Source organism: Magnolia sinica, chromosome 8, assembly GCF_029962835.1.
Source record: "Magnolia sinica isolate HGM2019 chromosome 8, MsV1, whole genome shotgun sequence".
Taxonomy (NCBI): Eukaryota; Viridiplantae; Streptophyta; class Magnoliopsida; order Magnoliales; family Magnoliaceae; genus Magnolia; species Magnolia sinica.
The window spans coordinates 52,148,138-52,292,316 of record NC_080580.1 but is presented as its reverse complement, the minus strand read 5'-3'; the positions used below and the strand labels follow the sequence as shown (position 1 = coordinate 52,292,316).

At 41.1% G+C, this 144,179-nt stretch overlaps 2 protein-coding genes across 3 annotated transcripts; one reads left to right on the top strand and one right to left on the bottom strand.

The window, feature by feature from the left end:
• The first annotated feature begins 22,511 nt into the window (after window positions 1–22,511).
• Window positions 22,512–25,504, top strand: LOC131253312 (zinc finger CCCH domain-containing protein 66-like). The gene is made up of 2 exons (XM_058254271.1): window positions 22,512–22,670; window positions 23,111–25,504. The coding sequence occupies exon 2, from the start codon at window positions 23,121–23,123 to the stop codon at window positions 25,167–25,169; it is 2,049 nt and encodes a 682-aa protein (XP_058110254.1). The 5' UTR covers window positions 22,512–22,670; window positions 23,111–23,120; the 3' UTR covers window positions 25,170–25,504.
• A 7,221-nt stretch (window positions 25,505–32,725) lies between these two features.
• Window positions 32,726–100,697, bottom strand: LOC131253311 (rab escort protein 1). Of its 2 annotated transcripts, XM_058254270.1 has the most exons (9): window positions 99,821–100,696; window positions 86,761–86,883; window positions 68,452–68,551; window positions 65,621–65,659; window positions 34,640–34,892; window positions 34,416–34,491; window positions 33,926–34,121; window positions 33,672–33,752; window positions 32,726–33,309 (listed from the first exon to the last, which is right to left on the bottom strand). In XM_058254270.1, exons 1-9 carry the CDS (start codon window positions 100,486–100,488, stop codon window positions 33,220–33,222), a joined length of 1,626 nt encoding a protein of 541 aa, XP_058110253.1. In that variant the 5' UTR covers window positions 100,489–100,696; the 3' UTR covers window positions 32,726–33,219. The 2 variants fall into 2 exon arrangements, 1 of the variants encoding a protein (XP_058110253.1); XR_009175081.1 differs by lacking the exon at window positions 32,726–33,309 and having other exon boundaries at window positions 34,420–34,491; window positions 99,821–100,697.
• Window positions 100,698–144,179: the final 43,482 nt, after the last annotated feature.

Sequence of the window (144,179 nt, the reverse complement as noted above, 5' to 3'; positions counted from 1 at the left end):
AAACTTGGCCCAAGTGAACTATTCCACTACGGAAAAGGAACTCCTAGTCATTGTGTTCACTTTGGACATGTTTAGGTTCTACTTGATAAGATATAAGATTATCATTTTCACTAACCATGTGCCGCTGAAGTACCTTCCTTCTAAGAAGGATGCTAAGCCCCATTTGTTAAGATGGATCCTTCTACTCCAAGAGTTCAACCTAGAAACACTAGACAAGAAAGGAGAAGATAATGTAGTGGCTAACCATCTTTCTTTGCTTGTTTTATCTGAATCCATGAAGATGACATCTATCAATGACATGTTCTCTAATGAACAACTCTTTAAAGTCTCCCAATTACCTTGGTATGCTAATATTGCTAATTATCTTGTTACAATTATAATTCCTACTTACTGGACTGCGTAAGATAAGAAGAAATTTTTCACTGAGGTAAGTAAGTTTTTTTGGGATGATCCACATTTATTTAAATATTGCCATGTCTGATAATGAATATCAAAGTGTCATCTCCTTTTTTTCATTCTCATGCATGTGGTGGCCACTTCTCGGTTAAGAAGACCACAATAAAAATTTTGCAATGTGGTTTTTACTGGCCCACTATGTTCAAGGATACACATGAATTTTGTAGAGCGTGTGAGTGTTATTAGAAATTAGGAGGATTGGCGCAAAGAAATATGATGCCTCTGAACCCTATTCGTATCATTGAAGCATTTGATTGATGCGACATTGATTTCATGGGACCATTTGTAACACCCCACACCTCTGGTACACAGGTGTTACTATTAAAACCTTTGCTAGTATAATTGTGAACCCAATTAATAAATGGTTCTAACTTAAACCAAGATACTGAGAGTAACCTTCAACCGTTCATCGAAACTGTCCATCAACACCTGGACAAGTCACCGAAATCTCCTAGAAACTAAACGAGACCATCCACTAGTCCCAGGGATAAACCTACTACCCAAGAGTAGACCCTGTGGACAAATGGATGGATGGATGGTTGTTTAGGTGTATACATGTAGTGGCAGCGTGTGAAAGACACGATGTACAAATGATGTTATTAGGAGTACTCCACAGATAAAGTAATTAGGCTTGGACACACCAGTGACTCTAGGATTCCTTCTAGACTGTTGATATATGAACCCAGAAAGATCTGACCCTCAGATTGGTAGGGATTCATAAGTGAACGCCCCAATCGCGACATATGGGCCACCCGGACGTTGGATAGGTTTGATCACTAGCCTTATGTCTCTAGTAAGGCCCCCAAGGAGAATGGATGGCATGGATTTCATGATTTTATCGTGATGGGGCCCACACTAGAGTGCACGTGCACCGCGGATGGCATACATGCAGTGCACTGGCCGTCAAGACGGTCAAACAGGCGCTGACCCAACAATTTTTTAAAAAAAAATAGGGAATTTCTCCCGTTTTCCCACCCGCAACGATTTTTAACGGATGATGTCCGTTTTGGACAAGTGATGGCCTACCTCCAACCACCATCTATGCGATCTAAATGGTCCATCGAGTAAGAAGACCCCAGACAACTAGACCCACATTGATTGTGCGGGCCCATGCAAGAGTGCATGCGCATGAGCTAGGGCCCCACAGGAAGCGTGTGGTGGCTTCTTTCCAAAAGAAGAAAGCGTGTGGTTGCCAGCCTGGCGATCCACGTGGGGCTATAGCTTGTAATCCTAGACGTCCTTCCCAACGCCAATCCCAGCCTTTTGTCCAACACCAAAAAAGGCCGGGCAACCTCCCATCGAAAAGAAAGGTTGCCAAAAGGTTTCTTAAAAAAGGAAGGCTTGCTAGTGCGATCTAGGCCTCTCGCCAAGCCACGTGGAGAGATCTCTATCGTTCCCTCTAAGGCAGTAACGACTATATTGAAGAGAGCTTCCCGCCTCACGAGAAAATGATAAGAGGTGGAAAATCTCGTGAGAAATAGAGAAACGGCGATGGTTGGTGGGAAAAGTGGGCCCCACAATGATTAATGGCCCCATCAGACCCATTTAAATGGACCAGATCACTGTGTCAAGCCCAAGACAAAACAATGTCATGGGAGTCATCATCTTCTCCGTCCAACCCAAAGACCCACCATCATGGCATGGGCCCCATTTTCAGATCAGAGGTACTTTTTCGGTAGGCCATGATGATGGGAATTCATCCCTCATGGTAGATTGGACCCATGCACGCAAGAATCAGAGGAGAGGGCGTGTGTAGGGCCGCGCCAATCTCGACCGTTCATTGTAACGACTAGGGCAACCCTCCGCCTATAAAGCGAGCCCTATTCCCTCGGGATTCTCACCACCATTTCAGGAAAGAAAGGATGGAGGGAGGAAAGAGAAAGAGTGAGGGTGAGCAAGACTCACTGCCATTGCTTAGGCTGCCGAGTCTGTCCAACCAACTCAAGAAGAGTTGCGTCGGGCGGGCCAAAGGCTCCATGGCAGAGAAAAGGAAATGGAGAGGAAGGGTAAGAGAGTGAGAGAGAAAGAGAGAGAGGAGGGCTGTGAACGCTGCCCTGCTACACCAACTCGACACGGCCAACCTCGGGCTGACTTAGTGCAAGTAAGGGCTACTGAACCGTCATTGGCCTTTACCGAGTCTTGACGACCACTCAGACTCGAGGCTGAGTCTCTCTGAGTCACCGGGAAGGGGCTTGACTCGGTTTTCCTCGAGTCTAACCACCTACAAATGCCCCACCTTGGGCAAAGGAGGAAAGATCAGTGGCTGGATTCCAACCCATTCATGTGCTCAACTCACCAGACCGAGTCGACTCGAGTTCAGGCTTGCCGAGTCCCTAGCGTAGGCCATGGGCCTTCTTGCAGTCGCTCTCTCTCCAGATTTCTGATGATAAACCAGGATTTGAACGTGTTACCACCAGGTAACAACTCAAGCACGTCAAGTTAACTAGATTTCTAGGATAACTCACGAGGTGTTGTGCAACTCTAACTATTAGAAACACATGCAGGTTGACGCTAAGCAGGGCTGTTGAATGCACACAACCATTGCCAACCTCCTACACGGTCGTAACTAGCTAGTTAAAGCCCATAACTGAGCTTAAATTAGTCTTATCAGCCCAACCTTAATAATGTGTAGTTGCCATTTCAACTCAGTCTTAGGATCAACTAGGCACACCCATATGGGCCGGGGTATCTAGCTAGTTTAGCCAGTGCACATTCCTAACTCAAGATAAGGTTATTAGAATTCCCTTATAAATTGGAATACAACTTAAATATGTGATCATTGGTCTTGACTTACTCTAAGCTCACATTCTACTAGGGTGAGAACAGGCCTATATTTAAATTAGAAGGCAAGGATTGGGCATCTAGAGGTTGGGTTTCCTCTACCACTACTCTGCTTACTTCTATAACCCGAAAACTCCACTAACAAGGTGATGAATTTTCCCCTTAAGCTTTCCATCTCCAAGTTAGTCCAAGGATAGTTTCCATTTAAATCATGATTACTAACTTAGAACTTTGATCACTTATACTAGATATTGAATCATATTAGATGGCTTACATTGATCCATGATCGATAATCTGCAAACCATGTTCATATGAAATAGACACTAGACTCTACATGCTAAGTCCCCATTTTTAATTGATGGCTCATAAATCATGTTTACATGCGATAATCTTTAAAACCTACATTCTGAGTTTTCATTTCAATTGATAACTTATGCTTTGATTTCATAATATCTAGTGATAGTTCAAATTTCTATTATCAACACATAATTTGCATGTTGTATCCACACACCTCCACATATCAATGATTTGTTTGCAAGTCACTATAGAATCCAAATCACTACATTAAATAGTGGAAAATCCACTTATGTATGTGAGTCCACACTTAGGGTGTAACGAGACAGATTGTGTTAGAAATAGACCCTTGACTTGGAGGTTATTTTGGTGGTGATTTATTAATGTGGATTTATCATTCATGGGATGTTTCCACCTACATGGCCTTAGGATGAATTCTTTACTGCCCTGATTTAACGTTGCCCCACCATCTCGATTTAATATTTATATCATACACCCTTTTACCGCACTGACTTATTTTATCCCAAGATTTGGTATTTACCCTTGCGGCTTCGTTGATTCATTCCCATACAACCATGTGATGGTAATCTCCTCTGTATTGAATTTGATTGACCACTAGTCGATGGTTTCTATTAAACATCATAAGGTGAAAGTCCTCATGAGCCGAGTATGGTGGGAATGGGACAATATACCCGAGCTATCGACCTACGCTGAGTGACGAGCCCCCCGTAGTGACCCTTGAGTTTACTTAAATTGGCCAGTTGTAATTGGAATAATAAAGGTTTGGTTAACCATGCATTCATAGCATATGGCGATGATGGGTAGCTAATTCTGGATGTTGTAGCACTGGCCCTTAGGTTTAGTGGGGTATCGTTTCGCTAGATCCTAGACCATCGACTATTGACCCACGCACGTGATGTATGCACGTGATGTGCTACGCTGATGACTGACCTTATGCATGGGTGATGAGCCTAAGTCCGACTGTATGAGCATCCCCAGGTTGATGTGCATTCACGCATCCATGTGTTTAAATAAGACCACATCATGTATTGTTTTGAATGCCTTGTTGTTTTTAACTATGCTTAGCTAAGGAGGCGGTGTCTAATCTTGAGGGGAATTCACACTGAGTTGGCCACTCATTCATCGAATGTTCAACTGTATAGAGGATGCAAGTTTAGGAGAGGATGACTACGGCTTAGGTCCCGATGTCATGGCAACAGAGGAGGGATACTATGAGGGAGAGCCGCGTCAGGAGGCGGCAGAATACTATGGGCTTAATCAGTAGTTGCAGTATTTCTTTCCTAGTCTGACTTAATACATTTGAAACTTTGAGTTTTGTACCTAAGGTCCCCATCTGAGTGAACCAAGATCTTAATATTTGATTATGTGATATTATTTACGCTTGTTTATGCCATCGCACTCTGATTTTGATATACTTCCAATTACCTGATTAATTAACACTCGAGTTTTTAGGAAACGAGTTCTATACGTAGGTTCTGGAAATTAGGGCGTTACACCATTTCCCCAATATTTTGGAAATATCTACATATTACTCATTGTAGATTATATCTCCAAATGGGTTGAGGCAATTCCGTACCGGAATAATGACCATTGCATGGTCATTAAGTTCTTAAAGGAAAATATTTTATCTCGATTCGAAACTCTTCGAGTCATTATAAGTGATGGGGGATCTCACTTTTGTAATCGACCATTTGAAGCATTAATGAAGAAATACCGAATTTCACACAAAGTGATCACTCTCTATCATCCTAAGACAAGTGTCAAAGTTGAAATATCAAATAGGAAAATAAAACAAATTCTTGAGAAAATGGTTAACCCGAATCGTAAGGATTGGTCACTTCAATTGACTGATGCGTTATGGGCTTACTGTATGACATAAAAAATCCTATCGTGATATTTCCATTTAGACTTGTATATGTAAAGGCTTGCTACTTGCTGATTGAGTTAAAACATAGAGCATATTGGGCGATAAAGAATTTCAACTTCAATCTTGATAATGCTAGCTCGCTACGCAAATTACAATTAAATAAACTTGAAAAAATCTAGAACGATGCATATGAGAATTCTAAGATATATATAAGGACAGAATGAAAGTGTTCCATGATAAGAACATTTTTTAGAAATCTTTTGCGCCAAACCAAAAAAGTACTTTTGTATAACTGTAGACTTTATCTTTTTCCTGAAAAAATGAGAAATCATTGGACCGGCCCCTTCAAAGTCAAACCAGTCTATCCTCATGGGGCTGTCGAGATAAAATAAAAAATTTAAAAAAAAAAAAAAAAAAAAAAAACTCGATGAATGGTAACATTTTCAAAGTTAACAGTCATCATCTCCAAACCATTCACTGAAAATTTTAATTCAGAGGATATGTTTATCCTTTTATTGACCTTCTAGTCTGATGGAGGTCCACTCATCCACATTTACTGTTTTCTTAGGATTATGATAGTTTGTTCTAGTTTTTCTTTTTCATCCCTTTAGATAATGAAGACTTCATATCATTTCAATGATCTTCCTCAGGTATTATCTTTCTTACTCACTTCTATTTTATTTTCATCGTCTCATATTGATTTTATTGCATATTTCTGACATTGAGGACAATGCAGATTTTAGGTTGGGGGTGAGATTATATATATCTAATCAGTATTTTCTTAGTTGTTGAGAAAAAATTCCTTGAAAATTTGTAACACCCTGAAATTCGGGGGTCGAGCATAACTCAGCTCCCGAGTTCCAAAACATCACTTATGCAACATATATAATGATGGATGTATGTTGTCTGTATGAGTGCATAAAACATGGAATAGATTAAGCCACACTACAAACATAATCCAAGGATAAGTGAAAAACGCAAGTGGAAGACTTAAAGAAATAGATGTGTACATGTGAAAGTCTCTGTGATATGTATGCTCTGTCAGGTCATAATTACAAGTGTTTATCTTCAAAATACAAGTATCAAAATGAAATTCATCTATTCCAAAGAAAACCCAGAATCCCCATCGATCAGGACACGACTCACATGAACTCGCCTGAGAATTGCATAATGGAAAACGCGGCCTCATCATCCTCGAGCTCCTGCTCTGCCTCAGGGGTCGCGTCATCATCTGCATCTAAGACAGAATCTGGATGGTGTTGAAACACCATCCCAGAATGTGGGAGTGAGTGATCAACTCAGTGGAACTATACAGTAAAAGTTAACATGATATCAAATCAACCAAGCAGTAATGATAAGGCAATACAATCAAATACGTCTAAAGTACTTTTATTAATGCAATGATGTATGTAGAAATGATGCATGCCCTCGCCTGCACTCCCTCAGCGTCTTCATCTTACGTTACGCATGACAACCTCCCGCAGTGCCAACAACTCCTACGCACATGCAATGCGGTGCATAAACATGATTTCCAAGTTGTTATTAGTCCTTTTCATACAGTAGGATTGGGAAGCTAAAGTACCTTCCTCATATCAATTCTCAAACAGTGATCCATTCTAGGGTCGTCAGTCCTAGGCAATCTCATACGATCATATGGTTCTAGGTCGCTGCAAAGGGCTCGTCACCAATTAATGCACGCCTATCATACCTTAGTTACTACTCTAAGGCTCGTCGCCTTAATGCAGTCTCGAGGTATGCTCGAGGTCACTACAAAGGGCTCATCACCAATCCATTATAACAGATATTCATATCAACAATTTAGAACAGTAATGGAACAACAATTCAAATCATACGGTATGTGAGCATTTGAAGAATATTAACTTAACGTGGATTTACACATAAGTAGTACTTGAAGTTAAATAACAAAGAATGTAAATTGCATGTAGGAAATCATACACACCGATAGGAGAGTTGAGAATCTCTTCTCAACGCCCGAATATAGGATAATATATTACACATTAGATCATTCAGACATTGCCACAAACACTTAGACTACATATTCCAACATACACGACGTATGTTGATGATACACATATTTGGACAATTCCTTTTGCCAAGGAGTTGACACACATACAACTAGCACAAATACACGACAGTTAATCATGGTAAGCAAAAGTTCGTATTTTATATGTATACGATACTTTCTACATACACAAGGAATACACAAATCTCAACATAATGCATATATATCAGGAATGCAATATAAACATAGCATTTGGCATGTGAAATTACACCCACAACAATAATAAACCATTATCTGACATTGAAAGCCTTGAAGACCATAACCTATACGAATATAGTCCGCACCTTAAACCAGAAAGAACGCACCAAACTGATTCAGACGATATGTCTTCGTCAACGGCGACTTGATAACCTAAGGCATGAATAGAAAAGAGCTACATCAACATATAGACTATTCTAAGCTCTAAAACAAACTAGGGTTTGATTAACTTACCCAAGAATGAACTTAGAATCACCGGAATAACGATTCAGAAGTGACGGTTTAGGGATGCAGGGAAACAAGAAAGAATCTCAAGATGATTCACCAACTTCTCTCTCACTTTATCTCTCTTTTCCTCTCTCTCTCTCTTAGCTAGGGTTTAGGAAATTCGTATGGCATAGAGAGTGAGAGTTTTAAGGTCTTTATATAGGCCTAACATTGATGAAAATAGCCCCAGGGCCAAGGTATACTTAGGTTATAACCAAATCAAGCCTCTCTCGATCCAACGGAGCGCTTCCGATGGTCCTCTTTCCACGCGCGGTCGGACTTAAGCTCACTGGCCATGGATCTAGGTCAGACTGAGTTTTCGTACCGATCGGATTTGTAAATCAGCCGTGGCGGACCAATCTCAATTCAACGGTCACCGAAACTCGATCGGGTCTACAAGCATATGACATGCCCGGGCCATCTTCCCTGATCCGAGGGTGAAATTGGGTCAGAATCCAACGGTCAGATTGCTTAAAATCGTCGTGCAAGCGACACGACTCAGATTTCATAAAATCATATTTAATTTCTCACCATTCTCACACTCTTTACTCCGGACTCAAATAAATCGACCCAGGACATCGCTTGGACTTGATTTCTGAGCTGATGGTCAAGCCCAACAAGCTGACCATAATTGCCTAAATCATCGCTATCGGACTTTCGACGTGTGGTCCAGGTCCAATCCAAAGATTCCAAATATTCCCGAGAGCAACTGGATTTAGCGTTGAATCCCAGATTTCAAGGTAACATAACGCTAATGATTCTACAGGTTTTGAGTCCTGCAGATCAAATTTAAAGTGTTGATGCTGATTTCACAAGCAATCGAGTTTAGCGCTAATTAACCCACAATAAAACTTCTAAGAATTTGAGGTAGTACTCAGGTCTTAGCACGAAATTTTTCGGGTCATTACAATAAGTAAGTCATAAAACAGTATCAAGGGCCACTAAACATATAAAATATTCAAAATATGAGGGTAGCTCTTTCTAACCTCTGCTTCAGTCTCCCAAGTAGCCTCTTCTTCACTATGATGCGTCCATAGTACTTTCGCAAGAGGGATGACCTTGCTACGCAATACCTGATCCTTCCTGTCTAGGATACGCGTCGGTCGCAGTACATATGTGGCATCCTCACTCAACTGCACCTGCTCCCAACTGATAATATGCAAAGGATCAGGAACGTACTTCTTCAGCATAGAAACATGAAATACGTTATGCACGCCCGCAAGTGGTGTGGGCAGAGCAAGGCGGTACGCTACCGCTTCCACTCAATCCAGTATTTGAAATGGACCAATGAATCTCGGCGTGAGCTTTCCCTTCTTACCAAACCGCAGAACTCCCTTCATAAGGAAAACCCTAAGAAATACATGGTCTCCAACCTCAAACTCAAGCTGTCATCGCCTCGTATCAGCGTAACTCTTCTGCCTACTCTGGGCTGTCAGAAGTCGACGTCGAATAATGTCAACTTTCTCTGAAGTCGCCTGCACCAACTCTGGGTCAATCAAGCTACGCTCACCAACTTCTGCCCAGCAACGCGGTGCTCTGCACGGGCGACCATACAATGCCTCTTAGGGAGCCATGCCGATACTCGTCTGGAAACTGTTGTTATATGCGAACTCTGCATAAGGGAGATAATCATCCCAACTGTCCTTGAAATTCAAAACACAAGCTCGCAACATGTCTTCCAGAACCTGATTCACACGTTCCGTTTGCCCATCTGTCTGCGGATGAAACGCAGTGCTGAACTTCAATTTCACACCCATCGCTTCTTGGATACGAGTCCAGAAGATACATGTAAATCGTGTGTCTCTGTCAGACACAATCTTCAAGGGAACTCCGTGCAGACGTACAATCTCCTTGATGTACAACCTAGCCAACTCGTCTGCAGAGTTTGTGACTCTGATCGGTAAGAAATGAGCCGACTTCGTCAATCTGTCGACGATCACCCAAATAGAGCATGTCCCTTCTTTGTTCTCGGCAGCCCTGAAATAAAATCCATAGAGATGAAGTCCCACTTCCATTCTGCTATGGGCATGGGCTGAAGCAGTCTAGGAGGTCGGCGATGCTCTGCTTTGACCTGCTGGCACGTGAGACAACGAGATGCAAACTCAGCAATGTGAACCTTCATGATGTCCCACCAATAGGATCTTCTCATATCTTGATACATCTTCGTGCTACCTGGATGCATCGCAAGCTTAGAATTATGGGCTGACTCGAGAACCTCCCGTCTCAAGTCAGGAACGTCTGGGACACATAACCGGCCACGATACCGTAGGCCCCCATCTGAACCAACACTCCACCTGGAGCCCTCATCTGTACCAACCCGCTCTCTCATCTTTGCCAATAGTTCATCATCTGGCTGAGCTGCAACGATCCTCTCATCAATGAGGGGTTGTACACGAATGTGTGCAATAACCTCATACGGCTCTTCCACCGTAAGTTTCTGCTCAAAGTCTTGCACAAACTCCATCATGTCCCACTCTGCTATCATTAGTGGAGCCGCAAACTCTATAGCTTTCTTGCGACTCAACGCGTATGCCACAAGGTTCACCTTGCCGGAATGGTAAGAGACATCGAACTTAAAGTCTTTCAATGTTTCCATCCATCGACGTTGCCTCATATTCAAGTCACACTATGTGAAAATATAGTTAAGGCTCTTGTGGTCGCAAAAGAGCTCAAATTCCTCTCCATAGAGGTAATGTCTCCAGAGCTTTAATGCAAAAATGACAGCTGTCAATTTCAGGTCGTGTGTAGGGCAACTCTCTTCATGTTTTCTTAACTGTCTCGAGACATATGCAATCACCCTGTCCTTCTGCATAAGGACACAACCCAGACCAACGCGAGAGGCGTCAGTATATATTGTATACTTAACCCCTTGCTCTGGTAATACTAGCACTGGGGCAGACGTCAACTTGTCCTTCCGCTCCTGAAAAGCTATTTCCGGCTTCTCATTCCAAGAAAACTTCAAGTCTTTCCATGTCAACTGAGACAACGGTTTGGCTATCTTCAAGAAGTTACTTATGAAACGTCAATAATAGCCTGCTAGACCCAAAAAGCTTCTCACCTCAGTAACCGAACCAGGCTGCTTCTAGTCCTAAACTACAGCTACCTTAGCGAGATCGACAGTTATCCCTTCTTTGGACACCACATGTCTTAGGAACTTGACTTCCTCTTTTCAGAAATCACACTTCTTGAATTGCGCAAAAAGTTGATTCTTCCTGAGAGTATCCAAAACCGCTCTTAAGTACTCCTCGTGCTCTTCCCGACTCGCAGAGTATATCAAAATGTCATAGATAAAGACAATGACGAATCGGAACAAGAATGACCAAAACACCCTATTCATCAGATCCATGAACATGGCCTGTGCGTTCGTAAGACCGAACGACATCACAAGAAACTCATAAAGGCCGAAACTAGTCTTGAAAGCGGTCTTCTGCACGTCCTCATTCTTGACGCGCAACTAATGATACCTTGACTGCAGATCAACCTTCAAAAAGTACCATGCCTCCTTCAACTGATCAAATAGATCATCGATCCTGGGCAAAGGATACTTATTCTTCACAATCACCTGATTTAACCTGCGATAATCTATACATAATCGCAAGGAACCATCCTTCTTCTTCACAAACAAAACAGGTGCTCCCCAAGGAGACACACTAAGTCGAATAAAACCCAAATTTAACAAGCCATCTATCTGCTTCCTCAATTCCTCCATTTCACTCAGAGGCATACAATAGGTGGGCAAAGAAATGGGTGCCGCAACAGGCATGAGATCGATAGTAAAATCAATCTCGCGCTGAGAGGGTAATCCAGGAATCGACTCGAACACATCTTCAAAATCCCGAACTACAGGCGTGCTTTCAAACGCCGAACCAGCAATACTCTCCAACAGAGAAGTATAACAACCAAGACGAAAAGGGTAACTGACCTGAACTGGGAAAGTAACTATCTCGCCCTCAGGTCCATGGACTGTCACCAACCTAGCCTCACAATCAATCTCTGCTCGCATCTTCGTGAGCCAATCCATACCCAAAATAACATCATAATGGTATAGAGGTGCGACAAAAAGGTCAATCAGAATCGATCTACTCCCAAGATCAATCAAACAACCCATACAACGCTTGGTCATATCAGAGGAGATCCCTGTAGCGGTAGTGAGCGTCACTCCCTTCATATAAACAATGCCCAAACTCAGGCGTTTAACTGCCACATACGATATAAGAGAGTTAGTGGACCCTTTATCCACCAACAAAGAAACAAGAATACCTTGGATGTGAGCTGTAACCTCAAAGGATCTCGGTTCCAAGTCAGCCACAGGCGCTTCAGCTGAAAGTGCGTAAACTTGAGCCTGCTGCTGGCGATTCGACGGAGGAACCATGGGCCGCTGAGGTGGCCTGAAGCGAGGCACAGAAGGTCTGAAGGATGGGTGAGCTAGCGCTGAACGAAGGGGTGGGGGTGATATAACCTGAGGCATCGGACGGCTGATCCTCTGCGGTGGAGTAAATCCACTATCCCGCATTTGCGAAAAGTAATTGCGATCCGAATGCCCCATCTTCCCACAGTACGAACAGCGAAAGTCAGATCGCACCTGCTAAGCGGGCGGCGCTGGATGCCTCGGAGGAGAATCTGCCCGTGGCCTCTTGCCGAGAAATGGTACACTCGAAAAGTCAGATCGCGGTCTGGGAACCATAGGTGCTCGTATACGGGACGACCTGTCCCCGTCCTGCTCAGCTCGCAAGGACATCCTCACTAACTCCACATAAGAAGATATGCTAGCACAGCACATCTTCGATCGGAGCTTAGGCCTCAACCCCTCAGAAAAATGCCGCATCCACATCGATTGATCACCCAGAAGCAAAGGAGCATACCGACTCAGCTCAGTAAACCGGTTCTCATACTCAGTCACCGACATCTCTCCCTAACGGAGGCGAAGGAACTCACTCTCCTTCTCATGTAGGTAATTGACCGAAAAATACTTCTCGTGAAAGCGTGCCTCAAACGCCTGCCACGTCCATTCAAACCCTCCGCGACAGTGCAGAGAACACTGTCCCACCATAAACTGGCCTCCTTCTCAAACATGAAGGGGGCAAGCTCTACCTGCTCACCCTCAGAACAGTGAAGCGGTCTCAGCATCTTAGAGATGCGGTCAATCCAGTACTCGACCTCCTCGGGTCAATGAGAACTCGCAAATGTGGGAGGTCGTAAGCGCTGGAATCGCTCAAATGTGCCGCTAGCACTAACGGTCCCAGATGGGTGCATAGGTGAAGCAGGTGGAGTCGCCCCCATCGACTGAGCAAAGATGCCAGCCATGGAAGATAGAAACTGCTGTTACTGCTGCTGGTACTGCTGCTGCTGCTGTTGCTGCTGAATCTGCTACTGCTACATCAACAGCATCATCTGTTCAAACCTATCAGGAGGCGGAGCAGACGAAGATGCACGGTTCGGCTCAGGAACCGAAGGTGTGACTGGAGGAGCCATAGGTGGAATCACAGGAGTCGGCCCAGCAGCGGGGCCAGTAGCTGGCTGAGAGTCTGGCCCAGCACCAAACTGAGATGGGCCCGACTGTGGATCCGTCTGGCTATCGCCTAGGGGCGAAACCCTGGCAAGCGACTCGCCCAAAGAGAGACGGGCCGAAGTCTTCGAACCCTTAGGAGGCATACCCTACATTCAATAGAGGATGCAACCTGTAAGATTCAACATCCACATAATCCACCCACACAACATTTACATCACAACTTTAAAGATAAACAACATGCATTTCATTTAACAAAATTGTCGCAATACAAGAAGTGCAGCATTACATGAATCGCGACAGAGAAAGCATGTGAGCTAAAACATCTAAAACTTCAAATAACAAATAACTTCCAACTACTATGCCAACAACTGCTACACACAAAAATAAACAACAAATAGAGCAAAGGACGACTACAACTGCAACTACTCGTCAGAATCAGGAGATGGAGGCGGGGCACCCTTATCCTACAGACAACACAGGATAGACTTCAGAGTTTGAGACATCTTCTTGAACTTATGCTTCACGAGGTCTCGAAGATCCATGATATCCTGGTGTAAGACAGCCTGACCCTCCTCAAACCGAGCTATACGAGCATCTCTGGCAGCCTGATCTGCGCCCTGCTCTGGTGCCACAGGAGGAGAACTCTCACTCGTGTCTTGGGCCTCCTCTTCTTCCTCGTCCTGCTCTGCTTCTTCTTCTATCTCTGCTCCACCCTCGCCATAACTCTCTTCCTCATCGCTCTCAGTCTCATCCTCACTTTCTTCAAGTGAGGTTTGTCGTCGACGAGGCCCAATGTCCATCTGATTAAGGGTCCTCTCATTAATGTAGCGAACAGGTACCGGCTTTTTCGCCCCAAGCCTGAAGCCAAACTCATACGCAAGCTTACAAATGAGTCGGCCAAATGGGAGCGATTCGGTTCTCCTATTCAAACGAGCGATAAGAACAATCTGACGCAAGATGTACGTTGGCACACAAAGCTTCTCTCCTTGCCCCACCTGATATAGGAAATCTACCATCAGGCTGTACACTTGCTACGGTTGCTCCACCTTGGATAAACATTGAATGTGCACATGTGGTGAAGCAAGCGGAAGTCGTCCGTCATGTTGGTAGCTAAAAGGCTTCTGTTAGGCTGTCATTCGACCAGACGATCGCACAGGAACCGCATGTGGCGATCCCTCTCGCGTGCACTACTTAAATTTTCCTCACTAGCATGCACCTCGTCAAGCGGCACGTTCAGAAGTCGGGATATCAAAGCGACGTTGATCGTGGCCTCCCGATCTCTTCCACAAGGGATCTTGAACTGCAAAGGCTCTAGCGAGGGATCTCGAATGAGGGCATAAAAAGCTCAAACAGTACTCACATTGGCGCGGTATTCGCCCTCGAACAGGGGACACCAACTGGCCCCTTCAGGCGCTCCAACAAGAGAAATTCGCCAAATAGCCGCCGATCTACATGAGCTTCAAAAAGGACCCTACGGCCTTCATAAACTCCATGAGATAGCTCCGCCAACAAGGTTCTTCCAACGGGAGCTTGGGGATCGAGGTCCCGCTTTGTCTGAAACTCTCGCGTGGCGGCCGTGCTCACGGCAGTAGCTCTCGGCTTCCATGCACGGGTTGGACGGCTAGGCCCGGCTTCATCAACGGGCGCTCTCTTCTTCCCCATCAAAGAGAGAATGGAGGAGATGGAAAATATGGCCGTAACAAACTCAAATAGGGCCATGAAAAATGAGAGAAAAGAGAGAAATGGGAAGAATGGTGAGGCTTCCACACACTTGAGACTCAAAGGAAGGATTTAAGTGCTCAAATGAAAAGAAAAAGGAGTGAAAATAGCAATGAAGATGGGGTTTTGAGATGGTAGGATGGGGGATGCACGAAAATGGAAGAGGAAAAGGTTTGGGAAGAGGTTTTTGTGAAGTTTTGAGAGAGATTTCAAGAAAAGGAAAGCTTAGAGGGTGAGTTTGTGAAGGAATGAAGGTTTAGGAAGGGTTAAAAATGAGCAACCCTACATAAGTGGGCCACACAAGACCCCATGAGCGTCGGCCCGAGCAGGCCTGGCCCGCTGGGCGGCGAGGTCATCGCCGATCTCTGGACAGTCCGGTGATGACTCACCATTTGGGCGAGGTCTTCCTGGCCCCTAAGGTCCAAAATGATGTGGGTCCCCCTGAAATTGCCCCGATTGGGCCCTTAGTCTGGTTCGAAGCTTATCGGGTCACTGGGAGAAGAAACTGATACAGATTTAGGTTTACAAATATTTTAAAGGTTGGGATGGGATGATACACCATCTAAACGCGTCAATGGACGGTTTAGAAGAGATTTAGGGTCGCTGTGTGTGATCAGAGTGTGCACAGACTCGATCTCGGCAATCGTTTTCAGTAAACTTTCGCCAATAGAAGCAACGGGAAAAACTACACAGATTCTAGATTAATCTCGCACCCTCCTACACTAAGGTGGTTACAGCGTGTGGTGTGTGACCATAACCCAGGTCCAGTTTAATCCAAATCATGCTTTGATACCAACTTGTAATACCCTGAAATTCGGGGGTCGAGCATAACTCAGCTCCCGAGTTCCAAAACATCACTTATGCAACATATGTAATGATGGATGTATGTTGCCTATATGAGTGTATAAAACATGGAATAGATTAAGCCAAACTGCAAACATAATCCAGGGATAAGTGAAAAATGCAAGCGGAAGACTTAAAGAAATAGATGTGTACATGTGCAAGTCCCTGTGATATGTATGCTCTGTCAGGTCATAATTATAAGTGTTTATCTTCAAAATACAAGTATTAAAATGAAATTAATCTATTCCAAAGAAAACCCAGAATCCCCGTCGATCAGGACACGGCTCAAATGAACCCGCCTGAGAACTGCATAATGGAAAACGCGGCCTCATCATCCTCGAGCTCCTGCTCTGCCTCAGGGGTCGCGTCATCATCTGCATCTAAGACAAATTCTGGTTAGTGTTGAAACACCATCCCAGAATGTGGGAGTGAGTGATCAACTTAGTGGAACTATACAGTAAAAGTTAACATGATATCAAATCAACCAAGCAGTAATATAAGGCAATACAATCAAATACGTCTAAAATACTCTTATTAATGCAAGGATGTATGTAGAAATGATGCATGCCCTCGCCTGCACTCCCTCAGCGTCTTCATCTTACGTTACGCATGACAACCTCCCACAGTGCCAACAACTCCTACGCACATGCAATGCGGTGCATGAACATGATTTCCAAGTTGTTATTAGTCATTTTCATACAGCAGGATTGGGAAGCTAAAGTACCTTCCTCATATCAATTCCCAAACAGTGATCCATTCTAGGGTCGTCAGTCCTAGGCAATCTCATACGATCATATGGTTCTAGGTCGCTGCAAAGGGCTCGTCACCAATTAATGCACGCCTATCATACCTTAGTTACCACTCTAAGGCTCATCGCCTTAATGCAGTCTCGAGATATGCTCAAGGTCACTACAAAGGGCTCATCACAAATCAATGTAGGCCGACAGCACGAATATAGTGTCCCATACCACCATAATCGGCTCACGAGTCTGGTGTGCTCACTGGTCACTATAGGGAGGCTCGTCACCCCAGCGTAAGCCGACAGCTCGACCACGGTGTCCCATACCACCATGTCCGGCTCATGAGTCTTAGTGGATCAAGGTATAACGGTTAACGGGATTTCATCGGTAAGTTTGGTACCCTAGATTCAAACAATAGCGTCCATACATGGTGAACATACATCGGGACAATCGGGTTACTTGACGAACTCGACTAGCACGAGCGCACGTTGAGTTGAACGACATAGAGTGCGCAAACACTCCGTGTGGCCAAACCACTGCCGACAACCCTAATACGACTCGGGTTCGTCAAACACGTCCCACGTGGCGAAAATAACTTCGGCCATGAACTCAAGGTCTGTTACCGATTTCCTGGACTATTTAATAGTCCCAAACACATTCCATTATAACCGATATTCATATCAATAATTTAGAACAGTAATGGAATAACAATTCAAATCATACGGTATGTGAGCATTTGAAGAATATCAACTTAACATGGATTTACACATAAGTAGCACTTGAAGTTAAACAACAAATAATGTAAATTGCATATAGGAAATCATACACACCGATAGGAGAGTTGAGAATCTCTTCTCAACGCCCGAATATAGGATAATATATTACACATTAGATTATTCAGACATTGCCACAAACACTTAGACTACATATTCCAACATACACGACGTATGTTGATGATACACACATTTGGACAATTCCTTTTGCCAAGGAGTTGACACACATACAACTAGCATAAATACATGACAGTTAATCATGGCAAGCACAAGTTCGTATTTTATACGTATACGATACTTTCTACATATACAAGGAATACACAAATCTCAACATAATGCATATATATCAGGAACGCAATATAAACATAGCATTTGGCATGTGAAATTACACCCACAATAATAATAAACCATTATCTGACATTGAAAGCCTTGAAAACCATAACCTATACGAATATAGTCCTCACCTTAAACCAGAAAGAACGCACCGAACTGATTCAGACGATATGTCTTCGTCAACGGCGACTAGATAACCTAAGGCATGAATAGAAAAGAGCTACATCAACATATAGACTATTCTAAGCTCTAAAACAGACTAGGGTTTGATTAACTTACCCAAGAATGAACTTAGAATCGCCGGAATAACGATTCAGAAGTGACAGTTTAGGGATGCAAGGAAACAAGAAAGAATCTCAAGATGATTCACCAACTTCTCTCTCACTTTGTCTCTCTTTTCCTCTCTCTCTCTTAGCTAGGGTTTAGGAAATTCGCATGACATAGAGAGTGAGGGTTTTAAGGTCTTTATATAGGCCTAACATTGATGAAAATAGCCCCCAGGGCCAAGGTATACTTAGGTTATAACCAAATCAAGCCTCTCTTGATCCAACGGAGCGCTTCCGGTGGTCCTCTTTCCACGCGCGGTCGGACTTAAGCTCACTGACCATAGATCTAGGTCAGACTGAGTTTTCGTACCGATCGGATTTATAGATCAGTCGTGGCAGACCAATCTCAATTCAACGGCCACCGAAACTCGATCGGATCCACAAGCACTATGACATGCCTGGGCCATCTTCCCTGATCCGAGGGTGAAATTGGGTCAAAATCCAACGATCAGATTGCTTAAAATCGCCGTGCAAGCGACATGACTCAGATTTCATAAAATCATATTTAATTTCTCACCGTTCTCACACTCTTTACTCCAGACTCAAATAAATCGACCCAGGACATCACCTGGACTTGATTTCTAAGGTGATGGTCAAGCCCAACAAGGTGACCATAACTGCCTAAGATCATCGCTATCGGACTTTCGATGCGCGGTCCAGGTCCGATCCAAAGATTCTAAATATTCCCGAGAGCAACTGGATTTAGCGTTGAATCCCAGATTTCAGGGTAACATAGCGCTAATGATTCTACAGGTTTTGAGTCCTGCAAATCAAATTTAAAGTGATTGATGCTGATTTCACAAGGAATCGAGTTTAGCGCTAATTAACCCATAATAAAACTTCTAAGAATTTGAGGTAGTACTCAGGTCTTAGCACGAAATTTTTCGGGTCATTACAAAATTTTTAAAAATTTCAGTTCAAAACTCTTTTTAAAGATTGAAATTCTGTGTAATTGAATACATTTGAGTATTATGATAAGATATAGAATAACTTACGAAAGTCTAGAGTCTAATTAATATTAGTAGATTTTTGAATAAATTCTTCGAATGAATTCATTCATAGAAAGTTTAAACATCAATTGAGTCTAGTTTACAATTCAATGGAAAAAGAAGGAAAAGAAGAATAGATCATATAAAAAGCCGTTAATAAAGTAAAATTGAAAAGCTAGAAAAATAAGTGAAAATGAGATAAGTTCGGAATTAGTTACTTGTGTTGATCTATCCACTTTGAGGTAATGATTATGGTTAACATTATGGAAAGAATGTTAATTCTAGAAACTTGATGTTTGGATACATTATAGAAATTAGATTTTTCTTCAAATCTGGAACATAACTCATATCGGTTAGTGTACGCTCCACCTCATTAAACATTTTGATGCAAATGGATCCAATTCCAATCATCTTATAGGAATGATTATTGTTTATAAGAACCAGGTTACCATTACAATCGTTGTACGTGGTGAACCAACTCCGGTGAAGGGTCATGTAGTATGAAGCCCTCGTATCTAAAATTCATTCCTAATAGAAGTGACTAGTTTTAGACACCAATAATACATCACAGCCATTCGAACCTTTGCGGGATTCTGCTGAATTGGCCTCCCTTTTAGAATTATTTGAATTCTCATCTTTTTAGGCTTTAGGGTTCTGACAATCCTTTTTCATATGTCCTTATTTACCACAATTCTATCACTTCAACTTTCATTTATCCTTCGACTTGGACCTCGATCATAATTTTTTTTCTTACTTAGAAGTTCTTCCCCTAGCAATTAGTACTCTCATAGATGTACATTCCCCACCGTTCTTCATCTTCAATTACTTCGATTGAAGCGATGAGATAGTGTTGTCAAGGTCCAATGTATCTCTACCATGATACAAAGTATCCATCAGATTCTCATAGGAATCCGGAAAGGACATCAACAAGATAAGGGCTTTATCCTCTTCATCGATTTTCACCTCCACACTTGTCAGTTTGCAAATTAATTTGTTAAAGGCGTTGATGTGCTCATCGAGATCTGACCCCTCTGCCATCTTCAGATTATAGAGTCGACTTTTCAAATATAGACGGTTTGAGAAAGATTTTATCTTGTACAAACTCTCCAACTTCATCCATTGCCCTACGGTGGTCGTCTGATCAAGGACATCATCTACCAAATACAATTGGATCGAGGTAATCGTCATTTGATCAAGTCTTTTTATTCCTCTTCATTCATAGATTCTGGACACTTCGTTTTTCCAAAGAGTATGTGATGCAGTCCTTGTTGAATTAGAAGGCCTCTCATTTTCACCTCTCATAGTTCAAAGTTATTTTCTAATGAACTTCTCTGTCTTATAGTTCACGTTCAATCCCTTCATTGTCATGTTTCAGATTCTAACCGAATTTCCAATGTACGCTCTGATATGACAACAATCGATAAACGAAAACAAAGCAACAGCAAAGAACATATGAATTTATATGGAAAATACCTTACAGGAAAAAACCACGGCATAAAGTGACAAGCAATTTACTGTAAAAAATGAATTACAAAAGAGGAGATTAACTTACAGGTACGAAAATCCAATTAAAAAACTTTTCAAACCCTATCCCTCCTTTAGAACAAGTTCTCAATACCCTAATTCTATGTTACACTCATTTATATAACTCCGGATCCAAAATTAAAAACAAAATCGTATACTTATGTAGAAACTATGCATACTATTGATCTAACCATTGATCGATCGACATCAATCAAGCATCTTTCAATCGATTGATGACATAATATTCAATCAATCGAACATGCTCAAAAGTCTCTAGAGAATTAACATGATATTTCAGATTTATCCAGCTTCAACGTTCAATCAATGAAATATGTCCAAAACTATCTTGAGAGTTAATTAGGAAATTTAGAATTTGCTTAATTGGCAGAGGTTAGAGCCAATCCATCAGACTCTTCTATTTTTTCGCAAGATTGAAGGCACCCATTTCAACTGTACTAACATTGATGTCTAGGATATTGGAAATCTGGATATTATCTGTAAATAATCCATCCATGGCGAGATGGAACATATCAACAGTCTCGATTACTCGACGGTGGCATAGCTTGACAAACCTAGAAAGACTGCTTATCTTATCTGACCAGGCTGGTCACGTACTATGTAATACCTCGTGAGAAAATATCATAAAGATTTTGCTTTTTGCGAACAAGATTTACTAAGCCCACACGCGTGTACAAGCCATCTAATGCACACTTCCACACATGCCAACATAGCAGATAGGTGAACCATCCAAGCCATCCATCATGTAAAATCCACATTGCAGATACTGTCTCCGAAACATAAAACAGACCTACTCGGTAGATCTTCCGTGACAATAGAAATAAGGAGACTCGTTGGAAAACTTCATCGTTTATTCAACAATAGGAGAATTTTTTAGTTAGTTGTGACAAATTTATTATTATATCCAAACTGTTTCTTGATATATAAAATCTAAATAGTTGAAACCTACTTATGGATGGATCAGATGTTACTTCTATCTATTAAGATAGCCTATTAGGTGGCTCGTACATTAACTAAACTGTACACGCGTGAGCTTTGCAAAACTCTTGTGGAGTTACCGTGACAATAAATATATTTAGCCCAATACAGAAAAGATAGTTTAGAACCATTTAGAAAAGATAGGTAACTCTTCATCATAACACATACAATAACATTACGGAAATCCACACCGTCAAAATAGTTAAAAAAGCTTTTTTAATAGCATGAGGTGAAAACTTTTCATGATAATTTAATATTTAACCATTTCAGTTTCCCTTAAAAATCATTATACGTAAAACTTAATTTTAACCATTCATTCGGTAGAAAAAAGCTAGATGGTTAGGATTTATTTACCAGTATGACTTTGGATATATGATCTATGCAGATATGGAAGGTCTGGATAGTTTTAGATCAGCGTCACGAGTGAGAAAGGATGAGCCACCACCATTTCGAAATCAGCTGCCAACTAACAACGGAGTGTGGCGCTGTTATCCCACGCGAAACCAGTAAGTGGATTGCTGACGGTGAGCGGGCGGCCACGTCAGCAAGAGAAAACGCGGAAAGCATGACCGACTAGAATCTCGTCCGAGTCAAGGCGTGTCAATTCCTTACTGACAGGTGTCCACTTTCCATTTGGATATTATTATGGGGTAAGTGGGGGGAAGCCGGAATCTAACAAAATCGGTCGGATTTTCGGAATTGAATTTGAATTTCATTACAATTGAATTTGAGTTGCATTTAGTGAAGGGAGGCAACTTCGTCGTGGCCCTCGCCTTTTTGACCAGAGAGAAAGTAGAGACTTTCCTCGCATCTTCCCTCTCCTCTATCTCCTCGCGTTTTCTTCCACCATCCTCCACCACTAGAAAAAGAGGAGAAACAAAGCAGAGGGCAGCACCTGCACGAGCAGACATCTCTTCCACAACTCCCCTGCGAAATTAAAACTTGCAAGAGGTATTGGATCTAATTCCATCTATTTCTATTATATAGATAAATAGTGATTTGAGATTGATATGATAACAATCTAAATCGTTTGCATCTTATATGATTATCTTAATCGTTCTTAGTTTGGATTTATTGAACAAATGATTATGTGTTGAGGTGAATTTAAAATGTTAAAAATGTTAATTTTGATGTTTGGTATTTCAATCCAAGAGTCACATATCATGATCACAAGATTATAGCTTCTATAAGGCGGTGATGAGAACATGAACGGTTCAGATCATTATGTGAGATGCAATTATGGGTGAAAACTGGTATTTTTGTGGGGATTAAAGATCAAAATGCTTCTTTCTTTTTCTTTTTTTTTTTCTGAAAAACCATTTTTTTAAAAAATAATAATAAAATAAAAAATAGTATTGGTATTTATCTTTGTATTTGATGGATGATTGCAGAAAGAGAGAGATGTGCAGTGTCACAGATAACAATTTCAAGATCAAACAAACACCTCTCGTTTTTGCAATGGATGGTGGTAATGAATCCTGCCATCAGAAAGAGGCTTCTTCCAATTGCTCCATCTTGCTTGAATTCTCTGCATCTGATGATCTGATCTCCTTCAAGCGTGCCGTTGAAGAAGATGGTGCTGCCATCAACGAGGCAAACTTTTGGTACGGACGTAGGATCGGATCCAGGAAGATGGGGCTTGAGCAGCGTACCCCACTGATGATTGCTGCCATGTTCGGAAGCGTTGATGTCTTGAAGTATATTCTCACCAGAGGTGGGGTTGATGTGAACCAGGCTTGCGGATCGGATCGTGCAACTGCCCTTCACTGTGCGGCCGCTGGTGGGTCAGCGTCTGGGTCTGAGATTGTGAAGCTGTTGCTTGATGCTTCTGCAGATGTGGAAGCCATTGATGTGAATGGGAATCGGCCTGGGGATGTGATTGCGCCAGCCTCTCCCGTGATCAAGCCAAGGATGCTTGAGATGCTTCTGAAAGGTGGAGAAGAAGGATGTGTCTCTTCGAGTCCAACCGCCAGCATGAATTCAGAAGATCTGCAGCAGATGGAGCGGCTTTCAGAGAAGAAGGAGTACCCAATTGATCTCTCAATGCCAGACATCAAGAACGGGATCTATGGCACAGATGAATTTAGGATGTATACCTTCAAGGTGAAGCCTTGCTCGAGGGCATACTCACATGATTGGACGGAATGCCCGTTCGTCCACCCGGGTGAGAATGCGAGGAGGCGTGACCCACGCAAGTATCACTACAGCTGTGTGCCATGTCCGGAGTTCCGGAAAGGAACATGCCGTCAAGGGGATGCGTGTGAATATGCACATGGAGTGTTTGAGTGTTGGCTACACCCAGCACAGTACCGGACTCGGCTCTGCAAAGATGAAACAGGTTGCACTCGTAGGGTCTGCTTCTTCGCTCACAAGAAAGAAGAGCTCCGCCCACTGTATCCTTCCACGGGATCGGCGGTGCCATCACCCCGATCTACCAGCGCTGGCCTTTCCTCCTTAGACATGGCCTCAATGAGCCCACTGTCTCTTGGTGGGTCGCCGACCGTTCTGATGATCCCGACTTCAACACCCCCCATGTCTCCATCTTCATCGCCATCAACCATCGGAGGGGCTTCATGGCAGAGCCAGTTACCACCAGCGTTGCAGCTGCCTGGTAGCCGTCTGAAGACTGCCCTGAGTGCTAGAGACATGGATTTGGACATGGATTTGGTCGGGGTAGATGGTCATCAACAGCAGCAATTGATGGATGAGATGTCGAATCTTTCGGGCAGGCCAAATGCTTTCTCTACTGCAGCTGCACTTGCTGCCATTTCAGGCAGTCGAAGTGGGAAATTCAACCACATCAACACTGTGACACCCTCTAACCTTGATGACGTTTTTGGATCCGTCGACCCATCATCCTTGTCGCAATTAAAGGCAGCAGCTGCCGCCTCAGCAGCTCAGTACCAATCTGCAGTGGCATCGCTGTACCAATCTCGACAGAACCTGAACCAGCAGCTGCACTCCAGCTATGGTAGCAGCATGTCTTCTTCTCCAGGGAGGACTTCCTCATCCTTTGGACTCGACCCTTCATCGGCAGTGGCAGCAGCTGTCATGAACTCAAGGGCAGCTGCCTTTGCAAAGCGGAGCCAGAGCTTCTCGGAGCGGGCCGTGATGAATCGTCATCCTGGTCTCACTGCCATGGCAACGACATCAATGGCAACACCATCAATGCTGTCGGATTGGGGCTCTCCCAATGGGAAATTAGACTGGGGGATTCAAGGAGAAGAGCTGAACAAGTTGAGGAAGTCTGCATCTTTCGGAATCCGCACCAGCAGCACCGCAGTTGGGGCTGCAACCACCTTCGATGAGCCTGACATTTCGTGGGTGCAGTCTCTTGTGAAGGATGGCCCGTCAGGAGGTTGGATGAGTGAGGAGATGCAGGGCCCAATGGAGATGCTTTCTCCATGGGCAGAGCAGATGTATATGGAGCAGGAGCAGATGGTTGCTTAAAAGGCTATTCTCACTAGCATAATCACCACTAATATGTTTCATTGCCATTGTTTCAATTTTTAGTTCATATTTTTAATGTTTGGAGTATTATGGAGAAAATGTAAATGTGGAAGAAGGAGAATTTGAGAAACACACCCGCAAGGGAGAAGAAGAAGAAGATTAGTATAGATATTTCCTTTGAAAAGAAGAAGAATCATATATATGTTAGCTTTTTTAGTATTTTATTATTATTATTTTTTTCTGATGACGATGATTTGGGTCTTTTGCTGATGGACCATTTCATATGGTGTAAGGGGACTCAAGGGTCGTTGATCATATTTACTTATTTTGCTTAACATGTTTATTTTTGAATTGTTCTTCTTGTAACCGTGGTAGTGTGGGTATTTGGCATTTGAGAATTTGACGATTTCTTATTCTTCAGAATATTATAGACTAAGTCCAACAAAAGGTCTGATACAATATTTGGACCTGCGATGGGGCCTGCCTAAAACTTTGTAAATATGCAGGTTGGAAAGCAACTGTTGTTGGTGGATATAGCTGAGGGAAGTTGGTAGCAGATATGGTTGCTGCTGCTCTTTCCAAGCTCTTGAAGCTAATGGTTTTGCTTGGCTGTTACCTATGGGCATCCAATTATTTCTTTTGGTTTTATAATTTAAAAAAAAAAAAAAAAAAAAAAAAAAAAAACCCTTAAGGAACCTTACATCGAGTGCCAACTATGTTTTCCACCTTTGTTTGTGGACAACATGCTCTTTATTGGAAATGATGTCAGAAATTTAAGGAATCGATATTGGAAATGATGTCGGATTCATGTCAGAAATTTAAGGAATTGCTGGCATCTTCATTTTATAGGGAAGATTTGGTTGATGCCTCGTTTTTTTTTTTTTTTTTTTTGGTATTAAACTCCACACAGGAAGATTTGGTTGATGTCTCATGTATTCTTGATATTAAACTCTTATCATAATATATAATAACTAGAATACCTGACCTTTTTAGGCCTTACGAGAACGTCCTTGAAAGGTTTTCCATGCTGCGCTCTCAGAAAGGAGAAGTGCCTTTTATGCACTGTATCTGGCTTTACAAACATAGTTGTCCTGAGAATCTTAGGGGAAAAGGAGGTGGTGAAAAAGATTCCTTCACCATGGGGGAAAGCTCTTAATGTATTATGTAGGAATAGTGAGCCGATTCCAAAGCAATTGTGGCATGAGCTATTGGACTGTAATAAAACATTTCATGTTATATCTAAAGAGGATAACGCATTATGTTGTAGTCTATGGGCAGTCAGATTTGGACTAAGCTGATATAGATGCCAGAAAATCACAAGTAGCAGCATGAAGCAAAAATATATTGCAGATTCCAATTTGAAGTCAGTATGTACCTATTAATGAGGATTTAAAGGAGGCAGTTTGGATAATGAGTTCACTATTGAACTTAGGTTATACCAGCAGTTAATAAGCCACTTCCATTAAATTGTTCTAATAGTGGAATTATTGCAAACGTGAAAAGAGGCAATTGCATCATAAAAGGATAGGAAAGTATCATCAGAGGTAGACTTGCTGAAGATCACTTCGACTAAGAATTTGGTATAGCTGTATTTGAATGATTAACTAATCCATTTTATTTTAAAAAAAATGGACCAACCCTCTTTGTAATCAAACAAAAGATTATTTGAAAATTTGTCTCTTCTTCTTTTCCTCAATAGTTGAAACATATATAAATAATTGTGGCATTCCACAATAATCATAACAAATCACTTCAAATTCAATTCTAGGGCCAACTTAGTTACTGAAATCGAGGCCAACTACTCTATTGATTGTTGAACTATTATTTAAAATTTAAAATTTAAAATTTAAGATAACAAATTATTGTAAATTTTAAGTTGAGCTGCTAGGCCCATTTTATTGACGTGAATAGTTTGGCCCACCAATTGACCTATAGATTAGGTCCGTTCTACTGACCTTAATAGTTTGGCTCGCTAGTTGACCCATAAATTTTAAGTTTTTCTATCCCTTCAATGACAACCATATCCTCATTGTTAGCATTGAAAAATTACTATAAAAGACGATCTTAGTCAATCCATGAATCATTTACGTTTTGCTCTTTGAAAATTGCTTTGGTCTCTCCACCCACCTCCATAAAAAATAATTATTGTGTTTTACATTAGTATCCTGGTGCAACTTTTTCATCACAATTATAACACAAGCCTTTTTCACGCCTAGCTTGCATTTCGGGCCAATTGATGTGCCTTATAGGAGGCCTACCCCTGAATTGATGGTTTCAAATGGTAGTGGAGTGGTTGCACATGGCTCAAAGAGTTTGGAATTGTGGTGCAACTTTTGCAATCGATGTTCCCATGTGTGAGCTAAAACCACCATGGCTAGCATTATGGTTGGATGAAAAAGCTTAACATGCACATGAATCCCCTCTTTTAAGCCTGCAATATAACACCCAATCAATGCTTTCTCAGGCCATCCTTCCATGTGATTTGTCAACTTCATAAACTACATTTAATACTTGCAAATAGTCCCCTTTTAGCATAGCTTTGACAAAGCCTCATTAAAGTCTTCGTAATTTGATGGTCTGAATCGCACATACAAGGCCTCATTGAATAGATCATATTCTCGGGGGAATAAGATGCCTTGGCAAGAGAAGAAGAGCTTCAATGTCTAACCCCTCTTCCCCTTCATCAAAATTTTAAGGTATATATAAGTATACAGGGAGTGGTGGACTACCATATCTATGGAATAGCAAAACTTGACCTCCTCTGCGAATAGATCATATTATGAGGGAATAAGAGGCCTTGGCAAGAGAAGTAGAGCTTGGATGTCTAACCCCTCTTCCCCTTCATCAAATTTTTAAGGGGAAATATATATATATTAAAAAAGTGAGAAAAAAGGAATGCTTCTCCTATCATCACTTTTGAGGTGCATCTTGTGGGTTGATCCCAACCCTTGAACCTTTGACTTGGTCATCTATTCTTGATTGAAGATAGATTGTAGCGATACTTTTTTCATTAGAAGAATGGCATTAGGCATCTCATCCTTAGTAGCATCAATTTGAGGTATTATATTTAATCCATCGATCTTTTGAATTTATTCTACAAATCGAAAAACAATATAGTAGTAGGTTGATCTTAATTCAAAGGATGGATTTTTAAAAATTATACTTCTATTTATGTCTTTCCAAAACCTTATAATACTACAATTTATTGCACTGTAAAACTTCTAATCATCGATATCAACCATATTAAAGTGTCAACTACCAAATCCAGAGGGCCCACTTCTAATTTTCCATGTGATTGATGGCCATGAAAATAGATTAACCATATCAATAATACCCAAAATGTCAAATCCCAAATCTAGAGGGCCCATCACGTGTAACCCATCTTTCAATTGCTCGTGATTCTCAAGAGAAATTGATAAAGATAATTCTAACCATCTGATCAATTGGAAAGAAAACAAATGGTCCATATCAATTATATTATGCGTCTGATCATTGAGATGGAGCACACATTGTGTCCAACCTTTAGTTGTACATTATTCTTAAGCCATATGAACAATTTCAAGGAAACAAATGGTCTAGATTGATCAAATCTAGACACTATGTGAGTCCACCATTGATTGCCCATGCCTTTCAAAGTCACTTTGATTAGTTGACCCAAGCCATCCGGTTACATGCCAAAAAAATGGACAGTATGTTAGTGCACCTTGTTTGTCAATCACATGCAACAGTGTGTTAGGGAGTCGATTAAGTGCTTAGAAATTGAATGTTGAAGACATATGAAGATTGGAGCATTAAGAAAGTGAATAACAAGTAAATGAGATGCCTTAGTGACCGAACCTTAACCTAAAACGACCCTTAGCCTCTAAATAATCATGGCTTAATAGGTAAACCTTATTTAATCATCCCTTAGCCTTAGGAGCCTCTTTGGAACATGATAAGTAAGACTAGAAGATGTGCTTAAAAGAGGTGTAGAGTTGTGAAATTATCTACCCAAAATAGTAGCTTTCATGTGATTCTTGATCCCATATAGCAGTCCTCTCATGGTATCGAGTAGTCATCTTAGATCTGTCCAACAAGTTGTGATCATTTTATCTGAGTTTCTCGATGGTATCGAGGTCCCATTTGATGGTATTGAAGACTACTCGATTGTATCGAGTAGAAGAGTGCAAATTGTCCAGCGACATTTCAACTGGAAATTTGAATTTCTCAATGCCATTGAGGACCAGCTCGATGCCATCGACAGGGCCATTTTTTTACCGTTGGAACTCACTTCCTTTATATAGGGCATGCAACATTTAGGCATTAAGAATGATTTTTTATGTAATAGAAAGTTAGGTGATTTCACATTAATATCACACATCCTAAACCTCTAATCCCATAAATTTTAAGTCATCTTCATGAGCTTTAATACTCTTTTGAGGATTCCAACCTCTAATGAGAAGATAAATTTAAACTTTACCATTTTCTAGAGATTAGACCCAATCTTATTATATATCCTTTGTTTAAATCTTCTAGAAGACACTTTTGGGAAAATCCTCTATGATTTCAATTATTCCATTAGAATTCTACCACCCTCCCATCACACTGGTCACCTCAAATGGAGTATCGCATGTAAGGTGTTTATTCGTGAAGCTAAACTATCGGCATCAATGAACATGAGAGCAATTAAGGAGCGGATTCAAGCATGTGAGAGCTTTGAAAAAGCGTCTCAAGCAGGATGTATTAAAGGGGCTCAATTCGACAAGTGTCATGTATGAGTCCATACTCTCTTTCCTTGTGTAAGATTGATGGTAAAAGTTTGTGACCCAAACTTGATTAGGTTCTTGTGTAGGACCTAGGCTCTTATATAGGGCCAAATTCACTAAACACGGGTGCATACATATTAGTCTTAGTGAGAGCCTCTAGCAGGAGTAAATGTATGTCATTGACTAAGTCGATATTATTGGTTAGTCGATAGAAAACCAACTAAGTTTCCGAGGGAGCCTCTTATAGAAGTGTGCGTTAGGTTCTTATGTAGAACATAGGTCCTTGTGTAGAATTGTAAAGGTTAGAGATGAACATGTTGAAAACTTCTGATAATGAATATTGGTACAATCAAGAAGAGTGCGTTCGTCGGGCATGGAGTGAGAAACCGAACTACTATAAATACTTATGCTTGCGATTGTGAATTGCGTACATTTTCATTCATACTTATGTGATTGATTTGTTGAATCATATGAATATTTAGAATTGAATTATATACTAGGTGCTTAACTTGTAATACACATGCAATCTCTCTATCAATTATAGACTAGTTCCATAATTGACATATCTTTTGTAGTATATATGATTGAACCCACTTTGTATTGGAAGCCTTAGTGTTAAATTGTCTTAGTTTAATTTAGTATATTAGTTTAAACAAGCAATTGTGTTTGGAATTGGCATAACTTTTGTATTCTATATGATTGGACCCACTTTAGCTTAAAAGTGTTAGTGTTAAATTATTTTACTTAATTTAATTTGATATATTAGCTTAAACAAGCAATTAACGATTTTGGTTTGAGTTTGGTCAAAGTTGGCCCAAGCCTACTAAATAGGACTACAACTCTGGTGGAAACCTGACCAGCATTTCATAATCCTCTGATCCAACATGACCCACTTAAAAAGTTCATCATGCCCAAGCCTGACCTGACCCGACCCATGTAATTGTAATCAGGTCGGGTTCATCCAATCAGACCCGACCAAACTCGGGTGGAAGAACGGAATATGGGACTCAAGATCTGCCCAATCCAACCCAATTAACAAATACATACGTGCCTACATGATCACATGCATAAACATTTTATCTTTTATTATTTTGTTTTAGGTCATGGGCTGGGTAGGTTTGGGTCATCTGGCTCAGCCCATTGATAATCTATATGGGCTGGTTTGGTTGGGTATGATCCAACCCAAGCCTGACCCATTCACTTAACTGGCCACATTTATTGCCCAAGCTCAACCTGCTATCCATTTAGCTTGGGCAAACCTGCCAAAGAAATGAGTCGGTCCAGTCAACTGACACACCCAACCGACCCATTTCAAACCGTAAGTAGCCTTTTTTTAAGACCGCACAACGTGTGACCACAGGCGGAACTAACCCCAATTGCCACACCTATACTTGCAAGCTGACCTTGTTTCTAGCCTTTTTAAGATGACACACCAAGTTACTGACTTCAACCAAACTAGAATCCCTGTCACTAACACATGTATGCTTCTTTCAGGTACACCTTAATAGTTATTGAAACAAACCAAGTGTCGACTCAAAAAGAATAACCCGTGCTTCAAGAACAGCAACAGACAGGAAGCATCTAGCAAATGTTACTACGAAAATATGGTTTGAGGAAAGCATTTCAAACCATCAATAAATCCTAAGGAGAGCACAAATCTGTTAAATCATAAAGAAACTGATTTTCCAATCCCACAACATTACAAAAGAAGTGTTTACCATCCAAACAAATCCTTGATATAGATAAATGTGACTGCATTAAGCAGCAGATGGGGTTCCTGTTTTGCAGCACTGCAAAAAGTATTTTAAGCAGCAGATTGTGTTTATGTTTGGCAGCCCTGCAAAAAGTATTTTCTTGTGAAATTGTAAAATAGCTGTTTTCACTTGTAGCATAGTTTATTTTGAAGTATCATAATGTTTTTTTATTTTTTTTGTTCTGTAATAAATCACAATTTTCTTTTATTTTAACGTGTACAAGCTTATTTAGTTGGATAGCCAGGAAATAAAGAACCGACTGTTCTCCCAAATGCCCAATTTGGCAAGAAGTTGCTCAGGTATGCAGTGGCATACCAAACAAACAGGCAGAAAACATTTTAGCTATCCATATTTTTTGTAATTCTGATTCATGGGCCAGGAGGGCATATACTCTGTGGGCCATCACTTGATTGAACGATCAATATTCCACACGGCATCTGACAGAAAGCAGGGTAAATACGCATGCAGAAACTTCAAACATCGAGATTGGAAATCGGTTGAACACTGATAATTTGTTGCTGATACAAGGTAAGAATGATTGGGTAAAACAGTGTCAAGAAGAAGCTTCAGGGAAATGCAGGTTTGATGATTGACAGATTGCTGTTTTCGTAATTGGGTATATCAAGAATTCTATGGAGCCCAGTATCAGGCTGTTGATAGAAGTGATGGGATGTAGGCACATGATATCCAGAGTTCCTTGGGCAGTCTTAAGAAAGGATTGTTGTCGAGATAGAAGATGCTGAAAATGAAGAACATACTATATATTATCTCTACCTGATTTTTGTTGTGATCGTATCCTTTTCTGCTGAAAATAAAAAAAAATTTCCCATTTAGAGTTTGGCATTTCTTTTCCTGAGTTCCAATGAGAGATCCAATTTTTATATTTCCAAGAATCAGTTTTTGTTGTCTTTCACTATCCTTAAATGTCATGGTTGTTATTTACGTTGCTAGTAAATATGTGCTTTTCTACAAAAATTTTCTGGAATGCAAACATGATGCTTTGAGATTCTCTTCATCCAAATAATGCTAGAACATCCTCATGAAGCAGTTGTCAGCATCCAAAAAGAAAATATAGATTTAATTCAAATGTAGAAGAGATGCAAATAAGTCAATAAACTGGGTGTGTTTTCCCTTGCCAAAGAGAACAACTGTATATTTCCCACGGTGCACAGGTGAAACAGCAGTACATCCATTGCCTTTTGTAATAAAAGAACACTGATAAATAATATCCCCACCTCTGCAGGCCAGCTATCATCTCTCTTCTCTATATTGGCAAAATATGTGCACCTTTCATCTAATGAGCTTCGTTAAAGCAGAATAAAATCTGACGAAACTGGGTCCCAGCAGCAGATCTGTTAATGGGACCAATTGCATCTTAAACAACACTTGACATCTATGCAAAGCTAGAACCATGAACACATATATCTACTGAAATTTTTAACTTTTTGGGCCGGCTTTACTGACTCTACTCTTATAAAAACTGTAATTTTTAATCACCCGATCACTCATCAGCAAATCAAGTACAACATTTTCATCCCTGAGGGTTGAGAATCAGACAAGCGAACCATCATCATCCTCTGGATTTCTGGGCATTGTATTCTCAGGGAAAAAATCTTCCTGAGGATACATTTTGTGAAACAACTGCAATTTACAGTGCAAGCACCAAAGTCTAGTCAGCGCAAAAAACATACATCAAAAGAATAGTTACAAAAGGCAATAAGATTTACAAAGGATGATATTGTTGTTAATTCCAATAAACTATGAGAAGGTAATCAGTTTCTAAAATAACAGTGAATGGCCGCCTGATCTGAAAGATGATCATCATCTCAGATCCACTTTAGCGATATCTGTATTCTTTTTCTTTTCTTTCTTTTTTTTTTCTTTTTTTCTTTTTTCAGATTTACAGGGGCCCAAGATCAACTGTTACTTAGAAGGTCATCATTCACTTCAGGGCAAATGGTGAGGTGGTGGTTGTAATCACATTGACTGTAAAAAGAAACTACCTTCGTTGTTAATTCCAAAAGATCCCTGTAGTCAATATTCCCATCTGGCATGGGGCATGAGCTGACAATGCCAAACGAACCCTGCAGTTACCCAATACTTCCATAAAATATTTTCCAATGAGCAAGTCAATTGAATATATCTACTGCAATTCATAATTTATCTTGGTAGGAATGATATGCAGGCTCCTCGAGCTATGCTCTGGCCTGTGGAAAGTTCAGATGTTGAAAGAAAAATGCAAGGACAAGAAACAGACCTTCGTGAGCTCCTGAACATACATAGAACTCCACAATAAAATGGGTTTTGGTTCTACTTCTACACCTTCATGCACTACTGAAATGTCTTCAGAGTTCTCAGAAACTGGAATTGTGCAAAGAGCATTCACCGCTGCATGTATAGATTTTTTCCCTTGAACTGCATCGTCACAAAGAGTTGATAGGTACAGAACAAACCTGAAAAGGAGGAAAAGCAAAATACAAGATGCTTGAATCTTCGAAGATCTAAAAGATTCAAAGTGGCTTTAAATAAACTATCAAGTCCAAATTCCTATACACCTACACATGATGAATTCTCCCACTCAAAGTTTAAAAGAAAGGAAGAAACTTGGAAAAATAATTTCTAAATCTATAATGCTTCTGAAATGAAATTCTTCTCTCAATAGTATCTCACCAAAGTTCTAGCAAATGAATGATAACAAGAAACAGTTTGTATAATTGAGATTCACTTAAAGATGGGTAAGATATTACAAGCCTGAAGGACAAACTGCTACATTGCTTCCTAACTGAAGAGCTCGGACAGATGTTGCCTGCTCATCGTACAACGCTGCAGGGAGAGACATTTCCAATCAAAATATACACTTGTGCATTAAGTATTACACTGCCCGTGGTTTGGCAGAAGAAGTGGCAACAGAAAAGAGGTCATATGTTTTGGACAAAATTGAGAAATATGGTTGGGTGGGTGCAACTCTTACATCTAGGAGGAAAAACTACCAGCAAGTTTGGTAACTCTGGCTGTATGGAACCCCTGATTATGCATACTCCCCTAGAGACTTGTTTCACTGGGCTTGAAGCATTTGTAACATCTCCTGGATTTAAACCTTCATGCTGCAACTCTGAGGAAGAAAAAGAGAGTAGTGGGCCTACAAAAGATGGATCCACAACTAGTTGATGGCTGAATAGCTCCTGACCAGACGCCAATCTAACACCTTTATAGTGCCCATGCTCCTGCATTTTGTCATGAATTAACAGAACAAAGAGTTGGACTATCAAGCATTGAAGGAAAAAGAAATGGAAACTACTACAGCTGCAGAGAGGCTCAAACATTTCCATTTTTGAAACAGAGGCACTTGAAATGGTTGAAGAAAAAGAAAGGTTTTCCTGACAAGGCATCATCCATTTCAACTTCAAAACAAAGGCTCTTCAGAAAGGGTTGAGTTAAAACCAGTGTTTTAAATAGCGGTAACATGTTGCAAAGTGTTCAACGCCCTGTAATGTGTAGTGTGAGTAGCATAACGTGTAGCGTAAGGTACACAACACTTCTATTTGTTAATTTAAAAATAGGAAAAATATGATAAAAAGTAAGAAAAAAGAACAAAAAAAAATATATATAAATGCCTAAAAAATTATTCATTTTTTCAAGTATAAGCATGTTCAAACAAGTTATTAATTATCATTTATCCCAGCCAATTCACATATATAAACCAAATCAAATCATTATCACTTCAACAACTTTCTAAGAAAACTACTTTAATTAGTAATGTCTAATTGAAAACACAAGTCACAAGTATGAAAAGAAACTTAAATCCCATAGGTTGAGAGTATTAAGCACACAATACAAAATACGATTATCATATATAAATAAAAAGAATGTAGTGTACACTACAAATGCTATGTACGCTACGACCCCTGTAGTGTACACTACAGGGGATTTACACTATTTGCTAATGCTACGTAGCGTCGTAGCTATGCTACGAATGCTATTCAAAACACTGGTTAAAACTAATGAACAAAACATGAAATTAGTATAGCATTAATTAAGGCATTGAAAGAAGGGCAAGGAAATTCGATGCATGTCCAAAGTTGAAGGTTATGATCGATCGTGTTGGACGTCATGTGTCCAAAAATCTGAGTCAAAAGAGTCAAGATTGGGTCTCAAGTCAGTTTTAGGCCTTAACAGTTATACTAACTTGCTTTAAGGACTGATTTTAAGTAGTTTGGCATTCAGATGGGACCCCCGGGTATCAGAGTTGAAAAAAGCATGCATTGTACCTCTTTATACAATGATCCAAAATTTGTATAAAACAGGCATGACGGATGATAATTTGCATGATATTTTGACTTTCCCAATTGGCATTCCACTTTAAATAGCCATTAAAAAAAAAAAATTTCATTAGGAGATCTCGTGGTAAATAGGATTTGACTAATGGGTTTTGTGCTTAATGCATGGAACAATATTCCCTCTAAGCTTTTCCAATTGTTAGGTAGCACTATTCATGTTATAGGTGTCATATTCTAGGGAGAGTCCAGATTTACTAGGACTTTTGGTGGAGTTGGATGGAAGGATTCCCATGAGTCTTTAATAAAAGTATCTAGGATTGTCATGTCTTGTTGTCATCTACAATTTTTAGTTATCTAATTTAGGAAAGTCAAGCCTTAATAATTTAAATTGGAAAGCTAGAAAATAGGAAATGGAAGTTTCACGCATGTGACATTTTGGGGATTTCAGTGCTTAAGGTACAAATAGGAAAAAGGTCTGTATAAAAAAACAAGGTAGTGTGATGAGGACATCATGTCACATACGCCCTTACGTACATATCAGAGGAGGCGGGTGCTGCCAATTTCTCTGTGGCAAGGTGAGTACCTGTGATTGTGTTGAAGACCCCGCGTGCATGTTCGAGCATTTGAAAGACCTCACATTGGGAAAATGCACATGGGTTGCTTTATGGAGTGATTCAGACCATTGGATCGGAGGGACGCGACGATCGGGCCATTGGATCGCATGGATCACATGATCGAGCCATTAATCGTCCACATCAATTTTAGACTCTATCATATTTTAGGATTTAGTTTTTAATTATTTTATATTTGGACACATTATGAGTGTTTTAGTTGATTTTATTTAGACTAGGGCTATTCTTGTTAAAATTCACAAGAAGGGGGGTTTTTGTAATTTTTGAAACTTCTGATCTATAAAAAGAGGGGGGGCATGTGACCTCTCTCCCATTGGATTTTTTGAAAAAAAAAAAAAAAACAGAGAGAAAACCTCTTGCTTTCTTCTCCTATCTTCATGTGATTTGAAGATATTATTTTCATGCGATTTGGAAGGAAGATTGGTGTAAGGCTAATCTTCATCAACGAAGGTGCGAGGTCTCCATCTATCCCCACACCATCTTCTCTTCTCCCTCATTCAGGTATTTTCTTCAGGTTCTTCATTCTCTCCATCCTAGATATTCGTCTTCTCCCAAACCCTACTTTCCCATACCCATCTACAATCCAAACCCTAACCGACCTAAACCCATCATCCCACGCCACATGTGTAACCGCACAACCACACGTGTGAATCTCACCCGCCTATTTCAGTTTCCCACTGTCGCGCCCCAAACCCGGAGATCGGGCTCGCAGGATTCCCGATTGCCGAATCCGGCAGCGACAGCCTCCATAGTACCCCATTCTTAGCCCCTGACACCCTTTCACCAGGTTCCGATCATGGGATTTCTATAACATAAGTCTGATTCATAATGAGCATACTCAAGATCATAACATCGTAACCACAGATGATAACCACAGGAACACCATTACAAAATCCACTAAGAATTTAAACTTTTACAAGATACAAGGCTCAAATGGGAAATACAAGAACGATATAAGAACAATCTCCAAAAGGTCCATGGCACGCTCCACGCTCCTGCCCTGCTACTACTGCTGCCTACAATCAACTGCACGCATCAATCATGCATAAGCTTATAGAAAGCTTAGAGGGCGATGTAAGTGTGTGTAATACCAGTGTCGGGAATGCAATATCAAAGTATGCGAAAATGCGGCAAGAACCACGAATACCATTATTGCTTTCAGCCATACCAAGGCTATGCTATACCAAGCAGGAATGCTACAAGCCATCACAAGGCTATACAATGCGACATACAAGTATTGGGCGTCATACCAAGGCGATGCGACAAGAGGCCTACATAGCCAATTCTATATGCAAGGTGCAATGCAATCATGCCAGTCCTCATCGCAAGTACACATATCAATATAGTTCCACTCTAGGGAATCCACCGAGGTCAAATACACTACCTGCCGACTGCCACTCTCCTAGCCGCACAGCCTAGCGAGCGTAAGAGACCTCACTACCTGCCTGTAGATAGCCAATCACCAACAAGGCTCGACGATAGCGGACCCATTCACGAGGTGATCAAACTCAACCTAGCTATTGCCCCCTCACTCAGGCGGGTAAGGCCACACCCCATCCCAACCAACCATGCTACAGTGAGACGCGGCCTAAATGTAAAGGCACTTGGGCACTCGTGTTTTCCACTCGGTCTCGGCGTTGGGGCGTCTCCTGCTACCATGAAGGTTTAGGGGTTTTCACCTAAGGACATCCTAACCCTAAATGCTCAAATAACATTTTCGGTGTCCAATTCTAGCCATCCACGATACACCTGTAGAGGCTACGACCCTCATGAAGCCAGGGCGATTATCAACCGTACTATGCAATGCTAGATGTATGAATCACACAAATCAATCATGCATCAGTCCTGCGCATACAACGCGCTCAAGAGGGGCAACCCCATCACTCAGGGAGTCCCATAACAGCCTGCCCAATGGCATAAACCATGATCATTCACATCTCAACCAAGCACACATATGATGCACATGGGAATGGGTCATGAAGATAACCAAGTATGACATGCGATGTGTTGTACTCTCCTCATAACAAGGCAGGGTCTAGGTACTTAAACAATTTTTCCATGGAGAAGAAGAAACACAACCACTAGTGGGGGCCCAATAGTTTGGGGTAGCCCACGAGACTAGGTAGACAATGTCATGGGCCCAGCAAGGGTCTATGGTGGACATTTAACCACCCATAGAAGAAAATGGGCCTAACAAATGGGCCTATAGGGGCCCTCAATGGGGACATCCCCCCTAGTAAGGCGGCCCAACAATAAACTACCTAGAAGCAAGGCCCAAGGCCCAAATACCACTATAAGAATAAAATGGGCAGCCACATACATGTCTAAATTCCACATACTGGGCCTTATGAAAGTGGCCCAAAACTACATACAACAATATGGGCCTATAGGGAAGACTATGGCCCAAGAACAATGCCACCAAACCCATGCATGATGTTGGACTTAGTGGGCAGCCCATAAGCCCAAGTAAATAGGCAAAAATCATATCAAAGTTGGGGCAATCGGGCTTTGCAACATCAGCCCAAAAACTAGTTAATTAGATGGGAAATCAAGGGCCCAACCACATCTATATTTCAGCCCAACTAGCCCAGCATAATGGTGGAAACAGCCCATACATGTAACTGGGCCGAGCTTGGACGTCCCAGCCCATCTGGGCCTGCTGGATGTCCTAAAAATCTGGTCTACAATGGGTCCTTATAATCCAACTAAAGTGGGCCTCTAAGAGCACTAATTAAGCCCAAAAATTTAAGAATAAAAGCATGAAACATACACACAAGTCTCTCAATATGGTGGGCCCCACACCCTTTAAAATTTCAGGCATATACAATGTACTTTTAAGGCCCCATGCTAGACTTTCAGCCCACCTAACTTCCTGAGGCCTGCTGAAGTCCAGAAATTGGTAAAATTAAGTGAATATTTATTTCATGGTGGCTAGTCATATACACAGGGGGCCCCACCAGATGGAGAGTGGATATACATCACATAAATCCAGTGGGCCTGCTGCTGGACAGCAAGTCCAGCAGCAGCCCAAAGCCATGGGTGTCCCACATGGGGTGGACGGTTTGAGGCTTGGACCGTCCGGGCCAATACAAAGCTCAAGGTGGGCCCCACCATGGACGTCCCACCAGGGGTGGGCCACACAAAATGGATGAATGGAAGGATGAAACACTACATCATAGTGGGCTCAGGGGGGGGGCAGCCCATGCTGGATGTCAACCCCACTTGGGACGTCCAGCATGGCTGCTGTCCAGCCATAATCCCAAGGAAAAGTGGTGGCCCCGGATGCCCTAGATCACCTAGAAGGGGTCCCAGCAAAGTAGGTCATAATAGGGATGAATTTGGGAGTCATACACATGCCCAAATAATTTATACAAAAATAGACAGCAAGGTATATCAAAAAAAAATCTGCAGCTGTAAAAATGCTGCTGTCCCCAACTTTGGCACCTAATGAGGTGGGTCCAGGCCTGCCAAAACAAAGGGAAAATGGGTGGATTTCATGCACCCATATGTGGACAGCAAGTGGGGTCTACTAGGGTGGCCCACCCAAAAACTTGGCCAATACAAGCCCATTTCTAACATGCAGGAGTGCTGGACAGTCCGGAACATTGTGGACTGTCCAGCCCTCTTGGGCCCACTCCATAGGTCGCAATACCGGGTAGAGGGTATGGGCTCCATCCTACATCAAGGTGGGGTCCACACCTCAAAGAATCCCAAAAGAAATCAGGGAGAAAAGCCTTGCAAACGGGCCTAAAATAATACCCAAAACCATGCATCAAATGGGCCTGAAATTTGGATAGCAACATATGCTGTCCATTTCCAGCCCATAGAAAAATATTTAAAGGGATTAAAGTTATGATAATAAAAGTGGGGTCCACCTAGATGGACCATAAAAATTCCAGACACACTCCCTCCCAAAAATCTCCAAGAAAATCAAGCCTTAAGGGCCATCCAACCCATGCAAGACGGTGGGCCTGGACATCCAGCAGGTGGGCCTGGACGTCCCCAAAAATCTGGATGGTCTGGATGTTTTTGGTCACATCAATGGGCCACTATCATCAGTAGCCAAAGAAGGAAGAAGATAGAGAGAGAGAGAGAGAGAGAGAGAGAGAGATCAACGGCATAGGGGAGGATTCCGGTACTATGAATCCTCCACCAACACAATCCACACCTTACATCTTACATGCATGCTTGAGATCTTACAATCCAAGGAATTTGTTGAGGTAGGGATGCTATCCCCACTATGCACGCCATGGTCTAGATGACCAAACAACTATTAAATCAAAGAAATCCATCATGGTGGATCCATGGAGGATGGTCCACCATGGAAATGTGCATGCATCATGTGGGCCTTTGGCCTCACATCATGGAGCTATGTAGGACCTCCACCATTAATTGGTGGGTCCCACATACTCCCACATACTCCCAAATATGAAGAGAAGAACATGCAAAAAGAAGAAAGAAGGAAAGAGCTTCAATGCATCACCCACCTTCAAGATCTTCCTCCAACTTCAAGCCACAAGCTCCAAAGCTCCAATGGAAGGATTCTAGTCGTGAAGATGGGGTTTAGAGGGTGGGATTGGGAGCGAGAAGGGGGAGAAGTTGCTGGAATAGGGGAGAAATGGTGGACGTCCCACCTAGCAAGGAAATGGAGAGGGAAATGAGAGAGAAGAGAGAAGAGAGGAAAGAGGAGAGTTGTAGGAAAGTAACGATTAGTTTTGGAAGAAGGGCTTGGCTTGGGAAGAGAAACGCATGGGATAGAGGGAATATCCCATGATTATTTTCTAGAAAAGAAAAACAATCATTAGGCTAGGTCATTATTGATTGTAGCTTGCATAGAAAGAGGTGCACTAGGGTGGGGCCCACATGGGAAAATGTGCAAGGGTCTAGGTAGGTCCCACATGCATGATCAATGGCCCAAAAATGGTGCGGGCTTCATCTTATGATGTACACATCGGATGGATGCACGACACGCGGCGTTGGAACCTCAGCGTCGATGCGGTCGCAACGGCATAGGTTTCGGGTCGATCTGGGTCCGGTTAGCATGACGGGATTTAAGGATGACCGCAAACGAAATCTACAGGTCGCGGGTTGCCAGGATTTGACCGGTAGGACCGCGGGACCTAACAAAATAAAACAGATACTCAGGCTAGGGTCTTACACCCACCATCATTATCAAAACCCCTTTCTTCCATCCCCAAAACCCTAACCATAAACCTAAATTTCATAAATTTCCTACTTTCCCAAATTATCCAAACCCTAATTTTCACTCTAGGTTGTATTATGTTTCCTATTTTAAAATAGACCATACCCCATGCTAATTGGATGTCCTTACATCCATTAGATCCTAGTTTCTTTTTATTTAATGATCTTGTGTTACGATGTTGGTAGCTTATGCTTTAGATTATACATGATTTTCTTTTGATTTTCATGATATTTGTGATGATTATATCGATGTTTGTGTTTTTTTGTTAAATATCTTAATTTGGCTATTTGATCTCACATGTTACTTAGTTCATGCATCGATCCTGCATCAAATTTGGTATCACAGACCATAGGTTTAACATATGATTTTTTTTTGTTGCATCTAGGTTAGAGTCACATCCAGGGTTTCCTTTTAGAGTTTCCTTGTGTATGCCCACTCGTTTAGGATGTGGTTTTAGTCTAGATCCCACTATGAATCTAGAGCAGATTGTTGAGGCCCTTAATGCTATCAATAACCGTCTGACGACCATTGAAGCACACAATAGAACCATTGCTACTCAATTAACTATGATCAATGCGCGTGTCAATTAACTTAGGCCTCCTAGGCAAACCCCGACACTGGGAAGACGTTCAATCTCAGGTTGGAAATCAAGTTGATAGGCGGGAGCATGATCATGGCCAAGGCATTGCCCATAGTCGAGCACACGTGCCACCACCACGTGAGTGTTATGACTGTTATGATCAGATGCACAAGTCATGAAAGGTGTGAAAGTTGACGCCCCCAGTTTTGATGGTCACTTGGACCCCAAAGCATTCCTTGATTGGTTGGCAGATATGGACCACTATTTTGAGTGGTATGATATGTCTGATGCCCGTCGAATGAGATTTGCCAAGATGAAGTTGGTGAGCTAGGCCAAACTTTTTTGGACCAACATGGAGCATAAAATTGAAAGGAAAGGAGAGCCCACAGTTGCACACTGGGCCGAGATGAAAGAGGTCCTTAAAGAAAAGTATCTCCCTCTTTCTTATCGTAAGATGCTCCTAGACTAGTGGCAGGCTTTGCGCCAGGGATCCATGACCGTTCCAGATTACATTGCTAAGTTTGAGGAGTACATGATGCTATGTGACATTGAGGACCTGATGGTTACATTGTCCAGATTCAGGATGGGCCTCCGATATGAGATCCAATGAGAACTTTATTCTCATGATGTTGGTACATTGGAGCACATGTACCACCAAGTGGTGCAAGACATTGAACACGACCTCAAGGCACCAGTTGGTAAGCGTTATGACTCTTGGGATCCAAGTGTCAAGGCTTACTCTCAAGGGGCTAAGCCTAACATGGGGAGTCAGTCTAGGCCCCAAATTGGGTCCCAACCCAACCCTAGAGATGTCAAAGGAAAGGGGATAACGAGTGCTAGCTCTAAGGGAGGTGAGCAAACGCAATGCTTCAATTGCCATGGGATTGGTCACTTTGCGCATCAATGTCCATCGAAAGAGACGAACAAAACCCTGGTAATTGATGATGGTGAGGAAGAAGGAGATTAACAGGGCGGTTTTGAAGAAGAATTTTATCAGCCCAACATCAATGGTGCTAGTGATGAAGAAGAAGGAGAAGAGACCACACCACTTGCAGTAGTCAGGTGTGCCTTGACCAATGCTAAGGAGAATGATGATTAGTGTCGGACTACAATATTTTACACCTATGCAAAATGTGGAGAGAAGAATTGCAAGGTGATCATCGATAGTGGTAGTTGTACCAATGTGGTCTCCACTGGCACTTTGTCCCGTTTGGGGTTGAAACCTGAACCACACCCTTAGCCCTATAGAGTGTCATGGGTGGATGCATCTTCCATACCTGTTACCCAGCGATGTCTCGTGCCAATTAATTATGGATCCTATTCAGATTCGCTATGGTGCAATGTCTTACCTATGGACGTTGGACACATCATTTTGGGGCCACCTTGGCTATTTGACCACGATGTAACGATATACGGCCACTCAAATGTATGTTCATTCATGAATCAAGGCAAAAAATTATCTCTAGTTCCTCTCCCACCAAAAAACAATGCGAAGAAAACTGAGGGGAAGTCGGGTAACCCAAGGGATAGGAGGAAATCCCAACCTAAGTCTCTCCATGTAATCAACACCAAGGAGTTTGAGAGAGAGACTACGGTGGATTCGATGGTGTACGCCTTAGTGGCGAGAGAAATTACACCCGAGGTTAGTGTAGAGGGATCCCCTGAGGTGAAGCCAATTATGGATGAGTTTCACGATGTATTTCCAGAGAACCTACGAGATGAGATTCCACCCATGAGAGACATCCAGCATGCCATTGATCTTGTCCTTAGGGCAACTCTACCAAACCTTCCTCATTATCGAATGAATCCTACGGAGCATGCGGAGTTGAAGAGGCAAGTAGATGAGCTCCTTAGAAAGGGTTTCATTCAAGAGAGCATGAATTCGTGTGTCGTGCTAGCGCTCCTCACGCCCAATAAAGATGGCATGTGGCATATGTGTGTGGACAGTCGAGCCATCAATAAAATCACGGTCAAGTACCAGTTTCTCATACCGTGTCTTGATGATATGTTAGACATGATGGCGGGTGTTATGATCTTTTCAAAGATTGACCTCAAGAGCGGGTATCACCAAATACGTATACGCCTAGGAGATGAGTGGAAGCCAGCCTTCAAGACGAAGGATGGGCTATTGATGGGGACATCACGCGCACACACGCCGCCCCCTATGTACGTACGCACAGAGGAGGGCCCCACCGTCGATCTGGCTCGATGACGACGTCCAGTGAGGGCCTCCTAGTTAGAAGACGAAGTTTTGGCTCAAAAGAGTGGGCCCGATAGTCAAGTAAAGCCCATCACGGGATCTCATGATCATGGCCCACTAGTCGGATTAAGTTCATATTTTAGGTTTTGCTTATTTATGTTATTTAGAACATCATGATCGCTTTAAATTTCTTTGATTTTTATTTCGGTTTACTTCATCGCCAAGTAATAGGTTGCGCACAAGGTGCGAGTTTTGGGGTATAGGGATTTCTTATAAATAGGCACCCCTTGTAGTTCTTTTGATTCATTGAAGTTTAATAAAAATTCCTACAAGTTTTTTTCTACTCTCTGAGTTTCTGAGTTGTGGAAAAATTCAAGTGGAAGCCCTCCCTTTTCGAAGGGCTAACTACCGTAGTGCGAAGCCACATCTATCCCCATCCACCCCTACCCTCTTCCATCCATATATCTAACCTTCTATAGCCATCCTCGCCTCGAATCTATCAGTTTTGCAGCGGATCTTCTCCCTATAGCCAGTTTCCAAAATCTAGCCCTACAGAGGGCTAAAACTTCGGCAAAGCACCTCGCATAGCCCGTAGCTCGGATCACCCTGAAACTTTGGGGGTTTGGAGCCCACCCTTGGCCGACCAGGGCCAAGGAATTGGTTTCCAGGTGTGGGAGCCGCTCGCACGTATGGCCAGGCTAGTGCGCACGTGAGCCAGGCCCTGGCCCGCTGTCCGCTCGCGGGAATTGTCTCCCGGCTCAGGTTTTCTCTTATTTTTCCCTTTTCATACCTATTTTCATAAACCCTAACCATAGATTGCATTACCCTTAATTTATTTGCCCTTTGTTACCCTAGGGTTCCTTTAGTTGAAATTAATGAATCCCTTGGATTGGAGACTGATTACTGTGCATGTGTGGATGATTATTTCTTATCTTTGAGTATCGTTTGGTTCATAATTTTTATTGATCCAGCCCTAACACGTGTGGGCCGGGACCCGCATAGATTCACCTTAATTAAATGTTAGGACTTTCATGTGGGATATGGAATTTGTGTAATTGTTTCTAAACTAACGTGATCTTAAGCTTGAAATCTCGCACATCATATTTGAATTTCATGTCCTGCATCAAATTTGGTATTAGAGTTTAGGGTTCTTATAGGGGACTACATTACATGTTCAGGGTTAGTTTGTTTAAGTCCTTCATGCATCCAGTTTCATCACATATAGTTGTTTAGAAGCACCTAGCCCCTGATATTAGCTGCTAAAATTTCTATTAGCAGGGAGTTAGCAATTCACATTGCTGTAACTTTTTGTTATTCCCTTATTTTGACAAGCATGTTGCTGGATTTTAGTAGCGCTGCGTAGTTTCCCTTATATAGAGTCTCATAGGATCATTTAGTCCTATTTAATTGCATATAGTCGTCATAGAAAGTCCTTAGGTGGAGTTAGAAAGTGTATACCCACACGTACGGGTCATGGTTTTGGCTTGCACCCTACACTAAACATGGAGCAACTGCTAGAGTCACTAAACAAACTGTCCCAGCAGATTGAGTCTTTGGGTAAGCGCTGGGAACAACATATATACCAACACTTTGATCAATTTGATGTGCGCATTACCCAACTAAAGGCCTCCTCTGGGACAAACCCCACCATTGGGGTAGATGTTCAATCTCAGGTAGGTGACCAGGAGGATAGACCAATGAATGGAGTTGGCCAAGGAATCAGTCATGGGCATACACCCGTGCACCCACCCTATGAGGGACATCAAAACCACTATTTCGAGTGGTACAACATGTACGGCCTTGTGGCTAGAGAGAGTGCACCAAAGGCTAGTGTAGAGTTACCCATTGAAGCCATTCCGGTAGTGGATGAATTTTGTGATGTCGTTCCTGATGATCTACCGGATGAGTCTCCCCTTAGGAGGGATAGAGCACACTAGAACATGGGACACCGTAATACCTACAGCCGAGTTTGCGTTTAATAATTTTGTCGATAGGTCCACAAGTCTCAGTCCTTATGAAGTCGTTACTGGTTATAAACCTGAGAAAACTATTGATCTTGTCTCTATGTCACTGTCCCATAGGCCGTCAAAGCCTGCAGAGTCTTTTGCGTATCACGTTCATTCATGGCATCAAGAAATCGGGTAGAAGATCACTACTAGTAATGAACATTACAAATTTTCTGCAGACCAACATAAATGTTTCAAGGAATTTAATGTAAGGGACTCTGTGATGAGCTGTATCAGGACAGAGCGGTACCATTCGGGAACTGTTCGGAAATTACACGTACATAGCGCTGGACCATTCAAAATTATAAAACGAAACGGTCTCACTGTGTATGTGGCAAATCTTCCACCCTCCATGGGAATTAGTTTCACATTCAATGTGGAGGATCTAGTTGCATTTTAGGGGCTATTGATGCATTGTCCAGCCTTTTGTCTAACCATCCTGATTCCCCAAACCTTTCCCTTGATCCATTGCCCCTTCCCGACCCACTTTTCCAGACTTTATGTCCCATACCTACCCCTCCCGACCCATTCGCCTAGCTGCTACGTCTCATACCTACCCCTCCCGACCCATTTGCCCAGCTGCTACATCTCATACTTACCCGTCCTGACTCATTTTCCCAGCCTTTACCTCCCATACCTACTCTTCCCGACCTTTCTTCCCAGCCTCTACCTCCCATACCTAACCTTCATACACCCAGAGAGAAAATAGAAGATATCTTGGACCATTAGATAGTTTCAACGACGAATGGCGGGTTTCAGAAGTACCTGGTTAAATGGAAGTCACGCCCAGCTTCAGACAGCGCGTGGCTCACTGAGGAGGAGCTTCAAAGACTTGATCCTGACATCCTAAAGCAGTTCAAGAGTTCTATTTCGCCAGTGGTGAAATCTTCACAGCCGGGGAGAATTGATGAGGACATCACCCGCACACGCGCACGCACGTCGCCCCCTACGTACGTACGCACGGAGGAGGGCCGCACCGTCGATCTGGCTCGATGACGACGTCCAGTGAGGGCCTTCTGGTTAGAAGACGAAGTTTTGGCTCAAAAGAGTGGGCTCGATAGTCAAGTAAAGCCCATCGTGGGATCTCATGATCATGGCGCACTAGTCGGATTAAGTTCATATTTTAGGTTTTGCTTATTTATGTTATTTAGAACATCACGAACACTTTAGATTTCTTTGATTAGTTTTTATTTTGGTTTACTTCTTCGCCAAATAATAGGTTGCGCACAAGGTGCGAGTTTTGGGATATAGGGCTTTCTTATAAATAGGCACCCCTTGTAGTTCTTTTGATTCATTGAAGTTTAATAAAAATTCTTATAAGTTTTTTTCTACTCTCTGAGTTTTTGAGTTGTGGAAAAATTTAAGTAGGTGCGAAGCCCTCCCTTTTCGAAGGGCTAACTACCGTGGTGTGAAGCCACATCTATCCCCATCCGCCCCAACCCTCTTCCATCCATATATCTCACCTTCTACAATCATCATCGCCTCGAATCCATCAGTTTTGCAGCTGATCTTCTCCCTACAGCTAGTTTCCAGAATCTTGCCCTGTAGGAGGGCTTAAACTTTGGCGGAGCACCGCGCATAGCCCGTAGCTCGGATCGCTCTAAAACTTTGGGGGTTTGGAGTCCACCCCTGGTCGACTAGGGCCAAGGAATCGGTTTCCAGGTCTGGGACCCGCTCGCACGTGCGGCCACGCTAGTGCGAACTGCGCCGAGACCTGGCCCGCTGTCTGCTGCGGGAATTGTCTCTCGGTTCAGGTTTTCTCTTATTTTCCCATTTTTATAGCTATTTTCATAAACCCTAACCTTAAATTGCATTACCCTTAATTTATTTGCCCTTTTTTTTTTACCATAGGGTTCCTTGAGTTGAAATTAGTGAATCCCTTGGATTAGGGATTGATTACTGTGCATTTGTGGATGATTATTTCTTATCTTTGAGTATCATTTGGTCCATAATTTTTATTGATCTAGCCCTAACACGTGTAGGCCGGGACCCGCATAGATTCCCCTTAATTAAATGTTTGGACTTTCATGTGGGATATGGAATTTGTGTAATTGTTTCTGAACTAACATGACTTTAAGCCAGAAATCTTGCACATCATATTTGAATTTCATGTCCTGCATCAGCTATACGGGTGGCTAGTCATGCCCTTTGGCTTAACTAACGCCTCGAGCACATTTATAAGAGTGATGACCCAAGTGTTGAGACCCTTTATGGATAAGTTTCTTGTGGTGTATTTTGATGACATTCTTATCCATAGCACATCAAAGGAACAACACCACCATCTGAGGCAAGTTTGCGGAGTCCTCAAAACTGAAAAGTTATACGCTAACCTTAAGAAGTGTACATTTATGTCAAAGCGTGTTTATCTTGTTAGGGGTCATCGTATCATCTGAGGGCATGAGAGCGGACCCCGAGAAAGTTTGTGCCATAGTTGAATGGCTTGAACCGCGCAATATTCATGTGGTGCGAAGCTTTCATGGCTAGACAACTTTTTATAGGCGGTTCATTAGAGGATTTAGCTCCATTATGGCTCTCATCGCGGATTGCATCAAGAAAGGGGAGTTTGTATGGACCAAAGCTGCCTCTAAAGCTTTTAAGGAGATTAAGGGCAAGATGAGTGAAGCCCCTGTCATGCGTCTTCCAGACTTTTCTAAAGTCTTTGAGGTTGCATGTGACGCATCTGGGGTAGGTATAGATGGTGTGCTCAGTCAGAAAGGGCACCTCATTGCTTATTTTAGTGAGAAGTTGAATGAGGCAAAGCAACAATATTCCACCCATGACAAAGAGTTCTATGTGGTCATCCAATCCTCACGCCATTGGCGGCATTATTTATTACCGCAAGAATTTGTCTTGTTCTCTGACCATGAGGCCTTGCATTGCCTCAGTTCCCAGAAGAAATTAAACCCTAGGCATGCTAAATGGATCCAATTTCTTCAGGAATACTCTTTCTTCTTAAACATGAGGCAAAGATCGAGAACAAACCTGTTGATGCCCTTAGTCGTCGTGTGGCGCTACTCCAAAGTATGAGAGTAGAAGTGATTGGGTTTGATTGGTTGAGAGGAGTATATCCTACATGCCCAGACTTTGGTGAGTTGTATGCATCACTGTGAGACGGTCAGTCGATCGACAGTCGCGGGTTTGTCATCATCGATGAGTTCCTATTTAAAAGTGACAAACTATGCATTCCTCGTACCTCTCTCCATAATTTCCTAGTTTGGGAACTTCATGCAGGAGGGGTAGTTGGTCATTTGAGGAGGGACAAGACCATTGCCCTTGTAGAGGATAGATTTTATTGGCCAAGTCTAAGGCGAGATGTAGCCAAGATTGTTGGGCAGTGCAGGACTTGTCAACTGGCAAAGCAAAGGATGCAGAATACAGGATTGTATATGCCTTTGCCAGTACCCCATGCTCTGTGGCAGGATATTAGTATGGATTTCGTGTTGGGCTTACCGAAAACTATCAAGAAACACAATTCCGTATTCGTGGTTGTGGACCGTTTTTCCAAAATGATCCATTTCATTCCGTGCTCAAAAACGTCAGATGCCTCTAATGTGGCTAAGCTTTTCTTTGGGGAGGTAGTGCGTTTACATGGTCTACCTAAGACCCATAATGTCTGATCGTGATGTACGCTTTATGAGCTATTTTTCGAAGACACTACGGCACATGATGGGGACAAGGCTTCATTTTCTTCCGCCTATCACCCTCAAACAAATGGTCAAACTGAAGTTGTCAATAAGAGTCTTGAAAATCTGCTTAGATGTCTTGTGGGTGATCACGTCCCAACTTGGGATACCGTTTTGCCTATAACCAAGTTAGCATACAATAGTTCCATCAATAGGTCCATAGGCATGAGTCCATTTGAGGTTGTGCATGGCTACAAACCTAAGAAACCTGTAGATCTCATACCTATGTCTGTGTCCCATAGGTCATTTGAGTCCACACATGAGTTTGCACGTCACATACATTGGTTGCATAGTGAGGTTAGGAAGTGAATTAATGTAAGTAATGAAAAATACAAAACGTTTGCTGATTCTCATCGCATGTTTCATGAATTCCAAGTAGAAGATTATGTTATGGTTCGCATGAGGCCTTAACGGTTCCCACATGGAGCCGTTAAAAACTTACAAGCGCATAACGCAGGACTATACAAAATAATGCAGAAACTGGGTCCTAATGCGTATGTAGTAGACCATCCACCTACCATGGGAACTGGTTCTACTTTTAATGTGGAAGATCTAGTACAATACAAGGGTCCTGCTACTTCACCTTTTGATCCATTCACAGATCCTCCCACAGACCATGACCTAGTCCCAAATCCATGGCCTTTACCTGACTAATCATCAGAGCCATTACCACATTTACCCTCCTTGCTTGCTTGAAGCGAACAAATAGAAGACATGTTGGATACACAAGCAGTTTCCACTCGACATGGAGGATTCAGAAATTCCTTGTTAAGTGGAAGCACAAGCTGATCTCCAACAGTACGTGGATAATAGAGGACGAGCTATAACATTTAGATCAAGACATTTTGGAGCGCTACATGAGTTTTAGTCCGCCAAAGGGGAACTCTTCTCAGCCGAGGAGAGTCGATGAGGACATCACGTCACATACACCCTTATGTACGTATCGAAGGAGGAGGTAAGCCGCGCCGATTTCCCTGTGGCTAGGCGAGTACCCGTGATCGTGCTGAAGACCCCATGTGCATGTACGAGCATCTGGAAGACCCCACACTGGGAAGATGCACATAGGCTGCTTTATAGAGTGATCCAGACCGTTGGATCGGAAGGACGCAACGATCGGGCCATTGGATCGCATAGATCACATGATCAAGCCATTGATCGTTGATCGTCCACATCAGTTTTACTCTATCATATTTTAGGATTTAGTTTTTGATTATTTTATATTTGGACACTTTACAAGTATTTTAGTTGATTTTATTTAGGCTAGGGCTATTTTTGTTAAAATTCACAAGACGAGGATTTTTGTAATTTTTGAAACTTCTTTGATCTATAAAAAGAGGGTGGCGTGTGACCTCTCCCATTGGATTTTGTGATTTTATTTTATTTTTTAAAGAGAGAGAGAGAGAGAGAGAGAGAGAGAGAGAAGCTCTTGCTTTCTTCTCCCATCTTCATGCAATTTGGAAGGAAGATTGGTGTAAGGCTAATCTTCATCAACGGAGGTGCGAGGTCTCCATCTATCCCCACACCTTCTCTTTTCTCCCCTATCCAGGTATTTTCTTCAGGTTCTTCATTCTTTCCATCCCAGATATTCTTCTTCTCCCAAACCCTACTTTCCCATACCCATCCACAATCCAAACCCTAACTGACCTAAACCCATCCTCTCACGTCACACGTGTGACCGTACGACCACACGTGTGAATCACACCTGTCCCTTTCGGTTTCTCACCATCATTATCAAAACCCCTTTCTTCCATCCCCGAAACCCTAACCCTAAACCTAATTTTCCTAATTTTCCAAATTTCCTAAATTACCCAAACCCTAATTTTCATCCTAGGTTGTATTAGGTTTCCTATTTTGAAATAAACAATACCTTATGCTAATTGGATATCCTTACATCCATTAGATCCTAGTTTCTTTTTACTTAATGATCTTGTGTTACGATATTGGTAGCTTAAGCTAGGATTATGCATGATTTTCTTTTGATTTCAATAGAATCCATATGCATTAGTTGACAAACTGAATTCAAAGACTCTCACAGGCACGTATTCCATCGAGGCAATGAATGCAACCTTATAGAGTCAGATCAGGACATGTGTCCTGCAGAGATTACTACAGCAAGGCAGCTGATAGTGGAGGCCTCTCCTCCTGAGAGAGAGAGAGAGAGAGAGAGTAACTACCCATTGCTCTCCGTGGGTAGCTTGACCTCTCTTTCTACAGATGGGGGGTGGGGAGAATCTTGCGTCGTCACAACAACATTGGCACAGTTGGTTGGGATTTGATGGCTTTACTAGAGGAGGTCCCTTTGTTGGGAGGGGGGTTAGGCATGATATAGATGGAGGGTGGTAATTGGTCGTTGGGGGGAAATCACCAGCAGTGGTGATTCAGGAATAGTCATTTAGGGACCGATTGAGGTTAATGTCCAGTATCAGAGAGCTCTTGTTGTTAGTTGAGTGAAAGAGAGTGGAAAGAATAGAATAAAAGAAAAGAAGAAGAGAAGATCATGAGAGAGAGAGAGGTGTTGTGTTAAGTTGCATGCCCCACACACACCAAATGAATATATTAACCTTAGAAAAGACAGAACACGGTCTGCAGGAGTACACAAAAATGTACACATGCACAAAAAGAATGATAACAATACAATATTTCTTGTCCTTCCTATACTCCCCTTCAAGTTGGAGCATAAATATTGATCATGCCCAACTTGTCGATAATATGGTAAAGAGAATCGCGACTAAGAGATTTGGTAAGAACATCAACCAACTACTCCTTGGAGCGAATGAAAGGGGTCTCAATATCCTTGATGGCAACTTTTCCCCGTATAAAATGACAATTAATCTCAATGTGTTTAGTACGCTCATGAAACACAAAATTACTAGTGATGTGAATCGCAACTTGATTATCACAATCTAACAGAATTGGACTCGAGAAAGGATAGCCAAGTTCTTGTAAGAGAGTTCGAAGCCAGATGAGTTCACATGTTGCACGAACCATTGCCCACTTAGCTTCTGTAGTAGATCGAGCAACAATAGACTGCTTCTTACTCGTTTGGGTGACAAGATTTCCACTTACAACGGTGCAACAACCGAATGTAGATCACCTATCATGAAGACTACCAGCACAATCAACATCAGAGTAACCAGAAATCCGCAGATGACCATATGTGATGTAGGATGATGGAAACTATCTTAGGAAGCAAGATGAGAGATTAATTACACATTAATTTCAGCAATCAACAAGTAAAATCAAACATATCCACATAATAGATTCGGAAATTCAGATTTATAACACGAAGGTCCTAAGCTATCACATACGCGATGCACAAATATATAAAATAATTCAAGAGTAGCCCACTTGGAAGTAGGGACTTCAAATGTAGCGTGGGTAATGCAACAACCACATGGATAGACAATGATGCAAGCAAAATTCTAATTTGGGGAAAGTTTCACCAAAAAAAAAAAAAAAATCAGATTTTCATCAGGGTTTTGGATTCATGAATGGAGATTTGGGGAATTGGGTTTCTAGGGATTTAAAAGATTTAGGGATTAAGTAGGTTTGGAGGGAAATCAAAGAGGGAAAACACCAAATGGGGGCCCACACATGGCTGCCCGTACGGACGCACATACATGCATGTCCACGTGTTGGTCTATGCATGGATAGGTAAAGGAAAAGAGAAGGTAGATTGGGTAGGGTTTTGATGGGTTGAAAATGTTGCAAGGGAATGGGATAGAGGAAGACAAAAGAAAAAGAAGAATACCTTGTTAGAGAAGAAGAAGAGTAAGAATGCATCTTGGGGAATCCATCACCAAACAAGCCTCTACTCTTCCACAATTCAATTGGAAGGGAGAGTTTCTCATAAACCCTAAAAAGAAAGCGACGGGGTGCCCTTCCTGACTAAGCACTCCACCTATACCTATACCAGACGTATCACAAGAGACCTCAAATTCTTTAGAAAAACCTGTAAGTCGCATGACATGAGCTTCAATCATCTTGACCTTAATCTCCTTGAACGCCCTAGAGGCTGCTTTAGTCCATTGGAACTCCCCTTTTTTTATCAATAATGGGAACCATCATGGAACTAAACCCTCTAATGAACCGTCTATAAAAAGGTGGCTAAGCCGTGAAAGCGGTGAGTTCAACCATATTTGAGCGATCACAGTTACCATTCAACTTGACGGTCGTAATCAACAATGTATGAGATTCAGAAGACCCCACAAGGGATCCGGAAGAAAGTTTGTCCGCTATAGTCAAGGAAATGTATACGAAACACTTGTTTCAAAGCGCACACTTCAGCTCCTTCACGTATACCACATTATGAGAGGTACCCGAGCATAACACCCCACCAACATGAATAGACTAATGCATATATCACCTTCACATGAGGCTGGAATATACACAGAGAATCTGGTGTATATCTGGGAACATTAGGACCACATAAATGGTGGAACCAGTACACAACTCACCAATAAACCATAAAATTCCGAAAACTGGTTTGAAACAAGGCAATGGATGACCTGATAGGGTGAAACCAACCCTACTCAGAGTAATATTTGGGAAAAATGCGTCAATTTAGGAAAACTCAAAAAAAAAAAAAAAAAAAAAGAGGAGGATTTTAGGGATTTACCACTAGATGACAAAAGAGGTCCAAACATACCTCAAATCTGCCCAAAAAATTGCACAAAATTCTTGACAAATCTTATAAAATCATACTCTATCAAACCATGCCTTTTCCGACCTAACTTTGTCCAACGAAGGGATCATGTGCTGATGTCAGCCATACGATTGCTGACGTCAACCAGAGCGTGCAGCAGAGCTCAAGGCGACTGTAAAAGGGCTCTGATACCAACTTGAGTGAAAGAGATTAAGAGTGGACATAATAGAATAAAAGAAAAGGAGAAGATCAGGAAAAGGAGAGAGAGAGAGAGAGAGAGAGAGAGAGAGAGAGAGAGAGAGAGAGTGTTGTGTTAAGTTACCTGCCCCACACACACCAAATGTATATATTCTTAAGAAAAGACAAAACATGGTCTGCAAAAGTACAGAAAAATGTACACACGTACAAAAAAATAATAACAATACAATATTTCATGTCCCTCCTATAGTTGTTACTTCCATAGGATGGGAATGATCCCCAAGTTGCCTACTCAGGTTAGGGATGGGTCACTCTATTGGAAGGTGGGGCGAAAATCATATTAATTACTGAGGTGTTGCTTGCTCTGGCAAAGGTAAGGTAGCCTGTGGGTTCTCCTTGGATGCAGAAAAAAAAAAATAGAGAATATGGCTATAAGCCTATAACTATCAGGGTAGGAATTGCAAGTGAAGATGAACAATTTTGGGTTATCCTTTGTCAAATAGAAGTGAATAGACCTTTGAGGGATCGTTCACTCCAAAACACTCAGCCAAGAAGGGGAAAGGTATTTAGGACTAGAATAATTTGAAGTTGAGCATCATCTATAACTAGGGCTGTACACGAACTGATTTAGCTCGGTTAGCTCGCTCGACTCGACACGAAAAAGCTCGATTCGAAACTGAGTTCGAGCCGAGTCGAGCTGATTTTTTTAGCTCGAAAAAATTTTGAACCGAGTTCGAGCTTTGCCGAGCTCGACTTGAACCCTAGCTCGAATCAAACTCGGATTGAACCAGTTCGGTGACTCGTTTACTTTGATATTGATGTTGCTCACCAAGTGTTTGACAAAATGACTCAACGAAGTGTCGGTTGGTGGCAAGGAAGGTATGTATATGAAACAAATACCTTTTTTCTTGATTTTGATGTTGCTTACAAGGTGTTTGATGAAATACCTGCAAAACTGTTGCTGCCGTTTTACGTACAGTGAGATTTTGAAGGTGCAGTCCATGTGTTTGTGGAAATGCTGCACAGGCGATCTTGGCTCGAACTAGCCTGAGCTACTGACCAAACCGAGCCGAGCTGGCCAGTCAGGCTCGAGGACCGAGCCAAGTCGAGTTCGAGCTGGGGTCAGCAAGTGGCCGAGCCGAGTCGAGTTGTGCCAAACTCGACTCAGATCGACTCGTGCACACCTCTATCTATGACCCAAGATCGGGGGACAGGAGTTGTCTGTTCAGGAATAGCACGGCAAGTATTCTAAAACGATCGTGGTTTCACTGGATATTAGAGATCTAGAATGCATAGACAAAAGAGCAACAATCAAGAAGATTGTCCACTCGCTCAAAGTCAATGAAAGAGAGTTATTTGATTATGAAAACAACTAGAGGTGGAGTGATTTTCCAAACTTGCCCTTGTTAGCTTGCTACAAATGGAGATCATGCATTTTGGGAGTGAAAAACTCTATGACACATGATGGATACTAAGTTGCAGTTCTCTTCGGCATATCATCCTCGGACTAATGGTCAGACGAAGGTTGTCAATCGAAGCTTAGGGAATCTGCTACAATGTTTGGTGGGAGACCAAATTAGGACCTAGGATGCAGTTTTGCCCATTGCCGAGTTTGCATATAACAATTCCATCAATAAGTCCATAAGAATGAGTCCATTTGAGATAGTATTTGGGTACACGCCTAAAATGCCTATAGATCTCATGCCCATGTCTGTTTCACATAGTCTATCTGAGTCCACGGAAGCATTTGCATGGCATATTCATGATTTGCATAGTGAGATCAAGAAGTGCATTAATGCTAGTAATCAACATTACAAAATCTCTGCAGATTCACAGCGCAAGTTTAAGGCGTTTCAGGTGGGTGACTACGTCATGGTCCACATTAGGCATGAACGATTCCCACAAGGAACCGTGAGGAAACTGCATGCCCACAATGAAAGTCCATATAAAATTTTGACAAGAGTGGGCCCTAATGCATATGTGGTGGATCTTCCATCTGACAGACATTAGTGCAACATTCAACGTGGAGGACCTTGTGCATTGTGAAGGACCCACACATCCATCTTCTAGCCCTCCTGCAAACCTTTCTCCTATCCCAGATGATGGTGTCCCTGACCCCGTCTCCAACCCATGGCCTTTACCAGACTGTACTTCCCACTCATTGCATTCTCTTCCATCACTACCTAGTTGAAAAAAAGAGATCGAGGATGTTTTGGACCACTAAGCGGTCTCTACCCTCCATGGAGGATATTTAAAATACATCTTGAAGTGGAAGAATAGGCCGGAGTCAGACAACACTTGAATTACAGAGGCAGAGTTCCAGCACATTGATTCTGACCTCCTCGAGCGTTATCACAGCTTTATTTCGCCAGTGGTGAATTCTTCTTAGCTAGGGAGAATTAATGGGGACATCAAAGGACCTACTCAGGTGTACCAAAGATAGAGACGACCACCCACATCAGTGCAGCTTTCTTTATGGATGGGAGATGAGTTCCAAACGGGGCCTGCCGGACCATTTTGAAGACCCCACATGCATTGGACGTGCATGAAGAAGACCCTACTTTCGAATGATGCATGTGGGGTGCTTAGGAGACCATTTTAGTCATAGAATTTTTATTTCGTGTTGATCCGACCGTTGGATCTTATCGATCAGGCCATCAAACCGCTAGACCTTTTAGATCTAGGCTCATTGGACTCTAATCTTACTTTCTTTATTTTTTATTTTTTATTTTTTTGTTATTTTTAGGATTTATTTGATGGTTGAGATTGATAATACGTGTTTTAGTTTTCTTATTTTGAGTAATGGGCCATTTCACTTAAGTGAGTGCCAGTTGTAATTATTCCGAATTCTCTCTTGTGTGAATGAATTTTCCTCGTGTTTTAGGGTTTATGAGAAACCCTCCCTTCCAATTGAATTGTGGAAGGGCAGAAGTTTGTTTGGTGGTGGATTCCCCAAGGTACATCCTTCCTCTTTCTCTTCTTCGAATGGTATTTTTCTTATTTTCTTATCTTATTCTTTCCCCTTCCATTACAACCTTCTGAACCCATCAAAATGCCACTCAATCCTCTCGTTCTTTCTTCTCCTTTACGTAGAAACGTGTGGGCCCCCGTTTGGGGTTTCCCTCTTCGATTTTCCTCCAAAACTCCTTAATCCCTAGATCCTTTGAATCCCTAAAAAACCCCATTCCTAAATCTCTATCCATGAATAGAAAACCCTAATAAAAATTTGAATTTTTTTGTAAAACTTTCCCAAACCAGAATTTTGCTTACATCTTTGTCCATCCACTTGTTTGTTGAAATTGCAGTAAAGACCGCTTTAATTGAAGTAGGAATATGCCATTATGTCCTAGAGGGGGAGTGAATAGGACTTTTAAAGTTTTTATGGTTTATTTAAAATCCTATTGCACTAATCCTAACAACAAGCTCATATTAGGATTACTCAAAAGTAACTCTACTAGCTTCCAAGCCCGGTAGAGGATCCAATCACAAACTATCTAATAACTGAACAATAGGCAAACTAGTTTATGATGGATATGACTGTGTATGTGTGTGAGGTGTGATCTCAGATATTCAGATATGAAAATATTAAAGCAAATCACACAAACCAAAGAATAGCAATCTCAAACACAGTCATTTTTATAGTGGTTCGACTACTTGTCTACTCCACTCCCGGTAACCGCACTCAACCCTTGAGTGTACCGGATTTCACTAAGGAGGTTTCACAGCGGTTCACCTCAAACCTAAGGTTTTAAATCAGGTTCACCTTCAACCTTTACAACCTACACTGAGGCTGACTGTTTATGCTCTCACGAGCAAGAGTCAACACAACACACCCACTTATAGGCACACTGGTTAAGGATCTTCCATAAGACCCTAACTGAGGTTTCACACGGTTCACCTCTAACCTAAAGTTTTAGACAGGTTCATCTTCAACCGGATGTTTATGCTCTCCACAAAGCAAGGGTCCACACAACGCACCCACCATGTACACTCCCGCCAGAGGCCTCCTACGAGGGCTTGCAAGGGTGAGAAACACCTTAGACCCAATCTTACAGAGGAATGATCAAAGGGTCCTCTGGACTCTAGTTACAGATAAGTGGATGAGTCTCATTCAGCTCGTTGATGAAGATCTCCTCCATTGGAATGATGTCCCAATGTATGGCGATGGGTTGGGTCAAGGTTATGATGGAATCCTACTCTCTAAATGTTTTCCTATTAGGAAGATAGAGCGATTTCAATCATCTATGCATTCAAGGCATCCTAGCTTAATGATTTGCCATTAAGGTAGTAGCTGGAGGATCCTTGAATGCAGAAGTTCATTCCCCAATCCACTCTATTGAATATCAATGATAAGGGTGGATTAAAGTATGAACTCCCTTAAGAGAAAGAGCTTTGGGTATATGATCTAAGGTAAAACACTCAAAAGCACTCTCCTCTTTCTCTACCAGCAACAATAGACAAGCTCTCTTTATATAGGCAAAAGGTTCCAACGGATATAAAACGGTCACATTTATGACAGAGTTCGATATCATCGAGCATATACTCTCGATTGCATTGACTGGCCACTCGATGACATAAACTCAAATGTCATACGCTTTTGAAACCTTTTGCCAGCTAGTCGAGGGAATCGAAACACTTATCGATGTCATCGGATTTGGAACTCCGATATCAGCGATGAGAGGTTCGATTCATCGACACTTGAAAATGAGAAAGACTTGTCATGAAATATTTCAGGTTTACAAGAATGATCGAGGGACCTTCGAGATCATCAGAATTTGAATGTCGATGATATTGATAGAGTGTCAAGGCATCGATAAATCCAAAGGATTTTCGTTTAAGTTTGCTGGACAGTTTCTGTCCCTGTTCAATGCCATCGAAACCGTACCGATATCATCGATATTTGAATATCGATTCTATAGAGTGCCCCTCGATCGCAGATAAACAAAATAATTGCTGGAGAACTTAGGCGCCCATGACCAATAACATCGAGAGCCTTCCGATATCATCGAGATTTGAACTTCGATGGTATCGAGAACGACTTCGATATATCGATGCACATGTGATTTTCTTAAGTAAAAACAGGGGCGCCGGAGATCTGTCTGTCGATATTATCGAGTAACCTTCGATGGATTCGAGATTCAAATATCGATGATATCGATATGTATATCGATACATCGATAAATCAGTCCAGATGAGTATGTGGTTGCTGGACATATTTTGTCCTCATTTCAATGATATCGTTTAAGCATCGAGGACATCGACAACACAAGTCGATTCGATCAAGAAGTGTATCGATAAAATCAACAAAGCAAGAAAACTTATTTATTTATTTATTTATTGAAAAAAAAACCCCCCGAAAAACCTGTATTTGCCCCATAATGTTGATTAAAAAGTACGAAAAACTTGTATTTGTCCAGTAATAGACTATTATGGGGCTATTATGGCCTTTATAGGAGACATAACGTGCCGTTAACGGCAATTACGGGTCATTTTTTCCATAACGGCTGTTACGACCCCGTAACGTGTAACAATTGCCATACCTTTACATAACCACCTTTACAGCACACCATGCTAAGGAGGCAATCACCTTCCAAATGGAGGCTCTATAGAGGGAGAATCATTTCGTAAACCAGCCTCCCTTAATGCCATATTTTGCAGCAATAGTGGCCCTTCACTAACTATCTATCTCTGTTCCAAAGTGCCATAGCCATTTCCTAAGAAGAGATGAGATAATATCACTTATATTCTTGATGCCAGCACCCCCCTTCGTGCAAGGTTTACAGACCTTAGACCAACTTATCAAGTGGACTTTAGGGTGGGGAGAGCCACCATTCCAGAGAAAAACTCTACGATTTTTTAAAATTTTTTGGACTACTGAAGCCAGGCATCGAAACAGAGTAAGATGGTAGAAGAGGAGATTCGAGAGAGACCCTTTGATAAGGGTAAGACGGGGTCTGAGAGAAAGACAAAGACTGTTCCAAGGCGTAAGTTTTCTTTCCAAGGTGTTAGAAAAAAATAATATAAGGAAGCACCATCATCGTTTCTTTCCATCCTTTCGATAACCACGTCCCAAAGGTGGGCAATAGGCTTGTCAATATAGAGAGGGAGACCAAGGTATTTCGAGGGGAATTTGCCAGCTTTGTAGCCAAAAGCAATTGCAAGAGAAGTGAAAGTGTCAAATGGGATATTGATACCTAGGAGCTCAGTTTTGGAGATTTAATTCTAAGCCCAGATATATAGCTTCAAAGCACCAAATGACCATTCTCAAGTTGTTAATGGCATACTAGGAAGCTTCACGGAATAACAACGTATCACCCGCAAACTGGATGTGGGAAATGGGTTCAATGGAGGGGGAGACCTTGAAGCCAATGAAGTAGCTATTTAACACTCCTATAGCGATCATGCGGCTGAGACTGTCAGCCACAATAATAAATAAGGAGAGAGGGGGTCTCCCTACCTTCGGCCTCTAGAAGAGGGGAAGAACCCTTTAGGAGAACCATTAACAAGGACGGAGAAGGAAGCAGAAAGATAAACACGAATTGCGCCATTTTGGACCAAATCCAAATCTACCAAGCATGTAGTCAAAGATGCCCCGGTCAACATGGTTGAAAGCCTTTTCTAAGTCCAGTTTGCAAACCAAACCCCCTTGGCCAGAAGAATGACAAGAATGGATACATGTGTGCCAACAAGGTACAATCCAGAATCTTTTTGTTGACAAGGAAAGCTCCTTGGGTCTCCAAAATGGCTATTGATAAAAGGGATCTAAGTCTGGAAGCTAGGAGTTTGGCTAGGATTTTTTAGGGAGCTCTTAATAGACTGATGTGACAAAATTCCTTGAGACTAGAAGCTCCTTCCATTTTTTGGAATCAGGGCTATGCAAGAGGCCCCCATAGCACAAGAGATGGTACCATTGGAATGGAAATCAGAGACAAAAGATATTATCTGACGTAATATCATTCCAAAAGAATTGAAAGAAAGCCAAAGGAAATCCATCAGGTCCAGGGGACTTGTCTTTGTCAAGGAAGAACACAACCAGTCTGATTTAATCCTCTGAGAAAGGATTCTCGATAGTAAAAGCTTCCTCAGCAAAGATGTGTGGGATGTCCAAGTTATCTAGATTAGGGCGAATCTAATTATCAGAGGAGAGTAAGGAAGAGTAAAAGGAAATGATGTGATCTGTTACGTGATGTTGATCCTCAATATTTGTTCCATTAACAGCTAGGGAACTTAACTTGTTTGAACAAGCTCTTGCGCTCGCAATTGCATGGAAGCATGCTGTATTTTCATCTCCTTCCTTGAGCTCGCGATCTTTGTCTCCACTTAATCTCATGTTGAAGGGAAATCTTAGCATAATCCGCTTTATGGCTCTCTCTCTAAGAGCTTGTTCCTCCTCCGATAAGGGCCCTACTTCTTCCTATGCATCCAACATTTGAATTGCAGCAAGAGAATTACAGGCAGCAACTTCAAGTTTGATTCGATTCTCCTTTCTCAAAGAAATGATTTCTGCCTTGAGCTTTTTGAGTTTTTGACTTAGAATGAAACTCGGGTTGCCGGAAATGTGAAAGGAGGACCACCAATCAGAGACCAACATAGGGAAACCATCAACCAAAAGCCAAGACAGTTCAAATCTAAAGGGTTTGGGGCCCCGCCTTTCCTCCAACATGTCCAAAAGATGGGGTAGCAGTCCAAGATAGGATGAAGGAGACCGCATTGGGTAACCACAGGTAAAGCTTCCAACTAATCCGTGGATACTAAGAATTTGCCCATTAGACCATGTGAATCTTGCATCTAGGAGGGGAAGATCAATCAAGTTATTGCCCCCTACACAAACAAAACATTGTCATACTGTTCGTAATGCACCACAACAGATTCCATTTCGATCTAATGGTGTTAAGCTCATTCCAGAGGAGTCTTAAAGGATCATAATAGGGACCATAGACGGAGGAGAATATCCATTGTTTTCAAAGTTAGGCCCACCTAATGATTTTATATGCCTAATTTTTGAGGCGTACCATCATCATGGCAGGCTTAGGCAATGCACGTCTTAGATGGCATATAAAAGACATTGTGGGTCCCACAATACAGGGAAAAGAAAAAAGAACAACCATCCGAAAACCTCCAAATTCACGTGTGGCCCATATGATGGTTGGATTGGCCTATTTTTAGGGCATTCGTCTTACATAGTTGGCCGACCTTGATGGATAAGTAATGCAGGAGCATTTTCACACCAGGCTCGAGTGGGGTTGCCTGTGGGATGCAAGGGCACACTCAAGGTGGGTGGCTCGTGTGAAGGTGAGTGGCTCATGTGAGGTGGTACTCGTGTGATTTGGGGCCCACGGGAGGGCTCGGCCGAGGTCCTAACTCATGAGATGTGGGGCCTGGGCTATGAGATAAAGGGATTGATTCACCATGCTCTAATAGTTCAAGCTTTTAGAGCAAGTGGTTAATTGTCCTACATCAAATTGGTATCAGAGTGGAAGGTCTCATGTTCGAGACTCCTCACAGGGGGTGATTAATGCAGGGGCATTTTCACACCGGGCTCAAGTGGGGTTGCCTATGGGATGCAGGGGCACACTCGGGGTGGGCGGCCCGTGTGAAGGTGGGTGGCTCATGTGAGGCAGGTGGCTCGTGTGAAGCAGTACCCATGTGATTTAGGGCCCACAAGGGGGGTTCGGCCGAGGTCCTAACCCATGAGATGTGGGGCCTGGGCTATGAGACAAAGGGATTGATTCGCCATGCTCTAAGAGTTCAAGCTTTTAGAGCAAGTGGTTAATTGTCCTGGATTAATAAGTCTGATGCCATATGCACACACTGGTGACCCATGAGCAGTACTTGTAGATTAAGCCAATCCTACAAGGACTTGCAGTGGAACTGGCCTTGTGTGGGACCAGAGTCGCTCGCAACACCTGCTTCCTGCAGTGGGTAGTGTTGTATAAATAAAATCCACTCTATCCATCATGTGTGAAGCATTATTTTCACTGTACATACAAAGATCACCTTGATAGAAAACTCGGGTGGGCCACATCAATGCAAATAATGTAATATTTCTCCTAAAACCTCTATTTTCATGAGGTGCGGCATGCATGAGTTTTGGATCAAGCTGATTTATGTATCTTCTCTTCGTCCAAGTGAGTCACACCTAATCAACGAGTTTGATGAAAGATACACACAATGGTGACCTCAAACCAGTGTTTTGAATAATGCCCGCAGCATTGTGGTAGTGTACACTACGTAGCATCGCATAGCGTATGTAAATAGCATAAATCCCTTGTAGCATATAGCGTACACTATAGCTGTGTAGCGTGTAGTGAATGTTGCATACGCTACAGTGTTTTTTTATATAAAGTTTTTAGCACCTGAAAGTTTAGCTTTCATATAAAATGGCGGTGACCCATTCTTATCTTAAATGGTATAAAACTCACACTTCAATATAACTTAAAAAGTTAAACATAAAACAAAAGGCCTTCTTCAAAAGAGGGTTTTCAAAAAACCCTCTTTCGAAACCCTAGGTCGACACAAGCACCCCTCCACCCCAAATCCTCTATTCGATTGAAGCCACTAAAGGGGAAATTTTAGTGGATTAATCGACCCTCAGAGAAGGCCCATTTGCTGTATTTTCAAGATCATTTTAGCTCAAACGAAGGATAAAATCACATTTCCCCCTTTTCATATCCGTGTGGCTGCAAAGCTCAAAAATCCTCTCTTCTTTTGTTGATTGAATCTCTTCTCAAGCTTGATAGATGTATGTTCTTCCCCTTAATATTTTTTAATGATTCTTTTCTATTTGGATTGAAGATTTATTGTTTCTTTCAGGATTTTTTCAATTTTTTTTAATTTTTTTCATTTTAGGAAGCCAGTTACTATGCAATCTTGTAGGATAGGGGTTTCTAATCCATTTTTTCCTTCCTTTTTTTTTTTTTTTGGTTTTAGGGGCCTGTTGTGGTGTGTGCATGGCATGTTATTATGCAATGTTGTAGGATTGGGGTTGCTATGCAATTTATTTTTTAATGCATTTTTATATTTTTTGTTGTTTTCTTACTATTTATCATATTTTTCCTATTTTTAAATTAAAAATGGAAGTACTATGGAGCTTACGCTACACGCTATGGGGGTTGAACACTACGCAATACACTACCGCTATTTAAAACACTGCCACAACACAAACTATGGTTGGCATTCCATCCCCATTGTTCCCTGTTGTGTGACCCGCCTGAATTATGCATCTAGCTGATTTTTGGCCCCATGGCCTAGCATCGAGGATGGTACATGATGAATGGAGTAGATTTTATACATACAACATCGTGGGCCCACAGAGTTGGGTGTTTTGCACGTAAAGATGATTTTGGTCCCTTGGGGTGATGGTGTACGGTGAGGGTATTTTCATAGTTTAAATGAAATACCAAAGGTACTTTGATTATGCAGAAATCCTGAAAAAGAAGCTATATTTGCTTTTATATAGTATAGAAATAATGGAATTCGACTCAATATATATGCGAAATGAAATCAATGGTACAGTTTGCTTACATACCTCATCAAGAAGCAAACCAGTCACAGGCATACGTAGGACCTGCAGAATAAAAAAGAAGTTTCAAGTTTCGTGTAGCTCTATTCATGATAAATGATCACCAAAATCATAATGTTAAATATGGAAAAAATAATCATCACTATCGCCATCATAGCCTTGCCCAGCTATTTGGGATCATGTTTTATCGTGATTGCATGGGGAAGTTAAATGACCGGCTGCCCACCTGACATCAACCCTCCTTTACTGGACTGGGGACCAGCAAATGCAAACACTACCATGCATGTTGATTATCAGAAAAGGAAAATGGGGAAAATAGCTGAATAAATAAAAAGCATAAACAGATACAGTTTCAATCCAATGTACTAGTTAAGACAAGTGACAAGCTTAACATGAAACAAAACACGTGCCTATTCTGAAATAATGAACAATATTCACCATATGAAGAGTTTGAGACAGCCCATTAAGATCAATAATATATTGTGAAAATGAGAGAATCACGGGAAGATAATAATTAATTAAAAAAATTAAAAAAAAAAAAAAAAAACAACCAAGAATTACCTCAAAAAGTCACAAACATTGTAGAGGAGATAATTAGCAACACAGTAGAGAACATATAATACATAAAATGCATAAACAGGTACAGTTCCAATCCAGTATACTTGTTAAGACAAGTGGCAACTTAAAATGAATAAAACACATGCCTCTATTCTGAAATAATTAGCAACATTCACCATATGAAGTCTTTAACACAGTCCAATATGATCAACAATATACATTGCGAAAAGGGGACAGAATCATGCCCAAAAAAAATAATAATAATAAAGAAAAAAACAACAAAAAATTACCTCGAAAATTCCCAAACATATTCCACAAAAGATTAGGCTGCCTTGAACTAACCAGTACATCCTCATAGATGTAAGGAGCTAGAAACCTAGCGAATTCACAAGGCAGCAGCTTTAGTTAAGCATCAGACGAGTCTCATGTGACTCATCCAAGTTGACTCAGACTCAGTCAGATCCCATCTGATTCGGTACCCCAATTCACCCCCAACTCAGGTGAGTCGCAACTCAACCTGAGACCGAACAAGGTGATCTGAGTTGCCAAATCATTTAACCATGGCCCAGCCCCATTGACGAGCAGTCATGGGCAGTACTCATGCCAAAATCACTTAAAAATGTGATTGAACAGAATTTCTGTTTTCACTTGATCAATCAACTTCGAGTACTGAGATGGTAGAGTTCCAAGCAGCCACAAGAATGACAAGAGAGATGGGCCTTGTGATCGAGAGGACAACAACAAAAGAGTAACAAGACATGAGATGAAAGGTGTCAAGGTAAAACTCTGCTGCGATCCTCGAAGGATTGTGCTTTTCCAAAAATTGGGAACTTTGACCTGGTTTGTAGCTGGGACACAACAGAATAACTCCTATCACTTTGACCTGGCTAAGGGGCAGAGCAGAGTTCCTGTCTTCCTAGTGGCAGAATACAAAGGCATGATGATGATGATGATGAATTTTTAAAATAGACTTAATGATATATTTAGTACAAATTATTGTATTATCTCATAGTAACATCCCATCTATATCCAATATCTTGTGTTCATATTCTTATATAATTTCAGCAAGGGGCTTGCTCCAGTGGTACCAATGCCAATGTTGATGATATGGGGCCCATGTGATGTTTACATCACATATCACATCAAACCTGTCCATCAGATGAGTCGCCTAAATTTACCCCTACATACAAAAAATACAGCTCAACCTGAAAGTCAGGTGGGCCACAGCACAGGGAACAAGTTGGGAGGGGAGGCCGAACCTTGATTTTCAATGGGGCCAACCTTAGTTGAAAACATCTTGGTTTTTGGCCTGACCATTCTATGTCAGATGAAGGGTCTGAATGGCATGGATTCCATATATATAATATGTTGGGCCCCCCACACCAATAAACAGTGGATGTTCCCTCTCGACTTGTTCCATGTGTTGTGGCCCACCTGAGTTTCTGATCGACCAGAATTTGATCCCGAGTGTAAAATGGGGTGACGCATCCGATGGACAGGTTGGATTTTGTGCACACAAAATGTGAGCCCAATTCATCCTGGTATCACCTTATGGGCCCAAATCATCCCTGTCCCACTGTCACTTACAGTGGTACCCATACCACAACCACTGGAGCACAACCCTTCAGAAATGGCATAATTCCTTTTCAATAGCAGACATGAAGAAAGCAATGTTCTCATTTTACTTTGTTCTATTGCAGTCTACTGTTATTATACACTCAGTAGCACAAAAAGTCTTATTTGCATCATACAATTAAAAAGCCAACAAGAGGGCCATTTTGCTGGAAGATATAAACAAAGGGAATTTTGAAAATTCATGTACCAAGTCCATTACATAACCTACAAGGAGACAAATGATGTAACCAATAGTGAGCTAAGACCCTAACGGCATCAACTTAAGATGATAAACTGAGCAACTAAACATGGCAGGTTCATCTAATAATGTATCGTCATTATCATCATCAAAGCCTTGTACCAGCGATTTGGGGTCGGTTTTTTTTTTTTTTTTTTTTAAAGGTATTTGGGATCGCCTTTACATTCTTTATCATTACAATTTAAACTAATATATATCCGTAAGTGATGCATGGAATGGAACAACGTTAAAATATTAAAATTATAGACAGAAAAAGCCAACATAGTTTGTGGACAAGCACCAATGCCACTGTTCAATTAAATATAAATTTATTAACAAAAGAGAAAATAAACAGGAATGATTTTAGACCATACGAATGGTCAGAATATCTCCCCAAAATAGGTACTTTATAACAACCAAAACTTACATAGAGAGCACCTTTAACCGCAGCACAACGGCAAAATGATTGTGGCAGTTCTCCTTGCCCATAAATGGGATAAATGAATGCCCCTAATGCATTGGGAAACCTGAAGAGGTATCAGATGGTAAGAGAATAACTTAAAGGAATTTACAAAGCATATTAGAGACCAAGCCCCACAATAAACAAACAAACTATTCTATTGCCCACTGCCATTGTCAAACACTGAGATTCTGGGCACTCAACTGCAAGAACAATTCTTTATGTTAATTGTGCTGTAAGAATAACATCCCACTGGGAGACAAGCATAAAATTGCAAATGTCAAGGATGTTATGAATGCCTATGCATTAGCAACCATTCTGCAGCCCACAACCATTTTATTAGATTAAGTACAAGGACAGTGTACAACATACTAAGCATCACTAAACAGCAGGAAAGCATATAGTACCTCCAATAATAAAACGAACATGGTTCAATACATGGGGAGATTTCCAATTCAAAGCAGTGGCATTTTTACTGCACATCTCCAGCAGTTATTTGGTTAACTCCCACATCACAGTCCCAGAAGTTCATGAAAATAAAATAAAAACAGACAGATTCATGATTGACAGATTGAGACTTTGTTATAAATTTGTGGACAAACCAAAAATGGAAAACTAGGTCTCCTTCAACTCCAAATCATAAGATATGAGTCACTCGGAACTCAAAACTCCCTTTTGCAGCTTCTACATCCATCAATGAATATAACATATCAAAATATTTCACATATTTTACAGCAACACAGGCAAAGAGCTGAATATAGGGATACTCATATACAAGAACTCATTCTTCAAATTACTTGAAGTTAATGTGGCAATCATTTACTGAAATCTTTTTCTTTAATAAAAATGGCTGCAAAATTTACCGAAATCTATCTACACTCCTAAAAAGCAAAAATATGACTTTTTTTCGTTGATTTTTTTCTCTTTCCTATTTCTCTATTACTGGAATTTTTATTTTTAATTTTTGGTGATGAATTATTAGATTTCTCCAAACAACTTTTCCCACTAATCCAAACTGTCCAAAACATGCCCCACACACAAACTGAATCACTGTTCACACGTGAAAGGTGGCCGTCAGATGAACAGTTATTTTTCTCCAATCCTTTTATTTTTTTTTTGTTAAATTTCCCCACCAATTTTCTCCTCAACTTTACCTCTTTCTCCAATATCCTCTCCTAATCTTCTGGCTTAAAAAACTTGCGAATGGTCCATACTTTTTCTCTTTTTACTTTTTGGAAAGGTAATGGTAATTTTATCGCCGAGATTGCGCCACAGAAACAAAAGCCACAAACCAAAGAAAGGAAAATTACAATCTTTCATAAGATCTATACAAGAGGCCCACCCTACAGCATATAGCCTTACCCTATTAGAGACCCACTCCACTTCATTGCTCTCATTCTGAAAGCATCTCCCATTCCCCCCCTATTGCCTAAAGGGCGGCCAACAACCGAAACCTCCAAACTACCCTTGCTTACTTCCCAAGCTTCACTCGATGCCAAGCCATGAATATATCCCCAGTTGAGATCGGCATCGTCCAAAACATATTGAAGTATCTAAGAATACCATTTGACACCTTCCACACGACTAAGAAGTGAATGAAAAGATGATCAACTAATTTGGCACTCACCATGCATGAGACAAACGTTTGGAATCATCACTAACCATTTTTGGAGGTTGTCAATGGTCAATACCCTTTCTCTTTCGACAAACCACCCAAAGGTCGCAACCTTCAAGGGGGCACCATAAGACCACACATGCCGTGTCTGCCCATGTGCACCATCCCTCCGCAAAGCTTGAAGCAAGTAGTAGGACTAAGACCTAAAAGCACCCCGACATATCTTTTCTCCAAACCATCCTATCTTGGTCCCCTCTCACCAGGAAGCAAAGATGGATACGATCCATGAGCGAGACACACTCCTCTAGTTCGTCATCAATGAGGTACATGCGACAAGGGGCGGCCATATAGCTGCATCTCAACAGAATGAGAAACAAATCGCAACCAGAATGCAAGGGTGTTTACCAAATCCAAACATCCTCAACTCGATAGAATGAGAAACAAATCGCAACCAGAATGCAAGGGTGTTTACCTAATCCAAAAATCCTCCCAAAAGTGAATCTTCTCCCCATTTCCAAGAGAAACTAATGCGGGGGCATTTTCACACCGGGCTCAAGTGGGGTGGCTTGTGGGATGCAGGGGCACACTCGGGGTGGGCGGCCCACAGAACCCATGGATTTGGGGCCACGAGGGGGGTTCGGTTGAGGACCTAACTCATGGATTTGGGCCCTGGGCTATGAGATAAAGGGATTAATTCGCCATGCTCTATCAATTCGAGCTTTTAGAGCAAGTGGTTGATTGTCCTACATCAAATTGGTATCAGCGCGAGAGGTCTCGTGTTCGAGACTCCTCACCGACGGTGATTAATGCAGGAGCATTTTCACACCGGGCTCGAGTGGGGTAGCCTGTGGGAATGCAGGGGCACACTCGGGGTGGGCAGCCCACGGAACCCATGGATTTGGGGCCCGTGTGAGACGGGTGGCTTGTGTGAGGCGGAACCCATGGATTTGGGGGGGCCACGAAGGGGCGGAACCCATGGATTTGGGGCCCATGATGAGGGTTCGGCCGAGGACCTAACCAATGGATTTGGGGCCTGGGCTATGAGATAAAGGGATTAATTCACCGTGTTCTATCAGTTCGAGCTTTTAGAGCAAGTGATTGATTGTCCTGCATCAGAAACCAATCCTTTCCATAAGCTTGGACACGTAGGCAACCCTTTGGAATCATCTTGAACCCATGGAGCAAACCAACCTCTTGCCTTGTATCCAGCATTATTCCCATCACTTCTGCCACCACCACAAAGGGGAAAGGGAAAAGCAGGTCACCTTGTCTCATGCCTCTTGAACTTCTGAAGAAGCCTTTGAGGGAGCCATTAACCAGGACGGAGAATCTCGCTGAACTGATGCATTCCCCAATCCACCCTCTCCACTTCCTCCCACACCCAATCTAGCCTAGCATATAATCCAGAAATCAAGAATCTATGTGGTCATAGGAATTTCAATATCCAGCTTGCGGATCACTCCTTTCATACTATCCTTACACGTCGAATCTACGCACTCGTGTGCTATAAGGGGTTGTTTGTTTTCTTATTTACGGCTAGAAATAAAAGTAAATAAATAATAATTATTTCCCATTTGAAATACACGTCAGCCGCCCATACACAGTGACCTTTGATTTGACTTGACACTAATACCAAAGAAAAAGTTCAAAATTTTGCGGGGACCACCATGATATATGTGTATGATCCAAGCCGTCCATTCATTTTAACAGCTCATTTTAGGGCTTTAACCAAAAATCAAGGCAAATCCAAAGTGCAAGTGGACCACAACACAAGAAACAGGGGAATTAAATACCACCATTGAAAACTTCTTGCGGGCCATAGGAGTTTTGCATCAAGCTGATACACCATCATTTGTGTTTTCCCTTCATCTGTGTTTGTGTGATCATATGAACAAGTTGGATCACAGATACACATCAGTGTGGGACCCATGGATGGCTTCCCATTTCAATGATGGACGTCAATATCCCCTTGTTTGTTGCGGTGTGGTCCACTTGAGCTTATAATCTGCCTAATTTTTTGGCACAAGTCCTAAAATGATCTGATAAAATAGATAGATGTGGATCAATCAAATACATCATGGTGGGACCCATAAATTTCACTCACTCGTTTCAACCCCTTTTTTCAAAAAGTAAATTCCGAAAATCGATGCGTAATTACTGTCTCCCTTTCCCCTCTTCCAAACAATGGGAATAGGTTATAATTACCTATTTACCACCATTTACAGTGGTAGATAGGAAAACAAACACGCCCTAAGTGATTTGTCCATAATTTGCCGCCCTACAACAAAAGCACATTGATTCTTGGATATGACACTTGCTAAGAACTAAGCAAAATCTAAAACCCAAGACTCTAGCAAGGATCTTGTACAACTCGCCTAACAAACTTATTAGTCTAAAGTCCCTCAGGCTCTCCACCCTTACGATCTTCGAGGATAATAGCAATGAAGGATGTCCCAAGGTCTACCAATAAGCACCTTCTTTCGAAGAATTCTAACATGAAACTCATGACATCGCCTTTAACGACATCCCAAAACACCTAGAAGAACACCAAAGGGAACCTGTCAAGACTCTGGGGCTTTATCCCTCCCCAGGGAATCTACCATAGCCTTCACTTCATCCTCTGTGAAGGGCCTCTTAAGCAATTCTGTTTCCTCTCTTGAAAGGGTGTTGAAGTTTCAATTAGGCATTTTGACCGTTTTAAGCTCATCCTATGGCGAAGTTCTCGGAATGTTTGGAAGTTTCAAATATTCCGAAGAGTAGTCATCTGACAAGCTTTGTATATTTGTTTGGACCAAATTACCCTTGCAAAAAAAGCCTATTTATGATGAACAGAGGACGACGGCTATAAGTCATGTGGTGTATGCTTTTGTCCTACCTGTGGGTCCACTGTGATTTAAGGTTTCAATCCACACAGTCCATCAGTTGTGCGATTTCATCTTAATATATATACCAAAATTTGAAGGTTACGTACAAATGAAGTGGACCACACCATAACAAATAGTATGGGTTACGCGAAACCATTGAAAACTACCAGGTGGGCCATACACCTTTTTTATTAATATGATATTTCTACTTTCCCTTCATAGATGTATATGTGATATGATGAATAGGTTAGATGACATATAAACATCACTGTGGGCCCCACAGACCTGACTTTGTACCATTCTGGTTAATCGCATGTAGGTACAGAAAAAATGGCAGAGTGAGAAGTCGGAGAGATTCACGATTCTCGATGCCCAAAACCAATGGTCGATCCTATCATTTTGATCACAAGGCTCATCGATCTAATCCATTAATAATATTCAAGGCTTATGATTTCCTTAAAAATGTGTAATCTTCACACTGTATCGAGCTATCAGTGGCCCACAGTAAGGAAAAAGGACCAATGGTTTGCCTGTACAATTCCTACTGTCTTGTTGTGTTGTGGACCATCAAATTTGAAGATTTTGATCATTCTCTAGACATTTGCCTTCTTAAAAATTACAAAGAGAATGGACAGAGTGGATTTGACCAAAAGCCCAAAATGGGACCTAGAGACGTCGCACGAAGATATGTACATAAGGCCAAAACGACCGCAAGGCCCCATACCGAACCTCAACCCCACCATTGCCTCTTAAAGTTTCTTCTCTGGGACCCTCCACTGCCCCTCACCGTGATTATCTCTGTAATCTTTCCAGCTCTAGCATCTTCTAGCTTCCATAGAAATGGCAAATGAAGGTATGTGGACAAGATCTCATATTTGGACAGTCGAGGTTGAGGTTGTCTTACAGTGGATGTCAACCTCGATCCTCAGTGTGTGGAAAAGATCTCATGTTTGGACAAGATCTCATATTTAGTACATACCTACCTACACCCAATGCGACCCAATGTGGATGAAAACCTCGAACCAATGTGTTTGCCAACCTCAACCTAATGTGGATGAAAACCTCGACCAATTTGTATGCCAACCTCGACCCTCAGTGGATGCCAACCTTGTAAAGGGTCGAGGTTGTCATGCACAATGGGTCGTGGTTGACAAAAGATTGACAAGGGTCGAGGTTGTCATCCATAATGGGTCATAGTTGACAGAGAATTGAATAGAGTGGAGGTTATCATCCACAATGGGTCATGGTTGACAGACTTGAAAAGGGTTGTGATTGTCATGCACAATGGGTTGTGGTTGACAGATACTTAAAAAGGGTCGTGGTTGTCATACACAATGGGATCTTGGTTATTATGAACAATGGGTCGTGGTTGTCAGAGTCTTGAAAAGGGTCGTGGCACCAACCTCATGTGGACAAGATCTCATGTGGATGTCAACCTCAATCCTTAGTGTATACCAACCTATACCCAATGCAACCTAATGTGGATGAAAACCTCCAACCAGTGTGTTTGCCAACCTCAACCTAATGTGGATGAAAACCTCGAACCAATTTGTATGCCAACCTCGACCCTCAGTGGATGCCAACCTCGTAAAGGGTCGAGGTTGTCGTGCACAAATGGTTGAGGTTGTCATGCACAATGGGTCGTGGTTATTATGAACAATGGGTCGTGGTTGACTGAGTCTTGAAAAGGGTCATGGTTGTAATGCACAATGGGTCGTGGTTGACAAGAGCCTCGAAAAGGGTCGTGGTTGTCATGCACAATGGGTCGTGGTTGACAACCTCGACCCATTCTGAATGAAAACCACGACCCACTATGGATGACAACCTCGACCCTTATGAATCTTCTGTCAACCACGACCCATTGTGCATGACAATCACGACCCATTGTGAATGACAACCTCGACCCTTTTCAAGACTCTGTCAACCACGACCCATTGTTCATAATAACCACGAACCATACTGTCCCACTGTCAACCCCTTCCACTATTGCATGACCATCTTCTACTCTTATTAGATAATAATCTCAACTCTTAATAGAATGCAGGTCGAAACCAACCAAGAGGACTACTTGCTTGGACTACGAGAAGGTTGCGGTCTCTTCAAAGTGTTCTATCAAGTTCTTAAAGGATTATATGCTAGAAGATTTTGACAACAATCCTACCAGAAAAGAGTTTAAGAACACTTGTTTTAGATATCTACTCGACTATCCAGTGTCTGGGTGGATGGCCCATGCTCAACTCATGCACTACCTAATGTAAAGGCATATTGGTGACCTGACCTTCGAAGTTCAGGGAACCATACTGAAATTTACTGAGCTTGACTTTGCCCTAATTATGGGTCTTGGGTTTGGACCTATTAGGGCAAATGAGGATCGAGAGGATAAAACCACAAAGGAAAAGAATAGAAAAAGAATTAGGGAGAGATACCTGAAAGAAGGTGGTGTGTCGAAGGACGATTTGAAAGAAGCTTTTCTATCGCTCACCGGGAAAAAACAACAATTGGATGCAATGAAGCTGGCACTCATAATTTGTGTGGAGAATCTAGTAGTTGCATCTCCACAGAAGAATATTTGTGTAGATAAGTATATTGACATGGTGAATAACTTATATTATTTCAATAGTTACCCATGCGGCAGTGTGGGGTACGAATATTTGAGGGAGGGGGTTAATACTGCAATTAGTGGTGTTCACAAGAATGGTGAGTACCCCCATTCATACAACATCTGTGGATGTGCGTATGCCTTACAGGTAAGTTATTGTTGTCCCCAGTCAGAGATTGTGTTTGACTTGTGATTTCTTACATGTTAAATATTCAATATACGTCATGACTGATGTTTAATGCATGATAATGGACTTCAAACAGATATGGGCATGTGAGTGATTGTCTATGCTAACTGGTGATAAGGGGTGGGTTGCAAGAAGACTCCCCGTAAGGATTCCTAGATTTCTCAATTGGGATCCTTACAGAGTATGCCAGTATCCTTCAATCTCAGTCATCTTCAAGACCATGCCGGTAAGAGTGATTCAATTATTATTGTCTTCTAATAATGCATTATGTTTATAAATAATAAATCACTATTGTTTCTACAGGTGGTGCTTGCTCCGGAGTTTAAACCAACAATCGAAGAAAAAGAGACTGAGGTTGTTAAAACCGTACAAGATTATACCTACAAAAAGGACAAGCTTCGATGAAGGAGATGTTGGAGGAGATGGATAAAAGACATGTTTGTTAGAAAGAAGCTGGAGAGAAGAGAAGTCAGAGTAGAAGTGGAAAATGAACTAAAGATGTTTGAGAAGAAGAAGTTGAAGAGGAAGGCAACGAAAGTGGGAGATGGAGAGGAAAAAAGACAGGAAGAAGTTGAGTAAGTAGGAATGAAAAGGTGTGAGGGAAGTAAAATTGAAGCTGCATTTGCTGCCTCAATTGAGACACTTGCCAGAACGGTTTTCAATCAAAATAAGAAATCAAGATTCGCCATAAAAAAATTTGACCACAGACTTGATTTCCTTGGCAAAGATGTGCAACAAATGAGAGATGATATGAAATGTATCAATGGATTGGAAGAGGAGATAAATCGTCTCAAGGAGGAGAATGCTTATATAAGTGCAGAGGTGAAGCTATTGAGGGAGGAGTCTAATGCAAAAAAGGTATGCGAAATTGGATTTGGTTTGATCTTTAATAAGATATTATGAATTACAAATCTAATATATGATTTTAATACAGGTCACCAACACTTTGACACAATTCGAAGATGAAATGAAGCGTCTCAAGGAGGAGAATGCTTCATTAAGTGCAAAGGTGAAACTATTGAGGGAGGAATTTAATGCAAACAAGGTATGTGAAATTGCATTTGGTTTGATCTTTAATAAGACATTATGAATTACATATCTAATATATAATTTTAATACAGGTCACCAGCACTTCGACACAATTCAAAGATGAAATGAAGCGTCTCAAGGAAGAAAATGCTTCATTAGGTGCAGAGATGAAGCTATTGAGGAGTTTCAGACAAACAAGGTATGTGAAATTGTAATTAGTTTGATCTTCAATATAAATTTTGAATTACATATCTAATATATGATTTTAATACAGGCAACCAACACTCTAATACAATTGGATGATGCTGTTAGTTAGCCTGGTTTGGAGGAAGAGGGAGGACACCCTACAATTATGGGAGATGCAAGTGGGCATGATGCTTCCAACTTAAGTGTACCCAGTGTTTTAAATATCGACGATATCAGCCGATATATCCCAAGATATATCTTGTATCCCACCTATGCGATACGAAACGCACAGGTAGTACTGATATATCGCACCTACTCGATCCAGTAAGCATTTTCAATTTTCAATCCATGTTTTTATTGTAAATCACTTTAAACCAGTGTCAAATGATTACAAATCTATAATTCTTCATGTTTTCCATGAAAAATCATGGATTTGGAAGTTTGATTTTGAGATTTGGGGGAGATGGGTCAAGTTGCGGAAAATTGAGAAAAATCAAAACTTCTCAATTTCTCACAAATTAGTTGCAATCTTTGTATCCAAACAAAAAATTAAACATGCAACCTAATCTAGTGATTCTTCTTTTGCTTTTGAATGTATTGCTTGTGTTTCCATGCATGTCTTTTTATGTTTATAAATTATATGAATAGACTTTGAATATACTTGCATCAGTTCAATTGGAAAGCACATATAATAGGACCCCATACAAAGAAAACCCCTATTATGTGTACTTTTTTTTATAATGTTTTGATTTCTAAGTGTGTATTGATGTATTTTTCAACAATCCTTGAAGTTTCATTGAAAAATTCAACCAATTTTCCAATGTTCCCATGTTTCCCAACAAGAGTGATACATTACGCGATACAACCAATATATCCCACGTGATAACTGATATTTATCGGTATCCTAAGGGTGCGATACATTACGCGATAACGATATTTAAAACATTGGGTGTACCCATTGTTACACCGGTTGCGGCTGTCCAGAGGCCCCAACGTAATGCACCCGCATCGAAATGGGTGTCCTCTCCTTGTACGGCTCCACATTCTTCTCCTAGACTTGATCATTATCAGGGATATGTGGATCCACATAGAGCCCTGACCGATGAGGAAGACAAGGAGTTGAAACTTGTCATGGAGACAAATGCCCATCAATGGTTGAATAATATATACAACTTAAATTATTGGGTCGATTCTAAAGTAAGTTTCTATCATTTCTCTTTTTTTATTTAATACAAGTCCTTGTGTATATATTATATGACACATTTTCCTCAATACATAGGGCGTGGATTTATACATAACTTACTTGTCCAAGCGTCAGGTTAAATTTCCATAAGCCTATACACAGGACTGCATATTCGTACCATCCCTTTTTACGGTAATGTGAAATTGCAGAGTATAGTTTTCTTTTTATAATCATTAATTATTGATGTTTCTAACAATATCTAATATTATAATAGCAAATCACGGAGTTTCAACTTGAATTATTATGTAAATATGGAGCTGGCAACCACAAGGATCGACACACTATGAATATTTAAAAGGTCAATAAAAATCTTGTGACTATGGTTGAAGGTGTCGGTAAGCCGAAGCCATGGTGGAGATATGAAATTGTAAGCTCTTACTTGCACATGAACTTAGTCAAAATGATATTATTCACTTGAGAAAGGCATGCATTTAATTGTTGTCTTATTTGTTGTGCATGATAGCTATACGTCCCCTTGAATGCAAGACAATAACACTCTGGTTTATATGGGCGTCGTTTACCCGAAAAAGAGACAGGTCATTTTGTATGACAGCGCACATACCGATTGGGAAGGCAAGAATGATATGGTTGTTGTGCAGATGACGGAAGGGCTCAGGTGGTTATTCCATATTCTTGACAATGAAAGTAATTTTTGGGAGAGGGGATGGAATGTGAAGATGATAACTGAAAGACCGGCGCAACAGAATGGAGATGATTTTGGCATCTTCATGCTAAAATTCATATACTTCCTATGTAGCAAGAAGGAAATTGATTTTGAACCTATAAGCAATGTTCAAAATATCGGTATCGCTTTATGTATCGCACCCTTGGGATACGGATACGTATTGGCTATCGCATAGGATATATCGGTTATATCATGTAATGTATCGCTATTGTTGGAAACATGGGGAAACATTGGAAATTGATCGACTTTTTCAATGAAAATTTCAGTGATTATTTAAAAAGACATCAATACACACTTACAAATTAAAACATTACAAAAAACAAGTGCACATAATAGGTTTTCTTTGTATGGGATCCTAATTTATGCATTGTCTAACTGAATTGATGCAAGTATATTCATCTAATTTATAAATGTAAGAAGATGTGTGGAAACACAAGCAATACATTCAAAAGCAAAAGAAGAATCACTAGATTAGGTTACATGTTTGATTTTGATTTTTTTTCAAATTTTCGCAACCTGGCCCTTCTCCTCCAAATCTGAAAATCAAAGCTCCCAATCCATGATTTTTCATGCCATGCAAAACATGAAAAATCATGTCTTTGTAACAATTTGACATTGATTTAACATGATTTACAAAAAAAAAAAAAGATTGAAAATAATTATTAAAAAAATAAAAATAAAAACCTCACCAGATCGAACATGTGGGATATATGATATATCCCACTACTTGTGTGTTTCGTATCGGGCAGGTGGGATACAAGATATATCATGGGATATATTGGCCGATATCATCGATATTTAAAACATTGCCTGTAAGTAGATATTTTAGTCATCTACATTCAATATTGATTGTTTTGTATTTTGTTTTAATATTATTTCTAACTGTTTTTTGTAGGAAGAAATCTCCAAATTTGGAAAGACAATCGCGTATGATGGTCTGCAATACAAGAGTGACTCTGATGCTGCCTTCTTGGCTAAATGACAAGAAAGAAGAATTAACCTAAGAAAGAATCCAAACACTGACTTTGATGATATTGTTTTTCAATTGTATTGTATATGTACTATAATGATATTGTATAATGTGTATAATGGACTAGTGAATGATATCAATTAATTGGGTGTAGATGAATGTTCCACAATGGGTTGAGGTTGTCATGCACAATGAGCCGTCGTTGTTATATGTTAAGGGCCGTGGTTGTCATACACAATGGGTTGTGGTTGTCATCTGTTAGGGGTCGTGGTTGACAGAAGATTGAAAAGGGTTGAGGTTGTCATCCACAATGGGTCGTGGTTGACAGAGAATTGAAAAGCGTCGTGGATGTCATCTATCAAGGGTTGTGGTTGACAGAGCCTTGAAAAGGGTCATGGTTGTCATCTGTTAAGGGTCGTGGACTCGTGGTTGACAGAGACTTGAAAAGGGTTATGGTTGTCATCCACAATGGGTCGTGGTTGTCATACACAATGGGTCGTGGTTGACAGATAATTGAATAGGGTCGAGGTTGTCATCCACAATGGGTCGTGGTTGACAGAGACTTGAAATGGGTCGTGGTTGTTATCTATTAAGGGTCATAGTTGACAAAGCCTTAAAAAGGGTCGTGGTTGTCATACACGTGGTTGACAGAGCCTTGAAAAGGGTCGTGGTTGTCATACACGATGGGTCGTGGTTGACAGAGAATTGAATAGGGTCGAGATTGTCATCCATAATGGGTGGTGGTTTTCATACACAATGGGTCGTGATTGACAACCTCAACCCTTTTCAAATGCAAATCACGATCCTTGATGAACAATTTAATAACGTCTACCCTTGATGGATGAGAACCTCGACCATTCTTGATTACACAATAGTAACAAATCTATCGAATGATGACCAAAATACAATTCATGCCCAAAATTCCCATTAAGTGTGATTACATCAAGGCAAAAAAATTTCTAATAATTTGGAAAGTATTAAAATTCTTAACAGTCTCAGCCTGTAGGGATGAAAGTACATCGACACTGATTGTGACCTGTTCAATTACATCTCGAGCATTTAGGTGTTGGCCTACCTTCTCCTTGAGATGTAATTCAAATTTTTTTCGGTCTTCTAGCAGATCTTCTCGTTTGTGGAGGTTTCATATTCTCACACATTTTTTTCACTTCGTCTGAAATGTTCCATTGAGTCTTATCAAGCACTGGGTAAACTGACTCTTGGTATGTTCTATGCAATAATTCTTTCGTGTAGAATGGAGAGCAGTATTTGTAAATATTAAGATGATACTTATCACAAGCTGCTATCACATGAACACAAGGTAGCAACATAAAATTAAACTCACCGCACGTACACTTCATCTCTCTTAGCTTCACTATATCGATAATGCCCCTCGCTGTCACTTGCAACTCATCCACGAAAGTCGCAGTACATTGTGTCTTTCGCACTTCTGAGTGATAAAGTTTGCTCAATCTTTTTTATGCCCAAGGAGTCAAAATTCCTTTGCAAGCCAAGGCCTCATCTCTTCTACGGAGGAAGAAATGTTGGATTTTACTCTTTACTGCTTCAAGAAGTTTCGTGATGGGGTACTCTCGTGCATCTACGAACAATGCATTAATGCTCTCGACGATGTTGGTGGTTACGATGTTATACCTCATGCCAGGAAAGAATACAGATGTCCATCTTTCCTTTTCTATACCATTAAGAAACTGATATGCAGTGGGGTTCACCATTTGAATGCATCGCATCATATCTAAAAAAGTGGATGTCATGCATGTCTTAACAACACCCCAAAAGTAATCATTCACAGAATCATCCGACTACACCTTCATGTTTCCCGAAATATGATGCTCACAATATCCATGGATTGCGTAAGGGAAGATGGTAGGGACTTCACTGACCAACCATTTATGACGATCTGACTTAATAACAAGTCCTGGAAGAATACCGATTGCTTTGGATAAATTCTCAAGGAACCACTTCCAACTACTATTGTTCTCCGATTCTCCGATCCCATATGCTATAGGGAGGATGTGATTATTTCCATCTAATGTGGTAGCCATGAAAAGAACACCCTTGTAGCTTTCTGTCAAATGTGTTGCATCAACACACAAAACCCTTCGAATATGTAAATGAAGGCTTCGGATACACTGTTCAATTGTAATGAGGCATCTTTCAAAACTGTTTGTTTCTGCATTTACCTGTAACTCGGTCACAGTCCCTAAATTGGTCTTTCTCAACTCATGAAGATACAACGGGAGCTCATTATAAGACTCCTCGTAAGATCCCCAAGACTTATTCCGTTGCAATCTCTTTACCTTTCTATGCTTTCTTGTAGCTGATCTCAGCCACGTATGTCTCATTCATTCAATGTTGAATTTCTTTTGGCGTGCAAGTCAGTCCCGAACTTATATGATTAACGCAAATTCACCACTTACCAAACTGGTGGCTTGGCAATGATCTCTTCCCTTCCTCTTCGAAGTTACTATATCATGTCTGCCCTCCTCGATAGTTGACTCGGAGTGGCATATCGCCTCAAACAACATACTACATGTATGCTTGGAGTTGTAAGTCTTTATTTTGAACATCCCTACGTCATCCAATTTTGAAGCGTGCATCCTCCAACTACAACTTTCTATAATGCACCTAATCGTATATCTCAGCTTGTTGGAATTGAAGACCTTATACTGAAATTTGTGGCGCATTGCGTATTTACTCAGAAAATTTTGTAATTGGCCTTTGTCCTTAAACACTTGTCCAATAGATATCTCATTGGATTCGTCCACCATTTCCGGATATCCTTAATGATCTGCATTAACAAAAGCTTCATCGGCTATACATGTATCGAGTTCAATCATATCGGATGGAGCAAAGACAGTATCTAGTGATCCAGGAATCTCTCCATTTTCTTTATTGAATGATATAGGTAAATTTAAGTTTATAAGTTGTGGATTGAACTGAACCGAGGGATCAAAAGACGTAGCATTGATGGAAGGGAGGTGGATATTACATTCGTCAGTTGTTCCCTGAAATTGATCATTACTTGAAGGGTCAGGTACATCACAATCATCGAGTCCTCGATCATGATATGCATCATTCCTTAAATTGGGTATATCACAATCATCATGTCCTCGATCATGATATGTATCATTCCTTGAATGGCCAGGTATATCGCAATCGTCGAGTCATCGGTCATGATATGCAGTGTTTTAAATATCGATGATATCAGCCGATATATCCCATGATATATCTTGTATCCCACCTGTGCGATACGAAACGCACAGGTAGTGCTAATATATCGCACCTATTCGATCCAGTGAGCATTTTCAATTTTCAATCCATGTTTTTATTGTAAATCACTTTAAACCATTGTCAAATGGTTACAAATCTATAATTCTTAATGTTTTCCATGAAAAATCATGGATTTGGAACTTTGATTTCGAGATTTTGGGGAGACCGGTCAAGTTGCAGAAAATTGAGAAAAATCAAAACTTTTCAATTTCTCACAATTCAGTTGCAATCTTTGTATCCAAACAAAAAATTAAGCATGCATGTAACCTAATCTAGTGATTCTTCTTTTGCTTTTGAATGTATTGCTTGTGTTTTCATGCATGTCTTCTTGTGTTTATAAATTATATGAATAGACTTTGAATATACTTGCATCAGTTCAGTTGGAAAGCACATATATTAGGACCCCATACAAAGAAAACCCCTATTATGTGTACTTTTTTTTTTTTTGTAATGTTTTGATTTCTAAGTGTGTATTGATGTATTTTTCAACAATCCTTGAAGTTTCATTGAAAAATTCGACCAATTTTCCAATGTTCCGATGTTTCCCAACAATAGCGATACATTACGTGATACAACCGATATATCCCACGCAATAACCGATATTTATCCGTACCCCAAGGGTGCGATACATTACGCGATAATGGTATTTAAAACATTGATGATATGTATCATTCCTTGAAGGGTCAGGTATATCACAATCATCATGTCGTCAATCATGATATATATCATTCCTTGAAGGGTCGGGTATATCACAATCGTCGAGTCCTCGGTCATGATATGTATCATTCCTTGAAGGGCTGGGTATATCACAATCATCATGTCCTCGATCATGATATGTATCATTCCTTGAAGGGTCAGGTATATCGAAATCATCGACTACCCGATCATTGCTTGAAGGCTATAAATCAAGGGACAATGGGTTCGAATGTAAACTACAATGCATGATATTCTCTTCCACGAGAGGTCTACACCTCACTTTCTCTATATAATGGTATCTGAGGTCTTTGATTCTCTATGTAGTGAGTAATCCACATACTGTCTCACCGTACACAACCTTAACTATCAAATCCAATTCATTAGGTATAGTCTTCGTAATCTGATGCATTTTATACAGGAGTTACTGATACGTAATATCATCTCTCACAACAACTCCTTTCGAGTCCCCACCGACGTACGAAAAAATCCCCTTTTCATATACACTCCCTCCATCATAATAGCATAGGATGGGCCAACGAGGCATATTCTATTAAGATAGGTTAACCTGCAAAAAAAATGAACAGGTATAGCTTGTTAGAAATGAAGGGTCGTGGTTGTCATCTGTTAAGGATCGTGGCTGTCAAATATGAAGGGTCGTGGTTGTCATCTGTTACGAGTCGTGGTTGTCAAATATGAATGGTCGTGGTTGTCATTTGTTATGGGTCGTGGTTGTCAAATACAAAGGGTCATGGTTGTCAACCGTCACTGGTCGAGGTTTGACAACGTGAAGGGTCGTGGTTGTCATCTGTCAAGGGTCGTGGTTTTCAATAGTAAATGGTCGAGGTTTGACAACGTGAAGGGTCGTTTTCAACTGACAAGGGTCATGGTTGTCAACTGACAAGGGTCGTGGTTGTCAATTGACAATGGTCGAGGTTTGAGAACGTGAAGTGTCGTGGTTGTCATCCACAATGGGTCGTGGTTGTCAACTGTCAATGGTCGAGATTTGACAACGTGAAGGGTCGTGGTTGTCAACTGTCAAGGGTCGTGGTTGTCAATTGTCGATAGTCGAGGTTTGAATTCTTGAAGGGTCGAGGTTTGAAAACGTGAAGGGTCGGCAGCCTAGATTCTAACTAGAATAATTTACCAATTAGATCAGATAGCCACGATTCATCAATTACCAAGGTATTTCCACACAGGCCATCCATGAAGGAACCAACTAGGTTGATGGTCACCACTCTCCATCCTTGCAACTGCAACCACATCTTAGGTGGAATTGCGATGAACAATTGTTGGTTCACTGTATAATGGACATAAAAGCTCCTATAAATTTTTTTAAATATCAAAAAAATTATTCAAGGTTATTCAATATGGCATAAAAAGCATGAAATCCATATGCATGCACTTGGCCATGGTACACATCGCATACATGTAATCCAAACTTTCCGAATAGTGGACCACACATGCAAGACACATCTGCCAAGTAGGACCTACTTTGTAGATGTCCTAGTCAAACCTTATCCATTTGCATCTCAAGCCATGAGAGGACTCTGAATACTATGGCAAAGTGATAATTCATGCACTTATACAAAGCTAGTGCACTCATGGAATGTATCTCAAATTAAGTTGTCCAAATCAAGGGCCACATTCAGGCAATCAGATGCTTTGCGGTTGGGGTCACCACATTTGAAGCACCAAAAAGTGCTAATGCTACCCGATCCTCTCTTTTTGTTTACACCCTGTTACATGGCATGCACATTCAAGCTGTCGGTAGCAAGATCTAAAGGGCTCGAGGTGTGGTTTGTGCAATCCAGGTCGTTCCCGGGTCATGCTCCTTCCGCTTGCATTGAAAAGACATACATACTGTTTGCTTGGCTCCCACTACAAGAACTAACCCGCACTTGCCCCGACTCAAGCATGCTAGTTCAATGATGAGCCTTTTTTTCCCCTGTGCAAGATAGTTCAATGATAAGCTTTGGCAATCAAGCAAACCAAATGCATCACTAACACATCAGAGACCAACAACCACAATCTCCCAATGTAACGAGCAATGAATTCATCTTCTAAGTTGTTGAGATCACTGCGTGAAACCAGTTGATTGAACTCTTTGGTGTATAGCGAGCAACTTTTATGAGGGTGATGTGACAAGATACAGTACAGATGGTTCCTTTTCCACATTACAGGTTTCCTTTCAAATCTTTCAACTACCAGATCCGACACTGAAACAAAGTTCATCTTGGCTCCCAGCCAAAGCCCCAATTACAACCAGAAGAGAAATCTTCTTGCACCGTCAATATGCAGCCCAAGCGAGACTCACTATATCCATGTGAATTATGTCCCCAATCTCTATCATATCCGCTGAAAGATGATTAGTATCAATCATAGTGGAGTGTTTTTCAGAGGGGCAGTAAGAGGTGGGCCCCACAAATGGACGTTCAAGATCAATGATCAAACATTTCTCAATGATAATCAATATGGACCGTCTATTCTCCTGACCATTGATTGGAGGTTTAGAATTATCCCAGGGCACATGATGGATGGCTTAGATCCATTATTGGACTTGGACCATTTGTTTATCTTAGTTGATTCCATCCATTAATTTTTATAACCATTGATTGGACGGTCTGAACAGTCCAATCTTAAGTGATTTCAAAGGACTTGGAACCTCTCCTAAAATGTAAATTTGAGTAGCCCAACCAAACAACAAATCTAGAAATCATGAATTTGATAAGTAAAACCCCAAACAACATAGTTGCTAATTAATGAACTTCCAATTTCATGAAAATACCAATTGATGAAATTTCAGATTCATCAATTGACTAATTTCATGCATCCAAACAGGCCCTCAGACTGCTGCCTACAATTAAAGTGCCTCCCAGATGCATCCCCATGTGCGAATAAATATGTTAATTCTTACCTGCCAACTGAAGAGTTGTAAAGAGCTAAACTTTCCATTCCATCTTTTGTCTTAGTGAGCTTCTGGCAAATGTCTGGGCTGTCTTGATCATAATCTACCATGGCTATAGCATACAAAATCATCCTACAAGTGAACATGATGCAAGTTAGAAAAGATATCAAAGTGAATCAAGTGTTAAAACTTAAACCAAACCAAAAAAGAAGCAAGAGAACATTCCAAAAGAATGCCAAAATGGACAAAGGAGAAATCAATAGACAACAGTTTCTTGATAGACGCTAATGGCATTATTTTATCATCAAATGTCAATTTTGTTTATAGCTCATTTCACTATTTAACCTTTAAACAAATAATCTAAAATGCATCTAAATTAGCAAAAATCCCCACTTACAGCTAGATTAAATCATAACTAAGGATAAAATAACTTGAATCTTCTGAATATTCAAGTTCATTGTTCAGTAGAGACAACCCCTGATAAGATTTAGGGAGCTCATAATAACACTTGCTCCACATAAATCATGTGCTCTATTGAAGAACTTTTGAGTTTGCCCAAAATTAGACTAAGAGGATTGCAGTATGAGGATTTAGACTAAGGGGGGAGACAAACATAAACTTGCAGTGTGAGGGTTCATACGCATCTGAGTATAGAAATTATATGATACTTGATATGAGAAAATGGATAGTATCTCGCGTTTTTTAATTGTTACAAGTGGGTCCCATGGTTCACCGATCAGATCATTGGTCTGACAAGTCCCTCTATCATAGAGTGAAATATCGGTAACGTATCGGCCGATACAAGTGTATCGTATCCATATATCCTCGATACGATACACGATGTGGTGTATCTTTGATCAGACACTTTTGGTTTTCTCTACACATGTTTTGGTTTACTTATGTACAAGAAGACAGAGTCATTGCATACCTACCTAATAATTAATGAGCAGGCATGCGCCGACATTCATTTATTACACCGCTCGCATGCGCCTCGAGCCCCAACGGCTACCTACTTTTCCTTTATAAAGACATCTCCTCTCCATTACAAATACATCCGAAAAATTCATCTCTTTGGTTTTTCCTCTGTGTTTTTTTGGGGCATATCAGTTCGAGTATTCTTGAGTTCGTGTGGCCATGATCGAGAGTGCACCAGATCTAAGCCATTCATCTTGGAGGAGAGTTGTTGTATCTCGGAGGCAGATTTGCTAGTACCCAGTGCATCAAGGATAGTCTTCTTATGGGGGCAAATCTATTTTTAAGACAACAACAATAATGTGCATCAGCTCTCCAGATTCCTCTCTTGTTATTTCTAGTTTATTATTTTGGATTTCTGCTATATCTTCGTATTTTAGAACAACAATTTAGAGACAGATTTCTCTCTTAAAAATCTCGACACTACGGCTACCATTTCTGAGACTCCAAGAATTGAGATTTTTTATAGGAAGAACTTCAAGAGATGGCAGCAGAAAACGAAGTTCTATCTGACTACCCTCAAGTTGATTTAGATTATCAAATATTATGCCCCATCACTTGAGGCAATGAACCAGCGGCATCTTTTGAACTATCGAAATAGAAGAATAATGACTATATGTGCCAAAACCATATTCTGAATGCGATGACCAACGAAAATGGTATCTGTTGTCATCTCTCCACTGCCAAAGAACTATGGAATCATCTTGAGAAGAAATTCAAAACAAAGGATGCTGGAACAAAGAAGTATGTAGTTGTTATATTGATTTTAACTTGTCTGATGATAAGTCTGTAGTAGATCAGGTGCATGACCCGCGGAAGATAGCTCATGAAATCTCGTCTGAAGGTATGGTGATTGATGAGGCTTTCCAAGCTACTATAATAATCGAATAACTTCCTTCATCTTGGAAGGAGTAGAAAAATTCTCTAAAGCATAAGAAAAAAGACACGAGCTTGGATGACTTCATCATTCACATACTTATAGAAGATGAAGTGAAGAACCATGACAAACATTCTCTCAATTTAGAATATGTAAATAAGGTCCACTTTGTTGAGAATAACCAAAAGGATCAAGAAACCAAAGGTCTAGACCACAACAATTAAAAAAAAAAAAAAAAAAAAAAGCCATCCGCATGGCCAAAGAAACAAGAAAATAGACAAGAACAATAAAAAGAACGAAGGATGCTATGTGTGTGGGAAAAAGGGACACTTTGCTGAGGAATGCAGATTCTGCAAAGGTAATAAGAAGGAAAAAGATGATGCACATGTTACCGAGGAGTTTGTGGGAGTAATCATTGAAGCACTCATCGCTTGTGGCTCAAATGAGCGGTGTATTTATTCAGGTGTCACCAAGCATCTTTGTTACAACCGTGGTACCTTTTTCCTCCTACGAGGAGGTAGAGGATGCAGAGGACATTTTCATGAGAAATTCGTCCAAGGCAAAGGTCGTGAGCAAGGGGAAGGCGAGCCTGAAGCTTACTTCTGGAAAGGTGTTGTCTCTTCTTGACATGTTGCATGTGCCGAACCTTTGGAAGAATCTTGTCTCCGGTTTTAGTCTTGACAATAATGGGTTTAAGCCAGTTTTTTAATCCGGAAACTGTGTTATCTCTAAGAATGGTACTTTTGTCGGGAAAGGCTATAAAACTAATCGATAGTTCAAATAGAGTATTATGATAATGGTGCTAGTTCTTCTGCTTACTTAAAGAGTCTTTTGATATGTGGCATGCTAAACTCGGTCATGTGAATTATCATTCTCTTTAAAAGTATGATTAGTATGGGGCTTATTCCTAGAGTGGAAGTAAACCAAAATAAATGTGAAATATGTGTTCAATCTAAGCATTCCAAAAAACCATTCAAAAGATTTGAAAGGAACAACCAAGTCCTAGATTTGATTCATAGTGACATATGTGACTAGAGGTGTACACCAACTGAGCTAGCTCGCTTAGCTCGCTCGACTCGACTCGAAAAAGCTCGATTCGACTCAATTCGAAGCTGAGTTCGAGTCGAGTCGAGTCGAGCTGATTTTGTGAGCTCGAAAATGAGTTCGAGCCGAATTCGAGCTGGCCCCAGCTCAACTCGAATCGAACCCAGCTCAAATCGAATTCGGGTCAAACCAGTTCGGTGACTGGGTTACTTTGATATTGATGTTGCTCACCAAGTGTTTGATGAAATGACCCAACGAAGTGTGGCTGGTGGCAAGGAAGGTATGTATATGAAACCAATACCCTTTTTTCTTGATTTTTATATTACTTAGAAGGAGTTTGATAAAATACCTGTAAAAACCATTGTTGTTGTCTTAAATATAGTGAGATTTTAAAGAAGCAGTCTAGGTGTTTATGAAAATGCTGCACAGGCAAACTCGGCTCGATCTTGACTTGAACTCGGCTCAAACTGGCCCGAGCTGCTGACCAAACCGAGCCGAGCTGGCCAGTCAAGCTCGAGGATCGAGCCGAGCCGAGTTCGAGCTGAGGTCAGCTAGTGGCCGAGCCGAGTCGAGCTAATGCCAGCTCGACTCGGTTCGACTCAATGTACACCCCTATATGTGACCTTAAAAATATTATAACTTGTGGAGGAAAGAAATGCTTTATAACCTTCATAGATGATTATTCCAGATATGCAAAAGTATATCTGATCAGGAGTAAAGATTAAACAAAAGATATATCCATAGCCTTTATGAATGAGGTGGAAAATCAATTAGAGAGAAATGTGAAGGTTCTTAGATCTGATCGAGGCGGAGAATACCTTTCTCACAACTTTGCGTCTTACTATGAATCAAAAGGGATTATACGTGAGATAATTGCACCATATTCACCTCAGCAAAATGGAATAGATGAAAGGAAAAATAGAACTTCGATGAACATGGTAAATGCTATACTTTCTAGTTCTGCTTTCCCCTTTAATTTATGGGGAGAAGCTCTCCTTACTGCATGTCATATTCTAAATCGTATGCCTTATAATCATTCTAATAAAACCTCTTATGAATTATGGAAGAACAAACCTCCAAACCTGGGATATCTTTAAGTGTAGGGGTGCTTGGCCAATGTAAGGCTACATTTACCCAAGAAAACTAAATTGGGAAACAAAACTCCTGATTGTGCATTTATAGGGTATGCACATAATAGCAAGGCTTATAGATTCTTGGTTTTGAGGTCTCATGATCATATTGATGTCAATTCCATCATTGAATCCTTATATGCCGATTTCTAAGAACATATATTCCTAGTTAAATCTAAGGCTACTTCTTCCATGGAAGTAGAAGATTCGACCATAGGGATTGGTGTAGAGAATGACTCAATAGAAGAGACCTTGGAACCTAGAAGTAAGAGAGTCGGGGTTGAGATTAGCTTTGGACCCAACTTTTACACATTTCTTGTAAAGGATGATCCATCCTCATATGTTGAAGGTATGAGCTCTCTTAATGCTACCTTTAGGAAGGAAGCCATTAATAGTGAAATGGACTCTATATTGCACAATAACACTTGGGAATTGGTAAACCTACATCCAGATAGCAAACCCATAGGTTTTAAATGAGTTTTTAAGACTAAGCTAAAACCAAATGGGTCTGTTGAGAAATTCAAGGCTAAGCTTGTGGCCAAGGGGTATAAGTAAATGAAAGGAATCGACTTTTTGACATATATATTCATTGGTCACCAAGATCACAACTATACGAGTATTGATAGCCATTACCTCTATCCACAATCTTGTGATCCACCAAATGGATGTGAAAATCGTTTTCTTAAATAGAGAATTAAAAGAAGAGATCTACATGGACCAACCAGAGGGGTTTGTAATAAAAGGTCATGAGAATAAGGTCTGCAAACTAATCAAATCTCTTTATGGATAAAGCAAGCTCCAAAGCAATGGCATGAGAAGTTTGACAAAGTGTTGTTGTTAAATAGTTTTCAAATTAAAGAGTCAGATAAATGTGTGTATAACAAGTTGTTTGAAAATGCATGCATTATCATATGTTTGTATGCGGATGACATGTTGATCTTTAGTTCAAACATTGATGTGATAAATGAAACCAAGTCCTTCCTTACTTCACAATTCGACATGAAGGATCTAGGAGAGGCAGATGTGATTCTTGGAATCAAAATTATGAAAGACTCCAACGGAATCACTTCATCTCAATCACAATATGTAGAGAAAATTCTGAGAAAATATAATCTTCTAAATTGTACACCTGTAAGCACTCCCTTTGATCCACATGTAAAATTGTGTAAAAATGAAGGTGATAGTGTATCACAATTTGAGTAGTCTAGTGTCATTGGGCATTTAATGTATCTAATGAAATATACCAGACCTAATATTGCATATTCAATTGGTAAGCTGAGTAGATACACTAGTAATCATGGAGAAGATCACTAGAATACCGTAAATAGATTATTAAGATACTTGAAAAAAACTTGCAGCCATGGTCTCAGGTATGCTAGATATCCAACCGTATTAGAGGGATATAGTGATGCAAACTACATATCAGATTCAATGGAATCCAAGTCCACTAGTGGCTATGTGTTTAATCTTGGAGGAGTTGTAGTATCCTGGAAGTCTAAGAAGCAGACTTGTATATCTCAGTCCACGATGGAGTCCAAGTTTATTGCTCTTGCAACTACAGGTAAAGAGGTCGAATGGTTAAAAACTCTACTTCCAAATATACCCTTGTGGGGTAAACCAATGACCGCAATTACTCTGCATTGTGATAGCCAAGCTGCGATAGCTAAGGCAAACAATAGGACCTATAATGGAAAGTCCAGACATCTACGTCTAAGACCTAACTTAAGCAATTGATCCAAGATGGAATAATTGCAATTGACTTTGTAAAGTCTAAAGAGAATCTAGCTCATCCACTAACTAAAGTACTAGCCAAAGAGTTGGTGATGAGTACATCGAGGGGAATGGGGTTGAGTCTTATTTAGATAAATCACCAACAATGGGAACCCAAACTATATGAATGGAGATCCCAATAACTAAGTTCAATGGGTAACAAGTTTCTTTGAGTGATTTAGTATCGACACGATATATTAAAATTGAGAGCCCCATTCCTATGGTGTAGTAGTTATGTAAGTGTTAATGTTTTAAGCACACAAGTAGGTTGTCAAATTTCATAGACAAAATGTATAGTGTATGGAACTTCAGCACACTTCAGCTTTCTCCAGCATTTCAAGATGAGCGTGACTCAACATCCCAAGATTAGAAGGCTCGGAAGGATTTCAAGAGAAGAATCATTTGTATGCCAACCTACAGGTAAAGATGAAATTAGAAAAGACCCTAAGTTAAAGTACATCTTAATGGTTTTTCTAAGATTTAACTTATGGCTATTTTACATGAAAATTCAAGGATGTTAGGCCAGCCCAACCATTCCTTTGGCCAGTCGAACCATCTCGGGTCAACCCGAGATCAACCTAGGTCAAGTTTCCAACAACAAATAATTTTGTTTCTTATGAAACTTCGGCCAGTCTGACCATGCTTTCGGCTAGCCGAACCAGCTAGGGTCAGCCCGAGAGTGACCTAGGTCAAGTTTACAGCAATGCAAATTTATGATTTCCCAGAATCTTGAGTCAACCGAAGCCATCTCCGACCAGCGGAAGTTTGGCTTCGGGCTAGCTTAAGTTTGGATCAAATCAAATCCCGCGAAATCTTATAGCCGTTGAAACAATATCGAGGATCTCCGACCTACCAAATGGGTTCTTAGGCTGACCGAAGGTCCATATCTTTGGCTATAAATAGAGACCATTTCTCACTTTTTCAAAGCACGAAGAAAAGAGAGAGAGAGAGAGAGAGAGAGAGAGAGAGAGAGAGAGAACCTCTAGAAACACAAGAAAGAAATCCTATTCTTTTTCAAGCTATTTGCATTGTCATTTTTATATTTCTTTTGTAGCTTATTCAATTCTCTTTTCAAATAGTGATAAATTCAATTAAAGAGTACCCTATACTTAACTTGAGATTAGAGGATTGAATCTGTAGCTTTTAGGGTTTTATTCTTTGAAAAATCATATATCCCTATATCCTTCTTGGTTGTGCATACATTGGTTCATCTTCATCTAAGAAAAATTATCGTTGCATCTACTGAAGCTTCAACTTCAAAGGCTTCATCGATACCTTCGGTTCGACTCACATTTTTAAGAAGATAAGTTTTAATTTCAATAAATTACTTTCAATTTTTCAATTTAGGTTTGTTGAGATTGCACGAAAATCTCATTGAATTGAGGAGTGATAAGCCCGTGAAAATCACTTGAGGTTTTGTTGTGATAAGCTTGTGAAAATTACAAAAACTGTCAAAAGTTATTGAGGTTAGCCTGTGAAAACCTTAAAAATAGTGGAAAGCCAAAATTACGTGGAGTAGTAATTTTGGAAGTAGATTAGGTGTGTCTTAAATACCGAAGTAGTATAACTCTATGTGTATTGTGGTGATTGATAATCTTATTCTTGTTTTTATCATCTTGAAATATTGATATCAATGACGTCGTGAAATAAGGTTGTCCTACCTAAGATTTTAGGTGAAGTTGTCCAAAGACTCAATTGAAATCAAGATTTCAATATTAATTGTTGTTGTGAATTTATTTTCTGCAATTGATTATCAAAAATTGGTTAAGTCCTATTCACCCCCCATCTAGGACATCCATAGATCAACTTATAAGTCATGACCTATAGCGAGGAAGGTTGGACTGTCCTTAATGAGTTCCATAGCTGTGATAAAGTGGGATGTCTAGTTGTACGTACATCTCTGATGGACTAACTTATATGAGTGTGGAAGTGGGGCTGCTTCCTATAAGAATTGGGACATTATCTAGAGCACTCACGAAACTGAAATAAAGCACATAACCATAACGTGTTGGCTTAAGAAACTTAAGTTGCTCTAAAATGTTGTGCATGTGATGTGTTTGGGTTGTTATTGTGGGGGGTTAGTTCAAAACTTTATGTTACTTCCTCTCGACAAACCAAACATCTACACTACACATGTAACGCCCCGATTTTCGTAACTCAAGTTTAGTACTTGTTTTTCGAAAACCTGAGTGTTAACCTTTAGAGATAGCCCAAATTTCACATATATATTTTTTTCTTTCTTTTTCAAGAGTGAGCCGTTCAGCGGAAGAGAAACAAATCAAGCATAAAGGAAACTCTGAATACACATTCAAGATATACGAGTGGCTACCCATAAGGCTTAACAAACCAATTCTTCAATGATAACAAATACAGGAAGGAAACAATTTAACACATGAAAAGGAATAAAATGCAGCTAGACTTGAGCTGCAAGATTGCACAGCTTCTCATAAAGCGGATACGGCCATACACCCTGATATTTGTATCCTGCTCCTTATTAATCAAAACATAAGTATCTTTCAAATCACCTACACCACTGTACGTTTATATATTCAAAGCATGAGTGGCCAGCTCAGTGAGAATTCCCCTCAAGATTACACACCACCACATCATATAAGTGTAGTTTAAATATAAAAAAAACATATGAAACAATCCATGATGCAATCTTATTTAAATGCACGGATACATGAATACATCAATTGGGGATGCTCATCCAGATGGCTTTTAGGCAAAACCTACGAGTGGGGCGAAACCCGCATGCAAGTGGCCAGTCACCAACGAAAATACATCAAGTACGTGCGTAGTGACTAGCTCACACAAATTGGGTCGATTGTCGGTGGTCTGAGAGCTAGCAAAACATACCACGACAAGGGATACGTGCTACAGCATCCAGAAGTTGTCACCCATCATCTCCTGTATGCCATGAATGCATAATTAGCTCAACCGTTATTATTCCAATTGCAAACAACCATATTAAAAAAGCTCAAAGGTTACTATGGGGGACTCGTCACCCAGCATAGGCCAACAGCTCCAGCATAGTGTCTCATACCACCATTCTCGGCTCATAAGACTCCAACACTAGGATGTTTAATGGTAATCTCTTCAACTAATGACCAATCATAGTTCAACAAGTGGAACTTACCATCATGAGGTCATACAAAAATAATCCATTGAAGTTACATAAGATAAGTAGTCCATCAAAGCCACATAGGGCAAATATTCCATCAAAGCTACATAGGGAAAATATTCCATCAAAGCCACATAGGGCAAATAGTACATCAAAGGACGCAATAAAAAAGGGATTATCCCCAAAAGCCACATAGGCACAAATGATCTACAAGACGGTAAGTCCACAACAAATTTCCATTAATCCATTAGACAAAAATGGCCACTAGTTCGAGGGTCTATTGTAATCACAATAAATCAAGTTTACATCCCAATTCTAGATATACATATATAAGTAGAGTTTTTCACTAATTGATGTAGCAATTCAAGCTTCATAAACAATCCACAAGTATGAGAAGATATTCATGTGCAACATGCAAGTGTTTATACAAGATAAATGTGAGCATATGATTTGAGGATCTATTCCAATAACTAACACCAGTAATCATGAAATAAAACTATCAATTACCAGTCAAAATTAAAAGGGAAACTATCACTTAAACTAACATAAAAGTGGAAAGCCCAAGGGGAAAAGTCATCACCTTATGAGTCGAATCGCCTACTAATGTCACTAGGAAGTGCGCGTTCTTAGGATCGAATCCTAAAGCTTGCATGATTGGTAGACTAGGTGGAACCCGATGTCGACATGATCCCAACCTAATAAACTCAACTCACCTCAAACTTGATTGAAATCAATCGCACATGAAATGAACTGGACCGCACAAATCAGCCGCTACACTGTTGGACTACTACAGTAGAAAAATACACCCTAATTTGTCATAGCTCGACCCTGACTCTGTTGAGTTAACTCGTCCCAATGCTACAGCCACACTATCCTATCTTCTTTCTTTCACTTCCTCCTTTCTTTTTTATTCATTACATGCCTAACGGGGTTGCTACGCACGATGCAATTTGGTGACAACCCATCATTGACTCAATGAGTTGACTCACTGAGTCAGCACATCATCATCCATTCCTCTTCTTCTACCCTCCATTATTCTCTTTCTTCTCAACTCATCTAAACTCAAACAGTAAGGTCTGCACAGACCAGACCCCAATTCAACCCTAATTTAAACCCGAGTCAACCACAAACCGTAACAGAACTCGCTGAGTTCGAATCTCTCCTGCTATTTCTTTCTTCAATCTAGCAATGATGGACGATCCAAATGGATGCCATGGAGCTTCTAGATGAGAGGTTTTGAAGCTCTGGGTCCGTTTGGGTGGTGAGTTCGAACATTGAAGGTGATGGCCGATTTTCCAGAGTTTTTGCAAGAGACCAAAAAGAAAAACCCTTGTTGCTCGATTCATCTCTTTCATAATACAACCTACTCTCTCAACCATTGGACGAGAAATGAACAGTTAGGATTCAACCTAGGGTTTCCTACTTGTGCGCTCTCTCTCCTCATACAGATTCATTTATTTAGTTGCACAGCTGGCAATCCGCGTGGCTGGTTTCGAACGGCTGAGATCGTTTGGAATGTACGGTTAGTAAGAAGGGAAACTCTCCACTTGGATCGCCTGCATGGCAACTACATGATTTTCGTTTTTCAGAAAATGCCGCACGCACGCATCTATTGCACCAAGGATCGAGTGTTCACATGTGCATGAAAACGTTTGAAAACCATGGGGTTTGATCGGAATTCGGCCCCGATTTAATGGACGGTTCAAATCGTTCGAAAGACCCAAGATGGTGGGCCATGAGTTATCGCAGCGGACGTTGTCCGTTAAAACTGCGTCCGGGCAGGAGTTTTGAAAAAAAGAAGGAAGAAAACTTCCTTTTTTGGAGGATATTAGGTCAATGCCCAGTTTGATTGGGTCTTTCAAGGTTTGGTGCACAACATGTGCACACTCCCTATGAACACTCAGATTCGATGTGGGGTCCACAGTGATGTGTGAACCAATCCACTCCGTCCATTCATTTCTACTTGCCTAGATAGGACATCAATCCATTGATCAGACAGTTCTCATGCTCAAGTGGACCCACATCAATTGAATTGTGGTCATAAGCATTTATTTCCATCGATCTGTCGAACAACTTGTCTTAATTTCGTTTATTATTGGTTCTAGGGTTCCCTGGGTTAATCTAGTCATACTCTAGCAATTGATTTTATCGTCAGATGATTTTAGTTCCTAAATGGGCCACAAAAGTGGATTTAAGATTTTAACCACTAATCTCAAAGAATCCAACAGTCGGATTTACTCACCGTCAATGATCAATGGTCTAAAGGGGTCTTAAACTAGTCTAGGTGCACCTAAATGGTCAGTTTCACCATCTAATAGTCAGATTCATACAATCTAGTGTTGGATCATTGAACAAGATGCAAGAGACTCGACGAACGGTGGATCTAGCAAATTGGGTCCCAATTTTAAGATGATTTAAGGTCAGGACCTACCATAGTCCACATTGGACAATTTCGATGGTCGATTTAAGTGTCAAATGCCCTAGACTTCCATTTAATAACTAGATCTCACCCCTTTGATGATCGTCCTAGAAATCCAACAGTTGAATTGTCTCTAAAAGTGTACTTCAGATGTCCTATAAGGATTTCTTGGAACCTTAAAGCGTAAATGTATGGATGGTCCATACGATTAATGATCAGATCTACACATATACACTATGGAGAGCCTACAATGCTTTAATGATGCACTTCCAATCGCTTGGATTGAATTTCAATGGTACAAACTACTTGTTTTCGTATCAGGATCATGATTTAAGGATCAAATTCATCAATGATCGGTCCTAAAGGCTTCTAGATCGCATCTGGGGTTGATTTTCTTGATAACATGGTGGATGATCTTAAAAATCAACAATTGGAGGCTAAATCTAAGGATGAAGATTATTCCCAACGATTAGATTTAACCTAGAATATAAGGGTGAATATTCAAGTAAGCTGGATTTGTATTTATGCTAGGTTAGGTTTCCATAGCAACACTCGAGTACATAAAAATACGAGGCGTTACAACACAAGGTTCAAATCTTTTAGATACCTTTGCTGATTCACTTTGTTTCATTGATTTGCCCAACTAATTTTATAATCGTTTTCTGATTTTTCAAATTGTGGGGGATTATGAGAATTAAAAATGTTTTAAAAGGGAAGATTTGAAAATTCTAGAAAATTAGTTTTTTGCCTTTGTTAACTAACTTGCCTTAATTGGGTTTAGTTTTGTCCCACATTGAAAAGTTGTTAGGAAAACTAAGCATTTATATTAAAACTCATCACTAATCTTTTGTATTGGAAAACAAGGGAATGCCATGGGAGCAACCTTGCATGCACGCCCGCCGCGATCGCAGTCATGGATGTGGCGAGGTGAGGTGCTTGGTGTGGTTTCTTTGATCGAACACTTTCGGTTTTCTCTACACATGATTTAGCTTACTCATGTATGAGAAGACAAAGAGCCATTACAAACCTACTTAATAATTAATGAGCAGGCATGCGCTGACATGCATTTATTACACTGCTCACATGCATCTCGAGCCCCAATGGCTACCTACTTTTCCTTTATAAAGACATCTCCTCTCCATTACAAATCCATCCGAAAAATTCATCTCTCTAGTTTTTCCTCTGTGTTTTCTCTGGGCATATCAGTTCGAGTATTCTTGAGTTTGTGCAGCTATGATCAAGAGTGCACCAAATCTAAGCCGTTCATCTTTAAGGAGAGTTGTTGTATCTTGAGGGCAGATTTGCCGGTACCTAGTGCATCAAGGATCGTCTCCCTGTGGAGCAAATCTATTTTTAAGATAGCAACGGTAACATGCCTCAGCTCTCCAGATTCCTCTCTTATTATTTCTGGTTTATTATTTTGGATTTTCTACTATATCTCTGTATTTTAGAACCAACAGCATGCATTGCCATGGCGCTGGAATTCAATGATTTGACATTCAATGCACTTTACCATGGAAAATGGCAATCCAAACACACCCTCGACATTTCTCAAAGATGAATCAATTTCAAACCCAGAACTCTTCGATTCAAATTCCAAAGAATATAAAAAGTTAAAAAGCAGGGAAAAAAAAAAGAGGCATGTCAATGAAATCACCCAAGTTCGCCAAAAGTAAGCACACATAAATGAGAACTCTTACTAACAAAAAGAGGAAGGGCGGTGTGATCTGTACGCTTTTATCTTGGGCGGCAACCGCTGCTTCTGCAAGAAGTCCACGAACGGGCTCTCCAAATCCTCCTCGGGAATCCTCTTCCTCTCCTCATCAACGCTCCCACCACCAGTGCTGCCGCTGCTGCCATCCAATGCAAAATGCTCCCGGACAAGCTTGAAAAACCTCATCAGCTGGCTCTTCTCAGTCAGACCAAGGGTCCGGTCCTGGAAGATGCCCTCACGAGAGTCAGGGACAGGGGAAAGGTGGCCCTCACGGTAGAGGAAGCTGGCGTCGACACTCTTGAATTCGAGGTGGTTACTGGCGCCGGACCTGAGTATGAGATCGACCATGGGATCGGCGCAGAAGAAGAGCCTGGGACCGGAGAGGTCGAGGGAAAATCTTCTGGAATGTTCATCTAGGGTTTGGGGGGAGTGGGAGGAGATTTCAACGTGGGAGTAGAGGCGAGAACGTTGGTGAAGGAAAGAGGAGAAGGAAGCGAGGGAAAGAGATGAGAAGTGGGAACCATAGAAAGGGTTGGGGTCGAGGTGGAGGACGGATTTCCCGGCGGAGGAGGCGGAGGCGGCGATAATGGATTCCGGCAAGCCGGTGCCGACAACGATTAGATCAAAGGAAGAGGGGTCGATGGAGGGATGGGAATTGGTATCGGATGCGGAGGTGTCATCGGCCATTGTTGGCGGTCTCCTTCCGATTGGAAATCTGGAATATAGTCGTTGAGGCGGTATTGTGGTTACGAATATACAGCCCAAAGCGAAGAAAATCCTCACCAAATCTTACTGTACGAAGTCAATTGAGTTTCCAGCAACGCTGATAGGATTAGACTTCCTTCTTATGTCGCTGACAAGCTGAATGAAGAATGAGAGTCTTCTCGTAAAAAAATGTTAAATTTTTCTTATGTCCTTTTTCATTCAATAGCTTGATTTAAATTCACGATAGCTTAACAACTGCGACTAACAAGTGGACTAATCTTAAAAATCAATAACATATGGACTCACCGTGTATTAAACAAAAAATAATATCTCTATTCCCTAGCAATTACCCTAACATCGCTATATTTGACTTATTCAAACCACAACTCATGTCCATGTAATAATCCTTCCCCCAGGTACCAACCTTGCTATCAAAGTTGAAGTTTGGAAACTACTTCCTAATAGATGTATAACTCTCCCAAGTCACTTTTTTATGTGAAAAATCTCACTATTGAATCAAAAGCTCGGTTATCACCCTATTATTTTTCTTCACCATCTGGTGATCTAGGCTCCTTAGTAATAGAGTATTCAAACAACAAAGTAGGTGGGGTTGTCTATAATTAGAAAACTGACCCCATTTTCTGTTTAAGCTGAGACACATGAAAGACTGAATGAACTTTGAACCCTTGAGGTAGGTTAAGTTTGTAAGCAACTCGACCAATGCACTATAAAACTTGGTAAAGGCTATAGAAGCTAGATGATAGTTTCATAAAATGACATTGAGCGACAGTACTTTGGTAATAAGGTTGTAGCTTGAGATAAACCCAGCCCTATGCTCCAAACTCATGATTTGTACAACGAGAATTAGCAAATTTCTTCATTTGAACCTGTGCTTTAACAAGATTATCCTTGAGGATCTGTAGGACAATATCCATTTGTTGTAATTCAGTCTCTACCGCTTGTACCTTAGTCATACCTGGTATGTAACTCAAGAGTGACGGAGGAGAAATTCCATAAACAACCTCAAAGGGGGTCATCTTAATTGTTAAACAGGTGGTTGTATTATATGACCACTCATCCCATGAAAGCCAACGGGTCCACTCCTTGGGCTTGTGGCTACAAAAACAGCATAAATACCCCTCAAGGCATCTATTCAAAATTTCTGACTGGCCATTGGTCTAGGGATAATATGATGAGCTCATGCATAGCTGGCTTCCTTGCAAGCAAAATAACTCCTACCAAAAAGCACTGGTGAAGACTGGATCACGGTCACTAACTGTAGATAACGGCATCCCATGGAGTTTAAGTATGTGGTATACAAAAGCTTGTGCAACTAATTTAGCCGAGTAAGGGTGGTTAAGAGCAACAAAATGAGCATACTTGGACAATCAATCTATCACCACAAGGATCATGTACTGATTCTGTGAGAGAGGAAGTCCTTCAATAAAGTCCATGGCAATGTTTGTCCAAATATACTCCAATATTAGCAAAGGTTAGAGGAGACCCGTGAGAGAGAGATTTCCATATTTGTTTCGTTGACAGATGTCGCATTCCCTGATGAAGTCTTTTACTGACTTTCTCAATCTTGTCCAATAAAACTACATCCTGATTCTTTGCAACATCCTATCATACCCCACATGACCAGTCGTGGGAGAAGAATGCATCTCGAACATTATGTTTTATCTAGATTTAGATGACCAGATGAATAGTCGTCCTTTGCAAAATAGAAGCCCATCATGCGTGCCATACCTCTTAGTATCCGGCTAGCCTTTGTTGCAAAGTTTAATAAGATCATGAGTGGTTGGATCACTGGGGTAATCCTTCTTGACTTCATCTAACCAATCAGAAACAGGCGTGGATATGGCTTAGAGTTCCCCTACCTCACGCCTTCTAAATAAAGCATCAGGTGCAACATTGTCAATTCCCTTCTTGTACTCCACTTTGTAATCATATCCCATAAGTTTGATGAGCCATTTTTGCTGAGGTGGAGTGGCGATTTGCTATTCCAGGAGAAATCTTAAACTTTTGTGGTCAGTACGAATAATGAACCATTGACCAAGTAAATGTGGTCTCCATTTTTGAACTGCATGAACCAAGGCTAGCATTTCCTTTTCATATTTGGACAAGGATAGACTTTTTCCTTGCAGTGCTTGGCTAGTGAAGGCAATCGGACGACCTTCTTGCATTAAAACTCCACCAATCCCTCCACCTGACGCATCACATTTTACAATAAAGGGTTTTGAGAAATCGGGTAAGGCAAGTAGAGGTAGGTTTGTCATAGCTTCTTTAAGGCTTACGAAAGCCTGGTCTGCTCACTCATTCCAACAAAAAGAGTCCTTCTTGAGCAGAGAGGTGATTGGGCCTGCGATCTTACCATAGTCTTTTATAAACTTGCGATAATAGCCCCTCAAGCCCAAAAATCCTCGTAAGGCTTTTTGGTGAGTTGGGCTTGGGCCAATTTAACATAGCTTGGATTTTCCCTAGCTCCACAGCTACTCATACCGGATATTATATGCCCTAAGTACTCTACTTCTTGTTGACTGAACCTGCATTTGGACATCCTTGCATATAGATGGTGAGCCTGTAAGATGTCCAGAATAATTGCGACCTGCTTTAAGTGTTCTTACCATGTTTTACTATATACGAGAATATCATTAAAGAATACCAATACAAATTTTTGTAATGATGAAAAATATTGTTCATGAGGCTTTGAAATGTTGATGGCACATCAGTGAGCCTGAATGGCATTACCATAAACTCATAATGCCCTTTTGTGCGTCCAGAATGTTGTTTTGGGAATGTCCCTTTCTGCAACACAAAATTGATGATACCTAGACCTTAAGTCCAACTTTGTGTAATAATGAGATTCATGAAGTTCATCAATCAGCTCATCAATGACTAGCATGGGGTATTTGTCCTTGATGGTCACCTAATCAAGGGCACGATAATCAATGTATAATTGCCAACTACAATCTGCCTCGTGTAATAAAAGTACCGGAGAGGAGTATGGGCTTGTATTGGGTTGAATTATGTTGGCTGCCAACATTTTTTGAACCAGTCGCTCGATCTCATTTTTCAGATAGTGCGGGTAGTGGTGAGGCCTTACACTAACAAGTTGAGCCCCATCAATCAACAGAATTTGGTGGTCATGGGACCTAGGAGGTGGTAACCGCATGGGGTCTATAAAGACATCTTTATAGGTGTCTAATAGAGTCTTCAACTCAGGTGTTAATAGGGTTGGGCCAGATATGCCTTCCATGCTACACAAACGCGGCACCATGCATCATGTTGAGTGTGAAATATTAAATATTTTATCCTTGTTATGCATTGGTTTTTATAATCATGAATGTGCTTAATCGATTTAATTACACATGCTTTCTCGTATGAGGTGGTTTTGAGAGCTAAGGAGAAAAGGACGCTTAAAGCATGAATTTAATGCTCAAAGATCTACCAAAGTGATGATTGGATCTATTTTTTCAAGATTAAATATTTCAAGAGTCCAATATCCAAGAAAATCAAGTGAAGAAGGAAGAAAATCAAAGTTACAAAGTGTAAAAAATCGCTAGTGCTAAATTCGATAGTTCGATGCCATCGATGACACCTTTGATGCCATCAAAATTAGTGTTTGATGACATCGAAGGTAGTTCGATGCCATCGCAAAAATAAAAAAAAATCGATTTTTATCATTGGACCATTTCTCAATGCCATCAAGGATATGTTTAATGGCATCGAAGGACGCTCAATGGCATCGTAAAAATACGCAATTTCGAAAGTTCTTTGATGGACAATTTCACAATTTCGCTCGGACTTTGGTGGCATCGAAGCTGTGATAGCTGCGTAAATTTGAGGCAGTTTTGAAGTCAGTGCGAATCAAGCCTATTTAAAGGGATCTTTTAGGTGTTTCCAAGCATAAATTCGGGTAGGAGTAGAGCAAGGAGTTGTGGTGCTTCAAGGAGTCCTTCCTCCTCTTCAATCCTTTAGTTTTAGTTAGTTTTCATGTTTTCTTTAAGAGTTTTAGTTCAATCATGTCTATGGTTGGCTAATCTCTTAGTTAGAGCTAAGAGGTGAAGCTTGTAGTTCGTTTCGATGTTTATTTTACTTTGATTCAAGTTATTTGGAAGAAATCATTCTAGTTTATTTTGATCCATTGTCGACTCCAGACACATTGGATGCTTATGAAAGCTATGAATGTTTTCTTACCTATATTATAATAGTTTGATATATAAAATCTATTGATCTATCATTGATTCCGAGTATGATAGATGCTTTGAATGTACTATAATCAAGTCGTTGATGCTTTATGAGGGAACCAATCTAATAAGAGTTCATAATCTGTTTTGATATATGAATGATGTTTTCAACTACTCTGTAATCCGACTGGATAGGTTAGGACTTCGATTTCAATTGAGTTATATTGATTGAATCAAATAAGATAGCATTAAGATGACTATAAGTAGATCCTTAGTGCTCTAGTACTTTATTCTTGGTAGTTTCATTTCACAATTACTCTATATAAAAAATTCAATGTTTATATTAGTTTCTAGTTCTAATTATAGCATATTTCAGAATTTGCACAAATAGCAAGTCCCTGTGGGTATGACCTCGGTCTCATCGAGTCATTACTACTTCGTAACCCTGCACTTGGGGTTGTCCGAACACATCACTCTACTTTCTTGGCTTTTTTTATATTAAAGGTGGGTCCATCTACCAACTGGAGTGTGGATTGCATCATGCCCTAAATGATATATTCCTGTCCATTAATAGTGAATGGCATCCACATGCGGGTGAAATCCCATAAAATTGGCCCTAGAGTTTGTAACCAATGCACTTCGAGAACCGCATCGCATCCACCTAGAGGAAGTATATAGAAGTCGGTGGAGGCAATGAAGTCTTACAATCACTGTGATAGGTCCATGAACTTGCCTTGGCTCATCAAACGATCATCATTGGCAACCCATAACTTCAAATGAATCTCCAACGGAAGCGATGATCACAACCTTTTTTATGGCAGCGGGGTCCACAAAGTTGTGGGTACTACCAGAATCAATAAGTATAGTGACCGGGCTTTGATATAAGTGTCCATGAACACGCATAGTTTAAGGAGTGGGTGAGCCCGCTATAGCTTGAAGTGAAATTTTAGGTGGGTTGCTGGATTCATGGCTAACCTCCAACTCATCTACAGCCTTGGTGTTGTTGTCAGGAGTTGTGTAAGTGCTAGTATCCTAAGCACACATGTAGTTGTCAAATTTAGTAGACAAAATGCGATATGTATCTTCAGCACACCTCAGTCCTCTACGACACTTTAAGAGCACGACTCAACATCTCAAGTATTAAAGATTGTGAATGATTTCAAGCATAAGATCAAGTGTATGCCAACCAATAGGTAAAATGACCTTAGAAAAGACCATAGGATAGTGTACTTGATCATGGTTTTTATTGTTTTAAATTGTGAAAAAAATTCATGTAAAATTGAGGATGTTTGGCCAGTTGAATTTAGCTCGGGTCAGCCCGACTTCAACGTAGGTCGAGTTTCCAGCAACTTTAATTGTAAAATTAGTTGCAAGTTTGGCCAGCCCGACCCTGGGTTCGGCCAACCAAACTTAGCTTGAGTCAGCTCGAGGGTGATCTAGGTCAAGTTTCCAGCAATGCATTATTTCAGATTTCAGAGAAATTCGAACAACCAAATTTTACTTGGGCCAACTAAATTTTTGCTCTGGTGCAACCAAATTTTTTATGAAAATATAAGAAAATAAATGTTTGGATCGAATGGATCTAAACATCTAATTGTCTTTAAGGTAGATCTTGATCCTAAGTCAAACTTAACAAAGATTAATATATTTGAAATATGGTTAGAAACATGATAAATGGACTATTTATGGCTCATATATAAGAAATTATGGACTTGATTGGCTGATTTAGTGGACTAATGTAACAATCTTATGATCTTATTCATTTTTGTAAGTGTTTTAAGAAAATGAACACTAAGGAAAAAATTAACTTAATGCTTGTATTCTAGTTATGACTCAAAAAGAAAAAAGAAACTTTCCATGGATCGTAGACCCGAGTACAGTCATCGGATCCATAAGGACATGTAAAATGGTCGAAATGGAATGGATATTATGGGTAAGTAGTCACTGTCACGGATGGATTTTTTTGCATGCATTGCATAACATTATATACTTACTTTTGCTTAACTTTTGTAATATGTTAATCTATTTAAGTATGCAATTGTCTTATATTTGATTTGTTATTTTGAAAACACCTGACAACTCGGGGATTGAGTTATCCCTTAAATTCTCAGGCAAAGTTCCCAATGGAACCCGTGTTGGTACCAATATGGCATGCTCCTTGGATTATAGTCGAGGTTGGGGAAGGAGTTTGCTCATCTCTATAGTGGGACACTCACTAATAGAATATACAGTTGCACATGGTACGTGAGATACCTCAAGCTGGTGTTCGTGCAGGATGTTAGTAGACTCTTATACGTGTTGAGCTTGTATGGATCTTAGTCGGATGGGTGTTGACAAGCCAAACAATGTGCGCAGCTATAGCCCTGTTTGTTCATTAAAGAAACTATTTATGTAGTAATGTGCATACTAAGATTCCTGTATATGCAATTTTATCATGCCTATGTTGCGAATCATACGTACAATTACTTGCTGGGCTGTTAGCTTATTCTATTGATTGAAAAATCATCAAGGACAAGGAATTGAATTGGAGTCTCCACATGTGGAGTGATGACTTTGAGAGGTGTGCTCTTAAAGATTTGCTATGAGAATAAATAAATTTTTATTTTATATTTATTACTTTTAAATAATGATATATGAACTTAGGCTGTATATCAGCCAGTAGATAATTGATATTCTTAATTGGATGCATGATAATTAATTAAGCTTACTATTTGTGATGATTATTATGATTATATGTATAAATTATCCCCTCTACATCAACTCACATCCTCGACTCGGCAACTAAGTCAAGCAAACTCGAGTTTCAAGAGTAAGGGTGTGATTTATGGCCTCATCGAAATGACAAAGTGAAAATTAGGACATTTTAGAGGTTTTCCAACAAGTCAAGATCAACATCCCCTTGTTGGACACAATTAGATAGTTCTTATCTTATGCTAAATTCTTAAAGGATTTGTGCAGTAAAGTGTAAGCTGAATGTGTATAAGAAAGCCTTCTTGACGGAATAGGTGATTGTCATTATTAATTAAAACATTGCCCTAAAATATAAAGATCCTGGAAGTCCTAGGATCTCATGTGTAATAGGAAACTTTTGGGTTGATAAAGCGCTTTTAAATCTTGGGGAAAGTGTTAATCTAATACCATACTCGATATACGAGCAATTGGGCATTCGTGAGTTAAAACCTACTAAAACAATGTTATAATTGGTTGACCTCTCGACTAGAATAACGAAAAGAGTGGTTGAAGATGTGTTGGTCCAACTGGATAAGTTCTACTACATGGTAGACTTTATTATCTTGGATACACACCCAGTTATAAATGCGAGCACTTAAATCCCTATCATACTAGGTCGACCATGCCTAGCTACTGCTAATGCCATAATCAATCGCTGGAATGAGATCATGAAAATATCCTTTGGAAATATGACTTTAAAACTGAACGTATTTAATTTGTATAAACCACAATTGGATGAGCATATGATCCATGAGGTAAATTTGATTAATATATTTGAAGATGATGAGCCTATTTCTATTAAAATTCATGAACCTCTAAAAGTATGCTTGGCACACTTTGCAGATTCAAATGATCCTATAATTAGAAATATAATGAATGCCTTGCAGAATTGTATCTTGATGCCTAACATTGACCGAGAAGAAAATTATTTTGAAAAACCTCATTCCACCAATACCAAATGTTTATTGTTAAGGGTGGAGGAGTTGGAATTAGAACCAAAGTCTGAAACTTCAGATTCTATGGAGACTATGCTGACTAAAGAGAATTTTATTGAATTTCAACTGTTTGTAGCCTCTTATTCACCAAGGTCCACTACTTGGAAATTTTTTCTGCCATAAGTGAATCATATATTCTTTGGACACCTCATAACAACAAGAAGGGATTTTTTTTCATGAGGTGTGCATATTTCTCCGGACAATTATGGTCCATGACATCCAAGTTTACTATAATGTAGGTTTGTGGATGATCTTGTTGAGAAGACGATTAAAAATTTTGTTGAGATACTTGCCAGAGGAATAATTGTTGCCTTTGAATGATTGATAGTTTAGATTAGGAGTTTTTATTGTTTTCGTATGATTAGTTTGCTTCATTAGTTTTGTTTAGTTACTGAAACACCAATTGATAGGAAGTTTGCACTAGCTGATCTGTCTGTTACCTTTTAGGTACTTTTCATCCACTCTTTATTTTTGTTGCTCTCATATTGCTCTTATTGCATATATTTGTACATTGAGGACAATGTGAAATTTACCTTGGGGGTAGATTTCCTTTGCAAATTCCATAGATTTGTGCTGAATTGTTTAATTTTTGAGATCTTTTAAAAAAAAAAAAATTTGAAATTGAAAGAGGTGAGCTTACAGTCCTAGAGGGCGTCGGGGGGGGGGGGGGGGGGGGGGGGTGGGGTGAATAGGATTATGCCAAATAAAAATTAAAGTACTGAAAGAATAAATAAATCAGAACTTAATCAGAGATCTAAATTGTAATAGTATTGAGAAATTAATATAAACCTTGTTCAAAGGACAACTTTATACCAAAAATAAATGTTTATGGTAGGACAACTAATTTCTTGAATGCGGTAAGGATCAAGATCGCAAACTAAAACAAGAGGTAAATAATGAAAGCTATCTATTACAAGCATTCACCACATGTACATACAGATTTACAAACATTCACCACATGTACATCTAAAAAATCATTCACCACATAAACACCATGAATTATAGTGGTTCGGTGTGTACACCAACTGTTCTCAAACAGCCACACCTACTCTATCCCAGTAATCACAACTTACATGATATTGGCGTTCACTAAAAATCAAGGTTTTCACAGGTTCACCTTAAAACATATACAGTTGTGATTTTGAAGGGCTATCACAATCAAAACCTCACACACTGAGATTTTCTGGCTATCTCAGTCAAACTAATAAATGAGATTTTCCTGGATATCTCAAATAAACTAAAAATAGAAAAGTAGATACTTATCTTCTTTAGAAGACACTGAATGACGTAACCTGTAGAACCGCTTCGGTTGATGACGAATGTTCAATGTTCAATGTCCAATAACCAAAATGAAGGGTTCTAGGTTCCAGATAGATTTTAATTTAATTCAAACCTGGGCTACTTGTTTGAATTTCTTAGCTCTCAAAAGGAAGAACAAGAACTCCCTTTAAAACATATGATTCATAAAAAGAGATCTAGAAATTACAAAATAATAAGCTATTAAAAAGAATTTAAAATACCGTTCTATAGCTTGAAGAAGATAGGGACTTTTCTCTCTCAAAATGAAGGCTCTTGGTAGCTTGAATGATATATTTCGGAGTGAGAAAAGACCTTTATTTATAGGCTGAAAATTTGTTACTTCGACTGGTCTAAGGTCTCCTTCGGCTGGTCTAAGAAACAACCAAATTTCAAATTTCAGGTGGGATCGGATCAAAACTATCTTTTGACTAGTCGAGTTGCCTGCTCAACTGGTCGAGCAATGCCTTCGACCAGTTAAGGATGCCCAAAATACATTGCTGGACTTCGAGACGAGCCACCTTCGATTGGTCGAGCCCATTTCTGGACTAGTTGAGGAACCAACAAATTTTATCCAATTTTTAGTTGAAAGCTTAGAATGGTGGAACCAAAGCCTAGACTAGTCGAACTAAGGTAACTTAAGCCCAATTAAAGTATAGAAACCCTATTATGTTTGGCATTCGAAATAACCTAAGTCTAAGGTCTTTCTAGGGTCACATATACCTGAAAACATTGAACATTGGAAGTGTATTATACCTTGTAGTTTGTACTTGTATTGTCAGTTGTGTTCATTCGATCTTTTATTTGAAGTAGTCTTGTAACTTGATCTTGAACTAGAAGAGAAGTAGAGCTAGAGAACTTTGGACTTAAAGTAACCATCTTTTTGTTTTGAACTTGCACTTTCCAACTTCATGTCTTGAACCTTGAAGGTGAACTTTCCATCTTCATATCTTGAACTTTGAAGGTGAACTTTCCATCTTCATGTCTTGAATGTTAAAAGTGAACTTTTCATCTACACTTCTTGAACTTGAACAAAAGTTGTTTTGTCCATCGAACTTTGACAAAAATAAATGTGCTTTATACTTTACAGCACTTACAGAGATTTTCTATGAATTTAAGTGATTTTAAAGATAATCCAAAGATTAGAATGGTAAGATACATAATGTTGAGGATTTTTAAATCCTAGATTTTATTTAGTTGATAGATTTTTAAGGTTAAGTTTGAAGTTTTTAATCTTTAATTGGAAGTTTTAAACATTGAATGAGTCATGATTCCATATGTCATATGTAGTTTACAAATTAAAGTCTAAGTTTGATATTGAATTATTAACTTAATGAGAATGATAGAAACCAAACCAATGGAATTTTTCCATCATGTTTAATGAAAAGAATTGAAAAAAAAGTAAAACCCAACTAAAAAAATAGTTATCGTCGAAAAGGGCTACTTATTAAAGCTCCATTAAAGGACCGTTGTGAAAAATAAAAGAAGAAAAAGATTGAAAATAGTGTGAAAGCCATCAATGGAAAAATCAAAAGTTAGATGAATATAATATTGAACTATAAAACAAAATTTGGTTTCTGTTTTAGTTATCCTTAGTCTTGTTGAGTGTCAAATATTGCATATTTCCCCCTGTTTATACCTTGGTTTTATGAACATAATAAGCGCATAATCAATATATTTATGCATGCTTGTCTTGCGAGGTGATTTCAAGAGCTTAAGGTAAAAAGAATGCTAAAAGCATGGAGTTGATGCTCAAGAATTGCCAAAGCAAGGATTGGATATTTAGAGACAAAGATTGAAGATTTCAAGAGTCCAAGATCCAAGAAAACCAAGTGAAGAAGGAAGAAAATCGAATTTGCAAAGTGCAGAAATTCAGAACTGCCGAAACTTAACTGTCGATTGCATCGAACACACTTCGATTTTGATGACATCGAAGTAAGTGTTCAATGCCATCGAAGGACGATCAATCACATCGAGATTTTAATGAACAAGCAAGTTTTTACTAGACAATTGAGTGCAAAATTTGATTTCATCAAAGGTAAGTTTTGATGTCATTGAAGCCAGTTCGATGACATGGAGAATTTTTGGATTTAAGCTCAACTCACTAGACAGTTCTGGACCAATTTGATTGCATCGAGGAGTTATTCAATGGCATCAAAGATCAGGCGATGACATCGAAGACTTATGCAGTGCGAATGTAACATCCCGAATTTTCACGGCCAGAGTTTATACTCATGCCCAAGGAAATTGGGTATTAATAATGTAAGAATTTGGATATCTCAAGGTCTCACCTTGGATTACATCTAGTTACATTCGAAAAGGTAATCATCCACAAGAATAAAATTAACTGCATTTATCATTCCACAATTAAATAAATTTGTCAAATGCTCTCTTAATGGGAGCTTATTACAATATTTGAGTTGCGTAGCAGAAATATAAATAAGCATAAACTATTTTTCTATTTTATCCAACGGAATCTTTTATCGGGAACTGATCTTCTGGGTCCTTAACTTGTACGTCACCTACATTGTCTGTACGGTTGGAGAGGGTCAACGCCCTACTCATAGTGATGGTTATCCTTTAAGATTATCAATAATTCAAGAGACTCACAAAAGCAATGTAAAGATTCTGATACGTCACGTACTCCACTACTACGAGATGTATCAGTATGCGCAACTAACATATATATGAATGCATGTCTAACAAAGTATGTACGGCTCATCAGACATAGTGATCATTACAATGTGGAATATAATTCATAGAAAACCCGTATCACCTCTCATTCTTACACTACGGAGATTCATCGGCATGTTTAACGCTACTGTGGATTTATATGAACACCTCGAGGTGGCACAACACATGGGTTGGATGAATTACATGACACGATTTGTTCATGGAGCGATTATTTGCGACATCCAATCCCAGAACTGATGTAACACGCATTGCAAATTACTTACATCGATTTATGCACCACTACCCAAAAACCCATGGAATTATGCATCGACCAAGAGGTCTCTACCCAAAGCACATTACGTCCATGATATAATAATTGAATCACTAGTTGTGATACCTTCAACACTTCACTTGCATCAAAGAGAATGTAAACTGAATCATAGGAGCTTTATAATTTCAAGACACATGCCCAAGCCTTAAAGATAGATAGCATAAGGCTAACAAAATAAAGAAGAGAGTAGCAATAGAAAACTCAACAAAGAGGAGAGTGGCGATGGCCAACTCAATAATGAGGAGAGTGACAATGGCCAACTCAATAATAAGAAGAGTAGCAATGGCCAATTTAATAAATAAAAGAGTAGCAAGGGCTAATTGGTAAAGGCAAGGGCAAGACTTGAATGCATGGCCTCACGTAAACTATAAAGATATAAAGATCATGCATAATTGATGTCATACCAAAATTCTCAAAGGATAAATAATTGATGTTGGTAAATTAAACAATTTCAGGGAGATCACAGTGTCATGAAAGCTTATAAATGGCAGGATAATAATATCTTAAATCAAGTAAGCTTAAAGGATAAAAACCCTAACCGTTGGTTGCCTGATCGTCTACCACCAAAATTAAATGTTCGGACACACACCTTAAGGTTTAATCTTGTCCTAATTCACATGGTTAAGAATAAGTTAGATTCCCAGGCTATAGTAGTACTAGATATGAGTAACTTGACGTTTCCAAAAGAAAACCCTGTTTAAGGTCTGATTTGGATGTGCCATATGACACAACGATTTCATCGAGTCCACTCGGTTTGGCCTGGTGGGGTATTCCCATGTCTAGTTGTTGGAAAAAGAAACAGAAAAGAAAGAAGAAAGGAAGGAGAGTACTTAGTTCTGGTTGCTGGAAGGAAAAGAAAAGAGAAAGGGATTTTGACTGTACTGACCTCGAAGGTTGGTCAAATTACCTTGGGAACTACAGCGTTCCAGATATCCTAAGAGTGGCCTTCTAACAACTTTTGGATATTTTTTTGGACAAAAATGCCCGTCCTTGTTTCAGAAGTCGTACAGTCCTGGAGTGAAGAAGAAGTTATCTTCTGTTTCAACCCCCGAGAAAGTGACGGATTGGCTACTCCCCTGCCACCAGCCAATGGCTGGTGCTCAGTGCTCTGTGCGCTCCACCACCATGTATGTGTTTCATCCATGCCGTCCATATATTTTTGCAGATGATTTTATGGTATGAGTCCAAAAATGATGTATATCCCAATCTCAAGTGGACCACATTACAGGAAACAATGTTGAATGAGTGTCGTAGACCATTAAAAACTTTTTGGGGGCCATAAAAGTTCTGGATCAAGTTGATATTTGCCTTTTCCCTTCATCTGTGTCTGTACGACCTAATCAATAGATTAGATGTCAAATAAATAGTACTGTGGGCCTTATGAGGATTTTAACGGTGGATATCCAATCACTACTGTTTTCCTGTGTTGTGGTCCACCTTAGATTTATATCCCTCTCATTTTTGGGATGAAGCCATAAAATGATCTGTAAAAACATATGAACAGAATGGATGAAACACATACATCATGGTTGGGCTCACAGAGCACCGAACACCAGCCTCATGGCGTGGACGGAAGTATTTATGAGCTTGGGAAGGGCCAAATGTCGCCTTTATTCACCTTTTACAGACCTTCTTCTTCTTTTTCTTCTTCTTTCGTTTTCCTAGAAAAGCGAAGATCCAGGGACCAACTGCCAAAGAGGAACGTTGTTTCTCCTTATCGTTTCTCTCATCTGAAAGCCTCTTCCACTACGAGGTTTGTAACGCCCCGAAAATTAGTACCCGAGTACATAGACTCCGATCCCGAGTTCCCAGGTGTTAACTTAATAAAATGCACATGTGTCTTCATTCTAATTCAAATTAAATCCACACAGGAATAATCAGAGTTGCGCAATTCAACTTAGCAGAACCAAAGCGAGGCAGAGATAACAAAAATTAATAAATATAGGGCAAACAGTCAAAGTACAATTGAAAAGTGGTGTCTGCCCTAATGAGGATTATACAAGCCACAATATACATACCCAAGATGATTTAAGTATAAAGCTTTCAATTTATTTCAAATCTTCTAGAACATAACGGTGGCGGCGCAAGTTGATTTAAGCCTACCCACCGGAGGCCTTAATAGAGCCTGCATTAACAATATGCCTGGTTGGTGTTTTAAAACACCGTCCCAGGTGGGAGTGAGTAGCTAACTCAGTGGTTCCATTAGTTTTAAGTTACACATGTTATCAACACAATTGACACAGTTAATGATAAATAAGAAATCAAACAATTCCTAAATACTCTTGTTAAATGTGCATATGAAGATATGACATGATGCATGCCCTTCCCAAACAACACTCCCTCACATACGACTCTGACCACCTGGTTCGCAAATGACAGTACTCTCTCAAACGTGCGACTTCAATACCTGTTTCACCACATTCTAATCTAATGTGATGCGATGAATGATCATGTTAGCTGAGTAATTATTAAGTTCAATTCATCCAGCATATTGGCGAAGCTAGGATACTGACGTTATATCAAGAGTCCTTATCCAGATCACATGGCTTGTTGCCACACGTAGCGACTCCTTACTAGTGTCATTTGATCTAAATTTAGGTGTCACCCATTTATCTCATAAATCAACAATTCCAAAGGTATGGTATGATACCTAAATGTATGAGGATCAACCCGATTTTGGTCGTCACCCAAACCGAGTATGATCACTCAGTTTCGAGGTGCGGGCTTGTCACATAAAATCAAAAACACATCAAGAAAGGGCTCGTCACCCAATTTCATTCACGCCCAGGTCATTTGAATGATACTCTAGCATGCAGACGAGGGTCATTTGAACAATGATCTATCACCTCCAGTAGTGCTCATTGGTCACTACGGAGAGGCTCGTCACCCCAGCGTAGGCTGATAGCTCGGACACGGTGTCCCATACCACCATGCCCAACTCAGGAGTCTTAGTGGGATCGCATTAACAGTTATGAATAGACCATCAATTGGGAACGTGGTATCGTAGATTCAATTTGGTCGTATCATACACTGTGAACATACATAATTAGTCGGCTAATGGACCAATTTGATTGACCTGTGAGAACCCTGGCGCAACCGGCATTGGGTGCAAGTATCCCATGTGGTCCAACTACTGTCGGTCGTCTGTGTTCAACCCGGGTCGATCAAACATGCCTAAGGTGGCCGCCTTAACTTGGGCCATCCCTTGATTTGGGTAATTTACCGACTGACCCAGCATCTTAGCAATCTTAAGTGTTTCTATAGAGTAAACTTTATATCAACAATTATAACATAGATTTTACTACACAACCACTTAGGCATTTCATCAAACACATGAGCATCCATAGGGTATTATATTCGTTAAAGCATTAAATCAAACATGTAGGCATGCATAAAGTAATACAATCACTTAGGCAATAAATCAAGCATGCGAACATTAACAAATCAACACATTCTACCACTTAGATATTTCACTGAACATGTAAGCATCCATATCTAACCAATAACATATAATACAATAAAACATGAAATATGAACATACTTTCTATTATAACCCATTCAACACAAGACATCATTAACTAAGACCCTAAAGGGTCGATGAATGAAAACCTATAAATAATGGTCCGCACCTTAAGAAGGAATATCCGATTTTAAGCTTATAGGGTTAGGGATTTGGAGAAAATCACAAATTCCTATATATACACCAAGAACTATATGAGATTCATGCAATTCAATTTAGGAAAACCTAAGTTAGGAAGTAGGATTTGATTCTTACCTCTCAATTGCAAGTAGGGTGGATTCGGTGGAGGAAAATGATTGAGGCCAGGGCTTTGGTTGGAGGAGACCGATGAAAGGAAGCACCAAAACCTCCACCTCCTACTCTCACTCTTCTTCTTCTTCTTTCTCTTTCTCTTTCTTTCTTCCTCTCCTTTAGAAAATGCAAATTCGTATGAAGAGATGAGGTGCCCAAATGAAGCCTTTATATAGTGCTAGATTTGGTGTAAATGGCCCCGAGGGCTGGGTTTTTACTATACTAGCCCTATGGGAGGGTTTTTCTAACCTCTAGGGCCTATTATGGGGTGTACATGCTGATATACACCATAGGATATTTAGCCCTAATGATGATCTACGTAGGTATATGATCGGCTCGCCATTTGGATGTGTCGATCGATAGATATGATTAGAAGTTTGTTCAACGGTCACCGATAGTCGACCGGGGCCGCAGTTATACGGATATGTTTGGAGAGATATCTTTAGTTGGTACCCCAACTTTGGCCATGAATCGACGGTCTGAAAGTCACAACTTTGTGAAAGAATAAAGTAATTAGTTTCACTTAAGTTTCAGATTTCAACTTAGGGGATTCACACGTTTGAAGCACTTAAATTCTATCCCAAGTTGAGTAATTCTAGGCACTATCTTGGTTTACCACCTGCGATGGACGTCAAGCCCAGTGAGACGGACATTATTGCATAGTTTCTAAACTAGTAGCCCATTAATGAGCGATATAGAGCTTGTTTGGATAATCAAAGCATTTATAAAATGAATTGGGTATCGAAATTTCTCGCACACAATCATAAAGAGTTTGGATTAGCTAAGTTCATAATGTGGCCTATTTATAATTAGCAAAAATGACGATTTGGTCTTAATAATCCTAAACCGTTGGTTTTTAGGCTAAAGGAGTAACTAGATTGATTTGGTTTGTTAATTAAGATATGACCCCCACTTGTCTCAGCTTTTGGGTAAATCTTTATTTAGTTATAGTTGTCTTGATTAATCAGTGATAGGTACGCTAGATGTGGGTCCCATGTGAATAAATCGTGTGGATAAACTCGGTGTTTAAGTGATTAGCTAGATTCGTTACCTTCCTACGGTTGATTAATCAAATTGGTGTGGTTCTTTATTGGTACCACTCGCGTATAGGCTAACATCAAGTGTTAATAGTCAGTAAGTGACAATATAAGTTAATTAAAATGAAAATTTTCAAGAGTTTTTGAAAATCCAAAATAATAAAAATTCAGGACATTACAAGGTTGATATTTTATTTTATTGTAGGTATTTGCTAAGGTAAAGGAAGATTAAAGTCGAGAAGGTGAGGGTTTTGGTTGTCACGTGAAAGGAGCTTACTGTTGGAAACACCTTGATCAAACCTCCACCATTGATAGTAGAAAACTTGGGTTTCAAATTCCTTTCACCTTAAGCTCGCTGGGTGCTCATTGAAGAGAAATGTTCTTCGTATTGTATTATAATTATGGTCGTGGTTATTATGTTATATGGGTCATGGTTGTTATGTTATATGGGTCATGGTTTCCAATGGAGTCGTGGTTTTGTAGTTATTGTTTAGGCTCAAACAAGATATTCTTAATAGAGTTTTTCAGCTCGCAGGGTGCCCGTTGAAGAGAACTGTTCGTTTCCCATGGAGTCGGGGTTTTGTAGTTTATGGTCAGGCTCAAACAAGATATTCTTAATAGAGTTTTTCAACTCGCTGGGTGCCTGTTGAAGAGAACTATTCGTTTCCCATGGAGTTGTGGTTTTGCAGTTTATGGTCAGGCTCAAACACGACATTCTCAACAGAATTTTTCAACTCGCTGGGTGCCCGTTGAAGAGAACTATTCTTCATATTGTATTGTAATTATGGTCGTGGTTGTCCTGTTATATTGGTTATGGTTGTTATGTTATATGGGTCGTCATTTCCCATGAAGTCGTGGTTGTTATGTTATATGGGTCGTGGTTGTTCTCATTTGTTATGGGTCGTGGTTATCATGTGATATGGGTTGTGGTTGTAATGGGTCATAGTTTTCATGGGTCGTGGTTATTATGTTATATAGGTCGTGGTTATTATGTTATACGGGTCGTGGTTGTCATTATATATGGGTCGTGGTTGTCATGTTAAATGGGTCGTGGTTCTCATGTTATATGGGTCGTGATTCTCATTTTAGGGCCAATGGCCTATAAAATGAATACAACCACAACCCTTACCTCATGACAACCACGACCCATATATCATGACAACCATGACCCATGACAACTACGACCCTTACGACACTACAACCATGACCCTTCCCATATTACAACCACCTGATGCTACCTATGCTACTCCAAAGATATCGTTTGCACGACTATGGCATGACTTGCACTAACTTGGTGACTATATGGGATAAACATACATAAGATCCTTACCATCCATCAGATGAAACGATTTATTTACACGGGTTGTGGTAGTAAGCTGATTTGGGTCGTGGTTGGGACCATGGCTGGTGATGGGGGGAGTAGCCAGTCCGTTTTCCTCCGATCCACGATCCAATGTGGATAACAACCATGGTCCAATATGTATGTGAATCATGATCACACGACAAGGTCGTGGTTCCCAACCACAACCCATTGTGGATGACAACCACGACCCATTGTTCATCATATCCACGACCCTTCGGTATCAGCGCCACATTTTTTTTAAAAAATCGTATTAATGTCGCCACATAACATGACAACCACGATCCATATATCATGACAACCACGACCCGTTGTTAAGTACATGATTTCCTGTTTGGGTCATGGTTCGAATGCATAACGGTTCATGATTATCATCCACATTAGGTCATGTTTGACATGTGGCATGGGTCGTGATTGTCATTATATATGGGTCATGGTTGTAATGTTGTATAGGTCGTGGTTGTCATGATACATGGACCCTGAATGTAATGATATATGGGTCATGACTGTCGTGTTATATGGGTCCGGGTTGTCGTGCATTGATTGTAGTTGTCAGTTGATAAGGGTTCGTGGTTGTCATGTTATACGGGTTGTGATTGTCGTGTTGCATGTGTCGTAGTGGACATGATACACGGGTTGTGGTTCACAATTGTAATGGATCGTGGTTGTCATCCATATTGGATCGTCGTTGATAACCACGACCCTATGTGAAAGCACGACTTATATAACATGACAACCATGATCCAAATATCATGACAACCATGAACCATATGTTAAGTACACGTTTTTCTCTTTGGGTCGTGGTTCAAATGCACAACGGTTCGTGATTGTCATCTATATTGGGTCGTGGTTAACATGCAGAGAAGTTCATGAATCAATAAGTAGATTACAGTTCACAAGGCCAAAATGCTTATTGGTATGATTACATTACATTATCACAAACAATATATATATATATAAACAAAGTAATAAGTCATCATCAATGTCAGCCTGTAGGGACGAAAGTGCATCGATGCCGATTGGACCTATTCGTTTGCATCTCGAGCATCTGGGTGTTGGCCTATCTTCTCCTTGGGATGTAATTCGAACCTTTTTCGGTCTTCCAACAGATATTCTCGTTTCTAGAGGCTTCATATTCTTATATAAATACTCACTTCGTCTGGAATGTTCCATTGTGTCTTGTCAAGCATTGGGTGAACTGCCTCTTCGTATGTTTTATAATATATTTTATTGGAGTAGAATGAAGAGCTGTATTTGTACATATCAAGCTGATACTTATCACAGGCCGCTATCACATAAACACAAGGCAGCAACATTGAACCAAACTCACCACATGTACACTTCATTCCACTTAGCTTCACTGCATCGGTCATTCCCTATGCTGTCACTCAGAGCTCATTTGGTGAAATCGCGATACATTGTGTCTTTCACACTTCCGAGTGATAAAGTTCGGTCAATCTTTTTCTACTTAAGGAGTCAAAATTCCCTTGCAATTCGAGGCCTCGTCTCGTCGGCGGAGGAAGAAATCTTGAATTTTACTCCTTATTAATTCAAGAAGTTTCATGACAGGGTACTCTCATACATCTATGAACAATGCATTCATGCTTTCAATGATGTTGGTTGTTATAATGTTATACCTCATGTCAAGAAAGAAAACGGATGCCCATCTTTCCTTTTCTATACCATTAAGGAACTGATATGCTATGGTATTCAACATTTGAATGCATCACATCATCTCCCAAAATGTAGATGTCTGGTATGTCTTAACAGCACCCCAAAAGTATTCCCTCACAGAATCATTCGAACATACCTTTTTTATGTTTCCAAGAATACGATGAACACAATATCCACAGATCGTATATGGGAAAATGTTAGGGACTTCACTGACCAACCCTTTGTGACGATTTGACACTATAACTAGTCCTGGAAGAATCCCAATTGCTTTGGATAAATTCCTAAGGAACCACCTCCAACTACTATTGTTCTCGGATTCTCCAATCCCATATGCCACAAGGAGGATGTGATTATTTCCATCCAATGCAGTAGCCATGAAAAGAACACCCTTGTACCTTCTTATCAAATGTGCCACATCAACATACAAGACCCTCCGAATATGCAAATGTAGGTTTCGATGCACTGTCCAATTGCAATAAAACATCTTTCAAAACTATTTGTTTCATCATTCACCTGTAACTCTGTCACAGTCCCTAAATTGACATTTCTCAACTCATGAAGATAGGCCAAAAGCTCATTACAAGAACCCTCGTAAGATCCCAAGACTTGTTCCTTTGCAATCTCGTTACCTTTCTATGCTTTCTTGTAGCTGATATCAACCTCGTATATCTCACTCATTCGATATTGAATTTCTTTTGGTGTGCAAGTCATTCCCGAACTCATACGACCAACGCCAAATTCACTACTTATCAAACTGGTGGCTTAGTGATGATCTCTTCCCTTCCTCTTTAAGGTTACTATATCATAATCGTCATCCACGATTGTTGAGTCAGAGCAGCTAATTGCCTCAAACGACATGCTACATGTATGCTTTGAGTTGTAAGTCTTTATCTTGAACATCCCCGTGCCGTCCAACTTTGAAGCATGAATCCTCCAACTACAATTTTCTATAATGCACTCAATTGTATATCTCAGCTTCTTAGACTTCAAGACCTTATATTGGAATTTGTAGCACATCGCATATTTACATAGAAATATTGTAGTCGACCTTTGTCCTTGGACACTTGCCCGATAGATATTTCGATTGGATCTTCCACAAATTCCGGATATTCTTGATGATCTGAATTGACAAAAGCTTCATCAGATGGACGAAGACAATATACAATGATCTAGGAATATTTCCATTTTCTTCATACATCGGTATGGGTGATTTAAGTTTATAGGCTGTGGATTGACCTGCACAGATGGATCAAAAGATGCATCATTGACGGATGGAATTTGGAGATTGCAGTGCTCAACTGTTCCTTGAAATTGATCGTTACTTGAAGGGCCGCATATATCTCAATCATCGAGTCCTCGATTATGATATCAATCATTACTTGATAAGCCAAGTATATCACAGTCATCATTCCCTAGATCATGATGTGTATCATTATATGAAGGGCCACCTGTATCGCAATCGTCAAGTCCTCGATTGTGAAATCTATCATTACTTGAAGGGCTAGGTATATTGGAATCATCGACTATCCCATCATTCCTTGAAGGCTGCAAATGAAGAGATGATAGGTTCGAATGTAAAGTATAATCTATGCTATTATCTTCGACTCGGTCATAATGCCTTACTTTCTCTACATACAATGGTATTTGTGTTGGAGGAGTTTGTCCACAGAATAACATATGTGCTTCGAGATCTTCATCGTCTTTGATTTTATGTGGATGGAAGAATCCATATTGTGCATTACCGTACACAACTTTAATTATCAAATCAAATTCATCTGATGCAGTCTTCGTAATTTGATGCATTTTATTTAGGAGCTACCGATATGTAATATCATCACTCACAACAAATCCTTTCGAGTCTCCACCATTGTAGGTAAACATTCCCTTGTCATATACACTCTCTCCATCATAATAACATAATATAGGCCTACGACCCATACTCTTCTAATATTGGTTAATCTGCGAAAAAATTGAATGGGTACAAGTTGTCAGAAATGAAGGATACTAGTTGTCATCTGTAAAGGATCATGGTTGACGACCACGACCCATTGTGGACGACAACCACGAACCACTCGAAGGGTCATGGTTTTCAACCAAAATGGGTCGTGGTTGGTGAATCACGACATGTTGTGGATGACGAGAAGGCAACAAGGAGTAATTGTTCGTAATAACCAAGACCACTGTGGATGACAAGCTCGAACCACTCCAAGGGCCATGGTTATGACGAACAAAGGGTCATGGTTGTCATTCACGGTGGGTCATGACACCTGTGTGAATGACAACCATGATCCACTAGAAGGGTCATGGACATGACGAACAATGGGTTGTGGTTATCATCCAAAATAGATCGTGGTTGGGAACCACCACCCAGTGTGTATGAAAACCACGACCCTGTCCTATGATCTCATGGTTCACATGCATATTGGATCGTGGTTGTCATTCACGTTGGATCATGCTTGTCGACCACGACCCACTCTAGATGAAATCACAATCCATTGCTCAAAAAGGCCTCGGTCCACGTCACATTCTCAGGATTATTCAAAACAGGCAACTTCTTCTACACTCCGAAAACGTACAACTACTGATCCAAGGACAAGGGACATTTTCATCCGAAACATTTTATAAAGGTTGTCAGAAGGCCACCCTCAGAATATTTGAGAGGGAGGACCATGAATCGAGGCCAGTACGAAGGGTCGTGGTTATGAAGCGCAAATGGTCATGGTTGTCATGGAAAATGGGGCATGGTTCAAATGCACAATGGATCGTGGTTGTCATACACGTTGGGTCGTGGTAATGAAGAATAATGGATCGTTGTTGCATCCAGCGTGGATCGTGGTTGTCAACCACGATCCATATTCCGTGACAAGTACGACCCATAACAGCTGACAGCCACGACCCGTGTAACATGAAAACCACGACCCATATAACATGACAACCATGATCCATAACAACTGGCAGCCACGATCCATATATCGTCATAATAATGACCCATATAACCTAACAACTACGATACAAGGTTATGGGCCAAACGAGTTAGGCCTTGCATAGGGCAGTGAAAGGCACGATCCTTATAACATGATGACCACGACTCATTTGGCATGACAACCACGACCCATATCATCTGCCAACCATGACCCATGTAACATGATAACCACGACTCATGTGTATGTGAAAAGCATGATCCTTATAACATGACAATCAAGATCCAATGTGCATGTGAACCACGACCCTTCGTCTGGGTCGTGGTTTTGACAACGTGAAGGGTCATGGTTTTGACAACGTGAAGGGTCGTGGTTGTCACTGTCAGTGGTCGAGGTTTGAAAACGTGAAGTCGTGATTTTCAACTATTAATGGTGGAGGTTTGATTAAGGTGTGCCCTACAGTAAGCTCCCTTCACGTGACAACCAGAACCCTCACCTTCTCGACTCTGATCTTCCTTTACCTTAGCAAATGCCTACAGTAAAATAAAATACCAACCTCATATTGGAAGAGGATTTCGGACGAGAGAAACGATAAGGAGAAACAACGTCCCTCTCTGATAGTTGGTTCCTGAATCTTCGCTTTTCTAGGAAAATGAAAGAAGAAGAAGGCCTGTAAAAGGTGAATAAAGGAGCCATTTGCCCCTTTCCAAGCTCATAAATGCTTCCGTCCATGCCATGGGGCTGGTGTTCGGTGCTCTGTGGGCCCAACCATGATGTATGTGTTTCATCCATTCTGTTCAACTGTTTTTACAGATCATTTTATGGCTCCATCCCAAAAATGAGAGGGATATAAATCTAAGGTGGATCATAACACAGGAAAACAGTAGTGATTGGATATCCACCATTAAAATCCTCCTAAGGCCCACAATACTGTTTATTTGACATCCAATCTGTTGATTAGGTCGTATAGACACAGATGAAGGGAAAAGGCAAATATCAGCTTGATCGAGAACTTTTATGCCCCCCAAAAAGATTTTAATGGTTTACAACACTCATTCAACATTGTTTCCTATAATGTGGTCTACTTGAGATTGAGATATACATCGTTTTTGGACTCATACCATAAAATGATCTGCAAAAATATATGGACGACATGGATGAAACACATACATGGTGGTGGGGCCCATAGAGCACTAAGCACTAGCCATTGGCCGGTGGCAGAGGGAGTAGCCAATCCATCACTTTCTCGGGGGTTGAAACAGAAGATAACTTCTTCTTTACTTCAGGATCGTACGACTTCTGAAACAAGGATAAGGGCATTTTTGTCTAAAAAATATCCAAAAGTTGTCATAAGGCCACTCTTAGGATATCTTGGATGTTGTAGCTCCCGAGGTAATTTGACCAAACGTTGAGGTCAATACGAGACAAAATCCCAAAGAGAAAAGAAGAGTACGTAGTTCTGCCCAAATCTTCTGAAATTTGAATGGGGAGTCTCTTCGGCGAGACCTGATCTTTGCTGGAATACTGGAGCTTCCCTCTATTCTCTCTCTCCTCCCTGGTTTTGCGGTGGACTGCTGGTGAACTTCCTTTCTTTCTCTGTTTTTCTTTCCTTCTCTCTCTCTTTCTTCCTTCTCTCTTTCTCCTCTTGCTCTGATTTCTTTTCTCTCCCACCGTCGGACGAAAGGGGTCTTTTATAGGTGTAGGAGTCTCTAGATTCTTCCTGCGTAACCTTACACAGGTTTGTTTGCGTAAGTGGAAGAAACCGTGTAGATTTCCTTACACCGCTCAGTTTCTGCGCAGCAGAAATCCGAACAGCGGCATACGATCTCCCTTCCGATCCTTTCTGTGAACATGGGAGGAGTCGGATAGCTTCTTGGAGGGGCCTGGACGGTTAGGATGGGATGATAGGTTGCATGGGTAGCTCTAGTGCGGCCGGTTTTATCGGAGTGTTGATTTAACGGGGGACGGATTCCCTTCTTGCGTCTACTGTCGCGCACACGACTGTGTGCATGGGCCTGCGTGGATCTCACGTTCTTGTTGAGATCGAGTGCTTGGCTCGATGGAACGGCTCAGATCATCCAAGTGGGTTGAGGTGGTGGTCCGATCTGGATCGATCATATGTTATACGTTTTGCGGTCCAGCCATTATGCTCAGGACCATGTACTTCTGGTCGTTTGTATTCTTGTGGAAAGAGCTACGGTCCGGTCAGTTTTTCCCTGTGGTCAAGGTGGACGGTTCGGATCATCCCAGATGATCACGATGGTGGGCCACAGTGGCTCCGTTCATGTTGGACGTGGCCAGGATTCCTCCTATTTCGGGTTTTTTCACGGGTCAAACGTGTTTGACCGTGTTTAGTTGATCGGGTAGGCTGGGGCGTGCATGCCCCGGTTACACACACATTTAGGTGTGGGGCCCATGGTGATGTTATGAGAAATCTCCCCCATCCATATGTTTTGTTAGTTCTTGATATGGTCCGTCCTAGAATATCGGGCGTATATGGGCATTTAAGTGGGCCGTAATAACAGGCTTTTCCTATTCAGAATCATCAGATGTTACAGCGAACGACGCGAAGTTTCCAATTTGAATTCAACTTCAATTCTAACCTTCGATTACATCGAAGTGCCATCGAAGGTGCATAGAGTGCGTAAAATTAAGGCAATTTCCAAAGTCAGTCGAACAAAGCCTATATACTTGGGTTCTCCAAGGGATTCTAAGCACGAATTATGGTTAGAGGAGTAAGGCAAAGGGTGTAGCAGTTGCCAATGAGTTCTTTCTTCTTCCTTAGTTTTTCATATTTTTCTTTATGAGTTTTAGCTCAATCATGTCTTTGCTTGGCTAATCTCTTAGCTAGATCTAAGAGGTGAAGCTTGTAATTTATTTTGATGCTTATTCTATTTTGATTCAAGTTTATATTGAACTTTCATTGATTTCTAGTTTGAATGAAGGAGTATTTTCAGTTTTCTATGATTTATTGTGACTAAAATTACAGTAGATGCTCAGGAAGCTTTTGATATCTTCTTATCCGGTTTGCAATTATGTGATCTGCAAAATTTGTGATCCACCATCGTCTATGGGCATGGTTGATGCATGGATTCCTTGTGATCATGAGATTGGTGCTTTATGTATGAACTAATTCAATGAAGTTCAGCACCAAACTATGTTATAACTGTTTCATCTTCCTACTGGATAGAATAGGACTTTGATTCTAGTTGTGTTATTTTTTAATCAAGTAAAGTAGCATCATAACAGCTACAAGTGGATCATTGGTGCTTTAGTATTCATTACTTTGTTAGATTTAATTTGCAACAATTTTTCTCCAAAATTCTAGATTTTAGATTATTAGTTCTAGTTCTAGTTATTTTCAGAATACGTATAGGTTAAGTCCATGTGGATTCACCTCGGTCGCAACAAGTTATTACTACAGCGTAGCCCTGCACTTGGGGTTGTGAACAAGTTTTTTGGTGCCATTGCCAGAGACTTAGGTTGTGTTTTTCTAAAATTGATTAGTGTTGGAATTAGTCTAGGATTAGGATTTGTTTCTACTGTAATTTTGGAATTAATCTGTTTTTCTATTTTATAACAACTAACATAGCACTCCTTATTCGGTAATTTCTTTCCAATTTTTTTTTTTTTTTTTAGATTTCTTATTTCTGTAGCTTCCTCTTAGATTTTAGTAGTTTTAAAACTTGAGGGCTGAGAGTGTTTCATGCCCAAGTGGGACCATGGCAACACTCTATGACTCTTAAGTGAAGGAGGATTGGTCGAAGGATTGCCTATCCATCATCGGATTAGACATCATCTAAGATCACATGAGTTGATAGAAACAATGGCTGCAAATCAACCGCACCAACCAGTTGAGGAACACCAAGATAAGAATGAGGTGCACAATGCCCTTGCACCAAGAACTTTGAGAGACTATCTTCAACTAGTGAGGGGAAGCACACCTTCCTGCATAGTGTTTTCACACAATGTAGGAAACATGGACTTTAAACCGGGAGTGATCCAACTCCTTCCAAAATTTCATGGACTTAATTTTGAAAGTCCATACCAACATCTCAAGGAGTTCGATGAGATAGTAACGACTTTGCACTTCCCGAATGTGTTTAACGACACTGTAAGGCTTAAATTGTTATGCCCCAAACCCGGAGATCGGATTCACAGGAATCCCGATCGTCGAATCCGGTGCCGACAGCCTCCATAGTACCCCATTCTCGGCTCCTAGCGTCCATACGCCAGAATCCGATCTTGAGATTCTATAAGGAGGATTTTCTAATGTGCATTTAACTCGTAATGAGCATAACCACAACTATACCCAAATCACAAAGGCAACATCATCATCACATATCTACTAATATAAACATTTGAATACAATGCTCAAAGGGAAATACATATATCAAAATCAAAGCTCCAGAAGTTAGCTACATGCTCCAAGCTCCACGCTGCTGCAACCTAATGTCACCTGCACGCATCTATCGGGCATAAGCTTATAGAAAGCTTAGAGGGTGGTGAAGATGTGTGCACAAGGTAAGTGCCAAGTATTCAATACAATGCCATAATCATACAATGTCGAAAATACTATCAAGATCATGAATCATATAATATCAGAGTGAGAGGAAACATATGGGTCATACAATATCAGAGTACGCAATGCAAATCAACTATGCAAATGAGGAGTTTAAGAGAGTTAAATATCAAATGTCGAGGGTACAATGCAATACGTAAATCCTGCTGAGTCCCTCAATGCCATATAAGTGCAGAAACACAACAACCCAAAGCACTATATGCCTGCGGATGTAATGCAATATGTGATGCCAATGAAATGACCATGTTGGAGTGTGAAGTCGGGATGATAGTACATAGTATCACAGGCTATGGGGTCCATCACAAGGGACTTCTATCCAAACCAGTCCCATACCTAATTTGGATAGTCAGACTCAATGTGGTAAACTCCTGATCTCAGGTTAGTCGCGCACCCCAACCGAAATCCTGGCCATTGCGAAAGTACATGTAACAAATAGTTGCGCACCACTAGCCCGAGTGGATAGTGAATGAATGAATGAATGAGTATGTAACTCCTGCTCAATAAGAACACATATCAGTACGGTTCCTCTCTGGGATCATCACTGGGGTGTATTACACTCTATGCCAGCTAGCCGCCCCTATCTGAGCGCATAACTGGGTAAGTGGAAGAGACCCCACTATCCGCCTGCCAATATTGGGCCCGGCTCGTAGAAGCGGACCCATTCCTCAAGCTAGTCAAACTCAACTTAGATATTACCCCCTCACTCAGGTGGGTAAGGTCACACCTCCTCCCAACCGACTACAACACAGTGGGAGACGCGACCTGCTGGTATACGGCCCTCGTGCGCTCATATATATCCACTCGGTCTCGACGTTGGGGCGTCTTTTGGCCACGGAGGTTTAAGGATTTTCACCCAAGGACATGTATGACACTCGTATGATAGAATCAAACATTTTCGATGTCCCATTTGGCCATCCACGATATGCCTGTGGAGGTCACGACCTTGATGTTGCTAGGGCGTACAATACCCACAAGATGCAATGCAAGATGCATGAGTCATACAATTCAGTCATGTATCCATCCTATGCATATCGTGCGCTTACGTGAGACAATCTCCGCCTATTAGGGAGTCTCATAACAACCTGCCCAATGATATATGCAATGGTCAATCACATCTCATAATAAACATGCAGATGATGTGTATGGGCATGTATCATGATGCTTGCTGTCACATACTCATAATCGGTATCAATAACCGGCATGAACAATCGCCTTCGACAATGTGGACGTTTAACTAACATTGCCCCCAAGGGATGGCCCACATAGGGCCTAACATATAGTGGACCCCATAGCCTCACACAAGGACCTAATATACAATACCATGGGCCTCACGCAAGAGCTTAATACGCATCACGGTGTGCCTCTCACATGGGCCTAATATACATCACAATGGACTCCATCGCCCACCCCTCAAATGCATCACAATAGGCCTCATCACATAGACCTCATATTCATCACATTAGGCCTTAAACATGGGCTGAATACACATCATAATGGGTCTCAAATATGGGTTGCATATACATCACATTGGGCATCAAATACGGGCCGAATGCACATCACAATGGGCCTCAAATAGGGGCCGCATATACATCACATTGGGCCTTGATAATCGGCCTTGATATCAAGCCTCAACAATCAGAATCCAAATCGGCCTCGACAATCGGAATCAGAATCGACCTCAACAATCGGCCTCGACAATCGGAATCGTCCTCGAGAATCAGAATCGTCCTCGATAATCATAATCAGCCTCAATAATTAGAATCAGCCTTGACAATCGAAATCGAAATTGGCCTCAACAATCGAAATTGGCCTTGATAATCGGCATCAATAATCGAAATCAATAATCAGAATTGGAATCGTGTCAACAATCAGCCTCGACAATAGGAATCGGCAATCCACCACGACAATCGGAATCGGCAATCAGCCACGACAATCGGGATCGATTGATAATTAGAATCAGCAAATCGGTCACGTAAATCGGAATGACAATCGACCACGACAATTGGAATCGATCTATAATCAGAATCGACAAATCGGTCAAGTCAATCGGAATCAGCAATCAGCCACGACAATCGGGATCGATCAATAATCAAAATTGGCAAATTGGTCACGTCAATCGGAATTGGCAATTGGTCACGACAATTGGAATCGATTGATAATCAAAATCGGCAAATCGGTCACGTCAATCGGAATCAGCACTCGATCATGATAATCAAAATTGATCGATAATCAGAATCGGCAAATCGGCCCCCACAATTGGAATCGGAATCGGCCTTAACAGTCAGCCTCGACAATCGGAATTGGTATCGACAATCGGAATCGACCTCGATAATCAAAATCGGAATCGACAATCGGCATCGGCAGAATTGGCCTTGATGATCGACCAAACAAGGCCTAAGGGAAGGTCACAATGTGGACATTAAACCATCATTGCCCATCATTGTGGCCATTTAACCAACATTGATCCCAAGGAATGGCCCACATAGGTCGGCCGATCAAGGCCTAAGGGAAGGTCACAATGTGGACTTTAAACCATCATTGCCCATCAATGTGGTCATTTAACTAACACTGCTCTCAAGGAGTGGTCCACATAGAGCTAAACGTGTCATGCCCCTAACCCGAAAATCGGATTCACAGGAATCTTGATCGCCGAATCTGGTGCCGACAGCCTCCGTAGTACCCCATTCTCGGCTCCCAGCGTCCATACGCCAGATTCCGATCCTAGGATCCTACAAGGAGGATTTTTTTTGTACATTTAACTCGCAATAAGCATAACCACAAGATTACCTAATTCACAAAGGCAACATCATCATCACATATCCACTAATAAATCAGTTGAGTACAATGCTGGAAGGAAATACATAAATAAAAAAAACCAAGCCCCAGAAGACTGCCGCACGCTCCAAGCTCAACATTGCTGCAACCTAAAATCATCTGCACGCATCTATCGTGTATAAGCTTATAGAAAGCTTAGAGGGTGGTGTAAGTGTGTGTACAAGGTAAGTGCCAAGTATTCCATATCAGAGTAATCAAGTTAAGCGGAAGTACTGACAAGTCCATGGATCATACAATATCAAGGTACATAACACAAATCAACTATGCAAATGAGGAGTCAAAGCGAGCCAAATATTAGATGCTGAGGATACAATGTCATAAATCACGCAATATCGAAAGTACTGGTAATCCATAAATTGTATAATGTCGAAATAAGCAGAAATACTGACTAGAGCATGGATTATAGGAAATAGAATATTGATAAGATCATAAATCATACGATAACAGAGTAAGCGAAAATATGGACACGTCCATGAGTCAATCAATGTCAGAATATGCAATGTAGAACAACTATGTAAATGAGGAATCATAGATAGCCAAATATCAGATGCAGAGGATGCAATACAATATACATTCCTGATGAGTAACGCAAATAGCGTCAGCCGTACCTAGACCATATAAATGCAGGGACACAATAACCCAAAATGTCGTATGCCGCGAATGTCATGCAATATGCGGTGCGAATGGAATGACCATACTGGAGTGTGAGGTCGGGATGATAGTACGTAGTATCACAGGCTATGGGGTCCACCACAAGGGACTTCTATCCAAACCAGTCCCATACCTAAATTTGGATAGTCAGACTCAATGTGGTAAACTCCTGATCTCAGGTTAGTCGCGCGCCCCAACCGAAATCCTAGCCAATGAGAAGGCACACGTAACAAATAGTTGTGCACCACCAACCCGAGTGGATAATGAATGAATGAATGCATGAATGAGTATGCAACTCCTGCTTACTAAATCCACATATCAGTACAGTTCATCTTTGGGATCATCACCGGGGTTTAGTACACTCCAAATGGCACTGCCGCTCTCCCAGCCGCACAGTCCAAGTGAGCATAAGAAACCTCACTATCCACCTGGCCAATAATCTGCCAATACCTATCCGACACGTCGATAGCGGACCCATTCACGAGCTAGTCAAACTCAGCCTAGTATTGCCCCCTACCCTTGGGTGGGTAAGGCCACACCCCCTCCCAACTGACCACGACACAGTGGGAGACGTGGCCTCCTGGTATTCGGCACTCGGGCGCTCATGCATCCACTCGGTCTCGACGTTGGAGCGTCTCCTGGCCATGGAAGTTTAGGGATTTTCACCCAGGGACATCTATGGCGCCCGTATGCTAGAACCAAACATTTTCGGTGTCCCATTTGGTCATCCACGATACGCCTGTGGAGGCTACGGCCCTGGTGTCGCTAGGGCGTACAGTAATCATAATGCGAGATGCATGAGTCATACAATACAGTCATGCATCAATCCTGTGCATACTGCGTGCTCAAGTGAGATAACCTCCGCCTATTAGGGAGTCTCATAACAACATGCTTAATGACATATGCAATGATCAACCACATCTCATAACAATCATGCAGATGATGCGTATGGGCATGTATCATGATGCTATGCTGTCACATACTCATAATCGGTATCAATAACCGGCATCGACAATCGACTTTGACAATATGGACATTTAACTGACATTACCCCCAAGGAATGGCCCACATAGATCCTAACATATAGTGGACCCATGACCTCACACAAGGGACAAATATACAACACCATGGGCCTCACTCAAGAGCTTAATACACATCACGATGGGCCTTTCACATGGGCCTAACATACATCACAATGGCTCCATAGCCTAGCCCTCAAACACACCACAATAGGCTTCGTATAATCATAATGGGCCGCGTCACATGGGGCTAATACGCATCACATGGGCTACATATACATCACAATGGGCCACGTCCATGGGCCTTTATACATCATAATGGGTCTCAACCCACGGGCAGAATATACATCACAATCGGAATCCACAATCGGCCATGATGATTGGCCTAGATCGATAATCGGCCAATCGATCACAACAAGCAGATGGTGCATATGGGCATGTATCATGATGCTATGCTATCACATACTCGAAATCGGTGTCAATAACTGGCATCAACAATCGACCTCACAATATGGACATTCAACGATCATCGCCTATCAAAGTGGACATTTAACCAACATTGCTCCCAAGTAGTGGCCCATGTAGAGTCAAACATAAGGTGGGCCCAAATATCCAACAGGTGGCCTCAAATAGTCATCACAGGTAGGCCTTACACACGTAGCACGTGGGCCTACACATCACGGTGGGTCGATACATTGGGCCGCACCATTAGCCTAGTATGCACATCACGGTGGGTCGCATCATCGGGCCACATCAATGGGCGTCAATCCAATAAGTGGGCCGCATCAATGAGTCGCACTAATGGGGCTCATGCACATTAAGTGGGTTACATCAATGGGTCGCACAAATGCACAATAGGTACACTCGGCACATGCAGCAGATGAGCCCCACCAGATGGTTAGTGTGGATATAGAATGCATACATCTAGTGGGTCACACATCCCACGGACGGTGTGAATAAAACATACATCGAGGCTGGCCCTATATGACCTGGACGGTTAGGGTGAAACATATGAGGTGGGCTCTGCTCATGGGTTCCAAATACATTACAATGGGCCTTACCAAATGGGCTTTGAATGCATCTCAATGGGCCTCAACCCATGGGCCCTGATATATATCATAATGGGGTGCCTGCCCTGGATGGCGTGGATAAAAATACATTATGGTGCATCCCATCCAAATAGTTGGACAGTATGGATATAAAAGCATATATATCATGTGGGATCCATGTGTACAATGGATGCATTAAGGTGGGCCTCAAATACATCTCATTGACAAGGCCGTGAAGGTGCATGCAATGCAGTCACATGTACGGCTAAGCTCCTGTGTAGGCATGCATTCAAATAATATTACCAGTGAGTGCTTACTCCACCTCAAGCCTCACACATGCCTTTCTACCATAGTTTAGGTCATGTGCAGCTCAGGTGTCCATCCATATATGTCACATATACATTTAACATACATTCAACGTAACCTATCACTCATGCCTGTACTACTTGCATCTATGCATGTATAACACACAACCCATCACTCATGCATGTATTACTTGCATCCATGCATGTATAACAGATAATGTAGTGTCATGCACCTTATTGTACACCCATCATACATGTATGCATGAATACTACTATTACAGGTACTAACTAGTCATGCATCTCACATGTACATACACACATGTCATGTTTTCAAGTCATTCAACATGACATGCATACACGCAATCTGTAACCCACAAAAGGCATGGGCCCATATCACTTCTAAATGGTGCCCTATGGACCCACGATGTTGCATGTACCTCATCCAAGTGCACGGTATAGATATAGTACATACATCATGGCTGGTCCACGTCCTCAAATGGACGGCTGGTATAAATCACATAAATCTGATCAGACCCACATGACTGGCTGATGTCAAACACCTGCACTAGCTGCGTGGGACCCACCGTCCCCGGTTTGGATGGTTGGATGAAATCAAGGTGGATCCCACATGTGGATACACGTACATCATGCACACTCCACCGTCCAGCCTATCTGGACGGTGTGGGATAAAACACACATCATGGCTGACGTCAGCACTGTCCAGAAGGACGGCTTGGATACAATACATCAAATGGTGGGGCCATGTCCTCAAACAAATGGACGTCTTGGATATAAAATTCGTACATCAAGGTGGGTCCCACATTGGCCCACCAGACATATATATGTAGTGTATATATATACATATATAATATTATATAATATTACTTTATCTTTCTTTCATCTATCTTCTTTTTCTTTTTCTTTTTTTTTTTTTTTTTGAAAAATAGGTTCCAGCGTCCAGACCTGGACGCTGGACAAATTGACGACTTGATATTCACATTCATGCATGTGGAGTCCACACATGCGTGGGTCCCACAGCTGCTCTGCAGCATGGAGGAATCACATATATCATGAGTGGGGTCCACAAGACCTGCTGACGTGCGGTAGTAAGGTACATCAGCCGATCCACTCCCACCGTCCAGAGATTGTACGGTGGGGATAAACAACATCAAGTTGATTTCCCACTGTCCTCAGATGGACGATGAGATTAGAACTACCATCAGGTGGGGTCCAGCCCACGTGGCCCACAAATATAGTAAAAATGGATGGACGGCTTGGATGTTCATGTACAGGAGGGTGGCTCTCACCAATCACCGTCCAGCAATGGATGGTGAAATGTTCAGCGAATACATCTGGTGGACCCCATCTCCACACGTGTAACACGTGTGGAGTGGGCCCCACAACAGATGGGTAGCGTGGGTTAAAAACCCATATGTTGCAGTGCCAACACAACGGTTGGATGAAGCTGCCATTTGTGTTCCCTCACGCCCAGGGGCCTGCTGACATCCTGGATATAACTGGTATCATGGTGGTCCCATGATTTGGGTGGTGTGGATCACCTCAAAATTACAACAGAACCCACACGTCCTACGCTGTCTTGAACGGTGGGGATGAATACATGCATCAAGGTGGCACACGTGGGTAGGCCACCAGGAATTGAATCAAGCTGATATTTCTGCTTTCTTTGGTGTAGTCCAGCAGCCTTTGCTGCTGGATGCTCCACAGCTTGGACGGTCTGAGTGCTATATGTCCATCAAGGTGGGGTCTACGTACATGTGGCCCACCAGTCACACATTTCAAGGTGGGGTCCATCTCGTGGACGGCATGGATCAAGTGGGCCATACAATCATCATCGACATCAAGAACAAAAAGAAAGAGAGAGAGAGAGACATCGGATAGTGGAGGGACCCCGCCACTATGGGCCCCTCTAGGTTAGATCACATACATCAAAATGGGCCCCACGAACAAGTGGGCCCTAAAATAAGAATCAACGGTGGATCACCCACCTATGGCCTCCTTCTTTAGCTCCTTGGACTCCTTAGCTCCTAAGCTTCTTCTTTAAGGGAGTGAGATGAGTTTTTGAATGGTTGGATGGTTAGATGAGGGGTTAAGAAAATGGGCCCTTTCTTGCATTCTTCTCTCCTTAGAGATTTCCTCTCATGGAAACTTGGAATGGAATGAGGTGGAGAGGGAGAGTGATGGGATGAAAATGGGTGGGTGGAATGGGTGTTATAAGAAAAGGATATGGATGGTATGGGCTTGTTTGAATTTTAGTAAAAGAGTGATGGGTAGGGAGAGAGAGAGTTTGACTTATGGGAAAAGAGGGAGTGGTCATTGTACTTAGGATAGGGTGAGGTAGCATTGGGTATGGGTAATGTACTTGACTTGATGGATGTGACATTTGTAGAGATTCCCTCAAAATTCGCAACGCGCGGCGTTTCTTCGGAATGAACGCGAACCCATATCTTCGGGCTCGGGTATCGGATCGGTGCGCGAGTCGCAGCGTTAAAACCGTGGTGACGACGCGGTCACTAAGGTACAAGTTTCGGGTCGAGCCGACCTCGGCATATAGGACTCGGCTTAGGATTGCGCGCAAACGTCGGATAGAGGTCGAGGGTTGCCGGAATTCGACCGGGAGGACCGCGGAAGCCTACGAAATAGTACGGTTTACGATATGGGTCTTACAAAACGTATCATGGGCCCATAGCCTAATACAATCGCCATGGGCCGTATCAATGGGCCGCACTAACGAGCCTTGTATACATCAAATGGGTTGCAATATATGGGCCTAATACACATTACTATGGGCTGCATCACATGGGTCAGAAATACATCTCAATGGGCCTCATCATACGGGCAATAAACACATCACATCTAGCCTTGCCCGTGGGCCTCGAATACATCATAATGGGCCACAACCCATGGGCTTTAAATACACAATAGGTGGGCCCTACACATGAGCCTATATACATCACAAGTGGGCCCGGCACATTGGCCTCATATGCATCAAATGGGCCACGTATCTGGGCCTTGAATACATCATATTGGGCCTCTCAAATACAACAAGTGCGCCGCACTACATGGGTCGTACCAACATGACAATATGCATCAAGATGGGTCAGAACAATGAGCCTCATATACATCACATAAGGCCTCGCCCATGGGCCTCGAATACATCGCAAGTGGGCCTCAAATATACTTCACAGGTGGGCCACAAACTTGGGCCTCAAATACACAACAAGTGGGCCCCATCATATGGGTCATAAATACACAATAGGTGGGCCTTATATAATACAGGTGGGCTCACTAGATGTCACAAGGAATGGACGGCCTTGAATACACATCATAGTGGGCCTGCTGGGTGGCCTATGGTCCTTAAAAATGGATGAACAGAGTGTATATAACACACACACACATATCATGGTGGATCTCACAAGATAATGGGGCCCACGGCCCTACTGGTAAGATGGATGGGTGCTTCGTATACAACACATACATCATGGTGGTCCCCCATCATAAATAGTGGACGGAGTGGATGAATCACATACATCATGGTGGTCTCACGTGACACGCTAATGATGATTAGCACTGCCCAAGTATTGACCATGTAAATCAGCGCTATCCAAATATTGTCCATGTAAATCAGCACTGTCCAAACGTCGTCCAGCACCGTCCAACACAATCTGGACGATGTGGATAAATACATCACGGTGTGGTCCACATGGTAGACAGTGTGGTTAAAATACATCATGTGGGGCACTACACCACCATCCAAACTGTCCAGCACTGTCTAGATGGTCTGGACGGTGTGGATATAAATCATAAATATCAGGGTGGGTACCACACCACCGTCCACCCTTTTCAGCAAATCAGCACCGTCCAGGCATTGGACGGTGTGATATACAACACATCATCGAGGTGGGCCCTATAGAACTTGCTGACGGTGCAACAGACATATAGGTGGTGTGAAGTACCAGCCAATCCGTCCACGTGGGTGGGTCCCACGTAGGGCCCACCATCATATGAAAAAATACATTATTATTATTATTATTATTATTATACATATTATATATATATATTTTTGTAATATGCAAAACAAACGTCCAGCACTAGATGATCATTGATGGATGGCTAGGATGGAATGTATGAATCATGGTGGTCTAGGGCTGGCGGAATGGACGGACGGTGTAGATATAAACATAAATCATGATGGCCCACCATCCAGGTCTGCTAGACGATGCAGACCAAAACATACATCATGGTGGGGTCCAGTGGCGTGGCCCACAACAGATGAACAGTCGGATGGAATACACCACCCGCCATCTGGACGGTGTATATACAACACCTCACGTGCTGACGATAATATAGCAGATTTATAGCTGCTGAGGGTACGTTGGTCAGCCAACCAACAATAAAGGTGGGTCCCATGTGGGGCCCATAGAAATATTATTTAAATATTATATATATATTATACTATATAATATAATATTATATTTTTATACATATGTGTGTGTGTGTGTGTGAGGAGGGAGGTTAGCTCTACCGTCCAGACCTTTGGACGTCTGGACGGTGTGGATCACCATAAAAATCAGGGTGGGTCCATACGTATGGCCCACACCGGCTTCGGATCAAACTCATACTTGTGTTTTCCTTTAATCAGGTCCGTCCAAATGGACTGCCATGTGGGCCCACTCGGTGGACGACATGGGTAAAATACATACTTCATGGTGGGTCCACAATTGGTGTGGATCTCGTGGGCCACAACCATCACAAGAGAGAGAGAGAGAGAGAGAGAGAGAGAGAGAGAGAGAGAGAGAGAGAGAAGACCGGTGAGAAGGGGAGGGACCCTGCCACTATGGGCCCTCCTTATACAATGCATACATCAAGATGGGTCCCACCATATGTGGGCCCTCAAATCATCAAAATCAACAAATAAAATCACCCACCTCAAGATCTCTTCTTCCTTCTTCCACCAACGCTTTTTATAGCTCCAAAGAATGTAATCCAACGGTTGAGATGAGGCTTGGAGGGTGGAGATGGGAGGTAGGAAGGTGGGCCACACTAACTTCTTCATAGAAGCCATGGACATTGGGTGCTTCTCTTGGGGTTGGAGAGATAGAAATGAGAGAGAAAAATCATGGATGAAAAGGGATGGATGGAATGGTTGTTGTAAGGGAGGGGATGGGAAGGCATGGTTTGGTTTGAATTTTGTGTAAAGGAGGAATGGGTAGGGAGAGAGAGAGTTGACTTGTGAGGGGGGTGAGGTGGCATAGGGTATGGGTGATGTACTTAAGATAGGGTGTGTACTTGATTGATTGATTGATAGGATAGGTCATAGAGATTCCCTTAGAATTTGCAATGCACGACGTTTCTTCGGAATGAATGCAGGCCCACATCTCCTGGCCCGGGTATTGGATTGATGCGCGAATAGCGGCTTTGGAACCGCAGCGACGACATTGTCGCTAGGGTACAAGTCTTGGGTCGAGCCGACTTTGATAGGCAAGACTTGGTTTAGGATTGCACGCAAACATCGGATACAGGTCGAGGGTCGCCGGAATTCAACCGGGGGGACCGCGGAGGCCTACGGAACGGTACGATCTTGGATACAGGCCTTATAGCTCTCCCCACCTATTAAATTTACAGAATAGAATCTCAGCCTTGCGTTCCCAAGATGCCTCCTTAATAGAATGATAAACCATACTAATCCTTGAATTCCGGATCAGAAATGATCGAAACGGAAATACTATGCAGCCTCATAATCTCAACGGTAGGGAGCTATATCAGAAAATCTCTAAGTTATTCGAACTCGGGGATCTAAGCATTCTAAGTTCTCAACAATCATAGAGTGCAGGGTAGCTATCAGCAGATGTGTGATGTTATCCTCAGGTATTCATAAGTTATGCTCTGATACCATCTTCTGTCACGCCCCAAACCCAGAGATCAGATTCACAGGAATCCCGATCGTCGAATCGGGTGCTGACAGCCTCCATAGTACCCCATTCTCAGCTCTTAGCGTCCATATGCTAGATTCCTATACTGAGATTTTACAAGGAGGATTTTCCAATGTGCAATTAACTCGTAATAAGCATAACCACAAGTATACCCAAATCACAAAGGCAACATCATCATCGCATATCTACTAATATAAACATTTGAATACAATGCTCAAAGGGAAATACATATATTGAAATCAAAGCTCCAGAAGTCAGCTACATGCTCCAAGCTCCACGTTGCTGCAACCTAATACCACCTGCACGCATCTATCGTGCCTAAGCTTATAAAAAGCTTAGAGGGTGGTGAAGGTGTGTGCACAAGGTAAGTGCCAAGTATTCAATACAATGCCATAATCATGCAATATCGGAAATACTATTAAGATCATGAATCATATAATATTAGAGTGAGAGGAAACATACAGGTCATACATTATTAGAGTACATAATGCAAATCAGCTATGCAAATGAGGAGTTTAAGAGAGTTAAATATCAGATGTCGAGGGTACAATGCAATACGTAAATCCTGCTAAGTCCATCTATACCATATAAGTGCAGAAACACAACAACCCAAATCACCATATGCCTGCGGATGTAATGCAATATGTGATGCGAATGAAATGACCATGTTAGAGTGTGAAGTTGGGATGATAGTACATAGTATCACAGGCTATGGGGTCCAAACCAGTCCCATACCTAATTTGGATAGTCAGACTCAATGTGGTAAACTCCTTATCTCAGGTTTGTCGTGCGCCCCAACCAAAATCTTGGCCATTGTGAAGGTACACATAACAAATAGTTACGTACCACCGGCCATAGTGGATAGTGAATGAATGAATGAATGAGTATGTAACTCCTCCTCAATAAGTCCACATATCAGTACGGTTCCTCTCTGGGATCATCACTGGGGTCTATTACACTCTACGCCAGCTTACCGCCTCTATTTGAGCGCACAACTGGGTAAGTGGAAGAGACCTCACTATCTGCTTGCCAATATCGGGCCCGACTCATTGATAGCGGACTCATTCATCAAGCTGGTTAGACTCAACCTAGATATTGCCCCCTCACTCAGGCGGGTAAAGTCACAACCCCTCCCAACTGACCACGACACAGTGGGAGACGCGACTTACTGGTATACGGCCCTCATGCGCTTATATATATCCACTCGGTCTCGACATTGGGGCGTTTCTTGACCATGGAGGTTTAGGAATTTTTACCTAGGGACATCTATGGTGCCTGTATGCTAAAACCAAACATTTTCAGTGTCCCATTTGGCCATTCATGATATGCTTATGGAGGTCACGACCCTAATGTTGCTAAGGCGTACAATACTCACAACATGCAATGCAAGATGCATGAGTCATGCAATTCAGTCATGCATCTATCCTACGCATACTATGCGCTTATATGAGACAATCTTTGCCTATTAGGGAGTCTCATAGCAACCTACCCAATGACATATGCAATGGTCAATCACATCTCATAACAAACATGCAAATGATGCGTATGGGCATGTATCCTAATGCTATGCTGTCACATGCTCATAATAAGTATCAATAACTGGCATAAACAATCAGCCTCGATAATGTGGGCGTTTAACCAACATTGCCCCGAAAGGATGACACACATAGGGCATAACATATAGTGGACCCATGGCCTCACACAAAGACCTAATATACAATACCATGGGCCTAACTCAGGAGCTTAATAAGCATCACGGTGTGCCTCTCACATGGGCCTAATATACATCACAATGGACTCCATCACCAACCCCTCAAATGCATCACAATGAGACTCATCACATAGACCTTAGATTCATCACATTAGGCCTTAAACATGGGCTGAATACACATCACAAAGGGCCTTAAATATGGGCCGCATATACATCACATTGGGCGTCAAACACGGGCCGAATGCACATCACAATGGGCCTCAAATACGGGCCGCATATACATTACATTGGGCCTCGACAATCGGCCTCGATATCCGGCCTCGATAATTGAAATTAGCAATCATCCATGACAATCGGAATCGACAATCGGCCCGATAATCGGAATTGATAAATCGGTCACGTCAATCAGAATCGACAATCGACCACGACAATCGGAATCGATCGATAATCAGAATTGACAAATTAATCACGTCAATTGGAATTGGAATCGGCCACTACAATCGGGATTGATCGATAATTGGAATCGTAAATCGGGAATTGAAATTGGAATTGACAATTGGCCACGACAATCTAATCGATCGATAATCGAATCGGCAAATCGGTCACATCAATCTAATCGACAATCGACCACTACAATCGAATCGATCGACAATCAGAATCGAAATCAGCCATGTCAATCAAAATCGGTAATCGGTCACGATAATCGGAATCGATCGATAATCAAAATCGACAAATCGGTCACGTCAATCGAAATTGACAATCAATCATGACAATCAATCGATCGATAATTGAAATCGACAATCGACCACGCCAATCGAATCGGCAATCGCCACGACAATCGAGATTGATCGATAATCGAATCGACAATCGCCATGACAATCGGGATTGATCGATAATCGAAATCGGCAAATCGGCCCCCACAATTAGAATTGGAATCGGTCTTAACAATCGGCCTCAACAATTAAAATCGGTCGATAATCAAAATCGGCAAATCGATCACGTCAGTCAGAATCGGTAATCGATCATGACAATCAGAATCGATTGATAATCGGCCCCCATAATTAGAATTGGCCCCCATAATTAGAATTGGAATCGGCCTTAACAATCGGTCTCGACAATCGGAATCGGCCTCAATCGGAATCGGCCTCGACAATCGAAATCGAAATCGACATTCGGCCTCGACAATCGGAATCGGCGGAATCGGCCTTAATGATCGGTTAAACAAGGCCTAAGAAAGGGTCACAATGTGGTCATTAAACCATCATTGCCCATCATTGTGACCATTTAACCAACATTACTCCCAAGGAATGGCCCATATAAGTCAGCCAATCAAGGATTAAGGGAAGGTCACAATGTAGACTTTAAACCATCATTGCCCATTAATGTGGTCATTCAACCAACATTGCTCTTAAGGAGTAGTCCACATAGAGCCAAACGCATTGTGGGACCATGGCCTCATACAATCGTCATGGCCGAATCTGGTGCCGACAGCCTCCGTATACATCAAATGGGCCGCAATACATGGGCCTAATAAACATTATTATGGGCTGCATCACAGGGCCAGAAACACATCTCAATGGGCCTCATCATATGGGCCATAAACACATCACATCCGGCCTTGCCCATGGGCCTCGAATACATCACAATGGGCAACAACCCATGGGCTTCAAATACACAATAGGTGGGCCCTACACATGGGCCTATATACATCACAGGTGGGCCTTGCACATGGGCCTCATATGCATTAAATGGGCCACGTATCTGGGCCTTGAATACATCATATTGGGCCTCTCAAATACAACAAGTGGGCCGCACTACATGGGCCGTACCAACGGGCCAATATGTATGAAGATGGGTTAGAACAACAAGCCTCATATACATCACATAAAGCCTCGCCCATGGGCCTCGAATAGATCGCAAGAGGGCCTCAAATATACTTCACAGGTGGGCCACAAACTTGGGCCTCAAATACACAACAAGTGGGCCCCATCATATGGGTCATAAATACACAACAGGTGGGCCTTATATAATATAGGTGGGCCCGCTGGATATCACAAGGAATGGACGGTCCTGGATACACATCACAGTGGGCTTGCTGGGCAGCCCATGGTCCTTAAAAATGGATGAACAAAGTGTATATAACACACACACACACACAAACATATATCATGGTGGATCTCACAAGATAATGAGGCCCACGGCCCTACTGGTAAGATGGATGGGTGCTTCGTATACAACGCATACATCATGGTGGTCCCCCATCCCAAACAGTGGACGGAGTGGATGAATCACATACATCACGGTGGTCCCACGTGACACGCTAATGATGATCAGCACCACCCAAACATTGACCATGTAAATCAACGCTGTCCAAATATTGTCCATGTAAATCATCACTGTCCAAACGTCATCCAGCACTGTCTAGCACAATCTGGACGGTGTGGATAAATACATCACGGTGTGGTCCACATGGTAGATAGTGTGGTTAAAATACATCATGCAGGGCACTACACCACCGTATAAACTGTCCAGCACCGTCCAGATGGTCTAGA

Bases quoted from the DNA above. Each gene is read 5' to 3' on its own strand.
- LOC131253311 (XM_058254270.1), bottom strand. From the start codon at position 100,488: ATGGCCGATGACACCTCCGCATCCGATACCAATTCCCATCCCTCCATC. The intron at 34,492-34,639 runs GTAAGAGTTGCA...CTCTCCCTGCAG, and splicing joins GGTAGTTTTTCCTCCTAGAT to CGTTGTACGATGAGCAGGCA. The intron at 34,122-34,415 runs GTAATATCTTAC...CCTCCTTTTCAG, and splicing joins GCAGTTTGTCCTTCAGGCTT to GTTTGTTCTGTACCTATCAA.
- LOC131253312 (XM_058254271.1), top strand. From the start codon at position 23,121: ATGTGCAGTGTCACAGATAACAATTTCAAGATCAAACAAACACCTCTC.